Source organism: Pelobates fuscus, chromosome 10 (genome assembly GCF_036172605.1).
Source record: "Pelobates fuscus isolate aPelFus1 chromosome 10, aPelFus1.pri, whole genome shotgun sequence".
Taxonomy (NCBI): domain Eukaryota; kingdom Metazoa; phylum Chordata; class Amphibia; order Anura; family Pelobatidae; genus Pelobates; species Pelobates fuscus.
This window is the reverse complement of record NC_086326.1, coordinates 141121975-141252744: the sequence shown is the minus strand read 5'-3', so window position 1 is coordinate 141252744 and position 130770 is coordinate 141121975. Positions and strand designations below refer to the sequence as shown.

General features: G+C 44.0%; 2 protein-coding genes across 2 annotated transcripts; both read left to right on the top strand.

The window, feature by feature from the left end:
- The first annotated feature begins 19429 nt into the window (after nucleotides 1-19429).
- LOC134574557 (oocyte zinc finger protein XlCOF7.1-like) lies at nucleotides 19430-40530 on the top strand. The gene is made up of 4 exons (XM_063433679.1): nucleotides 19430-19602; nucleotides 23205-23384; nucleotides 23470-23593; nucleotides 38741-40530. Exons 1-4 carry the CDS (start codon nucleotides 19456-19458, stop codon nucleotides 40138-40140), a joined length of 1851 nt encoding a protein of 616 aa, XP_063289749.1. The 5' UTR covers nucleotides 19430-19455; the 3' UTR covers nucleotides 40141-40530.
- Nucleotides 40531-54841: 14311 nt separating this feature from the next.
- Nucleotides 54842-125746, top strand: LOC134574822 (oocyte zinc finger protein XlCOF7.1-like). Its single transcript, XM_063433886.1, has 8 exons — nucleotides 54842-54898; nucleotides 66121-66209; nucleotides 71223-74001; nucleotides 98616-98787; nucleotides 120843-120932; nucleotides 122665-122826; nucleotides 122940-123018; nucleotides 124037-125746. The coding sequence occupies exons 2-8, from the start codon at nucleotides 66179-66181 to the stop codon at nucleotides 125479-125481; spliced, it is 4758 nt and encodes a 1585-aa protein (XP_063289956.1). The 5' UTR covers nucleotides 54842-54898; nucleotides 66121-66178; the 3' UTR covers nucleotides 125482-125746.
- The last annotated feature ends 5024 nt before the right edge of the window (nucleotides 125747-130770 follow it).

The following is a 130770-nucleotide window of genomic DNA, read 5'->3' as shown; positions in this document are numbered from 1 at the left end:
CTACCCTGTGGGTGTCATCAGGGTCCTAATAGATCACTGGTGGCATGGGGGCATTAATTAGCACAATGTAATCAGTGCAAGTTATCCAAGGCAATAAACAAAGTCATGAGGTCTGGAGGAAACACACACACCTTGAGACTCATCACTATCTCGCCTGCGTCCCTGCTCCGCCCCTCATCATGCCCATCTCTGCCCCACCGTGACTGGACTCACCGGCCAGTATTCTTGAGTGACAGCTGCTTTCTTAGTAAGACACAGGCTCCACCCAGCGGGCAGGATCACAGAGGCAGCCAGCAGAAGAGATGGAGTGCCATGTTCTGCAGCCACTGTGAACTGACCTCCAGGGCGACAGGTGAGTACTGCCATTCACAAACAAAGCATAGCAGTAGGCCAGACCCTCAGTGGAGTAATGTTTCAGAATAAAGAGCTCTTGCTCTCAACACAACGCTCAGCCATGCAGCATTAAGGAGGTAAACAGCTGTCAGCTCAATTACCATTTTATCTGGTCAACCATTGCCAGGTGCCCAGATTCTGACCAGACAACCTAGTAATTGTGTTGCCAGCTGTTGATCCCAATGCCTTTGGGCCACAGGAAGGAAGGTAGTAATGGGCATAAAGATTGTGATTAGCATGGTAGTTTGAGACTTCTGTGCTAGGGGAATGCATTCATAGATCATAGTAACAATTCACTAAAAATAATTTGTAGGAGTAAAAAAGTTTTTTTTTTTTATTTAACCCATTAAGGACACATGACATGTGTGACCTGTCATGATTCCCTTTTATTCCAGAAATTTGGTCCTTAAGGGGTTAAATATGAGTTTTCAGCCAATGAAACGGAAAATCTATTCACTATTAGACAACCAGGATAGCTATATTTCAAATATAACTCACTATTTAATCTTATAAAGTGGAGAGCATGCTTTTAAAACATTTTAACTGTATCAGGTGAGAATGCATTTAAAACATGTGGAATTGTGTCACTACCCATCAAATAAATAGGAACACAATCTGTCTCTTATAAAACGTATGCTGCACTAAGATCTGAAACCGGCTGGAGTCCTATATCAATTGTGATGAGTGCAGTAAATTGTTAACAAATCCACTTCACTGTGCAAAATGGAATAGGAGCACCACCTTCTAGATCCTGAATGCCTATACTATCACATATTGTAGGTAGGACCTTTCTTTTTTCACTACAAGAGAAGAAAAATATAATTAATGAGGTCATAAAACTAAACAGCTGTCACATCCTGCTCTGTTCTGTGGAGATGTCTGGCCTTGGCTTCTGGTACCCAGTACTCTTTTTACAATCCTTGCTTAGTTTTTCTTGTTTTTTTTCTGGTTTTCTATTCCATGTCTGGTTTTCCTTATGCTGGGTTTTCTGGGTTCATTTCATTATTCCGTCTCTGGAATTCCCAGTGTCCAGGTTTCCTTTAAATGTTTGTTTTATGTTGCCACACCCGTTTGTTTTCCATTTTCCATTTGTTTCAGTCTGGACCTGCAGCAGTGTTTCAAGTCTCTGCCCTTTCTTGCAGGTAAGTGCTATTGTGGTTTAGTATGGTTCTTTTAGCGAACATTAGGCAGTGTAGGACCTGCCGAATATGGGGGACATTGATGTTGTGGCAGGCTTATGCAATGTATGATCATATAATGTAACTAAATCCCCATACTTTTCATATATAGTGCTTAGTTATGTCTCCTCTTGTTCTGCCTATTATATCTTGTCTTGTTTTACCGTATTTTTCGCTCCATAAGACGCACTTTTTTTCCCCTCAAAAGTTAGGGGAAATGTCTGTGCGTCTTATGGAGCGAATATGAAGCTTTACTTACCTGTCTTGCAGCGTTGGCCGGCAGCACAGGGCGCACCGCGGTAGTGGAACTTGAATTTCATGTTCCGGTTTCCGGCGGGACTGAAAGGAAGTGTGCACAAGCTGAGTGCGCACTTCCTTTCAGTCCCGCCGGAAACCGGAACATGAAATTAAAGTTCCACTACCGCGGTGCGCCCTGTGCTGCCGGCCAACGCTACAAGACAGGTAAGTAATTATGGGACAGGGGGAGGGGGACAGTATGGGAGAGGGATGAAGTCTATGGGGAGGGGGGGGATGAAGTCTATGGGGAGGGGGGGGATGAAGTCTATGGGGATGGGGGGAGATTAAGTCTATGGGGATGGGGGGGGAGATTAAGTCTATGGGGATGGGGGGGGAGATTAAGTCTATGGGGATGGGGGGAGATGAAGTCTATGGGGATGGGGGGAGATGAAGTCTATGGGGAGGGGGGGGGAGATTAAGTCTATGGGGATGGGGGGAGATTAAGTCTATGGGGATGGGGGGAGATTAAGTCTATGGGGATGGGGGAGATGAAGTCTATGGGGAGGGGGGGGAGATGAAGTCTATGGGGAGGGGGGGAGATGAAGTCTATGGGGAGGGGGGGGAGATGAAGTCTATGGGGAGGGGGGGAGATGAAGTCTATGGGGAGGGGGGGAGATGAAGTCTATGGGGAGGGGGGGGAGATGAAGTCTATGGGGAGGGGGGGGAGATGAAGTCTATGGGGAGGGGGGGGAGATGAAGTCTATGGGGAGGGGGGGAGATGAAGTCTATGGGGAGGGGGGGAGATGAAGTCTATGGGGAGGGGGGGAGATGAAGTCTAGGGGGAGGGGGGGAGATGAAGTCTATGGGGAGGGGGTGGATGAAGACTATTGGGAGGGGGTGGGTGAAGACTATGGGGAGGGGGTGGGTGAAGACTATGTGAGAGAGGAGAAGACTATGGAAGGGGGGGACACTATGAGACAGGGGAGAAAAAAAATATTCTGTACAAACTGTCCCATAGAAGAAACACTATGGGACAGTTTGTTCAGAATATTTTTTTTCTGGGTTTCTTCCTCTAAAAACTAGGTGCGTCTTATGGTGAGGTGCGTCTTATGGAGCGAAAAATACGGTATTTTGTAATCCCAGTCCACATACAGTCCTGTCCTGCCCCTGTTTAGTTAATGTTCCCTTATGTATTGTGTACATGTTCTGGGTTTAGCTTTCTGTCCTTCTCTGGTTATGGGTTCTACTAGTTCTGTCTTGGTTTCATGTTTGGTGCCTCTCCTAGTCTTTGCTTGTTTCTGTACTGGATACATGTCTGCTGCAGAGCCCCCCTATCCAGTTCCTGGGAGGTCTGCATATCAAGCTCCTAGTTCCTGGGATCCGCTGTAGCTGCATCAGGGTTCTGGTATGTGGCCGCACAAACGCTGGTGCTCAACACCAGGGGGCATGTGGTTACCCTGCACCAGGCCCTGATAATCCACTTCCACGCTGAAGACTCCCACTTATCTTCAGGCACTCAGGGGTTTGGGTTTCCGTACCGTCACCCGTGACAGATGGCCGTAGGCACTTGGAGTTTGTGGAGTGGACTTTGCAGCTTTCCTGTTCTGTCTGTCGTGTCATGCCTGGTTCTTTGGCATGCAAGAGATCCTGTATCTGGACCAGTCTGCTGGAGATGGCTTCCTTATATTTGTCGGGGAGTTATCATGTGTATGCAGAGCATGGCTTAGCACTGGCTAGGGAGTTACCATATGTATGTAGAGTAGTGCTTAGCACTGGCTAGGGCAGGGGTAGGCAACCTTCGGCTCTACAGATGTTGTGGACTACATCTCCCTTGATGCTTTGCCAGCAATATGGCTGTAAAAGCATTATGGGAGATGTAGTCCAAAACATCTGTAGAGCCGAAGGTTGCCTACCCCTGGGCTAGGGAGTTGCCATGTGTATGTAGAGCAGAAGAACCATCTGTGAACGGTATCTTCTGCTCTCGTTCATTAAATTATTCTTCAGCATAGAGTATTTGCCAAAGATTGATTGACAACTATTTTAAAATGTACATATTGGTTATCAAATTGCTAGTTCAATGTATAGATGAAGTTTTATCTCGTTTAATGCAGCTGGGCATGATAGATGCCCTTTAAGCCATGATTGTAATAACTAAAACCTTCAATGTTGAAAAGAGATGCAGGGACACGGTAATGAAGGTGTAAAGACATCAGGGAAGTAATAAATGATAAGTTTACAGTTTGTTTCCTGTAGGTGTCTAAATACAATGACCACATGATGAGTCTCAGATTTATACATACTTTTGGAGCACACTGTTCTTTAAATAAATTTAAGAAAGAGGAAAAACTAACATGATTTTTTAGATTAAAGAATAAATGTTTCAAGATATGTTATTATATATATTTATTTGTAAACTATTTTCTTCCTGCAGATGAACTGTACTGTATAGATATCTACAATATTATTTGTATCTAAATTATTTTTTACTAAATATTTTAGAAACAACTATAATAAACCAGCCAAGAAGATGTCTGTGAAAATTGTGGATAAGAATTTAAATATAAAGAAAGACATATCAAAGGAAACCCATCAGATTGCCCATAAACAAAACAATACACCTTTGTTTTCTGAAGATGAAAATGTTTTGGTATTTCCAAATGAAAGAATTCACATAAGAAAAGGACCTTTTCAGTGTTCTGAATGTGGGAAGTGTTTTTCACAGAAGGCAAGTCTTCTTAGGCACGAGAGAATCCACACAGGAGTGAAACCATTTCCATGTACTGAATGTGAGAAATGTTTTACCACTAAACAAGAACTTTGCATGCATACTAGAACTCACACAGGAGAGAGACCATTTGCTTGTACAGAATGTGTTAAATGTTTTACCACCCAACATGAACTTCGTGTACATAACAGAACTCACGTAGGTGAGAAACCATTTGCATGTTCTCAATGTGAAAAATATTTTTCCCAGAGAGCAAACCATTTTAACCCCTTAAGGACACATGCCATATGTGACATGTCATGATTCCCTTTTATTCCAGAAATTAAACATGAGAAAATCCACACAGGTGAAAAACCATTTGCATGTACCAAATGTGTCAAATGGTTTACCTCAAAGCATGCACTTTATGTACATAATCAAACTCACACAGGAGAAAAACCATTTGTATGTTCTCAATGTAATAAATCTTTTTACACTAAGCAACAACTTAGTTTACATGAAAGAGTTCATGCAGGAGAGAAACCATTTCCATGTTCTGAGTGTGACAGATGTTTTTACACAAAGCACCAACTTAACCTACATGAGAGAACTCACACTGGAGAGAAACCAATTGCATGCTCTGAATGTGACAAATGTTTTTGCAGCAAATCTCATCTCAAGTTGCATAATATTATTTATACCGGAGAGAAACCATTTGAGTGCTCTGAATGTGGGAAATGTTTTGTCACAAAATCCAACCTTCGTGTTCATGAGAGAACTCACACAGGATTTAAACCCTTTTCTTGTTTTGAATGTGGGAGATGTTTCACTACAAAAGCCCATTTTCTTAGGCACGAAAAAACTCACACAGGTGAGACACTTACATCTCCTGAATGTTGAAAAATGGTCAAACACAACTGAATTCATGCCAGGTTAAAACAATCTGTAAGTTCAAAACATGGAAATGTTTCATTATGGCAGTTTGAATTTTAGTAAAATTTCATACATAGGAAAATACTTAATAACTTACGAAAAAGATGAAAGCCTTCACAGATTAGAAAATATTTTTAACACGTTGCACCATAAATTTAATAATTGTAAATATAATGTTGTTTATTTGCTAAACTGGATATAGCTGATAACTGGGACTGCAATTTATAGGCTAAAAAATCCAATCAGCAAAATAGTTAATTTAATAAACTCCAAATAATATTCAATTTTGTGTATTTTTTATATTTCCCGTGATATGGGAAAATTTTGAAGAACGTGTTTTGTGCTAAAGAAATTCATGGATGGATGCTCAGATACATGAACTGTTAGAAAGATCGATTTCAACATGAGATAATAGCTTACTGACTCGCTTCTAGCCGCCATCTTATTACACACAGACACCTTGTGCTTAAGACCTTTTACTTATTTTGTCTGTCCTCTCCAACCTGTAAGTATTTTAGGATTTGTCCTCTTGAGAAATATATTATGCAGACCATTTCTTGTTTGAATATTCACCAGATCAGAAAGCATGAGGACGTCCAATGTCATTTCAGAAAGTTAAACTCTGTTAGAATGCAGGAAGGGCCTCTAGTGGCTCTCTTAAAGACAGCCACTTGAGGTTATCTTGACCCGTCAATGTAAAAATTGCAGCTTCTCCAAAACGGCAATGTTTTACATTGTACATTGCATGATTAAGGGGACAGTGGCACTTCACCAAGACCTCTTCAATGAGATGAAGTGGTCTGAGTGCCTATAGTGCCCCTTTATATGTTTTGACTATTTACATGTAGAAAGTGCTACTGGCAATCGTGCTATAGTGGTTATGGTGCATGTAGTGTTTCTTTAAATTGTAGGTCACACATGCTAAATCATTTCTCAGGTTTCTTGAAATTATTATGGCAGCCTAAATTGCCATAGGGCAGACTGACATGTCGGGTCTTCGGTCTATGACCGAGGGCCCAACACAGGAGGGGCCCCGGCGGCTTGTCCATAATGCCGCCGGGTGTGAGGCCCCTCCAGTCAGTCTGCCCTGACTGAGAGCCACCCCCACTCTGCAGCTCTGTCTCGCGAACTCAGCCAATCAGAGTGTTGCCACGGGTTACCACGCCAACACTCTGACTGGAGATCGCAAGACTTACTACACGGTCTGCAGTTCTGCACCCGGGGGAGCTGCAGACCAGATAGGGAACCCACCGGACCACCAGGGATAGAGACAGCCCACTGGACCACCAGGGATTGAGCCAGCTCACCGGACCACCACGGAATAAATCTATTAAAACAAGGTATTTATGACCTCCCTGTCACAGCCCCATCCTCACCCCCTACCTTGTCACAGCTCCCCCACCCTATCAAAGCCTCTACCCTGTCACAGCCCCCACCACATCCTGTCACCCCACACCCACCCTATCACATGTATGCTTGCTAGAGCTCTTAATTTTAAATTACTTATTAACATTTTGTAGGTCTAAACAGCCAAACTTGATGCATAGCTAATTTTAGAGAATTTTTCTAATTCTGATATTTTGGCCTTAAATTTGAAATTTACCTTGAATTCTCACTTTAGTAATTAAATCTGTTTGAATTCATTTTGAATTACTGACAATTTTCACTTTAGTGAATAACCATGTCACAGTGATATTTATAGAGCACATACATATTCAGGGCATGGTAAAGGGCTGATTTTAGGAAAAGCTAAAGTCAATATATGCAGAAGAAGCCGGAACCATTTCATTTGGACTGACACCCCTAGTATATTTGCTGTTTAACAATCGCCCTGCTGTAAAAACTCTTCCTGTTTCAGAATCTATTCTTCATTTCTGATCTATTTCTCTTTAAAACATAAGACAAAGTATGGACTACTTTCTCATGTATTTTTCTTACACGTGGCAAGCTTCACCCATTGTTAGCTTGACAAAGAAAGTGGAGCTTGCCTTAAGCTCCACATTTTGTCACAATTGTCAAGCGTAGGAAAAATGCACAAGACGAAGTAGTCCCCCCTGCTCCTGTCTAAAGAGCCCCTATTCCACCCTCAGCCGAGCATACAGTACATTCCTTCCTTTGCAGCAAGAGGGAGTGATGTCACAAAAAGAGGGTCAGGTTGCAGGTAGAACTCTGCATCAGATCGCAGTTAAGTATTCTTTTATTTATTTTAGAGGGGTGTCAGCAAGGGTTGCTCAATCAAAAGACAGCGTTTTATTGGAGCAATCTTTTAAGATGCAGTAAACTGAAATTTGGATTTCAGTATTTTGTCCGAAATTTGTCTAGAATATTACCATTGTTGTGAAGTTAAAGTCGTTTACTTCAAATCAGCACTTTGTGTCTACATTTTGTATGTTTTCTTCAGTTCACAGTAATTCAGTATTAACTAAAAAATAACCTGGACTCTACCCTGATGTATATGATCCTGGCACCTCAAATGTAATAATATAATGTCAACAAGTGGACAAAACGTGTAATTAAAGAAAAAAAATGTAATCAGTCATGAACAGTGTCTCGCTCACATTTGAGAGACGCAAAGGACCCCATTAATGAAAATAAAATCTCCTCTCAGAGCAGGGAAGCACTGAAGACTAAGATAATACACTCTATTAATATATATCTTAGTCTGCAGCGTCTCTTCCCTCTGCAGGACTAATAGTGAGAGGACTAAGAATGACCCAAGAATTGCCATGTCAGAACTACACTTGTATATCTCTTCTTGGAGCAATTTATAGTCAGATCTCTTACTGCAGACTGCAATACCTGCAATAGGCCCTGTCACAGCTCAGCCTGTAAGCATGTGTACGAGGTTGATTAAAGATTACAGCATGCAGTTTCATGTAGTGGTGTGTCCCTGACCTGTCCAGCAGTTACATACTTGCTGAATTGGGACCGGGATCCAAACATTCATTTTCTGAAGTGCAGGGCTGTGACCTCACAGAAATGTCAAAAAGGGAAAGAGAGACCTCAGGCAGTGTAGGCAATTAATCAAGTATGACTGGAGCTGGGGATTGATCGGACTCTGAATAGACTCTCCAGATTGATTAGACTCTCTTTGAACAGAAGATTCTTTGAGAGGAGACCCTAACCAGGCTTTTCTGTGAGTAGGATTGTATTCAATGCCTCTTGGAGAGAAGTAATGGATTGGTGGATCATGGCAATTCATGCTGGGATTCTTAAATGCTTCCCTATGAGAAATAATTGATTGGACACAGACTATACAGACCTGTCAAGTTACACTGCACTGCAAAAGTTGTCCTGTTGCTTAGAGTGTCTCTTAACAGTTCATACATGAGTGCTAAAGAAGCACTCACCGGCCTACAGGCACTTAGTTCTATCATAGGGAGGGTAGGGCTTGGTGGGCTCTGTGTTTCTCCTGCGAGCAGGCTGGTTGGAGCGATACCGCATGTTCCCATGGAAATGCTCCAATACAGCGCTATAGTCACAGGGGGACAGGAGAGTCAGCCCGCAGCCTGAGGAAGTGCAGGCTAAAGTGAACATGCCACCACTGGACCACCAGGGCTTTTAGCATTATGTCCCCTCTCTAGTAAAAGGTAAGAAGAAGGGAGGGGAGGCATTAAAATAGATTTTCACATCTCACCCACCTACACACAGCATAGACCCTATGCACTCTTCACACACTGACCCCCCCCCCCCCCCCCACACACACACACACAGACACACTGCCCCTGTCAGGATTAGTTGGTCCCGCACGCAGAATTGTATCACACCTGGGACTATCGAGAACGTCTAACCGGACTTTAGACTTAATGTACACGAGAATAGTCAATATACTAGCCGAGGTCAGGGACACAGAACGAGACACAGCGATTAGGAAAAGCCAATAATCAAGGATACCAGAAGTCAGGGAAGTCAAAACTAAGCCAAAGTCAAAAACCAGAAATAAACGATCAGGAACACACTCTCAGATAACCATCTAAGGGAAACCACGATAGGGCACTGATCAAAAGGTAAATTGGGTTTAAATAACCCTCCTAAAGCTGTAATTGGTTGTATGTGGCCTCTGACCCCAAAGCGTGCGTAAGCGCCATCTTTGATATGGGCAAAAGCGCCATCTTTGATATGGGCAAAAGCTATTTCCCTATTAAAATTGGAACCACAGCAGCTGGCGTCTCTAGTAACGTCGCACACGCTGGGGATCGGGATGGAAGGAGGTCGGGCTGTGATCTGCCATGGGAAAGATAAGTATTTGTTATTTCTGTCGGCATGACCACTGTGTTTCTGTGCAGCCACGCCGACAGAAACCTGTGTCACCGTGACAGCCCCCTCACACACACAAACACAAATTGCCCCCTCACACCCACTGCACCCTCTCACACACTGCACCCCTCAAACACACACACACTGCACCCTTCACAAAAACACAGCACGCTTCCCACATACACAGCACCTTTTACACACACACAGCACCTCTCACACACAAATAACCTCTAACACACACTGCCCCCTCACACATACACTGACACCCACACACACTGCATGCCTCACACACACACACACAGCAACCCTTCACACACACTACACCCTTCACACACACGCCGCACCCTTCACACACACTGCAACACACGCACATACAGCACCCTTCACACACACTGCACCCCTCACACATACAGCATCCTTCACACACACCGCCCCACCCCCACACACTGCCCCCCTCATTTGCATATCTGTATGTTTGTTAGTGTGTCTGTGTATCTACATGTATTCCAGTGTGTGTTTGTGTGTTTCTGTATCTGTGTCAGTGTGTGTCTGTGTATTTGCATGTTTGCATTTATATATCCGTGTGTGTCAGTGTGTATCTGTTTATCTGCATGTGTGTCTGTGTACCCTGATGTGTGCCAGTGTGTGTGTATATGTGTGTATCAGTGTGTGGCAGTGTATATGTGCACACATCTCAGTACTCAAACACTACACACAAATACACCCCTGCTTTCAAACGGCAACACTACATACAGACACACTCTTACTTTAAAAGACAAAACACTACACACAAGGAACCCATGACTTTCAAATGGCAACAGTACATAAAAAGACACACAACACTACACACAAGTACACCCCTACATTAACACACACATACTTTTTACAAAAACATGTTTACACTCAAACTTACAAACACTGCTTAGTGCTAAATTCAACCCTGCAAGGGCGGACAACTATTAGATCCCCAGCTGGCAAAGTATTGTCGGAGTTGTACGACAGCTGGGCATTTACACACAACACTTCACACAAGTACACCCCTACATTAACACACACATACTTTATACAAAAACATGCTTACACTCCAACTTACAAACACTGCTTAGTGCTAAGTTCAACCCTGCAGAGCAAGCTATACACTGCTTTACTCTAAACCTGTTCTAAGTCTACAACGCATGAGCCTTCCCCACCCAACAAGAAATACTTTATACGAAAACATGCTTGCACTCAAACTTACAAACACTGCTTAGTGCTAAATTCAACCCTGCAAGGATGGACAAATATTTGGTCTCCAGCTGGCAAAGAATTGTAGGAGTTGTACGACAGCTGGGCACCTATCTTTTTTTCATCCTTGCAATAAGGGGGTGGGGGGGGGGGGTAAAAAAAATATATATATATTTTGACGGAGGGCACTCTCGATTTTATTTCTGCCACTTGTTACAGCTCCCCCCAACCCCCAAGCTGTCAACCAGGCAGCCTGTCATGTTATTTAATTACCCCTTCTCTAGTAATAGATCAATAAACTGACCTTACTTGCACACTCAAAGTTAAGTAAAAAAAAACAATTTATTATAAAATTCAGACAAAATATAAAAGAAAGCAATCACTTATGCATAAAATATGTCTTGTTTGAATAATTTAAATGAAAGCCATAAAAAGTCCAGACCTTATTCAAATGCTCGGCGTCCCGAGTCAAAATATGTGGTGCTGAAAAAAGTATATCGAATAAAAGTCCTTTTGTAGTGTTGGGAGTCAGACCTCTCCAGACGCGTTTCTCCGCTCCGCAGCGCTCCACTTAACATATTTTTATGTTATTTAACCCCTTCAGGACCGCTGACGGTTCAGGACCGTCAGCGGTAAAACGTGCGTTTGGACCGCTGACGGTCCTGAACCGTCATAACGGTCTGGGGCTACTTACCTGATCGCCGTCGGTCCCACGGCGGCGATCAGTGCTCCACTCGGTCCAGGGGGACTGCCTGTCTGCCCGGGCAGTCCCCCCATGGCAGATCAGGACCCCACGGCCATGTGATCACTCGATCACATGACCGCAATAGGTGTCTGTGTATCTGCCTGCAGGGGGACTGTCTGTGCTGACAGGCAGTCTCCCTGCAAGTGAAAAATCCAAAAAATAAAGTAAAAAAAAACAGTGTAAAATCAGTGTAAAAATAAATAAATAATATGTGTATATATATATATGATATATATACACATGTATTATATCTATATATAATATATGTATATGTATCATATATATAATGTCATATTAAGTGTATTTTTATATTTATATATACGTATATTAATATAAAAATACACTTATATTTAAATTACACACGAATATATACAATATATATATAATTGCTATATATATGGTATATATATATTATTATAAAATACAAATAATATGTTAATAAAAATAAATAACAAAAAATAAAAATAATTTTTAATAATTATAAAAAAATATTTATATATGCAATTTTATTCTAACAGTATTTTGATATATATATATATATATTTATATCAAAATATACTTAGAATGTAATGATATATATATCTATGTATAAGTAAATAAATAAAAACAATACGAAATATACATATGTCCATATACATAATTACATAAATAATTTCATAAATATACACGTAGACGTCAAATATATAAATATGTATATATATTAAAATTCTACATGTGTATTTATGAAATATTTTTACCTAATTAAGTAATTTTAATGATTGCAATTTGAGGGACCTGCCTGCCAACCCAGGCCGAAAGTCCAGATAATTTAATTTGCTAGCACTGTGTTTAACCCTGTAACTTTCTATGACACCCTAAAACCTGTACATGGGGGTACTGTTTTACTCGGGAGACTTCGCTGAACACAAATATTAGTGTTTCAAAACAGTAAAACATATCACAGCGATGATATTGTCAGTGAAAGTGAATTTTTTTGCATTTTTCACACACAAACAGCACTTTCACTGAGGATATTATTGCTGTGATACATTTTACTGTTCTGATACACTAATATTTGTGTTCAGCGAAGTCTCCTGAGTATAACAGTACCCCACATGTAGAGGTTTTATAGTGTTTGTGAAAGTTACAGGGTCAAATATAAGGCTTGATTTTACTTTTTTTTTTTTTATTGAAATTTGTCGGATTGGTTAGGTTGCCTTTGAGAGCGTATGGTAGCCAAGGAATGAGAATTAGCCCCATGATGGCATACCATTTGCAAAAGAAGACAACCCAAGGTATTGCAAATGGGGTATGTTCAGCCTTTTTTAGTAGCCACTTAGTCACAAACACCGGCCAAAGTTAGCGTTTCTTGCATTTTTAACACACAAACAAATATAAATGCTAACTTTGGCCAGTGTTTGTGACTAAGTGGCTACTAAAAAAAACTGGACATACCCCATTTTGAATACCCTGGGTTGTCTACTTTAAAAAAAATATGTACATGTTAGGTGTGTTTCGGGGATTTATGACAGATAACGGTGTAACAATGTCACTATTGATACATTTAAAATATATATATATTGAAACAGCAATTTCCTACTTGTATTTATAGGCCTATAACTTGCAAAAAAAAAAGCAATAAAGCATGTAAACACTGGGTGTTTTTAAACTCGGGACAAAATTTTGAATCTATTTAGCAGTTTTTTTCATTAGCTTTTGTAGATAAGTAAAAGATTTTTCAAGTAAAAGTCCAAAAACATGTTTTTTTTTTTATTTTTCACCATATTTTATTATTTTTTTTAAATACAATATATGACATAATATAAATACTGGTATGTAAAGAAAGCCCTTCTTGTCGTGAAAAAAACAGTATATAACTTGTATGGGAACCGTAAATGAGAGAGCGGAAAATTACAGCTAAACACAAACACCACAAAAGTGTTAAAACTGCTCTGGTCCTTAACGTACAAACATCGCAAAAACAGGCCGGTCCTGAAGGGGTTAATTATCCTGTTATTTATTAAAACTTAAGGGGCAATGGCTTGAGCTGCATTAGAATGTCTGTGATTGGCCAGTCACAGAAAGTCTGGGCGGAGTTAGAAGAGGAGGGCTTGCAAAGGCATCAGGCGAGAGATCTGCACCTTTTGCAAACAGTTTTTAAATATACCCCCAAATAAAAAAATGCATGTTTTCATTGTTTACTAAACAGTGATTTCTTTTTTGTGGGGGAGGGGAAATGGAGTGTCCCTTTAAGGCTTCAAGTCAATGTGAGAGTTATCTGCTGGAGAAGGTAAAGAAATAATTTACTGAAAATATATCTCTCATTGCTGTGTGCCTTGGTAGAAAAAACAAATAGTTTGGAAATCACAGCTACTCTGCTCCCACAATGCTTTGCGTGAGGCTTGCAGATACTCTGCTTTACTCTAAACCTGTTCCAAGTCTACAACCCACGTGCCTTCCCCGCCCAACCAGAGAATAAAGCAATGGAACGCAAACACGGAAGCGGAGCGATGACCTGTGACCCAGAAGCAGATGGAACGTGCGCTCCATGGATGAATGGAACGCAAGTGGACCGCAACCCGGAAGTGCTCCGAGTTCAGGATCCGGAAGTGAAAGGGAAAGCCCGGGCCCCTGGATTGTGTGGAGTGGAACAATGCTCCGGGTTTGTGCTTTCTGTGTAATGGCTCTCAGTGTGTTACTGTGTCAGAGCTCCCGTGTATTGTCTATAAGAAGCCCATAGCTGGGGCAGACAGACAGACAGACAGACAGACACTGTGTGCTGACATGCTGCAATATTTAGAGCTGGAGGGACATGGCAGCAGTTTGTATTGGGAGCTGAGCTACAGAGCTGCCAGTTATCATTTCACTATTAACTACACTTGGATTCACTCACACTTTAAGATATTCAGTCATTTAATAATCGTGCTGGAGCCCAGGTCTATACACTTTAGGGAGTTACTTATTTTATGATGAACTGAAGTAGTACTTGGAATACTTTAAAACAAAATCCTGTACTATTAACATAGTGCTTCTTAAACCTTTTATAGTGGGCCAGATCTTAAACGAGAGCGATTCTTTAAGTGTAATATTGTGCATACTAAATCAATGCCGCTTAATTAGCTGGTGATACGTATAACGATACGCTGCTTCTTTAAGAGTGGTCAAACTTTGTGTCTTTTTCTATAGATACCTTGTTTATATTACTGCCCTTGGAGTACAGTTTGAGAAAGGTGACTACTATTATTTTGTGTGGAGCACTCAAATTTTCGTATGAATTCTGCATACTAAATTAATTCATGCAAAATATCTTTACTTCAGTGCTCGTTTCTTGTGGCATGTCGAGCGACCCTCCAAAACATCATTATGGGATCCAATTCCGAGGTTTAGGAGCCACTGCCTTACACTATGTAAATATCTGCTAATATATATAGTCTCTCCGTTGTCTATGTAAACTTTGCTTAATATTTCTTTTTGATGTTTTTGCTTCCTGTAATGATACTCGCCCTTATCCAAGTCCTTATAAATGCATTTTAATGAGCATCGTGAAAGCATCCTGCATTCATGCATCATGACAAATAAATGTGTGTACATAAAAGTTAAGCAAACCTTGCACTTTAGCACCACATTCTTTTCTGTCTCTGCATCTGTTTACAATTCTTAAGGTTGTATGTTTACCATATACCTTTACTCACATACCAATAGACAGGCATATTTTTCATTACATAAAAAATGAATGAAAGCTGCTTGTGCAAGTGAACTGAAGTTTCTCACTAATCCTTCCATTCCAGTAATCGCAAGAAAAAGAAGAAACACAGTCAGTTCTGGTGTCATGGCAAGACAGATCTGACACACCACTAGGAAAGAGATCCTTTTATGGAAGTAAATATCTTTATATGGGATCGTTGACGTTGACTCCCTGCATTTCCCATCATGTCTTTCTAGTGTCTCCCTCCCTCCATTACTTCTCATTCTTAGCTCTCCTTTCTTCCTCTCTAACCCTGCTCTTCTTTATTTCTTAGCTCAGTATTTACCTTTTTACACAGCTTCCCTCATTAACATGTTAATGTTTTTGAAATCACATTAGTTTCTAGTCTTCTTACACACCCAGACAGCATGTTTTGCTCAACATTTATTTCTTCTTGAAACACAGTATCCATTGTGAGGAATCAGAATTTGCAGCTGTTGGTGATACCATAGTGGGATTACCAACGCACAAACGTGTTGTTGGATTGTCTAACGCGATTCATCTGTTTGTGGCTATACTGGTACGTAGCAGTGCTATTATTAAATGCAGATTATAAAATATTTTCTTGAATGTCCAGACTTGCTTAATCTGATTCGTTCTTAGGTTACACTGGGCTATTTGTAATTATTGTAACTGTGAAAAGCATGTTGTATTTCTATTTTCAACAATGATGTTTTTTAACTGATAGGTGAGGTTAACATCAAAACAGAGACTCTCTGATTCTTTTGGACAGATATCATCTTGAACCAGGGAAAGGCAGGGATCTCTCATTCAGTCATTGCTTTCTCCTAATTCCCCCCTAATACCGTATATACTCGAGGATAAGTCAACCCGAATATAAGTCGAGAGCCCTAATTTTACCCCAAAAAACTGGGAAAACTTATTGACTCGAGTATAAGACTAGGGTGGGAAATGCAGCAGCTACTGGTAAATTTCAAAATAAAATTAGATCCCAAAAAAATTATATTAATTGAATATTTATTTACAGTGTGTGTATATAATGAATGCAGTCTGTGACTGTATATAATGCAGTGTATTTGTATGAATACAGTGTGTATATAATGCTGTGTGTGTGTGTATGAATGCTGTGTGTGTGTGTGTGTATGTGATGCAGAGCCTTGGTGGGGGGGTGGGCATTTTTATTATTATTTTTAATTATTATTATTATTATTTTTTAATATATATTATTACTATTTTTATTTTAATATAATACGTTTTTTTTTTTTTTTTTTTGTCCCCCCTCCCTGCTTGATACATGGCCAGGGAGGAGGCTATATTATTCCCTGGTGGTCCACTGGATGGGCTGTGTAGGAGGGGGGCTGGCAGGAAGCGTTTACTTACCTTTCCTGCAGCTCCCTTCTCCTCCACTGCAAGTCTCGCGGCTGCGCGGAGCGTTGCCACGGTAACCTGTGGCAATGCTCTGGCCCCGCGGCTCTAGCGAGACTTACACTGGAGGAGAAGGGAGCTGACAGGAATGGAGGTGAGAGAAGGGAGCTGACAGGAGCTGCAGGAAAGGTAAGTAAACGCTTCCTGCCAGCCCCCAACAGGACCGCCGGACGCACCTGGTGTAAGTTGCCATAATACGGACAGTGACTTGAGTATAAGTCGAGTGGGGGTTTTTCGGCACAAATAATGTGCTGAAAAACTCTAATTATGCTCGAGTATAAACGGTACTTAAGTATTAATATTGTTATTCAATTTATCTCACTAGGAGGAGAAATAGACCAAATGGCAAATGATTGAGGTAAACTAGAAAAATGGTCAGAGTTGTGGCAGCAGACATTTAATGTGAATAAGTGCAAGATAATGCATTTTAGATGTAAAAACCCAAGGGCAGAGTACAGAATATTTGATAGAGTCCTAACCTCAACATCTGAGAAATGGGATTTAGGGGTAATTATTCCTGTTGTCTTAAAGCAGCACTGTCATGCCAAACTTTCCTTTCCCCAATCGATTCCTCTTCTCTCCTGTCAAGATCTGTTCTTCATTTCTTCCTGTCTACTCTAGTTTTCTTTAGAACATAAGACAAAGTAGTGACTAATTTGTATTATGGAGGTTTCCTACACATGACCATCTCTGACCAGCCGGAGGAGCAAAGTGTGCTCTGTTTCCTGTGGTCAGAGAAATTTTCCCACAATTACCTTTCCTCCAGGATCTTGCGATGCTTCCTGTCAGTATTCCCGAATGTCCTGTCACTTAGACAGAACGCCGGCGAAACTACCGAATTTCATCCTAACAGAATAAGAACAGTTTCTCTATTCGTGTTAGATGCAATTCGGGACTTTGTTAGGATTGGAATTTCATTTGAATGAATGCAATCCCGATCTGATTTGCGCCGCAGCTGCATCTTGCAGACACTTAGTAGATAGCTCCATAATTCCCACGGTATCAGGGAGCTATCTACCAAAAGGCTGAAAGACCTAAATTGGTCTTTCAGCCAAATTTACTAATACTAAGTATATATTGCTTAGTATTAGTCAATACTGCCCTTACTCGCTATGTTGCGAATTGGGACATCTGTACTAAACAGTGAGGAGCCTGTAGCTGCTCACAGTTGTAAAAAAAAAAACCTAGTCCCAAAGAACTTTCCCACGCTGTGTAAAATTACACAGAGAACTTTGGTTGGATTTAAAGCCAACCAATCAGTGTGATGTGACAGGTAAATTTAGAGACTTAAGTGAAAAGTGTACAGAAGGATCAGCGCTTAAAAACTTAAATAAAGGCAGCACACCTAAAGGAAAGGGCTCCCTCACAGGCCATATAGGTATAAGGAAGTAGAAAAGGGTGGCACACACAAGGATGCTTTGGAGTACCATCTCTCTGGAACAAGTAAAACTCCGTTGCCAGGTAGTCAAATAATAAAATGGTAAAAAAGATAAAATAGCTAACTTACAACAAAGAAAGTGGGCAAAATACATTTATTAAAATACAGTTAGTTAAAATTTCCACAACGCGTTTCTCCCCTTATGGCTTTCTCAAATGGATAAAAAATTCCTTGTAATATACCCAACGAACAAATGAAGAGATCTTCGTTCATTCGTTTGAAATTTCTATTCATTTATTCGTCTTTCTAATGAATGAATAGATGAAATTCCTGTTCGCATGCCCAAGTCTTTAACTGGGCATGCGTGGGAATTTCACAGCGTTATCTAGTGTGGGCAGATGATGTGTCCCACAGAGACTTCATCTGCCCACACAAAGATGGCGGCGCCCAAGACCTAGGTCCGGGCACAAAATAATGATGCAAAAATAGGTAATATGGGGGGCTAAAGGCATTTGGAGGTGACTAGGGGGACAATTAGATGTAGTAGAGTCGGGAGGGGGATTAAAAAAACAAAACAAGAATCGACCATGACAGTTCCGCTTTAAAGGCAAGCAGACAATGTAATAGAGCAGCAGGAAATGCTAGCAGAATGCTTGGTTGTATAGAGAGAGGTATTAGCAGTAGAAAGAGGGAAGTGCTCATGCCATTGTACAGAATACTGGTGAGACCTCACTTGGAGTATTGTACGCAGTACTAGAGACCGTATCTTCAGAAGGATATTGATACCTTAGAGAGAGTTCAGAGAAGGGCTACTAAACTGGTTCATGGATTGCAGGACAAAACTTACCAGGAAAGGTTAAAGGATCTTAACGTGTATAGCTGGAGGAAAGGTGAGACAGGGGGAATATGATAGAAACATTTAACCCCTTAAGGACACATGACGTGTGTGACACGTCATGATTCCCTTTTATTCCAGAAGTTTGGTCCTTAAGGTATTAAATACATGAAGGGAATCAACATGTATTGATTCCTAACAAGAGGACGTAGTCTTAAATTAGAGGGGCAAAGGTTTAAAAATAATATCAGGAAGTATTACTTTACTGAGAGGGTAGTGGATGCATGGAATAGCCTCCCAGCTGAAGTGGTAGAGGTTAACACAGTAAAGGAGTTTAAGCATGCGTGGGATAGGCATAAGGCTATCCTCGCTATAAGATAAGGCCAGGGACTAATGAAAGTATTTTTAAAAAATTGGGCAGTCTAGATGGGCCAAATGGTTCTTATCTGCCGTCACATTCTATGTTTCTAATTACAGAGGTCAGTTTAAGGATAATCTATCCTGCAAGCAGTCTGGCTAACTTTGCAACAATGAACAAACACAGGAATCAAATGACTGAAAGGATATTGGATCTAACCCTGGAGATCATCTGCCTGCTGACTGGAGAGGTGAGGAATTCTGTGAATGTAATAGTGACATCATTACCACCTTCGTTACCACAGCACTTTTCAGCGGTTACTTGTATAAGGTATCTGTATGTGTACTGGAAGGTTTAGTGTGATTTTGAAATAAAGCTGTAATATTAGAAGAAACCAGTACCATTTTTCCTCATAAATGCAAGCATACTTCAGTCATACATAAATTATGTGCTATAGGACATTGTAACATAAACACATTTTAGTGGATAGGTGTGCCGGTTTGTATGATGTGTTACAAAACCCTATGCTGAAGGTGCTAGCAAGGAATCAGACTAAACCCTGCCACCGGAGTGAACAATTTATCAGCGAGCATACATTGTGCCAATGGATCGTCACACACGGTGAGGAGATTTTCCTCTGACGATTGTTAAATTAGTGAACCATGATTCCATATAGATTAGGAGAGGTGAATAAAGAACATTGTTTGACTGTTCTACACATGAAGCTAATTGGTGGGGGCAGGGCCTGACAGCTAAGATGGCCGAACGTGTTCCTTGAGAGCTCCGGCAAAACCGAGCTTAACGTTAGGCTTAACTACCTGAAATCGTGTCCCTTGCAGCCTTGAACGAAGGTGGTCAACTGCTGAATCAAGTAGCAAACTGAGGAAACTCATTTCCAATCCTCTATCCAACATATTGCTGTCGGAACATGTGGCCTTGCAAGAGCAAGGGCCTAGTGACTGCAGGAGGTGGCTCCTCACCCTTTTTCACGCTCTGCTTCACAACTCACCTTAAGCCCCGCAACCCCCTCCCCAGCCCCTTTGGACCGGTGGGGTAGATCCCGGTCCCGCTGGGGAAGCTTACCACCAAGCATCCACAAAATCTCCTGTGGAATTGAAGCCTGCACGGCGAATCTAAGAGGGCTATGACACTCAGAGATGGAAAGAGAGCTCTGAGGCTCGCGTCAACAAAATCTGCCAGGCGTTCTGGAGGTACTTCTCAAGGATCTACCTCCCATGCCTTACTTGCTCAAGCGGAGATCATGAAGTACGCTGTGATGGCGGAGCACCAAGCTCGCCCTTCACAGTGTGCTCACTCAGCCACACGTCCTACCAGCCGCCCAAAGATACAAACTGCTCCCCGTCCACTGAAACGTCTTAGAGCAGAAAGAGACAGAGGGGATACCGAAGCATGGCACCAGATCCCCATCAAGCTTGGGCTCCCATGGGCGCAGTAACAAGGAACAGCAGTTCTGCACTAGAATATGAGCATGTGACGTTGTGGAGGTGTATAGAGGCAAATGTCTAAGTCTCTATTTAAATCTGTTTTACTTTTACTTTTGCTCCACTCCTTTTAAAGTAAATGCCTAGTACCCAGCGGCATCACGACTACTATTACTAGAACACCTAGCAGAGTTATATACCTGTAGGCATACTAGTTTTAATTTATTCTATCACTTTTCTTACAGGCCTATGACCAGTATTACCCTCTAGCATAACATGCATCTCGTTCTAATCCTGTTTACCCCCTCTCTATAAAAAAATAATGCACTGTTCTTGCTGCCATACTACTGTTATCAATTGTCTAAAAATCTGTTTGCACCAGCTGTTGTGGCAGTACAAATCTGCTTGTATAACCTATGCATGAATAAAATAAAGAATTTATAAAAAAAAAATTAAAAAAAACTAATTGGTAATGGAAGGCAAATCATGGATTTGGTCACCGATATTTTGTATATTACTACTGCTCCGTTAATATCACAACAATTGAGTACCAATTAATGCTTTAGGTTGATACAGTGTGCCCTTTGTTTCATCTCTATGCTTCGTCGCCCATGGTACAATCCCTGTAACTTGCATACACTGCAGACAGTGGGGATACAATGCGATCTGCTACCCACCTCAATGGTTATCATAGTAAAGAATGTTTGTTCAGCTTGGATTATTACAACTGAATCTTGTCAAGGTAGGCTTTCAAAAAATACTTCCCCAAAGACTAAAATCTCAGTGATTGTTGTACTGGTATGTCAGGTCTACAAGGGAGAGGACATCCATCTTGGCTCTCTTAGTCAGTTAGATTATCTGAAATACAGTTCTATAGCTGTCGTGGGAGGGTTCATTGATCTGGAAAAAACGTTGTTACCGCTATTCCTTATTTTTACTTTAAGGAAGGCCTTTCACAAGAAAGTTGTAATCTATATGATGTCAATTACAAACAATAATTACTTCATAAAATGCATCAAGACAGACCCTAAAAAATGCACATCTTTGTAATTCCACCTCCACGTACTTTGGATTGATTGATTCACTTGTTAATTTAGGGGACACCAAAAATATTTGGAACGCATGCTGCTGGTGGGGGCAGTAAGAGACTCTTCTACATATATTCTATCAAAAAATACCAAAGTGTGAGGAGTTTGTTTTATATTTTTTAGCTTTGGTATCCAGTGATAGAACTGACACTCACTAATATGGAACTTTAAGAAAAAGAAAATGTTTATTGTGAAGAATTGGGAATCTGCAGCCCTAACTATTTCTTACATTCAGAATAAAATGTGGTTTATTTTTACTATAGAACATATTTCTCCTATGTTCATTCATGCATATCCAAAATTCCCCTGTCTAATTTCACAAACAACCCTGGACTACATTGGTTCTGTTCTTGCTCTCCCCTTCATTTTTTTTAATTTTTATTCTCGGCAGGGTCTAACATTGGATCAGGAATGGCAAATAGTATTATTTTTTTTTATTTTTGGAGAGTTTGCACTCCTCGTGTTATAAAATGGCGTTTCCATCATGTTTCCTGTCGCTATCGTCTTGTACTTTATATTTGAAAATGTTCAATAAAAATGATACTGCGAAAACAAAAAATGTTGATGAACTTACAAAAAATAACGTGTGTCCATAAAGTAGCCAAGTAGAGTTTAGTTTTTGGTAGAGCTCTCATAGCACTATTGCTATTGTTTGCGTATTTGACAGCCAACATCAAGGTGAGACGTGCAGAACAGCTTCATCCTACTTTTCTTCTTTTTTTTTTTTATAAAAGTGTCACATTGTTGTTTTCAATATTTGGCCCTTTATGTTTAACTTTAGTGTGCAATACTCCAAGGCAGCCGCCAAAGGATTTTATTTAAAGGACAATAAACTATTTTTATGTTGGTATTTCACTCCAATAACTTGAAAAACTTGACTTGAAGAGTTTAAGTTCACTTTCACATTAGCCATCTTGCAGTAAACATGCCCCTGTAGCTGGTGGAAGAGTCCCAACATAATCATTGCTCCCTGTAGTATCACTGCATTGCCGTAAGTGGGCCATGACCCGTCTAAGATGCTACTAGAAACACCATCAAATAGATTACCTTATCCATATCAATCCACTCTGAGATCACAGGGGGATCTCAGATTTCAAATGTCTAGAGATTAATCCTTTAGTTGCGTTTAAAAAGGTGTCATTAAGTACATTTTTAAAATTTTAAAATAGGCATTGTGGTGTGATGTAATAAAATGGAAGCCGGCGAGGCTGAAATATCTTCTCCACACACCTTGTTAATAGCTGAAAAGACAGTTCGACAAAACCCCACTAGGTATGAAAATGTGCTTCTTTTTAATTAACTCATGCCTCCCTCAAACATAGGATTCTGTAGTTGTGAAAAGAAGTGGTGAACTTGTAGCACAATGCAGCAATGCCTGTATGCCAGAAGGATCCATCAAGACCCAAGGCCCCAGCTATTCTCACTCATTGATTCATGAGAGAACCAATAAGAAGAAGATCCTGGAACTGACCAATCGGATCATCCAGCTGCTGACTGGAGAGGTGAGGCTGCTGGGAATGGGACATCATAGAGTAATATCAAGGGATGTGTCTGGATGGTGACTGAATCATTCATTGCTTGTTTCAGGTTCCCATAAGGTGTGAAGATGTCACTGTCCATCTCTCCATGGAGGAGTGGGAGTATTTAGACGGGCACAAGGATGTTTACAAAGACATGGTGAAGGAGAATCACCAACCTCAGAGCTCACTGGGTAAGAGAAGGTTGCATTGTGATAATGTGTGTTTACAAATACCTGATTCAAAGTGTGAGTCTATACTGCCTCCCTTGGTAAACTCATTAGCTCCTTTGGCTTCCAATATAATTTCTATGCAGATGACACGCAAATCTACCTGTCCTCTCCTGATCTCTCCCCTTCCCCCTTGACTAGTGTCTCTGACTGCCTCTCTGCTGTTTCTAACTGGATGGCTGCCCACTTCCTTAAACTAAACTTGACCAAAACTGAAATTCTGGTCTTTCCTCCCTCAAGTGTTGTTACTCCTGTGTCTGTCTCCCTCCAAGTCAACGGTGCTACCATCAGCTCCACCACGCAGGCTCGCTGCCTAGGTGTTCTCTTTGACTCCGACCTCTCCTTCAAGCCTCATGTTCAATCGCCAAATCCTGTCATTTCCATCTCAAAAACATTGCGCGCATCTGCCCCTACTTAACGCCAGATGCGACTAAGGTGTTGGTCCATTCCACTGTCCTTTCTTGCCTTGACTATTGTAATCCGCTTCTCAGTGGTCTTACGGTCTCCCAACTTGCGCCGTTAAAGTCCATAATGAATGCGGCGGCGAGGCTCATCTTCCTGTCCGCCCGTACCTCCCATGCCTCACCCTTCTGTCAGTCCCTACATTGGCTTCCTATAAAATATAGAGCTCAATTTAAAATTCTGGTTCTTGCTTTCAAATCTCTACATAATGCTGCTCCCACCTATCTATCCTCCCTTATACACAAGTATGTCCCGTCTAGGCCCTTACGATCTGCTGACTTACAACAAAATATGTGCACAATATGGAGGTGAATAAAAGATAATGCTCAAACACCTAAAAAGTGGTCTCCCCTACACCACCTGAAAACACATAGTTATACATACATATAAATAGGTGGAGCTCCTAGGTAATCAATTCAGTCAATATTCTGTAAAGCAAAATTATACAGCAAATAGTGCAACACGGCAAACAAAAAATGCAAATATAAAAGAATAGGGTGATATCACTCACAAGCCTAGAGTCATACCCTCATATGACCCCGGACGGTATGCGTCTCTGGACCATTCAAGGATGTCCAAATCCTTTCTTTTCCTTTAAGTGTTTGGTGGTTTCTTCAAAGTGCTTAATGCTCCCTTTCTCCCTCTTGGCCGGCTCCAAAATAAATACCAGGTCCAGAGAGGTTGGTTCCAAAAAAAGTACTTTATTAGTATTAAAAATCAAAACATAAAATGAATAAATGAATCTGTACCAGATAAATGTCTGGGTAAACTTAGTAGTCAGTGATAAGAGTCCAAAACGCTTTTCGCCTTGTCAAAAGGCTTCCTCAGTTGGCTATCATGTGTTTTCTTCTCTCCTCTTCTTGCTTTAAATTGCCCGCTCTCCAGATTTGATTCGTTCCGCTTCCGGGTTACGTTCTGTGGGACGCAACGTGCGTTTCAACGTGTGTTCTAACTTCCCCACCCGTCACTCCGGTGGAGCACAACGTGCGTTCCACTGTCATAGCGTCTCGGCTAATGAATGTAACCAACTTTATTGGAATAATACAGTCCTTTTCGGCTGACACACTCCTAACTCCTGTATGGGGTCATTCTTATGATATTATTGGTAGCCCAAATATGTGCATCTTTGTGCTGATGTAGTTTAAAATAATAAATCTCTTTACACTTAATAATGAAATATGAAAAGCATAATGAATAAAACCAATGCTGAAGATTTCTCGAGGGCTGCACCGTTCCTGCGGAACTCGCTTTCCTCCTCCGTTAGATGCTCACCCAGTCTCCACTCCTTCAAAAAATCGTTAAAAATCCACTTCTTCATAAAAGCGTATCAATTAAACTGTTAATAGCTCCCGACTGATTCCTCTTCTGCAACTGTCACTAGTCTAATACTATCCTTACCTTTTTGTGTCATTTTATCCCACTCCCTCTAGCATGTAAGCTCATTGAGCAGGGCCCTCAGCCCCTCTGTTCCTGTGTGTCCAACTTGTCTGGTTACAACTACATGTCTGTTCGTCCACCCATTGTAAAGCGCTGCGGAATTTGATGGCGCTCTATAAATATCATAATAATAATAATACAACTTATAGTTTTTTTGTCAAACCACTTGAGCTGTATGGTAAAAACTTAGCTCTAAGGATGTCAATGACGATGCAGATGCCTATGTTCTTTGACTTAGTAAGTCTTGCTTTTTACTAGTCCTCACTCAGAACCACCAGAGTACAACCACTGGCAACTTCCCAAGTAACACAATGATCTCACAATATTCTGGAGGTAAATTTATATATGAGGTTAATCTCATTCCTATCACCAGTGGAATGTGTTCACCTGCAATTCACAAGTCTTAGAGGAATAGTCCTGTTTATTATATTTGGCAGCTAATGAAACCAAAAAAGAAATTATGGTGTAATCAAACGTTTCTTCTCACCTTTTCTAGTGCAAATTGAGCCCTGGCAAATGTTTAGATTAACTAAGGGCTGCATTCCACATGCATCTACAAAACGAAAGTTGGAGAATGCCAGCAGGGGCTTTCTTGCTGCACAAGGAAGAGCCTTCACAGCCAAATCGAGATGAAACCTGTGGCTGAGGTTTATCTTATTCCATTACTCATTACTGCACGGCTCTTGGGGACTCGCTGTAGTAAAGCAGGTGCTGAGATCACACTTCAATACGACGTGAGCCGCTTGGAGCTTTCCAATGATTGGTGATGGATTTAGCACAAGACACCAGGGGATGAGCCTATACCATTGGTAGAAAAAAAGCAGGAAGCAAAAAAAGGGGACATCATTAAAAATAATATATATATATTTATTTTTATTTAATTTTTTTTAAAGGTTCCTTGATGTTAACTGTCAAATACGCAAACAATAGCAATAGTGCTATGAGAGCTCTACTAAAAACTAAACACATATCACAGCTGCTCTTCATGTAATGGGAGAGCAGACGTGACATGGGTACCATACATCCCTGTACACACATTGACCCCTCCCAAACCTATATGCCCTGTGCACACACACACATACATACTGTACGTCTCTGTATTCACACACTCAGACACTCAAGAAAAATACATCATTTAATTTAAATACTCTGACCTTCCACACAAATACACACACATTTTTCCACATCTTCCGGACAATATGTGTTTTACCAATAAAAAAATCTTTTTGCTGGCAAATGTAATGCGCATTTATGCAAGAAGATACTACTATACAACATTGCGCTACAATGAAAATGTTTGTCATATACCATAGTAACATTGATGGCATTTTAGTGATACATGTTAAGTCTATTCTTTCTTAAAGGACCACTATAGGCACCCAGACCACTTCAGCTCCCAGGTTCCCCTAGTTTTAACCCTGCAGCTGAAAACATAGCGGTTTCAGAGAAACCGCTATGTTTACACTGCAGGGTTAATCCAGCCGCTACAGGCGCTTCCGCGATTTACACTGATTAAATGGTACTTATTTGACGCTGGAGGTTAAAAAAGATCGCCATAGGAAAGCATTGAGGAATGCTTTCCTATGGGCGTGTTTAAATGCGAGGGATCCCGGTAAGCAAATAAATGGTTAACCATTTACTCACCGCAGAATAGGGTGGTGACTAGGGATCTATAGCGTTAGGAATCATATTTGTATTACCAATGCTATAGTGTTCCTTAAAGCCCTCTTTCAGAAACGAAATTTGCCTATGTGAATTCACCTGTTTGAATTCACCAGTTTGAAATTGCCGAAATGCAATTTGCCAGAAAATTTAGAATTTTGCCCCGAATGTTGTGTGCCATCCAATCTAATGCACATAAATTTTTTGGAAACCTGGGGGCGGAGCCTGACTGCTCACGCGGACGGTCACATGCTGCCCGAGCTCCGGGTCTTAGACCAGCAAATTGCCTAATAAACAAGCGAAAAATCACGGAATACCGCTTTATACACTCACTGGGCACTCGTGAACAGTCCGGGGACATGGCACAAGCAGCAGCCCCGCAGGCGGTCAGTACCTCCAGGACGGTGCAACAACGTGGCCTGCAGGAGACCGAGACAGGGAGAGATGGCCGCTCTCCTCGCAATCAGGCCGACTGCGGAGCCCAGAATCGCTCCCCCCCCCCTCCTATGGACCCCTATGAGAGTCATCTCGGTGCTCCTCAGGGCACAGACATACTCACCCCGTAGCCTCCAGAGGGGACCTGCAGAGTCTGACTCGCACATGGAGAGAACCAAAATGGGCGCCGACTTGAGGCCCTGCACACTCCAAACTCCCAAGACGCGGGCCACCCAGGAGGACCGCATCGCCAAGGCATTCAATGCATTCTGGCAAAATATCAAGCGATAACCTCACAGAGAGAGTCACAGTGCACCACTGCAGAACCGACCCAAAGCAACTCACGGACTGACAAGAATCCCAGTCTGGAAACACTCATGCAAACCACAAGGGGGCTGGTGAGAAAGCAGAGGCACCACATCAGGCAGAGGCCCACACAGTGCTTGACCCAGCCTCACCTACCACGTCAGCCTCAATATGCCTGCACCCACACACCTTCTTGTGCCCTGCAGACTACACTTAGCGCACAGAGGCCCACCTCCAAGCATGCAACCCGGGGCACAGTGCCATGGGACCAGCAGGCCGATAGTACTACCTAAACATGGAACAAGTGAGCAGGGAGAGACACCATGGAGGAAAAGGAGAAAGCAGCAGATTAAGCCTAAGCCTTACCACAACAGCCCTCTCACGGGCAGCGGACTGCCCAGAAATCCTTTGCCCGAACACACTACATCCTAGCATAGCTCGTCTACCCTGGAGGCCTATTATCCTCGCTGCAGCTGGTATGAGTCTTACGGTAAGCGAGTTCAGGACTCTGTCAAGGGACAGTCTGCCCGGCTGCTTTACTACATGAGAGCCGGGGCCGGGGAGGGGAACCCCATCGAGGAGGATGGGGAGGACGGAGACGAGTCCTACCCGACACAAGGAATAGGCTGACGGGCCCACTGACCATGCCTGCTGTGTGGCCACTGCGCCCAGCATGGTGACTAGACATGTTTCTGGGGAGCTCCCTGAGACAAATTGAACTTCTAAGCTAATTCAGCAACCATTCCAAAGCCTGATACTTACTCACAAGTCTTAGAGGAATAGTCCTGTTTATTATATTTGGCTGCTAATGAAACCAAAAAAGAAATTATGGTGTAATCAAACGTTTCTTCTCACCTTTTCTAGTGCAAATTGAGCCCTGGCAAATGTTTAGATTAACTAAGGGCTGCATTCCACATGCATCTACAAAACGAAAGTTGGAGAATGCCAGCAGGGGCTTTCTTGCTGCACAAGGAAGAGCCTTCACAGCCAAATCGAGATGAAACCTGTGGCTGAGGTTTATCTTATTCCATTACTCATTACTGCACGGCTCTTGGGGACTCGCTGTAGTAAAGCAGGTGCTGAGATCACACTTCAATACGACGTGAGCCGCTTGGAGCTTTCCAATGATTGGTGATGGATTTAGCACAAGACACCAGGGGATGAGCCTATACCATTGGTAGAAAAAAAGCAGGAAGCAAAAAAAGGGGACATCATTAAAAATAATATATATATATTTATTTTTATTTAATTTTTTTTAAAGGTTCCTTGATGTTAACTGTCAAATACGCAAACAATAGCAATAGTGCTATGAGAGCTCTACTAAAAACTAAACACATATCACAGCTGCTCTTCATGTAATGGGAGAGCAGACGTGACATGGGTACCATACATCCCTGTACACACATTGACCCCTCCCAAACCTATATGCCCTGTGCACACACACACATACATACTGTACGTCTCTGTATTCACACACTCAGACACTCAAGAAAAATACATCATTTAATTTAAATACTCTGACCTTCCACACAAATACACACACATTTTTCCACATCTTCCGGACAATATGTGTTTTACCAATAAAAAAATCTTTTTGCTGGCAAATGTAATGCGCATTTATGCAAGAAGATACTACTATACAACATTGCGCTACAATGAAAATGTTTGTCATATACCATAGTAACATTGATGGCATTTTAGTGATACATGTTAAGTCTATTCTTTCTTAAAGGACCACTATAGGCACCCAGACCACTTCAGCTCCCAGGTTCCCCTAGTTTTAACCCTGCAGCTGAAAACATAGCGGTTTCAGAGAAACCGCTATGTTTACACTGCAGGGTTAATCCAGCCGCTACAGGCGCTTCCGCGATTTACACTGATTAAATGGTACTTATTTGACGCTGGAGGTTAAAAAAGATCGCCATAGGAAAGCATTGAGGAATGCTTTCCTATGGGCGTGTTTAAATGCGAGGGATCCCGGTAAGCAAATAAATGGTTAACCATTTACTCACCGCAGAATAGGGTGGTGACTAGGGATCTATAGCGTTAGGAATCATATTTGTATTACCAATGCTATAGTGTTCCTTAAAGCCCTCTTTCAGAAACGAAATTTGCCTATGTGAATTCACCTGTTTGAATTCACCAGTTTGAAATTGCCGAAATGCAATTTGCCAGAAAATTTAGAATTTTGCCCCGAATGTTGTGTGCCATCCAATCTAATGCACATAAATTTTTTGGAAACCTGGGGGCGGAGCCTGACTGCTCACGCGGACGGTCACATGCTGCCCGAGCTCCGGGTCTTAGACCAGCAAATTGCCTAATAAACAAGCGAAAAATCACGGAATACCGCTTTATACACTCACTGGGCACTCGTGAACAGTCCGGGGACATGGCACAAGCAGCAGCCCCGCAGGCGGTCAGTACCTCCAGGACGGTGCAACAACGTGGCCTGCAGGAGACCGAGACAGGGAGAGATGGCCGCTCTCCTCGCAATCAGGCCGACTGCGGAGCCCAGAATCGCTCCCCCCCCCCTCCTATGGACCCCTATGAGAGTCATCTCGGTGCTCCTCAGGGCACAGACATACTCACCCCGTAGCCTCCAGAGGGGACCTGCAGAGTCTGACTCGCACATGGAGAGAACCAAAATGGGCGCCGACTCGAGGCCCTGCACACTCCAAACTCCCAAGACGCGGGCCACCCAGGAGGACCGCATCGCCAAGGCATTCAATGCATTCTGGCAAAATATCAAGCGATAACCTCACAGAGAGAGTCACAGTGCACCACTGCAGAACCGACCCAAAGCAACTCACGGACTGACAAGAATCCCAGTCTGGAAACACTCATGCAAACCACAAGGGGGCTGGTGAGAAAGCAGAGGCACCACATCAGGCAGAGGCCCACACAGTGCTTGACCCAGCCTCACCTACCACGTCAGCCTCAATATGCCTGCACCCACACACCTTCTTGTGCCCTGCAGACTACACTTAGCGCACAGAGGCCCACCTCCAAGCATGCAACCCGGGGCACAGTGCCATGGGACCAGCAGGCCGATAGTACTACCTAAACATGGAACAAGTGAGCAGGGAGAGACACCATGGAGGAAAAGGAGAAAGCAGCAGATTAAGCCTAAGCCTTACCACAACAGCCCTCTCACGGGCAGCGGACTGCCCAGAAATCCTTTGCCCGAACACACTACATCCTAGCATAGCTCGTCTACCCTGGAGGCCTATTATCCTCGCTGCAGCTGGTATGAGTCTTACGGTAAGCGAGTTCAGGACTCTGTCAAGGGACAGTCTGCCCGGCTGCTTTACTACATGAGAGCCGGGGCCGGGGAGGGGAACCCCATCGAGGAGGATGGGGAGGACGGAGACGAGTCCTACCCGACACAAGGAATAGGCTGACGGGCCCACTGACCATGCCTGCTGTGTGGCCACTGCGCCCAGCATGGTGACTAGACATGTTTCTGGGGAGCTCCCTGAGACAAATTGAACTTCTAAGCTAATTCAGCAACCATTCCAAAGCCTGATACTTACTCTTAGCCCTACGACATGACAGAGAGACCGGGGAACACACCCTGCAGCCCTCTCAAGCAATCTGGTAGCCAAAGTATAAGGAGGCCTAGTGGGCGCTTTGGAGAGGAGAGGCGGCCGCTCTCCCAGACAGGCGTTGGAAGGGCCCCAAGCGTGTTATTGATGCCCCATTGCTCCCCCCCTTTGGACCGGTGGGGGGTGATCCCGGTCACCGGGCAGGCTCTCGGGACCCACCAGGGAGTCACAGCAGCACCTTAGAAGCCGACACTACCATCAAAGGTCTCCCTAAGATGGCAGACGCTGCGGATGCCCTCACTCAAAGAGGAGTGATGTACACTTCTCTCCGGCGCCTGGATGCCCTCTTCAACGCGTTTTGGGAGAACTAAGGGCAAAGCAGCCACTACCTGAGACTGTGATGACTCCCACACGACCAGCCGGTCACGCACCAAACAGCCCAGCAGCACTGACCAGAAGCCCGATACGCCTGAGATGACGGAGGCCGCGTCCACGTGGTGCAAAACAAGCTGCGCGCCGACAGGCAGCGAGCAGCAGACATGCAGTGAGCTGGGGAGCTCCACAGCTACACAGCTCCTTGAAACACACGAGAAACAAGCGGAGAGCTGAAGCGAAGGGAGAAAAGCACCTACACCTGCTAGATCAGCTGCTGACACCTCTGGCTCTGGGTTTCCAAGTCCATGATTTGTGGGACAATAAATTCCCTACAAGGGGGATAGGCTGAAATCCAAGTCAAGCACTATGCTACATGCTATAACTATGGTAGCTGAACATGCTCTTTACTAATCCCCTGTTGTCTGTCTTTACTCAATTTAAGCATACATGGGTGCCATCACCACTTTTGTGAGCTCTTATTCAATACAGATGTCTCCCACCTGGATCTAGGGCTGTAGGGTGGTAAATGTGCAAAATTAATCTATTGATATTATCACAATATTAATATCAGCTCTGCTTTATTACTGCAGACTTAGATACTCAAGCTCTATTCTGCTTTTCTGTCAAGGCAAAAAAACAGGGCGCAAGAGAATACTGAGAACGGGCAGCAGCTGAAATAGCCTGCCCTTCGGTGGGTCCCCGCTCAGATCTCAAGCTGGTTTTAGCTCATCTTGTGCCGTTACAGAAAGAACATCTCTGAAACATATCAGACTGGTCCCACCCATACAGGCAGTCCAGATCCGAAATGCCAGCAAGTTCCCACTGCACGAGAGACACAGCAACCCCAGACGATAGTTTCAGCCTTGTTAGGCATCATCGGTGAGGCATAGCTGATATCTCTCTAGGTACCGTGAGCAAGGGGTCCACGTCTGGATTACTGTCAAAGCATACTCTGCAGTATAGCTCACCTCTCCATGGAGCTAATTCCACATTATTTTGTATTTAATTCATTCCTGTTTATTAAGTGTTCTTGCATAGCAAGACCACTTACTGTTATCTCACATATATATCATTCTTATTCTTATTATAGCCAAATTTACCACCCTAACTCCGCCCACAGTTTTAACACTACATAGACCGTAATATACCGAAATGTGCGGATTGTTCCCGATTGGATTGCTATTACTTTGGAACGTTTTGCGGAATGGTTCACGGAATATCGTTGTTTTTGTGGCGAAATTGGTCCCATAGGAATGAATGGCGAAATGTTCAAAACTAGAGTGGAAGCTGGCAAAAGCTAGAGTGTGCGCTGAAAAATCAGGACATGATTTCTAAACTGCCACCACTCCCTCATTTTCAGGCCCACCTACACAAATCGTATATCAAAACGTTCAGCTATCCCTGCTGCCACTAGAAATGTCCACGGCTAAGCCATAGACCTGATAGTTTTCACAATATGACCATTTGTTTGCAACTCACGCCGTCCATTGACATTCATTGAAACTCCACTCTAGCCACCTCAAATTTGAAGGGCAATATCTAAACTGCGACTGTGCCTTCATTGTTAATATCTCAGAGACATACTATACATCAAAATGTAGGTCTGGGTCTTGTGATTCTCACAATACAAAGCTCTTCGCTGTAGGATTTATACGACCGTTTGAAGATGGCAATCGCCAGTGAAGTGAGCAATTTGGAGCAGTTTGTTTTTAACCGCTCTTCTCTGCCCTGTTTGAAATCTTTTAGTTCCTGTTGGCAGTTGGTGGAATGTCCGAGGGATTTGAAAGCTCTTCTCTGCCCTTGCTGTAGAGTGAGTAAACCACACTCCAACCTTTCCACAGTTACTCCAGCCACTCCACCCAGTTACTCCGCCCACTCCAGTTGTAGACTACTGGTGGAGGCAAAAACACTTCACACAATTTCCGCAGCAATTGTAGCTTATCTAGTTTTCACATATACTGTCTCTTCTTTTCTTTATAAAATTGTGCTAGTACACTAACGCCCCCAACAATGTATTACCATGACTAATGCCAAATGCTTGTCATTGCTGTTGGGACTGTGCAGGCTTGTTTGTATTCTATTGCACACAAAAAATAAAGACTTTAACCCCTTAAGGACGGAGGACGGTTCAGGACCGTCATCGGCATTTTTGCGTTGCCGACCGGTGACGGTCCTGAACCGTCCTAACTGTCCAATGTACTTACCCGATCGCCGTCGTTCCCCCGGCGGCGATCGGCGGTGCTCCAGGTGTGGGGAGACTGCCTGCAGCCCAGACAGTCTCCCCATGGCGGTTTAGGACCCCTGTGGCCATGTGATCGCCCAACAGGGCGACCACATGGTCACAATAGGTGTCCATGTGTCTGCCTGCAGGGGGACTGTCTGTGCTGACAGGCAGTCTCCCTGCAAGTGTAAAATCAGAAAAATTAAATAAAGTTAATGTTAATAAAAAAAAAATATTATTATATATGTGTATATATGTGATATATAGACATATATTATACCTATATAATATATGTCTATATATCATATATATGTCATGCTAAGTGTATTTTTATATTAATATGTACATATATTAATATAAAAATACACTTATAATTAATTTACACACATATATATATAATATATATATTAACTATATATATTGTGTATATATATTATTATAAAATACGAATAATAAATAATTTAAATTAAATTAAAAAAATTAAGAAAAAAATATTTATCTATACGAAATTTTATTCTAACTGTATTTTGATATTAATATATATATATTTATATCAAAATACACTTAGAATGAAATTGTATATATATCTATGTATATATAAATAAATAAAAATAATGCGAACTATTCATATGTCCATATACAAAATTACATAAATAATTATATAAATATACACGTAGACTTCAAATATATAAATATGCATATATATTTAAATTCTACGTGCGTATTTATGTAATATTTTTACATAATTAAGTTATTTTATTGATTGCAATTTAAGGGACCTGCCTGCCAACCCAGGCCGAAAGTCCAGAGAATTTAATTTGCCATCACTGTATTTTACCCTGTAACGTTCTACGACACCCTAAAACCTGTACATGGGGGGTACTGTTTTACTCGGGAGACTTCGCTGAACACAAATATTAGTGATTCAAAACAGTAAAACATATCACAGCGATGATATTGTCAGTGAAAGTGACTTTTTTTGCATTTTTCACACACAAACAGCACTTTTACTGATGATATAATTGTTGTGATACATTTTCCAGTTTTGAAACACTAATATTTGTGTTCAGCAAAGTCTCCTGAGTAGAACAGGACCCCACATGTACAGGTTTTATAGCGTTTTTGAAAGTTACAGGGTCAAATATATGGGTCAAATATTTTTACATTGAAAATGGCCAGGTTGGTTACGTTGCCTTTGAGAGCGTATGGTAGCCCAGGAATGAGAATTACCCCCATGATGGCATACCATTTGCAAAAGAAGACAACCCAAGGTATTGCAAATGGGGTATGTCCAGTCTTTTTTAGTAACCACTTAGTCACAAACACTGGCCAAAATTAGCGTTCAATTTAGTTTTTTACTTTTTTCACACACAAACAAATATGAACGCTAACTTTGGCCAGTGTTTGCGACTAAGTGGCTACTAAAAAAGTCTGGGCATACCCCATATTGAATACCCTGGGTTGTCTACTTTTAAAAAAATGTGTACATGTGGGGTGTTATTTAGCAATTTATGACAGATAATAGTGTTACAATGTCACTATTGATATATTTTAAAAATGTATGTTTTGAAACCGCAATATCCTACTTGTACTTATAGCCCTATAACATGCAAAAAAATAGCCAAAAGCATGTAAACACTGGGTATTTTTGAACTCAGGACAACATTTTGAATCTATTTAGCATTTTTTTTCATTCGCTTTTGTAGATGAGTAAAAGATTTTTCACATAAAATTCAAAAAACGTGTATTTTTTTTCAATTTTTCATCATATTTTTTCATTTTTTTTAAATTAAATTACATGAGATTATATAAATAATGGTATGTAAAGAAAGACCCTTTTGTCCTGAAAAAAACAATATATAATTTGTATGGGAACAGTAAATGAGAGAGCGGAAAATTACAGCTAAACACAAACACCACAAAAGTGTCAAAAAGATGCCTGGTCGCAAATGTACAACATCGCAAAAAAAGTCCGGTCCTTAAGGGGTTAAAAAAAAAAATACAGTGTGTGTGTGTGTGTGTGTGTTCGCTCATTTGTGTTGTCATAAAGAAGAAATGTAGAAGCAAGTCCTAAAGAAATGACATCATAATATTATAAACATAATCACTATAATGTAGTAACAATATAATATAATACTAATTGAATCCATGTGCCAGAGGTAATGTATATAAAGAGGTGCAGATTGCAGTGGTGGGAACATCTTAAAGTGAAGTAGAAGTGTAAACCTACCTACAAAGGAATTGTGCTATACGACTAAAATGGTGGATAATCAATGATGATGTATTGAAATAACTGTTATGTGTGCCCCTTATGTGGGTGTTTAGGGGCACAAATATGCAAAAGTAGTCTGTCAGGGTGAAAGCCCATCTTGCTTAAATAAACAATATAGGGTCAGGAACACAAACAGGTATCCCCTGCCCTCTTCCCCTCCCCCCCTTTGCCTCCCTAAATATAATAAGATCTTACTTTTATTCCAGTTTGCTGCTGTTGGCTCTGCCCCTGATCTGCCTGCTTGGCTGACATCATCAGAAGTGTTGATCAAACAGGAAAGCATTGGATTGGCTGAGTTTGTCAATGAGGCAGATCAGGGGCAGAGCCAGCACAAGCCAAACACAGCCCTGGCCAATCAGCATCTCCTCATAGAGATGAATTGAATTAATGCAATGTCTATGAGCAAAGTTCAGTTTCCCCATGCAGAGGGTGGAGACACTAAATGGTAGTGCTGCCCCCAGGAAGCACCTCTTGTAGTGTTCTAAGGCGTGGCCAGTGGAGGTATCCCTATGCTGTAATGTAAACCGTAACGTTTCTCTGAAAAAGCCTGAAGGGAATGATTCTACTCACCAGAACAAATACAATAAGCTGTAGTTGTTCTGGTGACTATAGTGTTTCTTTAACCTATGCATAGCATCTAAGCAAATCAATGGTGCTGTACATTTCTGTTGAGGTTGAGTGTAATATATTTGTTTTTATAATGTTGTCTTGTGTCATTCTAAACCTTTAAACTGGGTTTCTGCCGACTCATACAACACAGTTTTGGCTTCACTGGCTGTAAGATAGCACCCATGTGCAATGCAATAGATTACACCATCCTGCACAAACAATAAGGAAAACCCACCTAATGCACTGCCAGTCATAAAATCCCCTGCTTAGAGTCTGTATGTTCAGCGTTTCAATATCAAACTCCGCACATACGGAGTTTAACTCCTTTACTGCTAAGGTGTAATGCCACCTCCAGCTACGTCATTGGGGCTTGAATAGCTTGCTAAGAGTTCTGGTCAGTCTAATATCAATTCTGTGCAAATATTCATGCATAGTGTGTGCTATTCATTGGATGGTAGCTTTCAGCTGACACTCTCAGCCAATGACTGGCTTCTGCAGTTCTGCACAAGCCGGAAGTGCATCACCAGTCCTGAAAGGAGCCTTTGGTGCCCAGCGGGGACTGAGGTAAAAGGGAAAATCGATGCTAACCGTTACATGCCCATATCCTATTTTATCATTTTATGTTTGTAATAAGCACTGTCTTACATATTTCCGTCATTTCATTTTTGTTTCTCCTTCTATTCCACTCACTGAGACAAAAGAATAACTTTAAAACTAAGTTGTACCTTAAGAGCTTTAGTGACAATGTATTGTAGATGAAGAGGAGAGGGCACACGCAACAAAAATGAAAGGGACCTTGGGTGCCAATCAATTAAACACCAATCTGTGTTTAACCCCTTAAGACCGCAGCCAAATGTACAAGTTGTGATCCCAAAAAAAGTTTTGGGTTTTTTTTTTAATTTTCTTAGCTCTACGTGACATTTTAACTTTAAAAGTCATAATACTGTTTGCTTTAACTGCAATAAAATACACATATTTGTATTCAGCGATGTCTCACGTGTAAAACAGTACCCCCTATGTACAGGTTTTATGGTGTTTTGGAAAGTTACAGGGTCAAATATAGCATGTTACACTTTTCATTTTTTTCACATTGAAATTCGCCAGATCGGTTACGTTGCCTTTGAGACTGTATGGTAGCCCAGGAATGAGAATTAACCCCGTGATGGCATACCATTTGCAATAGTAGACAACCCAAGGTATTGCAAATGGGGGATGTCCAGGCTTTTTTAGTAGCCACTTGGTCACAAACACTAGCCAAAGTTAACGTTAATATTTGTGTGTGAAAAATGCAAAAAACTAATTTGAATGCCAATTTTGGCCAGTGTTTGTGACTAAGTGGCTACCAAAAAAGACTGGACATACCCCATGTCACTGCGATCGGAAGCTGCAGACCGCGGTCCCCAGGCACAGGGGGGCTGCTTGGGGGGCCAGGCATACCCCCCAAACGCGATCTGCAGCGGCCATGTGCCGCCGGCCACGTGGGAGGCAAGACCACCCAGGGCGTTCTATGCCGCCCTGCGCCGTTTATAGCCGCCCAAATAGGGACGGCATAGAACGCCCTGCGATCTTAAGGGGTTAAAGGCAGTTTATTGTAGACACAAGTGCAACGTTTGGCTCTCACATGGGCCTTGCTCCTTTGAGAAGGAAACATTGCATTTGTATCTGTGATAAAGTACTTTGAAACTGTGATGTCTGCCATTTTTTTTTTTCTTTTTCATTAGATCTGTATTTTTGCCCAGGGTCATTAATGTTTGTAACTGACATTTTAGGTATTCTTTTATTTTCAGCTGATGGCTCCTCTGGAAAACCTGCTCAAACTAATGCTGCTCCTGAAGATATAAATGAAGATAAAATTGGCCTTAACAGAAATAAAAAAGAGAAGAGAGAGTGCAACTCCACAAAGAATGTGGGGGTGGATTCAGCCTCTTATGACATAAACCTTACAGACATTGCAAAACCCTCAGAAGACATGCAGACAAAATGTTCATCTACTCATATTAGGGAGGAACCAGTGGCATGTGAAGAACCGAATCGTGCAGACACTGACATTTGTACACCCATAGACCATATACAGACAGAATATGCATCTACCCATATTAAAGAGGAACCAGCTTCATGTGAACAAGGAAATGTAACAGACACTGACGTTTATACACACATAGAACATACAAAGATAGAATATCCATCAACTCCTATTAAGGTTGATTCAACCTTGTGTGGAAAAGAAAATCTCACAGATATGGATGTTGATTCACCGTCAGAGCATGCACAAACAGAATATACAACAATTCAAGTAAAGGAGGAAGCAGACTCATGTGACGAGGAAAATCTTACAGATACTGACCTTTATACACCCACGGAACATTCCGAAGCTGATTATATATCTATTCATATTAAGGAGGAATCGGTCTCGAGTGAAGAAGGAAATCTCACAGAGACTGACAGTTTAACACGTAAAGAAAACACCCAGACAAGATCTTCATATTCTTGCTCTCAGTGTGACAAAAGTTTCACAGACAAGTCAAGTTTTGTTAAACATCAGTGGAGTCACATGGGAAAGAAACTATTTGCATGTTCTGAATGTGGGAAATGTTTTACCCGTTCCTCAAATCTTGCTAAACATCAGAAAGTTCACACAGGAGAGAAATCTTATTCGTGCTCTCAGTGTGGCAAATCATTTGCAGATAAATCAAATTTATTTAAACATCAGCGTATTCACGTGGCAGAGAAAGAGTTCTCGTGCCCTGTGTGTGAAAAATGTTTTACTCGTGCCTCATACCTAGCTAAACATCAGAAAATTCACACAGGAGAGAAACCATTTTCTTGCACTGATTGTGGGAAATGCTTTAGGCTTTCTACACAACTTATTTTGCATCAGAGAACACACACAGGAGAGAAACCATATCCGTGCACTCTATGTGGGAAAAGTTTTAAGCAATCCTCACAACTTGCTATGCATCAAAGGACTCACACCGGAGAGAAACCACATTTCTGCATTGAATGTGGGAAATGTTTTGCTGTTAAATCGAATCTCGTTGCTCATCAGAAGATTCATGTAGGACGTAAAACATTTGCATGTTTTGAATGTTTTACTTGCAAGGCAAGTCTTGTTATACATCCTGATATTGAAACAGGAAAAAAACTGTTCTCCTGTACACAATGCGGGAAATGTTTTGCTCAAAAATAAGATATTTTTTACACCTGTAAAGAAAACAATTACCATGTGCTGGGACAAATGTTTTACTCAAAAGCCATGTTTTACATTACATTAATGAATTCTTACAATATAGAAACCATTTCCTTGCTCAGAATGTGGGAAATGTTTTATTAATTGACCAGATCTATTTAATCCTGAAATGATTCACACATACCATGCTCTGAGCATGTTTTGTACATCAACATCAAGTAATCCAATTTGTTAACAAGAATTGTTAGCTGAACCCTATTTAGTGTAGGATTAACTTTGATTTGTATAACAATAACAGTAATTTGTATAACATTCATTAAAAAAACATGTTAAGTTAATATTTATCAAAGATATGTTTTGTCTACTCTGAGATTGAAAGATATCGATTAACAAAATAATAATTTGCAATAAGGCTGGAGGTCTGTCTTTTTTATTACTGATGTTTAGACATGACAGTTTGTTAGCTTCTCTTTTCATGGTTCGCCCACCCCAAATCCTGTTGTCTGCTACGTAGCTAGAAAGTTCGGTGTGGATATTCCTATCTTGTTGTGTTCTTCAACTATTCACCCTGAATGATTCTGTTTCTAACTATATATTTTACTCAAACTCTCTCTTTACCTTTTCTCCCCTGTCACTCGTTCTCTGTCTGACATTTTCCACTGTGATGCCATTTATGTGTCAAGTGGGAGGGAGAGAATTGAGATATATTATCACGAGAGGGACTTTATTCACAACACCACAAAGTACTAGTGACAGACTCACATATGCACAGTCCTACTTTATGAATTCCACCAATAGGAATTGATGGAATGAGGAAGAGATATAGGCAGCAGAGAATGTTGTACAGATCTAACTATTGACAGTAACAGCATCATTCCACTTGTCAAATTTGTTAGCCTGTGAACAGATAATTTGATACATTACAACCCGAAGTGCATTCCTATTTTAAGAATATATATCAACAGATTATGCTCTGCTGTGCATGGTCCATTATTTTTCTCTGAGCCACTGTTTCTTCTGCTAAATAACCTGTCAAATTCTGCAACATGTTACTACAGTCCATTTTGATCACTAGTGACCAGTTCACAATAGCACCAAAATGTGTGCTGCTTGTTTAATAGATATCCTGCTTGATCATCTATGGCAGACTCTTCTGTGTCGTTGTGCATTCACTAAATTTAAAGGACCACTATAGTGCCAGGAAAACACTCGTTTTCCTGGCACTATAGTGCCTTGAGGGTGCCCCCACCCTCAGGGTCCCACTCCCGCCGGGCTCTGGAGAGAGGAAAGGGTTAAAATCTTACCTTTCTCCAGCGCCGGGCGGGGAGCTTTCCTCCTCCTTCCTCGCGACGTCATTGGCTGAATGCGCATGCACGGCATGAGCCGCGCGCGCATTCAGCCGGTCGCATAGGAAAGCATTTACAATGCTTTCCTATGGACGCTGCCGTCTTCTCACTGTGATTTTCACAGTGAGAAGCACGCACGCGCCTCTAGCGGCTGTCAATGAGACAGCCACTAGAGGCTCTGGAGGCTGGCTTAACCCTCAGTATAAACATAGCAGTTTCTCTGAAACTGCTATGTTTATAAAAAAAAAAAAGGGTAAAAGCTAGCTGGACCTGGCACCCAGACCACTTCATTAAGCTGAAGTGGTCTGAGTGCCTAGAGTGGTCCTTTAACAGATGTGAAGCCATTCTACAAAACAGCCAAATTATTATAAAATGCCATTTAGTCTATTGCCAAACAGGGAAAATCTTTCTGGGAATGAAAATCGTGAGGAATGTTGGTAAAATGGATCAGGAGGACCACTCTTACTATGATGGAAGCTATGGGGTTTTTTGTGAAAAGGCTCAAACCACACTACCACAATATCAAGTATACATTCAAACAGGGACCTAAAAATCACATAGTGGAGTAAGAAGCTAATAAAGCTAAAAACAGATTTTACCTCATCTCATTTTTACTCAATTAAAAACAAATAAAAGTTACACCAAAGAAACAATGGGAGTAATAAATCAATTAATTGTCTGGTGCTATTAGGTGCAATAGGCATTCATTAACTTCTGTTCTAGAAGCACTCCTGCTGATTCCCATGGGCCATGGCACACATGTAAGATATGATTTCTCTTTTGAGATCTCCCTTAGAAACGTAGTTTGTAACTCCATACGTACACAAGAATACCAGCAGCTAAGTGGATGCTACCAGGACTTGAAGAAGAGCTGATCACTCACCAATAGTGTTGTCGCGAACCCGAAATTTTCGGTTCGCGAACGGCGAACGCGAACTTCCGCAAATGTTCGCGAACCGCGCGAACCGCCATTGACTTCAATGGGCAGGCGAATTTTAAAACCAACAGGGACTCTTTCTGGCCACAATAGTGATGGAAAAGTTGTTTCAAGGGGACTAACACCTGGACTGTGGCATGCCAGAGGGGAATCCATGGCAAAACTCCCATGGAAAATTGCACAGTTGATGCAGAGTCTGCTTTTAATCCATAAAGGGCAGAAATCACCTAACATTGACACCTGTCCTCAAAGCCCAGCCCTGATACACACTGACACAGAGCAGAATAGAGACTGTTCCCCCTACATAGGGTCACTTGGCAGATATGGATTGACACCTGTCCTCAAAACCCCTGATACACACTGACACAGAGCAGAATAGGGACTGTTCCTCCTACATAGGGTCACTTGGCAGATATGGATTGACACCTGTCCTCAAAACCCCTGATACACACTGACACAGAGCAGAATAGGGACTGTTCCCCCTACATAGGGTCACTTGGCAGATATGGATTGACACCTGTCCTCAAAACCCCTGATACACACTGACACAGAGCAGAATAGGGACTGTTCCCCCTACATAGGGTCACTTGGCAGATATGGATTGACACCTGTCCTCAAAACCCCTGATACACACTGACACAGAGCAGAATAGAGACTGTTCCCTGTCCACAGAGACCATGATACACACTGACACAGAGCAGAATAGAGACTGTTCACCGTCCACAGAGACCATGATACACACTGACACAGAGCAGAATAGGGACTGTTCCCCCTACATAGGGTCACTTGGCAGATATGGATTGACACCTGTCCTCAAAACCCCTGATACACACTGACACAGAGCAGAATAGAGACTGTTCCCTGTCCACAGAGACCATGATACACACTGACACAGAGCAGAATAGAGACTGTTCACCGTCCACAGAGACCATGATACACACTGACACAGAGCAGAATAGAGACTGTTCCCTGTCCACAGACACCATGATACACAATGACACAGAGTGTCCGCGTGAAATAGGGCCGTGAGTAATGACGTCACGGGTAGCCTGCCCATAGTATCGCATAGGGTGGAAGAGCTGATAGGACATCTGAAACGTATTGGGATGGAGATGCTTAATTGTTCTCCAAAATGCTTGACACCATCCCATAGTGAATCTCTGCAAACTTTAATACCATCAGAGGAGGAAGAATGTGGCAGCCCACTGGGATTATTCGAAAAATTTCAAATTGATGATTTTCCAGACCCTGGGGTTGACATTAGTCCAGATTTACATCTTGTGACCCATGAGGATGTTCCAGGCACTACTTGTGAAATAAAGACAGATAATAAAGTGAATGATCCTTCTCCTTGGGACTTGCACCCTGTCGTTGAAGGTGGAGTAGGCAATGGCAAGAGCATGCTGTGGGTAGTCAGTGCAAACACTCTCTTCCCGGTGAATAATGAGGAGACTAACTATGATGACGTTATTTGCGTTGAAAGTAATGATGCCAGAGATCTTTTGAAACCATATGGAAGGAACGAATTGGTTAAAAGAAAGGCAAGAGACCACCTGCATATAGACAAGAATACGCATAAGAGAAAGAAGAGAACAGGTGAAAAAGAGAAGCTGCAGACTGCCTATCTGCAAATAGTTGAGTTATGTCCTGAAGATGTCCGTGTTACCACAGTGCAGACTCTGTTTGATACACTACTGAGGAGAGTCAGAGAAACCCCAGATCTTCACGTATTGGATGAGTCGGTGCGTGGAGTTGCAGAGAACGTAGAACAAGAAATATTTAAACTTTTCCTGTGTACTGACAGCAGATATACATAGGGTCACTTGGCAGATATGGATTGACACCTGTCCTCAAAACCCCTGATACACACTGACACAGAGCAGAATAGAGACTGTTCCCTGTCCACAGAGACCATGATACACACTGACACAGAGCAGAATAGGGACTGTTACCCCTACATAGGGTCACTTGGCAGATATGGATTGACAAATCCCTGACAAACAGCTACCACATGCAAGGAAGGCAGCAGGGGCGCAAATGACCCACTCCCGACGCGGGAAGGTAGTGACGACAAATAACAATACAGGACTCTTTAGAGGCCCTGTAATTGTAATCAGTCCACTTGAAATCCTTTAACTTTGATCAATTGGAGGGAAGTCTGGTGCAGAGCCACTGACCCATGCGCAGGACCAGCCTTAGGCCTTTGGGCGCCCTGTGCAAGAAATCTTCACCCTGTCACACCCATGTGCAAGAAATCTTCACCCTGTCACACACACACACACAGGCAGACAGCCATACACACGCACACACACAACTGCGACTGACTAGGTTTGTCACCTCCTCAAAAGGACGCATGAGCCTACAGGCATTGCGCATGAGCGTCCAGTAACGTGGCAAAAAAATTCCCAGCTCCCCAGAGGCTGTCCTAGCACCCCGGTCATACAAATATTCATTAACAGCTTTTTCTTGTTGGAGCAGGCGGTCGAACATTAGGAGTGTTGAATTCCAACGTGTAGGGCTGTCGCAAATCAAGCACCTCACTGGCATGTTGTTTCGCCGCTGGATATCGGCAAAGTGAGCCATGGCCGTGTAGGAACGCCTGAAATGGCCACACACCTTCCTGGCCTGCTTCAGGACGTCCTGTAAGCCTGTGTACTTATGCACAAAGCGTTGTACGATCAGATTACACACATGTGCCATGCACGGCACATGTGTCAACTTGCCCAACTTCAATGCCGCTATCAAATTTTTTCCGTTGTCACACACCACTTTGCCGATATCCAGTTGCTGCGGAGTCAGCCACTTTTCCACCTGTGCGTTCAGGGCGGACAGGAGTGCTTGTCCGGTGTGACTCTCTGCTTTCAAGCAAGTCAAACCCAAGACGGCGTGACACTGCCGTATCCGGGATGTGGAATAGTACCTGGGGAGCTGGGGGGGTGCCGTTGATGTGGAGCAAGAAGCAGCGGCACAAGAGGACTCAGCCGAGGAGGTTATGGAAGAGGATGGAGTAGGAGGAGTAGAGGAGGTGGCAGCAGGACTGCCTGCAATTCGTGGCGGTGTCACCAACTCCTCACCAATGCCACGCATTCCTTGCTTGTCAGCCGTCAGCAGGTTTACCCAATGCGCAGTGTAGGTGATATACCTGTCCTGACCATGCTTTGCAGACCAGGTATCAGTGGTCAGATGGACCCTTGCCCCAACACTGTGTGCCAGACATGCCATGACTTCCTTTTGCACAATCGAGTACAAGTTGGGGATTGCCTTTTGTGAAAAGAAATTCCGTCCGGGTACCTTCCACTGTGGTGTCCCAATAGCTACAAATTTTTTGAACGCCTCAGACTCAACCAGATTGTATGGTAAAAGCTGGCGGGCTAATAGTTCGGACAAGCCAGCTGTCAGACGCTGGGCAAGGGGGTGACTTGGTGACATTGGCTTCTTACGCTCAAACATGTCCTTGACAGAAACACATGACTGTGGGCAGATGAGCGGGAACTGCTCAAGGCGGGAGACGGAGTGGCGGATGGTTGAGAGGGGGCAAGAAGGACAGCAGTGGTTGACGTGGCTGAAGATGCTGGACCAGGAGGAGGATGGCGGCTTAGAGTAGGCGTGCTGCTTGTACTCATGTGTTGATCCCATAGGCGTTTGTGATGTGAGATCATGTGCCTACGCAAAGCAGTTGTACCTAGGTGGGTGTTGGACCTCCCACGACTCAGTTTCCTTTGGCACAGGTTGCAAATGGCATCACTGTTGTCAGAGGCAGACACACAAAAAAAATGCCACACTGCTGAGCTCTGCAATGACGGCATTCTGGTGGTGGACACAGCATGCGTTGATTGGCGTGCTGTCGGGCTGACCCCGGGTGCCGATGCATGCTGTCTGACTGTGCCACTAGCTCCTTGCGACGACCCCCCCCTGCTTCCAACTCGTCTCCTCCTCCTCCTCTCTGTCTCCCCATCTGAACTTTTGCCCTGTTCTTCTTCTTGCCGAGCGGGCACCCACGTGACATCCATGGACGCATCGTCATCATCAACCGCTTCGCTTGTATCTGACAACTCAGAAAAGGAAGCAGCAGCGGGTACAACATCATCATCATCACACCGTACCTCCATGTGTTTAATGCTGCCTGCCTGAGACATATCCCTGTTATCTACATCCTCTAGCAATAATGGTTGCGCATCACTCATTTCTTCAAATGGGTGTGTGAATAACTCCTCTGACATACCAAGTAAAGCGGCTGTGGTGCTAGTTTTGGTGGTGGCGGAAGGCGGGTGAGTGCTATCTTGAGAGGTGCCTGAAGCTAAGCTGGAGGAGGATGGTGCGTCAAGGTTCCGAGCGGAGGCTGTACAAGATTGGGTGTCCTGTGTTAGCCAGTCAACTAAGTCCTCAGAACTTTTCAAGTTCAGGGTACGTGGCTTCTGAAAACTGGGCATTATTCTAGGGCAAAAGGGAATCACAGCACCACGACCACGACGGCCCCTGCGGGGTGGCCTGCCTCTGCCTGTCATTTTTTGGGGGATTAGTGGTACTATGCGTGCAAGCTACTGTGAGACCAGATATGATTGGCAATGTGCACTGGAACAGTTCTGCAGAGCACACGCTGAAGGAAGGACTGACAGAGCCGCTTGAAGACAAGTAACTGCTATTCAATCTATAACAGTGAAAAACAAATTTTGGTTTTAAAAGCACGCTATAGAGACACCAGATATGATTGTCAATGTGCACTGGAACAGTTCTGCAGAGCACACACTGTAGGCCTGAGACACCCGCTTGAAGACAAGTAACTGCTATTCAATCTATAACAGTGAAAAACAAATTTTGGTTTTAAAAGCACGCTATAGAGACACCAAATATGATTGGCAACTGTCAAAGCACGCTGGAACAGGTCTACAGAGCACACGCTGAAGTAGGCCTGAAACACAGACGCTTGCAGACAACTAACTGCTCTTCTATTACAGTGAAAAAAAAATATTTGTTTTAAATGTAAAGCTTAACCAATTGTTAAAACAGATATGAGTGGTGGCACTGGGCAAGTAGGCACAGTATCCAATGTGAACCTCACACAGAAGCTGGCAGGCAGGCAACTGCTCTTCTATTACAGTGGAAACAAAATTTTGGTTGTAAAAGCACGCTATAGAGACACAAGATATGAGTAGCAACTGTCAAAGCACGCTGGCAGGGTTGTGCAGGGCACACGCTGAAGGAAGGCCTGACAGAGCCGCTTGAAGGACACTGACTGTCTGCTATTAGCTTACACTGGAAACCTTTTTTCTTTGTAAAAGCACGCTAAAGAGACACCAGATATGATTGGCAACTGTCAAGGCACGCTGGCACAGGTCTGCAGAGCACACGCTGAAGTAGGCCTGACACCCAGACGCATGCAGACAACTAACTGCTCTTCTATTACAGTGAAAAAAAAAATATTTATTTTAAATCTAAAGCTTAACCAATTGTTAAAACAGATATGAGTGGTGGCACTGGGCTAGTGGGCACAGTATCCAATGTGAACCTCACACAGAAGCTGGCAGGCAGGCAACTGCTCTTCTATTACAGTGGAAACAAAATTTTGGTTGTAAAAGCACGCTATAGAGACACAAGATATGAGTGGCAACTGTCAAAGCACGCTGGCAGGGTTGTGCAGGGCACACGCTGAAGGAAGGCCTGACAGAGCCGCTTGAAGGACACTGACTGTCTGCTATTAGCTTACACTGGAAACCTTTTTTCTTTGTAAAAGCACGCTAAAGAGACACCAGATATGATTGGCAACTGTCAAAGCACGCTGGCACAGGTCTGCAGAGCACACGCTGAAGTAGGCCTGACACCCAGACGCTTGCAGACAACTAACTGCTCTTCTATTACAGTGAAAAAAAAATATTTATTTTAAATCTAAAGCTTAACCAATTGTTAAAACAGATATGAGTGGTGGCACTGACTGTGCAAATGGGCAAGGCATCCAACCTGACACAGAAGCTGGCAGGCAGGCAACTGCTCTTCTATTACAGTGAAAAAAAAATATTTATTTTAAATCTAAAGCTTAACCAATTGTTAAAACAGATATGAGTGGTGGCACTGGGCTAGTGGGCACAGTATCCAATGTGAACCTCACACAGAAGCTGGCAGGCAGGCAACTGCTCTTCTATTACAGTGAAAAAAATGATTTATTTAAAATCTAAAGCTTAACCAATTGTTAAAACAGATATGAGTGGTGGCACTGACTGTGCAAATGGGCAAGGCATCCAACCTGACACAGAAGCTGGCAGGCAGGCAACTGCTCTTCTATTACAGTGAAAAAAAGTATTTATTTTAAATCTAAAGCTTAACCAATTGTTAAAACAGATATGAGGGGTGGCACTGACTGTGCAAATGGGCAAGGCATCCAACCTCACACAGAAGCTGGCAGGCAGGCAACTGCTCTTCTATTACAGTGAAAAAAAAATATTCATTTTAAATGTAAAGCTTAACCTATTGTTAAAACAGATATGAGTGGTGGCACTGGGCAAATAGGCACAGTATCCAATGTGAACCTCACACAGAAGCTGGCAGGCAGGCACCTGCAATTACATTACACAGGAAAAAAAAAAAAAAAAAGCAGCCTGATGTTATAGCCCTAAAAAGGGCTTTTTGGGGTGCTGTCCTTACAGCAGAGATCAGATGAGTCCTTCAGGATTGTAGTGGACACTGAATACCCTAGCCTAGCTATCAATTTCCCTATCTAATCAGCAGCAGCTAAACTTTCCCTCCTCTCACTAAGCATGCATCTTCCGAATGAATCGAAAATGGATGCTGGGAGGGAGGTTGGAGGGTGTGGAAGGGAGGGAGTGCTGCTGATTGGCTGGAATGTGTCTGCTGACCGAGAGGCACAGGGTCAAAGTTTGCCCAATGATGACGAATAGGGGGCGGATCGAACTGCGCATGTGTCCGCCCGCCGCGGCGAACGCGAACACGCTAAGTTCGCCGAGAACTGTTCGCCGGCGGACAGTTCGGTACATCACTACTCACCAAGTTAGAATCCTGCAAATCTTAACTGGTGCAAAATGTGGCATACGCCAAATATCCCACAGCACACCAAACGTCTGTGGTGTGGTACAAAAACATTTATCTTATTTAGATATAAATACAGCTTCCCCAAGGGATGTCCCAGTCAATGTCGCTCTTCCACAAAACCAAAATACAATATAAAGCTGGAAGTCTATAAAGAAAATGAAAACATCGTGTAAAACAGTTAAAAATAAAGAGATTAGCGCTGATAGAATCTCACTCACTGGATATATAGTGAGATAGTAATTGTAGCGGACTGGACCCTGCACCAGAGTCTGCCCCAGTTTCCTGGAGGGGACTGCTTGCTCGCCTCCTGCCCTGTGATTATGGTCCCTGGGAGATATGGCCCTTCAAGTACAATATTTGGGCATAATGGATTATGTATGACCTTACTGGCCCTTTAAGAACCATCTGGGGACATACTGTGGAGTTACTGGGTAACCACCATTTCATGTATCAGAGGCACATGGTGAGAACAATGGATGAAGCACATGGTGAGAACAATGGATGGCGGCCATTTTAACTCCCAGACAATGTTGTGACTTTTCTACACGGTGCCATCTCGCCGGTATTTGGCACACAAAGACATTGTGCAGTAGTTTTAAACTATACAACAGGGGACACATTATACAGTAATTATTTTTTATATAATCTGTAAATGTTTTGTGGAATCTGTATTAAACTGTATCTTCCAAACTACTGAATGGATCTGGGTGAATTTTGGATATGTGGTTCACCCAGATCCCCTAGTTCTGAGGATATACTTTATATGGGGTTGTTGCATGTTTTGGGGTCCCTGTTATATGTTTTATTAAACTGTATTCCTCTGCCTGTGATAATAAGATTAACCATTGTGTTCAGTAATCCTATTACAGGCAGAGGGGAGGATTTTGTGTGGGAGTGTCTGTGTGTATTGTACCGATTGATTGGTTGTTTTGTCCCTCCCTGTGGGCGGACCTGTATTCTCAACAACTGTAATAAAAACCAGGCTGGGAGTGCCAGCCTCAGTTCCTGCTTAACCCTCAAAGTGAAGTGTCATCTCATTATTGGGGGAGGATTTATTGCATGCTGTTCCAGTTTGACTGCTAGGAGTGCAAACCTATTCGTATGGTTCCTATTCAACTGTCTACAGCATTCAGAGGCTTGAGAGGATTTATATGCTTCTCAGATTCAGTGATTGTGGTGTCTGCCAGAGTGCTTGGAGTCCTCAGGAAACGCTAGGAGCATCCTTTAACGGAGGTACCCAGTCGGGGTGCCAGGCGATCCGTTACAGTAATAAAATATACAATTATTACTATTTCACTATTGGGTCCACGAAGAAGTCCAAACATTGGATGAAATGAGTAGGACCGCCCACTTTTAAAAATGTTTTTATTTTTTTTAAACAAATAAATGGAATCCTTTTGGAAAAATCTACATTGAGTCCAGCTGTTTAAAACTGGAGTTGTGACTGGTTCTTAATGGAAAGGAGATTTGGTTTAGCCACCCAGAATTCTAATGAGAGGCACCCTAAAGCGACATTACCATCATACATCCCGTGCGTGCGATTCTATCAGCGCTAATCTCTATTTTAACTGTTTTACACTATGTTAGAATTTTCTTTATAGACTTTCCGCTGTATATTGTAGTTTGGCAAAATGTGGTATAAATAGGATTTCAGAATCCACAGTTCTGGGTACGGTAACAAGTCTGCATAATAATTGCCCCATCACTGTGGTCATTATCTTAAAAAATGCTAGTATTTAGAAAGACAAAATAATATATTAGTAGTCCCAGTGTGCCCACATAGCTGAGAATGGTATGCTAATGGCCTTAGCAAATCATCACACACCGCTATGTAAACATTGCAGTTTCTCTGAATGTTTTACATTGAAGGGTTAAGGAGACAGGGACACTGCACCCAGACCACTTCAATTACATAAAGTGGTCTGGGAGCATATAGTGTTTCTTTAACTATCATTATTCTATAAAGTATACACAGATATGTGTACTCTGATATGAAGCTCTGAGTGTGAACTGTCAATCAATGCCAGGTAGGGATGTGCATGATCCAAAAATCCGGTTTGGTTCTTACGAAATTCGGGCCTTTGGCAATTCGAGACTTTGGCAATTTGGAAAATCTGTAGGGCTCCCTAGTCCTACCCTACCCCTACCCTTACCCTAAGCCAACCCTATTCTAACCCTACCCCTATCCTAAACCCAACCCTAACCGAACCCTAACCTTAACCCTCACCTAAACCTACCCCTAACTTAACCCTACCCTAACATTATCATCATTTCAGAAATCCGAAGCAATTCGGCACTTCGGCCATTCGGACCGAAACGAATTGCACATGTCTAATGCCAGGCCAGGTGTTTAGCACAGATTGCCTTTTGGATGAAAGTGAGTCTGTTATGACAGGTTCACATAGCAGATAACAGCTTTTGAAACAATAAATATATTGTCATTAAAATAAATGATATATTTATATATTTTAGCAGTTTTAGGTACTCACCTCACCCCACAGCATGCTAGCATCACCATTAAAGAGGTGCTACTGGATTGATCCTGCTTAGAAACTGTGGTCGTCAACCCACAAGTAGCTGGGTTACTACTGCCTATGTCGCCCTTTTCCAGTGTATTATAGCACCAGAGTGATTAAGCTATCTTCTGCAGAGGGCAGAGCTGGCCCACCCAAACACTAGCTGAGACTTCGTGAAGAAAAACTGGTTTATTGGAAAAACATGTCACCTTTTATACCTGGGGACTCAACAGGAGGTCAACAGGGAGACCAATGGGATTGCGATATCCCCGGCGCCTTGGTGTCTTTACATGAGCTGATAATTCAATTCAGACACCTTTGCACCAGGGCACAGAAATACACTATAACTTTGGTTTCCGTGCCAACATCCCCATAAATCCAATGTCCTCAGGAAGCTTGGCTCAGAGCGCCCGCTTAGTCCAAAAGGTGCCAGGATCATATGTGGCTAGCCCGGGAAAGGTGGAAGTGCAAGTTTCAGCGGGTCGCGGCTAGTCTCCAATGCGGCATGAAGTTCCATGATGCTGGATAGAGTTTCCCGGTCACCTTTTATGATGGTGCTTTCAATCTGTACATAGAGCTGCCTCAAGTCCTTGGTATTGTTGGATGGCTCGCCACCTCCTCTGCCACCCCTCTAAAAAGCGCTCTGATTGGTCATTCCGGTACTGAGAGCACCCTAGTCAACGTTTTACCAGACCGTGGCAACTCTGTAATCTGATCAACAGTTTCTGCTCAGACACACTGTGCCTCAGTAGCTCCTGGCCAGCTTCTGTAGGCTTCTGGGTCAGGGAAAGAGAGCACTGAGCTGGAAGGGAACAGGCTGGAGGGGGGAAGTGATGGTGATACCGTTCTTTTAGGAGAAGTTGGAAGCTAGAACACATGTACCAGTCTTGGTGGCCAGGTGGTCTGTCACAGAAATAAATCCACAAGCAGGTCAGATATTCCACCATGATGTCAACAAGCTGGCTTCATGGGCAGCACAAAAAAAGTCAGAACAGAGTGACGTCTCTCTCTCCATTTTCATACTCCTATTGCTTGCAGAAGACTCAATCAGAATAACTTAATCACAGCAGCTACAGTGACTATAAGAAGTTTCTCCTGCTCTTCATTCAATTAGTTGTTTGCATAGAGAGCTATGCCATCATTGTAGATGTCTATGTGGACTATTGCCTAACAGGTGTGTGAAGCGCTATATTTTTCTAATAGTTTTTCCTTCACAATTATACATTTGCAAGGATTTATGCTTCCAGGCTGCATAGATGAAATTTAATTCAAGTAAATGTGTTCTGCACCATGACAGGCACACTGTAAAGACGCTCTGTTACTGTCATGGGTCTGTGCATAAATTGCTAAGACACACAATGGTGACTTTGCTGCTGGTGGTCCGGTGGCTGCGACGTGCAAGAGAAGGTGAAGCTATACTTACCTGACCCTGTCCCTTGTTGCCGTCGCCATGCTCTCTCTGCCAATCCTCTTCAGCTACTGCTACTTCAGCTGCCAGGAGTCCATGTTAGCATTGTCCTGATGTGTGAGAATATGGAGGATTCCCTGATAAAATTTAGCTCTGCCTACAAAGTCCCTACTTTATCTTAGTATATCTTGTAACTATGTTGGAATTTCAGTGAATGTGAGTATATCATAAAGATTTTATCTTTAAAGTGAAACTATCATGCCTTACCTGGCCCTCCGCTCTGATCCGCTGCGCTCCTTCTCTGTTATGTGCTGGTTTGCCTTGCTTGGGGACACTTTCCAAGCAGGGCACATCTCCTCCATGACGTCAACACGCTTACTTTGCTGGCACTTATATCACTCTGTTCCTATACTCCCTAGCCAGCATTGGCATGCACTGTGGCTGCAATGGGTGGAGAGAGGATGGTCTTTTCTGCTCTCCCTGTCTCTTAATTCAGCAGCAATTAGTATCTGCCAAGAATTGACAGACATACTGGAGAAAAAAATATTTTTAAATAGATTTTACTCCAAATCTATACACTTGCTTGCAAAACTAACAACGTATCGATGGATTTTAAGCTCTTTACAAAAGCTAAAATAGTTTTTTTCCTTGACAGGTTCCCTTTAAGAAATACTAATTTTAGAACTTGGAGCCCTGAGGTACAGTGCCGCTTTAATTGTTGTACCTCTTGATAGAAGTGCCAAGTGACTGTGTATTTTGTGTTTTATTTTAACACATTATCTCCAGCAAGCATTACTGGAGTGTCCCTTAAGGACCACTATAGTGCCAGGAAAACACTTGTTTTCTTGGCTCTATAGGGTCATTGGGTCCTCCTCACCCTCTGTGCCCCCCTCCAGCTAGGCTCTAGGGTGAGGAAGGGGTTAATCCCTTACCTTTTTTCCAGTGCCAGGCATTATCAATGCTTTCCTATGGACGCTGGCATCTTCTCACTGTGAAAATCACAGTGAGAAGCGCGGTAGCGCCTTTAGCGGCTGTCAATGAGACAGCCACTAGAGGCTGGATTAACCCATAGGTAAACATAGCAGTTTCTCTGAAACTGCTTTGTTTACAGCTGCAGGGTTAATCCTAGATGGACCTGGCACCCAGACCACTTCATTGAGCTGCAGTGGTCTGGGTGCCTATAGTGGTCCTTTAAGAGGGTCCAGCACTGTGTTATGTGTACCTGTAGCTGCATTGCTACCTCTGTCCTGGCAATAAAGCTGTGACAGTGTCTTTTCACTGGGACATACATCATTACACGTCTGTGCTGAACTGCTCTGTGCCGCTGTAACTTCAAATGGAACGCACGGCCATACAGCTGCTGGAACGCAAATGGAACGCACGGCCACACAGCTGCTGGAACGCAAATGGAACCCGGAAGTATACGTATGGCACGCAAACCGGAAGCGATAGGCCCCCAGAAGCAGGAAGTTAGGTGAAAGCAGTGAGTCCGGAGTGGAGAGCGCCCTAGGTGAGTGCTGTGTATTTCATGCAGGTGTCGTGTGACCTCACCAGAAATACACATTGCTATTTACCTTTATTTTATTTCAGCATGTGGTCAGCCTGTTAATTGCTGTTTCATACCTGGGGCAGGAGGGACCTGGCTCTGAGGGTCATTTAGCCCCATAATACCTGTGTGTCAGAATTTAATGTAATGATTTAGAGTGGGGACACAGCCCTGCTATTACCCCTGTCTGTCCCTCACACTCACACTTGATTTTCACTGTCTAGTAATGAGTTTTGCTGCTGGCACACTCAGCCCTCACAGCAGGGGTGGCCAATAGTTTAATTCTCCTCTAGTCAGTTACAATCACTTCATATGGACACAGGCTGTGAAATACACAAGTTGTCTGTATTGGGTTTTGACCGAAACGCCCAAACAATCAAATTATCTCATAATACAGAGTAGGGGCTGATATGTCTTACAGTAAAGCCAATGCATATTGGCTGTTAACGTTTGTCATACGAGGCATCTTGTCACGCATTGTGCAGGCTGGTCTGTGGAAAGGCTTATAGGGTTGTCCTGCCAAGTGAATGTACAGCAGTGACACAGGCGCCTGGTGGATGAAGAGCGCGCCTTCAGGTAAGCATAATTACCTTCATTTTCACTCCCTGGCAAGTGCATATAAGCCGGGCATGTCACCTTAAGAAACGTTTGCAAAATATGCAAAGACATGTGATAGGGAGAGTACCACTTTAAAGCGGCACTGTCACCATCTAAGAACTTTGCATTATTTGCAAACGTTTCTTAAGGTGACATGCCCGGCTTATATGCACTTGCCAGGGAGTGAAGATGAAGGTAATTATGCTTACCTGAAGGCGCGCTCTTCATCCCCCGCTGGGGGGGGCAGGCAAAGGTGAGTTTAACTTATCTGAACCTGTCCCTTGCAGATGTTGCCATGGTCTTACAGCCGGACCCCTTGGAAGCACCAGGAGCTAATGTCAATGCATGCTCGAGTATGTAGCTTTGAGATGTATGGAGGATCCCGCAAAATCCTCCTTAGTGGCTCTCAACCTTTTTATCCTTTTTCCTCCTTGGCAGACCATTTTCATAAATTGTACATATCATATTTACAAAATGTTTGTAATTAAAATGTGTTTTTATCTGCCCCATCTCAACTTTTTTTTTTTTTTGTAAATATAATTTTTATTTCCTGTATATGGGGGAAAAATAAGGTCATGCTTGCGTAGACTCGCAGGTCTGTGCAATCTTCAACAATATGTTAGGGTAAAACATAAGGCGGGCACGCAGGCCCAACAAGGATGTCGGACACGCAGGTCCCAGAAATTAACAACAATGAGAGCTTATGGAGATGTATCCCCCACTCCCTCCCCCAAACTATTCCCTTTCTACTCTTGTATTATGTTCATCCAGAGGGGAGTACCACCCTTGGTTAGACTGTTGTCCCCTGTAGTTGAGACAAGATCCCCCTGGTTGACTACCTCTAGGGTGTCTAACGGCAAGGTCCCTATTACCTCTCGTGTGTTCCCTACGAGGACTCCCCTGTTATCTGCCTATGTGAGAGGGATGAGTACTTGATCCGATGAGTACATCTGTGGGGGACCATGTCTGTCGGGGGTTCCCTGTTGACGGCTTATCATGGCAGCGTATTATTATTCTGTAGGGAAGTGAACATGTAAGGACCCGTTTCCAGAACCTTTATTTCTTTGCACTTTGCAACCTTTGGGCAGTATCTCTCTCTAGTGACTACCGGGTAGTGGGGATAGGAAAGTGAAGGGAAGGAGGAGGAGGGTCTGTCCATCGTCCCCTAAGTCAGTTAGGCAAAGTATAGTCTTGTTTTAGTTTTGTAGCAACGTCAGGAAGTCCTGTTTCGTCGTGGTCAGTATCCAGTGAGTCCAGATGTCTAAGTATGTCTGACGTTGTTTGTCTGTTGCTAACATGGAGAGCTCCTCCACTGCTCTCAGCTCCTCCATGTGAGTGAACCACTTGAGAAGGGAAGGGGTCTCGCTCTTTTTCCAATATTGTGGTATGGTTTGCTTGGCCATGTTTAGGATACGAATTGTAAGCGATTTTTTTGTACCTAGAAGTCGGTATAGTCGTGTGATGGAGCAGCATTGCTGCAGGGTCTAGTGGTGGTGGGTTGTCAGAGAAGCGGGATGTGATTGTGTGTATCTTCCTCCAGAATGTTTGGATGAGTTCGCAGTCCCACCAAATATGTATGGGTGTGCCCGGTGCATTTGCGCATCTCCAGCATATGTTGGACCCATGGGCATGTATGTATTGAGTTGTGTCTGGGGTGCAGTACCATTGCGTGAGTATCTTGTAAGCTGTCTCTTGGCTCTTATTAAATATGGAGCAGTGGTGTGTGATCTCACATATCTTTTCCCATTCCCCCTCGCTAAATGTATGGTCAAGGGCCTCCTCCCATTTTCCCATGAAGCGTGGTGTAGCCGTGGGTGTGTGTGTTTGTAGGAGGGTGTAAAGCTGCGAGATTCCATGTGGTAGCGGGTCAGGGTCTACACAAAGTTGCTCAAAAGTGGTGAGTCCCCTCATGAGAGCTCCTGCCCGCGGTAGGGTTTTGGTGTAGCTCGCTAGTTGCGCGTATCGGAAGTGGGTCGTGAACGGCTGGTTAGGGTCCCCACATAAGTCAGCTAAGGACCTCAGCCCCTGACCGGAGCACACATGTCTCAGCCTTGGCAGTGGGCATTGCACCAGGGCCCTCAGTGCCCTAGGGTCCTTACCTGGTGGGAAGCCTGGATTGTGTGTGAGGGGGAACAGTGGGGACGGGTATGTGGAGAGTGTGTGTCTACCGGCACTCCCTCGCCAAATCTTCAGCGTCGCCTTCGTGTATGTGGAGTAGTGCGTTTCCCTTCCGTCTGTCCCCCCGGGGAGCCACGGGATGAGGGCGGCTGGGATCCCAGCCAGCCCCTCCTCCGCCTGTTTCCACAATTTACTGACCCCGGTTTTAGACCACTCCACTACCCGTTGTAGATGGCATGCCTTGTAATATTGCCAGAAATCGGGTAGGGCTAGGCCACCTTTGTTCCTAGGTTGGGTAAGTAGAGCATATTTTAATCTGGGTCTCCTCCCGTCCCATACAAAGGCTCCCATTGCTTGTCGGAGCGTGGTAAAGAATGAGGTGGGGATCGCTATGGGCAGAGCCTGAAAAAGGTAGAGTAATCTCGGTAGCAGGTTCATTTTTATTACTTGGATTCTGCCTAGCCAGGAGATGTGCGGTAGGGCCCACTCCCTCATGTCTGCTTGGAACCTAGCCAGTATCGGGGAAAAATTTGCTGTAAAAAGCTCCGATTCCCTAACCGTCAGCCAGGTGCCGAGGTAGCGGATTTTATCAGCAGCCCACTGGAACGCGAAGCTGCGTTGGAGCTGCGTCGCCCTCCTTGCGGGTACGCTGACGTTTAATACATATGACTTTGAGAAGTTGATCCTGTACCCCGATAACCTGCCGAAGGTCTGAAACTCCTGCACTAAATTGGGGAGGGAGATCTCTGGGTGAGTTATAAAGAATAAAAGGTCGTCTGCGTATGCGGCAAGTTTATGGCATGTATCACCTATGTGTACCCCCTTGATGTCCGGGTGGTGTCGGATAGTAGTGAGCAGGGGTTCCAGGGCCAGGACGAACAGCAACGGAGACAGGGGACACCCCTGTCTCGTTCCATTGTGGATCGGGAATGCCTCCGTGGGCGCCCCGTTAACCAGGACGTGCGCTGTTGGGTGAGTGTACAGGGCCTTGATCCATCCCTGTAGGTGCGGCCCCACACCCAAGTGTGACAGTGTCCGGAACATATACGTCCAGCAGACCCTGTCAAAGGCCTTCTCCGCGTCCGTGGACAGCAGGAGAAGGCCCGTGTCGTCCCCTGTTTTTTTGTGCATTATAGTAAGGGCCCTTATGGTGTCATCTCTGGCTTCCCTGCCCATCACAAACCCCACCTGGTCCGGATGAACCAGAGAGGGTATGTGCACCTGGAGCCGGGTCGCCAGGACCTTCGCCAGCAGTTTGATGTCATTATTTATAAGGGATATGGGTCGGTAACTCCCGCAGTGCTCCCGGTCCTTGCCCTCCTTCGGAATTATGGTGATGTGTGTCATGAGCGCTTGTGGGGGCAGTTCGTGTCCCTCCCTGATGGCATTGAACATGTCTAGGAGTGGGGGGTACAGGATCTCTGCATAGCTTTTGTAATATTTGATGGGCAGGCCGTCCGGGCCTGGAGTCTTGCCCGGTTTCATGGATTTAATAGCTAGCGCTAGTTCCCCCATAGATATGGGTTCGTCCAGCTGGTCGGCCGTGGCGGCCTTCAGGGAAGGGAGCTTATGGGTCTTTAGGTATTCATCTATTGAGGTCTGGAGTGATCGTGATTGGGCAACGGTGTGAGGGCGTGGGAGGGAGTACAACCCCGCGTAATATGTGTGGATGATCTCCTGGATCTTGGCCGGGTGTCTGTGTAGGACCCCCGCTTTGTCTCGGATCCTGTCTATGTATGTGTCGTGGCGCCTTTTGGCTAGCATGCGCGCTAGAAGTTTCCCACTTTTGTTCCCATGGATCGCGAAGAAAGCCCTATTTCGCAGAGCGTCCCTTTGATGAGTGGAGTGAATGAGTGTGGTTAGTTCTCTACGCAAGCTGAGGAGGGTGGCCTGGTGTGTGGGGAGTTGGTGTTGTTTGTTAAGTGTGTCTGCCTGTGCTATGTCCGATAGTAATTTAGCCATACGGGCTTCCCTCTGTTTCTTCAGGAGCGCACTTTTTTGGATGAAGTGGCCTCTTATGACACTCTTGTGTGCCTCCCAGCGTATGGTGGGGGAGGTCTGTTCGCAGGTGTTATAGGTGAAATATTCCCTTAATGTCTTCCCTATGTCTGTGGTGATTGTAGGGTTTGTAAGCAGTGATTCATTTAACCTCCACTTAGAGATCTTGGGCCTGTGGAGGGGGGAGTGTAGTTTGATGATCACTGGGGCATGGTCCGACCACGTCACAGTGCCCTGGTCAGCCTGTAAAACTAGCGGAATGTGGTAGCTGGGAATTAGTAGATAATCTATACGGGTGTAGGAGTTATGAGGGTGGGAATAAAAGGTGAAATCCTTTTCGTCGGGGTGGAAGGCTCTCCAACAGTCCACAAGCTTATTCCTGGCCAGGAGAGCTTTAATGGCTGTAAGATATTGTGAGGGGATGTGTGAGTGGCCCGCGGAGGAGTCCCATTTGGGGTCTAACGCTACATTTAGATCCCCTCCCACTATTAGTATGCCTTCCTGGAAACCCGCCAGTGTGCGAAGCGTCTTAGCCAAGAATTTATATTGCCCCCTGTTAGGGGCATAGAGATTGGCTAGGGTATACATAGTACCTGCGATCGTCCCCTTGAGGAACAAGAAACGGCCCTCCGGGTCCGTTAAGACCCCAGTTTCTATAAATGGGAGATGTCTATACAGGAGTATTGCTGTGCCCCGGGATTTACCTCCCTGGAAGTCACTGTAGTATCCCCTGGGGTAGTGTTGGTTCGTCAGCGTGGGTCGTGAGCCTGCCCGAAAATGGGTCTCTTGCAGAAAGACTATGGATGCGTGGGCTGTTCTAAAGTCCTTATGAGCTCCCGCCCTTTTTTCTGGTGTGTTTAGACCCCTAGTGTTCAGTGTGAAAATGGTGAGCGGGGCCGGTAGTAGAGACATGCTGGATACGTGTCAGTCGCTCACAGGTGGTACGGTCACTTTAGTCCGGTCGTCAGGTACAGCGGGTACGGGATAGGGTAACTTGGGGAAAACCGGGAAGGTCAGAGGGGAAGAAGGGAAGGAACGTACCCCCTGGGTCTAGAGACTGGGTACCAATGAATAACACTCTATACAGCGGAAAATGGAGTTGAGCGTTGGGGGGCAGTACTCACCCCCCCCTCCCGCAGGTAGGAGGGGTGCACTGCGCACCCAAGGTCAAAACGCTCCAACCAGTAGGGTAACAAAGGAGTCCAAGAAGCCCCAAGTAGGCAGAACCCAGTGGGCCCAGGACGCTCCCAGAAAGATCGTCACGTGCCTCTGCGAGCCCCCGGAGTTCCGCCCAGTCAGGACATCCCGTCTCCCCGCCTCTTGGCTCACTAAGCAGGAAATGTGGCCTATGATGTACCTCTATAATCAAATGTGTGCAAGGTCTGTGTCATGACCGCAATTCGTGGGCTGACCGGCCCATCGATGTAATATGGCGTCGTTCACCTAAGTGTGTTTCGCCCGCCACCCCCCCGGTGACTGGGTGGTTCCCAATTATCTAGGGTCGAAGAAACCTCGGTCCCCTCCGGAGACCATATGCTTCCCCACTGTCTCCCCCCCCACCCCCACTAGGTTTCGCACCATACCTCCACCCAAGCCCAGCCCTGACCCCTATCAGCCATCTAGTCCTTTTTCTACATGCTACAACATATGTCTGCTTGGTCCCAATAAAGCCTAACACAGTGCTCCCCTGTACCCCTCTGCACCCCGGTCAGGGTGAAATCAGGATAGCCGGGAGAGCAGCAACAATCTATAAAGTCTGAGGGAGCCCACTTCAAAGCTGTGTGGGCCGCATCACCCCTCCACGGTGTTGATATGGCTGGTTCACCCGTCTCGTGTGGGCGGTATGATGGCAGTAGTCGGTTAGCGTCCCAGTTTGTTCTGGTAGATTGTGCCTGAGGGTTGCAGCTTTTCGGGGTGACTATAGGGGTGGGTTATGTATTCCTCCCTGACTCCTCGCATAAAGAGGGGACAGGTCCAGGGCTTGAAAGTGTCCATCCCCCCCCCTCCGTGTCATACTTAGGCAGGGTGTGCCAGTCAGTAGGGCCCGGGGCCACCCTCTCTCCCCCTCCCCAACTGGAAGCGTGTAGTCCCGTACCCCCCCTGGCCCCCCAGGCATACTTGCGGTAATGAAGCGGAAAGAGGAGGGCTGCCACCGGACTCCGGGTTGACTGTCCACTGCTCCTACGGCTCCGCTCGGACTCAGGGCTTGGAGGTGGGAGGTCAATTGTAAATCCCAAGGTTGGAGTGGAGAAGCTCCGAATAAGGGTGATGTTCAAAGCGGTGTGGAAGCAACAAAGAAAAAAAATGGAGGGTGAAAAAAGCATACAAGTCATCTCTTTCAAAGCGTAGTGCATTCCGTCAAAGTCCCGGGGGGCGGCAGGGCCGGCGATACATTTAGTTCTGTGTTCCCGCTGGTCTTATCGTCTGCATGCGGGGATTCCGCAGTCGTTGGGGTCTGGGACCCAAGCCTTGAGGCCTAGGGCCTTCTGTGTAAAATCTGAGCGGGTTCGGCCAGATTAACTTCTCCGGCGGCAGATGCAACTCCCGTTGAAGCGTCTCTAAGTCTTCTGCCCCCGTGACCATGAAGGGGCCTGAGGGTGTCGCTACTTGAAGGCCTGTGGGGAAGCACCATCGGTACCTTAGGTTGGCGGACTGTAATTGTTTGGTGAAAGGCTTCAGGGCTCGCCGGTACGCCAAAGTAGCAGGGGACAGGTCTGGGTATAGCTGGATTTCCGACCCTTCTAGCAACACCTTGTCCGCGGCCCGTGCCTTGCGTAGGATCTCTTCCTTAAGCTGGAAACTCTCCATGCAACAGATGATGTCTCTGGGGGGTCCCCCCGGTGGCCCTTGAGGTCTCAGGGCCCGGTGTGCTCTAATAAAGCCCATGTGCGTCAGTGGCGGCCTAGCTAGGAGCCTATTAAACAGCTCCATCAGTGTACTTTGTACTGGGGCCTTGGTGTCCAACTCCTCAGGGACCCCTCTTACCCTAATGTTCTGGCGTCTGCCCCTGTTGTCGAGGTCCTCTATATGCAGGGCCATCTGTCTCATCACTGTGGTGTGGTGTTTCAACATGTCTGTGTTAGCAGACTGTGCCACTGCCATGTGGTCACAATCCGCTTCAATCTGCGATACTCGTTGGTTGAGGCCCTGTAAGTCCTCTCTCAGTGCGTGGAGTTCCGCCGTGATCGAGGAGTGCAACTCCGCGTTGGCTGTCTTGAGATCGGTTTTCGTGGGTAAGTCTTTTAGCAGAGCCATTAGGTCCGGTATCGCAGGGTCTCTCGTCGCCTGCGTCTCCGGGGCCTGCTCTCCCATTGGGGAACGCTGGGAGAAAATGTCCGACTCAGTGGAATCATTTGAGGCCTGCGGATCCAAGTCCGCCTGTGCCACCAGATATCGTTTCATAGTCGGGGTCGGGGTTCCTTTTGGGGGATCCCCTGGTCTTTGGACGTGTGAAGCTCGATGAGTCTTACCCATCACTGCGGTCAGAGTGCGGTTTCTCCTGCTCTCTCTCCTGCTCTCAAAAGGTAGGAAACTGTATGGTGGCTAAAATTGTGCACATACACAATGATACACACCCGGATACACATGCGTATACAAACATGACACACAGATACAAACACTAACACACATTCAGACACATTGACACAAACGATGACACACACGTACAGATACAGGATACAGACACACAGATACCAACACTGACACACATGCGTATGCCCAGACACAAACAATGACACACATGCAGGCACACAGGTACAAACACTAAATACACACACATACAGGTCACAGTTTTACTCACCGTTCAGTTTCCTACCTTTTGGGAACAGAAGGGTGGCGCTTGTGCTGGCTGTGGATGGTGGGAGTTAGGAGCTTGCTCCTCTCCCGGTCCGGCCCCCGCTCACGTCTCCCTCCTCCTGTTCTGCTGGGTCTGATGACTGACTTTGAGTGAGGTTGGAGGAAGTGACCTGCTCGTACTTCCTCTCAGCTCTACCTGCCTATTACAGACAAATGTACATCCGGTGGCCTTAAGTGCATGGGTCACCCGATTGTCCCCCCAATTACTGACATTATTTGGCATACCCCTATAATTAAAGCCATTCAAACTTCCCCTTAAAAAAGTATTGAATCAGTGTTCTCCTATGTTGGGGAACATACGCTGTCATTTATGCATATTGATTGACAGCATAGGGAAAGTTTTACCTGTAATATGTCGAATTCACATTTTTATGTTGATGACAGATGAAGTAAAACCAGTGGCAATCAGATTCTATGCAGTTGTTTGCCCTTCTGTAAGGAATTACGTGACTACTGATAAATATAGCCATATTTTGTCATAACCCCTAATTGGTAACAACATTTTGGAGTAGAGAATAGTATTTTATTTATTAGAAAGAAATAATAATGAATCAGAGTGGTTTTGCAACTGATTCTAAGCAATTCTTTACCATTATCAAGGCAGTAGTGGAGCAAATGGCTTTTCTGAATTGGAAATCATAGACCTTCAAAGATGTGTCTCTGATCCAGCCTGCATCATTATCTAACACATGAGTTATCCAACTAAACTGTGATTGTGGAGAATACATACAATATATGGATAGACCAAAAATCTGTTCGGCCCATTACTAGAGCCGATATTCGGCATATTTCTAATAGTCAGTATCATCTGTCTTGTAATTTACAGATATTACATTAATTTACTCACCTCTCCCAGTCACTGTACGCCAGGCTTCCCCAAACACCGGCCCTCCAGATGTTGCTGAACTACAACATAATTCTATGAATGAAATAGATGGGCTGAGAATCATGGGAGTTGTAGTTCAGCAACATCTGGAGGGGCCGGAGTTTGGGGAAACCTGCCGTACGCCATCTTCCACATCCAGAAACTCCAGCCAATGAGGCAGCACGTCACAACCTCACATGACACCTTCCTGTGAATCCCTGCATGCTCAGCTGAAGGCAGGAAGGTGAGACAGTGAATAATCTACTGTAATGTAGTGGTCTGGCTGACTGAGAGGGATAGGAGTGTGCTGTCAGCAGTTACACTCCTATCAGTGACAGCTCTGTAATAAACATTCGTCCAGCATTTGTGTACAGGGTTTATACAGCAACTATACAATTGAACCACAGTGGATCTGCAGATAGCTGCTAACAGGTTATACACAGCCTATGAATCAAACTGTGTGCAGCTATCATCTGTATCAAAGTCAGTGGTGATAACCTATAGCCACAGCAATTAGAATTGCTGTATTTTTAAACCACTCTCAGAGCGAATGTAGAGTATCCTCTGCACCATAAACGTTTCAATGATACAAAGTTGTAATGGTGTTTAGTGTGCCCCTTTAATAGCTAATTGTGTGAGTGTGGCTAGTTAGGCAGGAGGCTAAAGAAGTAAGTTGTATGCGAGCGAGATAGACCAGTTTGGATAGTTAGGTGTGTAAGCTGCAGACTGTATTTAGCTTATCAGGATTTGGTGTGTGTGTGTCTTATTTTACTAATGCAGTTATTGCTAGCCCTAGCACTCTCGATATCTGTAGCCGGTATTTCCTTTAAAATCTGGCCAGGCTTCATGGGAAACGTAAAGAATTGTGGTGGCAAGGTTATTCATCAACGCCCACTGTGTTGAAGGAACATTCTCACCCCCATGAAAACCTCAGCTCATGAAAGTTATTAGGGCAGGACTGTCGGGGTGTTTTGCGAAGGTTTAATCATAATGCTGGTCCTCCAGCACCTGGCAGACCTGCCCTTGGTTTTCCTTCTTTCTGCCTTTGTAGTATGAGGAAGGTTTTGCTCGGTGGCAGGTGAGAGGCCAACCGTTGTTAGCTGACATTCTCAACCTATCACGGCACAGTGGGCAACCAGTGATAAGCTGAGAGCTAACTACAGGGTTAAACTGTTGCAATGCAGTTTATCTGTTAAGGGCTGGGTGTGTTCCTGTGCATGCAGTTTGCTATGGAGTCAGGGAAGGTTTTATGATCTGTCCAACTAGCCAACATGAGACAATGAACTCAAATCTAGGAGCCTGGTCCGACTTCTGGGGTGTCATGGTGACGGGATACTTTGGATTTGTTGAGCCCTACAAATATGTTTTCCATGGGTAAAGCAAATACAATTTGTAGTGAAACAATCGCATAGTAATATGCTAAATAAAGACAAAATAGTATCTGTTCATAAAGGTGTCTCAATATCTACGATTATGTGTTTTTGAGAAGGTGAGAGAGTCACAGACAGAAGCACTCCATATGTTAGGAAGAATCCTGCAGGACCCAGGGCACCAGCGAGGTTTCTCCACCTCACTCACAGATACATGAGAGAAACAGTGAACTGACCAATCAGATAACCAGCTGCTGACTGGAGAGGAGAGCCTGCTGGGAATGGAACATTATACAATAAAACAAAGGGATGTGTCTGGATGGTGGTTGTATCATTGTGTGTGTCAGGTTCCTATAAGGATGTCTCTGTCTATTTCTCTGCAGGAGTGGGAGTATCTAAAAGGATACAAGGATTGCTGAAAGGATTTGATATCAGACTTGAATGGATAACCACCAGCCTCCCAGCTCACTGGGTAAGATTAGGTTTGATTTCTGAAAACATGTTTTTTGTAGACTATAAGTACAGCCATAAACAAATACCCCATTAGAGATACATTAGGTAGAAGCTGTGTAGCAAATATAAACATATTGTTTTATAGTACATGAAGAAATTCTTCTGCAGTTGTTTTCATGTTAAAATAGCGATATATATTTCTCTGATAAAATGGCCTTCTACACACGTTAATATTTGTTAAAGGGACACTGCAGGCACCCAGATTACTTCATTTTATTGACGTGGTCTGGGTGCAATGGCCCTGTCCCCATTAGTCCTGCAATGTAAAGCATTGCCGTTTTATAGAAACTAAGTACTAAGACTGCCTGTAGTTCCTGTCTACCAAACAGCCACTAGAAGTACTTCCTGGAGTTTCAAGAAGTTTGACTCCGTGAAACGCCACTAGACGTCCTCACGTTCTGCATGAGCATGTTCAGCGTCAGAGAAAACCTTAAAGGAAAGCATTAAGGCAAAGCTTTCCTATGGGGTAGGCCTAATGCACTTGTTGCACATGTGCATTAGATCCCTCCTTCAGCTGATGTCGGAGGAGATGGGCCTCTAAACTGGTTAGTGAGTAAAGGGGAGGGGGAGGGCTGCCGGGGTTGGGGTACATGTTAGTGTTAGCAATACATCTTTGTATTCCTAACTCTAAGTGTTCCTTTAATTCACTCTTCTGTACAGTTACACTTTTACAAGCAGTATTATATGGGGTTTAAACAGGTTGTTATATGCTGATTCTCAATCCTTGTTTTGACTAGAAACACAGTCACAAGTTAATTTGGCTGCATTCACAATTGTTACTTGAACCGTTCCAATGTTGCATTTGGCTAGATAACATTGTCTTGTCAAAAGGTTGTCTATTTCCCCAAGATTTTTAAAGAAATTTTTATATTGACAAAGAGTACTGTACAGTATTATAGAACAAGAAAAGGAAAACAAATCTGAAAGACTAAAAGGGACGTTACCGTACATTTCCAAATTCCTGTAAAACAGTGAAAATGAAACTGTATAAAGAACTGGGAAAAAGAGGGGGGATTGATAGTGGCAAATGAAAAGAAGAGTCAGACCACGAGCATGATGAAAGAATGTGAAACAAAATTAAGGTGCACTGTAACTTTAAATACCTTTCATGAGTATGCTCACTTTCATATAAAAGTGCACTATGCCTTTAAGATGAAAAGATGGTAGTGCAAAAACACTGTGCACTATTGTTACAAAAAGTGCACAACATTAGTGTAGGCGCACTTCCTTGTAAAGTGCATACAAATAAATAATAAAGTGTAAACACACTTAATACAAAAATGCACCAAACATACCAAACCAATAATAACCTATACATAAATATATGCACACTCACAAACCGTGAGCAGGTGAAGACAGCTCAGGCTATGGAGCTCCAAACAAATCACTTGGGTAAGTATCTCACAAGGAATCCACCAGGCAACAGCCTTCTTCCACCAATCCTTATTAATTAAATATGGAGAGGTTTAACATAGCACTCTTTGGAAATGAAGTCCCCCACAGATGGAGTGCTCCAAGCACTGTTCGGTTCAATTGCTGGCTCTGAACCTCTCACTCGCAACTCCGGTTCCCGGGAGGCTGGGCAGTGATGTGACACATAGCATGATGACGTCATTCAGAATGACATGTTTCACAGATCTAATCAACTTCCTCAGATCTGCCCTCTCACTGCTACTAATGGTATTTATGTCCATTTTATAGGCGGGACTGACCCAAAAAGTCCAAGAATACCACCTTGTTATTGGCTATCACAGAAAACTTTCATTTACATGCAATTAAAACATATAGAGCAAATGTCCATACCAATTACCAATATCAGAATGTCCATGCTTAAAGGAGAATGACTATTCATTGCATTGAAAAGATATATTGCACAAATTAAAACAACACATATTAGAAATACTTATTAAAAATGCTCAAACATATATTAAAGAGTGGAGTGTCTTTTCATGGAAGTGTCTCAAAATGTATTTTCTGTAGACCGGTATTGGCTTTGCGGTCATATGCAGAAGTACTAAATCTGCATTAAAAGGTGGAATTCCTTTTAGACAGTTCCACCAAATATGCATCACAGTACCCTCTCCTTTTTCTGACATCTCCAGCATGTAGACGAGACATTCGGGAATAAGTAATACCACATAGAAAGACGTTTGAAATTAATTTCCTGAAATTTTGAAGATATTGAGCTTTTTTTGTTATTATTTATTGCAATTTATATTTGAATAATACATACAAATGACATTAAGTAAGAAAATAACATTCATCAATCTAGTAATATTGAATTGAAAATGGACAATCGAAAAAGGGAACTGCTGGCCAACTGAAGACATTAGAGAAAAAAGGAGAACCTTTCTTTATAAGTAAGAAATATATTAAATATATTGCCTGAATATTTCTAAAGTATGTTTTTATATCTGTATACATTTCAAATTGACATGACTGGAAGAGATCTGGGCCAATTTAGGTCTATTAACTGAAGGCCAGTGTCTTCGCTGAGAACGCAAACATCATACTAAATAGAATTTTATTGAATGATCTAAGCAGGAATCTGGATTTATGGTTGCACTTCAGAAGTATGTAAAACAAAAAGATCCAATGATGTAGTATATCTCTATGTGAGGACAGAAATAATTGTGGAGTGCCACTTACATTAGGTGGAGCTTCACACCAGCTCTGAGATAATAGGCCTGGACGGAACAATCCCTGTCTGAGAATCTGTGAACTATATTCTTGGGTTTTATATTAGTTCTCACCCAGACATGAAGCACAGAGCAGAATACAGGAACAGTATATAGTGTAGTACTTAAGGCGACTAAGGATAATAAGTATATAATGTATGCACTCACATGCAGCAGAGACTTTAGTTGCACTAGTAAAGCAGCATACACTATCACCACTTTCTATTTCCAGTCAAGAGTAGTCAACAGTATCATGTGAAAACAGGACACAAAATATAGTGCCCTCCATAAATAAAATCATGCAGTGAAAAAAACAAAACATTACTTTAATTTTTGGGGGGCAATCTCTAGGTAATGCTCAATCCTTAATGCTTTAGTTGATAATATCCTCACTATGGCTTTAATTATGTTGTTCTATGCCATAGTGAGGATATTATCCACTAAAGCACTATGACTATAACTATGTCGTTCACAGATAAGAATGCATCCAGGAGCAAGGATAAAAAGGGAACTTTACTTATAACTATTAAAAACAATAAAAATGGTATAACTTAAAGACAGTAACACATTTCACCTCATTAAAAAGGGCTTTTAAAAAGTGTAGGTGCTCCTGGGAAGGCGGTAAGGTTAGTAACATTTCAAATCTGGCGCCAAAATGGCATCGTGTGGCTTTAATTTGTGACCTATGACATCATAGGTAAAATAAAAATATTTAAGACTATGTAAGGTTAGAACATAATTTGAAGTTAAACATATGTGTCTAATAGCAAAGAAAACTTGATTAACAAGTCTCTTTACTTTTGACAGTTGAAATAGAACCTCTTCCTCTGTAAACTCACATGTAACAAATGACTCATTTGTCCTTTTTCCTAACTGAGATCCCTTTTCTTCATTTTCATCTGTAAATACTGAACAAAAATATTAATTGAGGCAGTCAGCTAGACCTTTATCCTCTTCTTTTTTTTTTTAAATTCTTTTTTTTTTTTGTGGTGCATTTCAGTGAGTACATGCTCTTGTAATGCCACAACAGCAGTAACAAGAAGGGTGAATAACATAGTTTAAACAGACATATGGCATGGATAGTTACTGCACACATTTTTTAAAGGTAAGTAGCATAGTTACAGGCTTTCCAACGTGTCTATAATGTGTGTAAAGCATTTTCATTGTTAGTTATTAAGACAGATTGGTGAACATGCATGAATATGTTATATAACAGGCTTTCGACTACCAGACGTATAAACTAAGGTGACGCTTATAAGTGAGATACTACAGGTGTGCCGTCAGCCTCTTAAATAAGATTAGAGGGACACGTCCCGGCTATAGTAGGCAACCCTACAAGTACATAGCTAACAGGATATCAATTAAGGCGTCAACAGTAATATTGAAGACATCCATACAGTGCTCTGTCCTGTCAAGTTATTGCTGGTATTCAGAGCTTTGGGGACGGAACTATAGCTTATATCTAAAAGGTTAAAGCCACTGGGTGCGCAGAGATGTTAGTATCAATGATTACTGTGGGTAGGCAATCTAGGCATAGCAACAGTGTGTGTAAAAGAACTGTGGGACAATAATGTAGGAACAACAAGTTAGGAACCATGGAGATAAAATGGAGGGCACATTAAGCTTCATTCTCCGTGGGCTATGCGCTACAGCAGGTAAGGTTCATAAGTATCTCAGCCAATGCCCATAGAAGGGTAGTGCCACTTACACAATATTCATAATAACAAAAAATTTAGTTTAACACGTTTGCTATGCAAGGATAGGTTAGTACACTGCAAAATATATATATGTGGATCTGCAGTTCTTATCCTCCAGTACATATGGGGAGACACAATAAAAAACTTTATGGTGTAGTATGCACAAGAAGGAGGATAAGAACTGCAGATCCACATATATCCACAGACGGGGATTGTACCGTCCAATTGTGCGTGTGCACTTACATATACACTTTACCTAACATTAAATATTGCTGTTACATATTGCACTATTTGTGTATATTCTGTTTTTTTTTCAAGATACTTTGAAGTCAGAGATGTTAGCAGATATATAAGTATATATACCTCTGTCATTTGCACTGTATATTCACTTTATAGGGCACGGTTTATCACTCTGTCTACCTATATTTGTTCTCTGGTGAGATTTTTGGGAAGTCTCACAGATTCTCTTCTGCCCATTCCTTTTTTGCACTGTGTAGCGAGCGCTTATTTCCTGTTGTATCCATGACTAAATAGATGTTTCTTTTTCTCAAGCAATTTATTGTTAACTGACATATTGGGTTTGTGTTTATTTTCCAGCAAATGGCTTTTTGGGAAGAAGTATCCTGAAAGGATTTCACACACCTGCTGCTTCCTTAGTTGATGTAAACGAAGATAAAAGTAGTCTAAATATAAATAAAACACAGAAGAGAAGGAGAAACGCTGTAAACGTTGTGGGAGTTGATTCTGGCTCCTACGGAGAAGGATATCCACCTGTTATTTCTATACCCACAGAACAGACACAGACAAAGTGCACATCTTTTAAAATTAAGGAGGAAACCTTGTCTGAAGGCAATATCTCACATGTGGACATTTCTTCATGTACTGAATGCCCATTGACAGACTATGCATCTATTCAAGTTAAGGAGGAACCAAACTCATATGAAGAACACCATTTCACAGACATGGACTTTTATGCACCCACAAAATATTCATCTGTTCATATTAAGGAGGAACCAACTTCATGTGAAGAGCAAAATATGACAGATCCTAACATTCATATGCCCACCGAATATGCATCTGTTTGCATTAAGGAGGAGCCAGTCTCATATGAAATAAATAATAAAATGAACATTCATTCACTAACAGAACACAGACAGACAGGATATGCCTCTATTCATATTAAGAAAGAACAAGTCTCATGTGAAGAAGGAGATCTCACAGATATTGATGTTGATGCGTCCATACAACACAGAGATGCCCAGAATTTGTCTTTTCATATTAAAGAGGAACCATCCCTTTGTAAAGGTAGAAATCTCACAAACATTGAGATTTATACGCCTACTGAACATACACCAACGAAACACACATCTATTAAAATTAAGAAGGAACCCACCTTGTGTGAAGAAGAATATCTCACTGATTCAGGTATTTCTAAACCTACAGAATGTACACAGAGCGTATATGCATCTACTCATATCAAGGAGGAACCAGCTTCATGGGAAGAAGAACATCTTACAGACACTGACATTTATACAGCAACACACCATAGAGATGCCAAGTATATATCTATAAAAGTTAAGGAGGAACAAGATATATGTGAAGTCGAAAGAGTCAGACATGATCACAATTATACAGGTGCTGAACAAGCATGTGCTGTGTCTAACCATTGGAATAGTTTTAATCACATGTCAAATCGTATGCAACATCAGAGAATTCATACAGAAGAAAAGCCATTACCATGCTCTGTTTGTGGGAAATATTTGAACCTAAAGGATTCTCTTATTAAATGTCAGAAGATTGACACAGGAAACATATTGAAATGCTCTAAATGTGCCTCAAGTGGAGAAGAAAGTCTCAGAGACGGTGACATTCATAAACCGAAAGAAAATGCATTTACTATTAAGGAGGAACCAGTCTCAAGTGGAGAAGAAAATCTCATAGATACTAACATACCCACAGAATATACACAGAACGAATATAAAACTGTTAAAATTAAGGAGGAGCCAGCCTCCAGTGAAGAGGAAAATATTGCAGACACTGATATTTATACACCCAAAGAACATACACAGATAGAACATACATCTACTCATATTAAAGACGAACCAACAAGTAAAGAAGGCAATGTCACAGGCATTCAAATGTATACACCTACAGTTCATACACAGTCATTGGGGATCTGGATTATGGAAAATGGGATTTTGAAGACACAACTTAAACCTATAACAGTACTGATGTCCAATGAATTTAATTCAAAATATAGTAGAATCTATACATTTCAACAGAATACTCACACTACTAGTGTCTCAGAATCTGTTAACCCACCCGTGGTTCATGCACCAGTTAAACCATTTTCTTGCTCTCCAGTTAAACCATTTTCTTGCTCTCAGTGCGACAAGCACTTTCTAGATAAATCAAGTTTTCTTAAACATCAGAAGAGGCATACGCTTAAGAAACCATTTCCATGTTCTGAATGTGGGAAGTGTTTTACCCGTTCCTCAAACCTTGTTAAACATCAGAGGATTCACACAGGAGAGAAACCATTTTCTTGCGCTCAGTGTGGCAAGCGTTTTACAGATAAGTCAGGTTGTTGTAAACATGAGCAGATTCATGTTGAAAAGAAGCCATTTTCATGTTCAGAGTGTGGGAAAAGTTTTGTTTGTTCGTCATATCTTCTTAAACATCAAAAGATTCACACAGAAGAGAAAACATTTTATTGCTCAGAATGTGGGAAATTCTTTAGGCGTTCCTCTCAACTAGTTATGCATCAAAGAACTCACACGGGAGAGAAACCATATTCTTGTTCACAATGTGGAAAATCTTTTGCTGTCAAATCAAATCTTGTTTCACATCAAAAGATTCACACAGGAATTAAACCTTTCACATGCACAAAATGTGGAAAATGTTTTACTTGCAAGGCAAGTCTTGTTATACATCAGGATATCCACTCGGAAAGGAAAAGGTACCCCTGTCCACAATGTGGGAAATTTTTTGCTCAAAAGTCAGCTCTTTATACACATAAGAATGTTCACACCAGAGCTAAATCTTACCCCTGTCCTGAGTGTGGAAAATTATTTACTCAAAAATCAAGTATTAAATTACACCAGCGAATTCACACAGGAGAGAAGCCATTTGCATGCTCTGAATGTGGTAAATGTTTTAATAATCGACCAGATCTTCTTAAGCATGAGATGATCCACACAGGAAAGAACCCATTTCCATGTTCTGAGTGTGGGGTATGTTTTAATCATAAGTCAAGTCTTACTAAACATCGGAAAACCCATATGGGAAAGAAACTACAGGGGGTCAACAAAATAACAGAGGCACCACAAGAAAAAAATAGTTTAACAGCTAATCCTGAAGCTTTAAAGATCTCTTAGTACTGTGATATTCAGTTAGAAATACGTGCCTGCAATAAGAGGTCTTAACATTAACTTTAATTACAAGTTTCATTGGGGCAATTAATAGTTTCCCACAGTTGAGGCCCAAATTGCATTTCTTGCAAAATGCTACAGAATTACTTGTGTCAGAGAAACGTGTTTCAAATTTAACTGTATGCTCCACACATGGACAAACTGCATTGACAATGATTAACAGTATTCACAAATCTGATCTCTGACTGGGATTGAGGAACATTTCAAAGGACAGTTGTTAAGTGCCAGAAAAGTACAGCCTTACAAATCAATGCAGAAGTAACTCCTTCGTGACCCCAACTCAATGAGTTGTGAGCTTCACCAAGCTGAAGTTTGCTCCTGGGCTGCTATTTGGAAATGTTGACATCTAAGGCAAGCTTGCAGAGACGCATAACAAAATCTGAACTGCTTACATTCATTCTGGAAGGTATATATTATAGTCCAGTAAGGATCAGCGTTTATACCATCAGTGAATGTCCTGCTCGCTCCATACATCACTGATTTAACTTAATGGAACATTCCATTTTGGAATATGATCTTAAACTCCAGGTGGTCTATAGCCGTCATTGTTACTAAAAGGGTTGACAAAAGTCAAAAGATACTTCTAACCCACAATAACTGTTGCCAAGTGTTGAACATATCGACCATCAGTAATAGTGTAGGTCACCATCTCATGGGAGTCATTAAGTCTAATGTTTCTTACATGTGACAGATGAATAAGATGCTATATCACATTGCAAACTAACGTTCTAATAATGACAACGTCCTGTTTTGCAGAATGTCAATATCCATGTACTGGGTGTTAAATTAAATCAGGGTTTCATAACCACCAGGAACAAGTCAAATTACATTAATTGATCACCAGATGTAAATGTCTTTGAACCTGTGTGGGAAATTATGGTGCAAAGATTATGAAGTACATTTTCAATTTCTGTCACCCCTCAAAAAACTGGTGTTGTTTTTCTTTTCTTTTTATTTAAATGGTTTAAGCCAGCCAGTGATCACACTCTTCAAAGGCTTTTAATGTTATGCTGGCTCTAATACAAGGAGGCACTAAATTCGATTCTTGAAATTAATATATTGATGGGTATTTAAAGGAACACTCCTGGCTGTAATTGAGCACCTCTTTAATGCATTAATCTTAGAAAAGAGTGCATTTCACAAAATGTGGAAAAATAAAAATGATATAAATACTTTTTTTTATATTACTGCTTTTTTGGGGGAAGATGTACAAGTGGAGTTTTCTGACCAGAATTTCATCCAGCTTCTACTTTCGGAAGCTTGTTGATAACAATTCAGCATGAAATACTTGATCACCTACCTCGGCTGTCCCAGAATATCCTTACAAGACATTTCATTTTGTGATTGAAAACTGAAATACCAATTGTAAGTTCGTGCCTCCGTTCAGGAACACAAATGTGATTTATAATCAATGTCAGCATTTTAGTTTTCTATTCCTCACACCGTGCTCACAGTTACACTCATACAGCCCTGCGCTCTCATTCTCTGTCCTCCTGTTCTGGGAGGTCTGGAAAAATGACTGCTTTTTCAGTTTTCTTTCCAAAACTTTATATGAATTATGTATGTTTGTTGCACCATTATCTCATGTGAGGAGCGTCAGACCACCAGGGTTACTACTATGTGCTCATAGCTCTCAGACTGTCTGTGATTTATAACCATCACTGGAATTCCATTTGTTATCCATCATGATTACAAACGGAAATGCTTATTATAATTCCAAATCCCTCCATGCAAAGCCCTAATAAACAGTGCTTCCATAGTCTAGTACATAAAAGAATACCAGACTCTGGAAGGACTATGTAGTAGAGCAATGCAGGGAGACAAACATGAGATTGAGGACAGGATATATATATTTACATGTCCACCTGGGTGTCCTCTGCTTGTTGTGCTGGCTGCTTTTCTTCCAGCAGCTCAGTTCACTGACCAGTGCTGTCACTGTAAGGAAAAATGTATGTTAGAATTTGGGAGTGTGGCTAAGGAATATGGTTTATAGTGCATGTAACGGACCGTTTCAGCATAAAAGGGAAAAAATGCGTTTAGGCGATAATCCCCTTTTCCATAGACAGGCACAGCTACTGCAGAACATCAGAACTCACGAGCTGGATACGAAATAACACTCCGAACTGGAACAGCTGAACAAGAAAAGCATACAATCGGCTTACACTCTTGGCAGTCAGCTTACAATCCAATCCCCCCCAAGAACGAGACGACACTTCATTTTGAGGGTTAAGCAGGAACTCAAGACTGGGACACCCAGTCTGGCTTTTGTTACCAACAAGTACATACAGGACACTCCCAGGGGGAGGATGAAATTAACCAATCACATGGATGTACTTCCCACACATTTCCTCCCCTTAGATTAACACTTAACACAATTATACTGTACACCTTTTTCCCCAATTCCAGGATGTACCCCAAATACATATGCTACACCTCCAAAACAGGTATCCCCTGATAGCCCTTATTCAGGGGGACAACATATGCAAGAATCAGCCCATTCGGATAAATGGTTCAGGAGTTATGAGGTTCCAAAGATTTGACCGACCGCATGGGTAAAGTATCCGAAAACAGTTCCATGCATTTTGGCCCTGCGGTCGGTCACAAACAAGGGAATGAAAACAGACGAATTGCCTGTGTTATAGAGCCTGGAGAGGGTTTAAATGAATTCCCTTGTTTGTGGGGTTCTTTCTACCGAACGGCTGGTCATTCGGTAGTTTTTATACGAATTTCTGGAAGTATGGAGGTCTCAGCGGTGGTTGCCTAGTCAAGTGTCCGATTTTAGTTCCAGACACTCGACGGCAAAACACCGCTGTTCGGTAGTTTAAGATGGCCGCCGCCACGTGTTTGTTTCCCGAATGGCGGCCACCCAGAGGACAAAGAATACATTACACTGATTGCCAATTACCCGTTTGCAACATTGTTGCAAACGGTAATTGGAGGCACACTTAGTCCTGGGTGGTCTGGTTGTTCGGTAGTTTCCTCAATACAATGAATGGAGTGATTCTACCGAACAATCAGATGAATGCTGCATACATATCCCAGGTTAAACTGCATACAAAAATACATACATGACATTTAAAGTATTAAAGGCAGGATTACTGTACTACGTTCCACAGTCTTAAAGGTACAGTAGTCCCAAAAGTTCCAATATGTCCATCGCTGCTTTTAAAGGGCCAGCAGCAGCAATACAAATTATTACCTGCCCAAATATAGTCTTTAAAGTGCAATATGACCAGGGGCCATAGTCAGCGGGCAGGAGGCTAGCAGCCAGGCCTCTCCAGTTCACAGTGGCGAAGCTGGTTTCGCCACATTTCTCCCCTTGGCCAATTAGACTAACAGGGTACCTGACTTTCTGCCGGTCAGTGCCCTGGTTAGTCCAGCAACCCACCCACGAAACAGAAATAACAGAGCAGCCCACCCCCACTAACCGGTTACTACATCTGGGTGAGGAAGAATTTTGTCCAAGTTCTGGTGTTTCACCACTGCTGGGTGGGAGACGGGTAGGCTGCCTTGGTGGGTTGCTGAGGGGGCAGAGACCAGCGGTACTCTGTCCTGTTGCCAGCACTACCACGGGAGTAGTCTGGTGGGCGCCTGGTTGCTGGAGACTGGCTGTCTCCCCTTTAGGTGCACAGCTCGACTGCTGGAGGGGGAGACCGACTGTCTCCCCTTTGGATCCATCACACTGAGGCTGGGGAACAGGACCGACCGTCCCTATCCCTTGTGCTGTAAGTGCAGAGACTACGGTCCCATCTGCACAGTTGTGGGGCTTAACATCTCCCCTTGGTGGGTTAGGTTGCCGTGGGAGAGAGGGTGTAACAAGTTCCTCTCTCTGGATGGCAAACTGCCGCTGGGGAGAAAGGATGGCACCTTCTGCTCCCTGGGGTACACACTGCCGCTGGGGAGGAAGGACGACACCATCAGCTCCCTGGGGTACACACTGCCGCTGGGGAGGAAGGATTGCACCTTCTGCTCCCTGAGACACACCCTGCCGCTGGGGAGGGAGGACACGGCTCTCCTCTCCCTTTACTTCACACTGCCTTCCAGGCACATCACTTTGCTGCTGGGGGGCAGGAACAACAACCTCTGCCCCCTGTAACTCAGCCTGCCGCTGGGGAGGAAGGACGACACCTTCATCTCCCTGGGGTGTACGCTGCCACTGGGGAGGAAGGACGACACCTTCATCTCCCTGGGGTACACACTGCCGCTGGGGAGGGAGGACGCTGCTCTCCTCTCCCTTCACTTCACACTGCCCTCCCGGCACATCACTTTGCTGCTGGGGGGCAGGAACAACAACCTCTGCCCCCTGTAACTCAGCCTGCCGCTGGGGAGGATGGACGACACCATCAGCTCCCGGAGACACACACTGCCGCTGGGGAGGGAGGACGCTGCTCTCCTCTCCCTTTACTTCACACTGCCTTCCTGGCACATCACTTTTCTGCTGGGGGGCAGGAACAACAACCTCTGCCCCCTGTAACTCAGCCTGCCGCTGGGGAGGAAGGACGACACCTTCATCTCCCTGGGACACACACTGCCGCTGGGGAGGAAGGACGGCACCTTCAGCTCCCTGAGATACAATCTGCCGCTGGGGAGGAAGGACGACACCTTTAGCTCCCTGGGACTTACTCTGCCGCTGGGGAGGATGGACGACACCATCAGCTCCCTGGGTTACACACTGCCGCTGGGGATCTGGGCCGACTGCCCAGCATCCCTGTAGGGCCGGTAGAGAGACCTCGGTCCCATCTCCACCTGCCTGTTGTGGTTCCTCACAGGACCAATCTATGAGGACCCCTACTTCGGGTTCTTCCTGCCGCCTCGGGGGGGGGGCGGCTAACCTCCTCGGATGCAGCCTCTACTCTGCTGCTGTACCACTCTTCCTGCTCATCATACTCTTCGTCCATCTTTGAGTTTTGCTCAGCCATGACCTGGTTCCAGATCCCCTGGAATGTGTCCATGGATATATAACCCCCATACTGGGCCACTTGCTGCCTCACCTTGGCCATAAAATCATCTTCAGCGTCAGAGCCTTCCATACTTGTCTGCTCCAAGTCGCTGGATACCTCTGCTGCCAGGGGCGCTGCACGAATGCTAACGTTGCCCTCAATTTGTAACTCCAAGGAATTGGTGTTCTGTAGCTGTCCTTCTCGTTGTAGGAACGATCCCGCCGCTTGCCACCAATTGTAACGGACCGTTTCAGCATAAAAGGGAAAAAATGCGTTTAGGCGATAATCCCCTTTTCCATAGACAGGCACAGCTACTGCAGAACATCAGAACTCACGAGCTGGATACGAAATAACACTCCGAACTGGAACAGCTGAACAAGAAAAGCATACAATCGGCTTACACTCTTGGCAGTCAGCTTACAATCCAATCCCCCCCAAGAACGAGACGACACTTCATTTTGAGGGTTAAGCAGGAACTCAAGACTGGGACACCCAGTCTGGCTTTTATTACCAACAAGTACATACAGGACACTCCCAGGGGGAGGATGAAATTAACCAATCACATGGATGTACTTCCCACACATTTCCTCCCCTTAGATTAACACTTAACACAATTATACTGTACACCTTTTTCCCCAATTCCAGGATGTACCCCAAATACATATGCTACACCTCCAAAACAGGTATCCCCTGATAGCCCTTATTCAGGGGGACAACATATGCAAGAATCAGCCCATTCGGATAAATGGTTCAGGAGTTATGAGGTTCCAAAGATTTGACCGACCGCATGGGTAAAGTATCCGAAAACAGTTCCATGCATTTTGGCCCTGCGGTCGGTCACAAACAAGGGAATGAAAACAGACGAATTGCCTGTGTTATAGAGCCTGGAGAGGGTTTAAATGAATTCCCTTGTTTGTGGGGTTCTTTCTACCGAACGGCTGGTCATTCGGTAGTTTTTATACGAATTTCTGGAAGTATGGAGGTCTCAGCGGTGGTTGCCTAGTCAAGTGTCCGATTTTAGTTCCAGACACTCGACGGCAAAACACCGCTGTTCGGTAGTTTAAGATGGCCGCCGCCACGTGTTTGTTTCCCGAATGGCGGCCACCCAGAGGACAAAGAATACATTACACTGATTGCCAATTACCCGTTTGCAACATTGTTGCAAACGGTAATTGGAGGCACACTTAGTCCTGGGTGGTCTGGTTGTTCGGTAGTTTCCTCAATACAATGAATGGAGTGATTCTACCGAACAATCAGATGAATGCTGCATACATATCCCAGGTTAAACTGCATACAAAAATACATACATGACATTTAAAGTATTAAAGGCAGGATTACTGTACTACGTTCCACAGTCTTAAAGGTACAGTAGTCCCAAAAGTTCCAATATGTCCATCGCTGCTTTTAAAGGGCCAGCAGCAGCAATACAAATTATTACCTGCCCAAATATAGTCTTTAAAGTGCAATATGACCAGGGGCCATAGTCAGCGGGCAGGAGGCTAGCAGCCAGGCCTCTCCAGTTCACAGTGGCGAAGCTGGTTTCGCCACAGTGCACAAAACTGTAAAACATTTATATATGTTTTGTAAAAACTACATATTAGTGCATGCAAAAAAAATAGCATGATCTTCAGACCAAAAACAATGAAATGCATTCAACTTGTTTTGCTGCCCAGAGTGTCCACTCACTGTACACAGATTTTATTTTTACCTGTTTCTCACGTTGTATGTATCAGTGTAATGATTATGATGCAAAGAGAGACTGTTTCGTCAAAGTGTCTGGCAGGTCTCCTTAGCATAGCCTGTCCTCTCTTCATCCATTATGTTAATGCTGAATTACACTTCCGCATTACCAATATTAAATCTTGTAAAATTGCACAGCGGCAATAGGCTGCAAGCCCTGGGATAACATTTTGACAAAACCCTTGGGGACTGCGCTACAGTGAGCTGCAATGGTTATGGCCTCTAATGCCACATCAACCAGTAGAATTGTCGTCATAAGTTTATTTTTAATCCTTTTATTTTCTACCCTCTGTTAACAAACCATAAAATATATAAATTACCCGTATATACTCGAGTATAAGTCAACCCGAATATAAGCCGAGGCCCCTAATTTTACCCCCAAAAACTGGGAAAACTTATTGACTCGAGTATAAGACTAGGGTGGGAAATGCAGCAGCTACTGGTAAATTTCTAAATAAAATTATCCCGCCAAAATTATATTAATTGAATATTTATTTACAGTGTGTGTGTATATAATGAATGCAGTGTGTGATGCAGAGTGTATTTGTGTGTCTGATGCAGAGCCTTGGTGGGTTATTTTTTTTTAATTATTATTAGTATTAAAATATTATTTTTTTATATATATTATATTTTATTTCTATATTATTATTATTATTATTATTATATAATTATTTTAATTTTTTTTTATTTATTTATATTTTATTCGTCCCCCCCTCCTTGCTTGTTAGCTGGCCAGGGAGGGGGGCTCTCACTCCTTGGTGGTCCAGTGGATGGGCTGTAGGAGGGGGGCTGGCAGGAAGCTGTAACTTACCTTCACTGCAGCTCCTGTCAGCTCCCTTCTCTCTCCTCCGGTCGGCTCCCTCTGTAAGTCTCGCGGCCGCGCGGAGCGTTGCCACAGTAACCCGTGGCAACACTCTGACCCCGCGGCTCTCGCGAGACTTGCAGAGGGAGCCGACCGGAGGAGAGAGAAAGGAGCTGCAGGAAAGGTAAGTTACAACTCTCTGCCAGCCCCCAACAGGACCGCCGGGCTTGTAATGAGCGTGGCGGTCCTGTCTGTATTATGGCAATGTAAGTTGCCATAATACAGACACTCACTCGAGTATAAGACGAGTGGGGTTTTTCCAGCACAAAAAAATGTGCTGAAAAAGTCGTCTTATACTCGAGTATATATGGTACACTTATGTAGAAAGTGCAAATATGTGAAAGGACAGGAAAAGATGATTAAAACTTTTAAAATAAATAATATAACAAAGTGAAAATGTTTGTCTTCTTCCATAATCCGTGTGGACAGGTAGTTAATATAAACAAAAGAAAGAAAATTTGGATTCAGTTTTATCAAACAGCTTCTCTGTAATGGTCATTATTATAAAGCTGGTTACCAATAAACACAGGATTTGTAATTGAAAGGAAATGCAGATTTTCTAATGTAGTATTGTTCACAACAGTTAAAGGGACTCTCCAGGCAGGGAGGATAGACTGAAGGATGTGAGGGAGGATCCGTGCTGCCATTGGTTATCTGGTGTGAGTATGTTGTTCATGCTTGCATCAGATGTTAATTTTTTTCATTAGCTGGCAACTTAGTTCCTGGCTGGCTAATGACGCTGCCCGGAGGTGGATAGACCTCCAGCACCTAAGGGGTTAATCTCTGTATCTGCAACATATCAAAGCAAGATGCTGCACATATAGACTCCATGCACCATGACCACTTCAAAATAAAGTGGTCGTGGTGCTTGGAGTAAACCTTTGGGCAAAATATACCAAAGGGTACATGTTTTGGCTGCCCGGGCTATCTAGTAACAAAAAGATTATTCCGTGATTAGAAAGCTTGCCTTAGCATTTTGTAGACTTGATCTCAAGCATGTAAGTGAGGCCCAATAAGAGCGCTTCTAGCAGGCTGGTGGTAAGTCATAAGTTTTGTCCTATTTTTATCCCGCTTTACTTGTATGGGACTTTACATTAGGGATAGACCGATTATCGGTTCTGCCAATATGATGGCAAATATCGGTATCGGCCACTATTGTTACCGATAATGTAAGAGTTGGCGGTGGCCCAGTGCACGCAATCTACATCTCCTCTCTCCAAGTCTCGCAATTCACAAAGCCCTGGCCCTCAAAGCGTTGCCGCAAGTTGCCACTGCAACGAATCGTGGGACTTGGAGAGAGGATATGAAGTAGCATGTGTGCTGGGCTTTCTTCTACTGCGCATATTTTGGGCCAGGCTGCTCTGCTTGATTGTGTCCTCCTTGGCCCTCTCTTGCCAATTGTGTCCTTCTGGTCTGGGTGTAAAAGCCAGGTATTTAATTTTATTTACTCCAATAATCACAGACTCTCACACATATATATATATATATATACTTATACATGCCGTAATGCCTTGCAAAAGTCAAACTAAGCAGCAAATACATATACTATATTGTGGATTCAGGGTTGTGGAATGGATTTAGTCAAGTAAAATATAAAGGAGATTTTGTTGTTTAGCTGTGAGCTGAGGTGCAATTACAGGTGGGGTGATGCTGCTGGGAGACATACAAGTAAAATGAGGAGTAGTCTTCATTTGTGTCATGCATAGGAGAGGGGACACATGTTTTTCTGCATAATGGCCAATGGGTTAACAGCGGTTCCCAAACTGTGTGCCGGGGTGCCCTGGAGCGCAGCGACAGGCACACAGGGCTGCCACGGAATGTTTCCCTGGTGCTATGATTATAGCACCGGGAAACATTACTGCTGAACAGGGGCTTGGCCGGGTGCCGTGGTCCTTTAAGACGACGACTGGGCACCTGTAATGGTGGCCGGCTGGGAGGAAGTGACAGCCTGTTACTTTCTCCCAGCTTTGTGCAAGGATACAGCACGGGAGGGAGAGCAGCCCTCACTCTCACCAGGACTTCAAGCCACCCTCCTGGACACACAATGTAAGCTAACAGGAGGGTGGCTGGAGATATTCAAAATATCACGTGTGTGTGTGTGTCAGTGTGCATCTATGTGTGTGTATCAGGTTGTGCATCTGTGTGTGTGTGAGGTTGTGCATGTGTATATATGTGTGTGTGTGTGTCTGTGTGTGCGCACACATCTGTGTGTGTTTTTATGTCAGTGTGTGTATCTATAGCATGGTGTGTGCATGTATCAATGTTTGTGTGTGTCAAGGTGCGTGTTTGTGTATATGTCGGTGTATGCGTGTGCTAAGGTGTGTGTATGTGTCGGTGTGTATCTGTGTGTGTGTATGTGTTGGTGTCTATATTAATTTGTGTGTATGTATGTGGTAATGTATGTGCATACATCCAAGCAGTCATACACCAGCACAACATACAAACACACCACTTCACACAAATGTAAATTTGTTTAAAGTAAACACATTCAAACGCACCCCTGTAATCAAATGCAAATATTACATACAAACACACCCCTGTATTAAAACACTAAAACTATATACAAGCACTCTTACAAACACCAACACTGTACATTACACTATAGTGCCAGTAAATGCCGTAGCGCTGTACAGATATACAACCTAGAAATTTTGACTTGGAAAAAGATTAAAATATTAAGGGCACCTTGAACATTAAATGTTTGGGAACCACTGGGTTAAAGGGACACTATAGTCACCCAGACCACTTCAGCTCAATGAAGTGGTCTGGGTGCCAGGTCCCCCAGGTTTAAACCCTTCAGATGTAAACATAGCAGTTTCAGAGAAACTGCTATGTTTACATAGCAGGGTTAATCCAGCCTCTAGTGGCTGTCTTCCTGACAGGCGCTTCTGCGACGCTGGATGCGAAATTCGCATCCAGCATGCAGAACGTTCATAGGAAAGCATTGAGCATTGCTTTCCTATAGACTGTTTGAATGCGTGCGCAGCTCTTGCTGCGCATGCGCATTCGGCTCCACTCAGGAGCTGACGTCGGTGGGGTAGGAGAGGTCACCGGCGCCTTGAGTTTAAAAGAGGCGCAGCATATCATTACATCTCTTTTCAGATGATCTGGGACCCCTTTTGGTTTATTCACTCAGTGACACCTATCCATCGTAGGATTTTTGGACTCCCAACCTCCAGATGTTTGATAAAATATTCTACGTATGATTTGAGGTTTATTGTGTCTATTTGTTCCGGTATTCCTCTGATTCTTAGGTTATTTCTTCTTGACCTGTCTTCCAGGTCTATCAATTTGTTCTCCATGTCAATCATTTTGCTTTCTAGTGCCTTGCAAAACACAATTAAGTGAATTAGACCCCTTTCCCCTTTTTTTTTTCTTCCCCTTACCTTTGATTCTCCCCTTTTTTTATGTTTTCCTCTCCTATATCCTTTTCTGACTATTTCTGTTTTCTTTTTTCTTTACTTAGCAGAACCCATTGAAAGCACCACCAACGCTTGTTAATTGTAACTGAGCAATTAGATTTTTAGGCACTTAGCTTTTGAGGGAATGATCCAGGTCCAAGACCAGGTGTGTTGTCACAGCATTCCAACCGCAATCAGCTCGAAAGAGTCCTGCACTCACTGTGTTGCTCCTCACTACAATCGCTACTGCTCAGACCGCTATAGCTGGGTAGCCTGCTAGGCACTGCTCAGGCATGCACATTTACATAGCTCTCTGCTGCTTAAACCCACCTGTATAGCACCGCAAACTTTCCTCCTCACTCTCTCTCGGCTCCCTCGATCGCTCCCTCAGACGCTCTCCGCAAGGACGCAGCTACGTGCGCTACGTCATCGCTCCACCCCGCCTGAGAATTTTGAGGTTAAACTGCTTGAAAGCAGCGAACCCCATGCCAGTTACACCTACAATAAAAGTTAGCAGTCCGCTTTTTAACATCATATTCATCTGTTTGTTTCAATTGATTTAAACATTTGGAATGGTCGCTTTCAGATATCACACGAAGAGCTCTATGGCACTAAAGAGTAATACAATGCAAATGTCACATTTTAGGCTAAAAGACTTAATACAAAATGAGTAGCTATAGTCACAGAGCACTGTACTCACTATAACAAGTAGAAAGCATGCTGTAGTGGTTATGATGCTTGGAGTAACTAACGTTTTTTTCCAAAATTTCCTGTACATGTATTGCTTTGTACTTACCATTCGTATAAGTTTAATGCGGTAAACAATACACAGACTTGTTTCTTTTCACTTTTGGGGCTGGGAGCAATCTTCATTTTAGAAAGGTATTGAATTAATTCAGCTTTGGCGATTCTTGTAGTTTAGTAATTTGTTTAATGTTTCACTGTTGGGACACAGCACTGTACCTACACTATACCTTTTTTGTTTTTTCTTTTCTAATCACAATAGAGATTTAATCATTTAGGATTCACTATATGAATACCTAAAGAGAAAATGCTGAGTACAAATTGTTCCTATTTGGTAATACAGCATAAAGATAATGCAATAAAAAGGCAATACAAAAAATTACTATCAATGTTCCCAATCAAATCTCTGATTAGTGAGTCTACCCAAAGTGATAGATTTCACCAGGAAGGGCAGAGAAAAGCAGCCGTCTGCAAACAGGAGTGCAGCCAATTTCTTACTTAGACATGTTTGATTTTTTAAAATTAATATATACTATAAAAACTGTGCTATCATTTCACGTGCCGTACCTTTTTTTTTTTTATATGTTTGTTATGTGCCTATCTATGCTGTTGTGACATCACAGGCCTTTTTGTACTTCTTGCACAGCAAAAAAAAATAAAAAATATGCAGGGAACAGTGACCATCGCTTTACCATTTCCTACACTGCTTCTCACAGCACGAACTCTTGATTCTTATAAAGATTATTTTTTTCGCCCTGATTGGTCCTCAACACACTTTAAAACAGAGAAGAAAGAAAGAAAAAAAAAAGTATTTCTACTCCTAACTTAAAAATAAATGTATTACATTCATATTAATGTACAAAAAACAGGGATTCACAGCGGGTTCATATTGGAAACATAGTCTCCCTTTAAGGTATAACATTTCCTCAGTCTTTTCAGGAACACTGCTAGCACAATAACCATTACAACCTGCTATACTTGTGTGTCAGGACTGTGCTGATACCCTCCCAGAGTCATTTGCCAACTAACATTGTTGTAGAACAGTTGACAACTTACGTGGGTACCACTGGACACCCAGCAGTGAACAGCCTGCTTTCACTATGCTGTGTGGGCTGCCCTCATTAGCTGAGAGCATGAACTGAGCGCTCTTTAGCATTGAACACAGTTCTATAGCGCCCTGCTTAGCTCAGTGAACACATCAAGCAGGCAAATCAGGATCTGGCACAAGTACCAGTGTTATGGTACTTTTTAGCAGTAAACCAAAATGTTTAAATGTCTATCTGTTCCTGTCCAAATTAATCAAATTGAATTGCGTATATACGCTGAAGTAATTAAGTCTGACACACAAGGTTCAGGTTAAAATAACCGAGAAAATTTATTGGCAAGTGATTAAAAAGCGGGCGCGCAGGCCCTTTTAAGAGGCATTTTACGTCATCATTGATTATTAGAATATCAGCAAATAAACATCATTAATTGGATTAATTGTTAAGTGTCGGGATTAGTGTCCTCCTATCAATATTATTAATTGGCTTAAAAACTAAGTGGTTAGTCCCGTGCCCACCCACCAAGAGGTGGGATTGTTCTGGACACGGGTGGGGACAAGGGGGTCTTGAGCGTCATTTTACACAGTCGGTGATCTCAGGCCTCGTGGCCAGGTGCAAGGTCTCTTATGAATAGAACATTTCATTACTACTGTGTTCTCATGGCCTTCAAATTATACTATGTTGCAAGTTTAAGGAAAAGTCAGCAATTCCTGTGTTAATCATGTCTTTGTTAGAACATACAGTCTTTGTCTTATTGTATTAGATGTGCTGGGAAATTCTGTCAAGTAAGGTAGTTTTAAAATGAACAAGTTAGGTTATGAGGACAAAATGGAGGAATGAAGAAGTCAGGTTAGGAGGACAAAATGGAGGATTCACAATATGAGGTTAAAATGGAGTTAGTGCAATAATTGAATATAAGTACAATAAGGATTTTTTAATAATCCCACATCAGTCCCCCCTATGAAATGTTAGATTCTAAGAGATAAAACTTTATTAAGTTAGTACCAGGAAGACGTGTTAACCCAAAGGCACAGAAACCCCGTGGCCGCTAGCTAGGTGTTAATGCAAAGTGCAAGACTGTCCCTAGATCTGACCCTGATAGGCTAACTCATCCGTCAGTATGGCTCTCGAACACTTCACACCCATGGGTGTCCCATGGCAGCTAACCCACCACTTCTCCACACGGGGCCTTTACCATTCACTGACAGATGCTGTCCCTAAGCTGGTCCCTTCCTAGAATTCCTGCACTTTATCAACAAAAGGGATTGTTTGCAGCGGCAGACAGGGTGAGTTGATGTCTTGGAAATCTTGGTCATCAACTTCGAGATGGGTGAAAGTGGGTGCCGCTTGGTCAACAGTCTTCATGAGGGATTTTTTCAGACATGGGAGGATACAACAAAAGAGAAGAGCAAAGATAAAAAGAAAAATTAGTATAGCCATACCAATATGCATTAAAGCCTTTTGCCATCCTGTCATCCAACCAAACCATCTTTCCCAGGGATCTTTTATCCCAGAATTCCTTTTTAACTCTTCAGACAGGTCATTTAATTTCTCTATGGCTAATGTGACTTTACCATTAGGGCCTGTGTTTTCTGGGATATAGGTACAACATGTCATGGTGTCGGGCAAAATTTTACAAACCCCTCCTTTTTCGGCTAAGATCATGTCTAGGGCCATTCTATTCTGGAAAGCCATTTGGGATGTGGCCTGCAACTGTTCGGCCAACCCCTGGAGGGCGTCTCTGGTATAATTAATAAAACGCTGTTGATTATAATAAATGTAATTTATCCAATTTAAATTCTTGTTTGTGGTAACTATGGCAAAAAGTGATTCAAATCCTGCAGCAACTTCATCTCTTGCTTTAAACTCATTGGGCACCCCCCTAGGCACTCCAATGGCATCAATATACACATGAGGATCAAAACTTCCTTTCACTGGGGCGTCACGCTTAACCTTAGTGTGCCTGGACTCACGGGTGACGAGGTGTGTGTCAAAGATGATATGTATAGGCATAATGGCTTTAGCCAGAGTACACTCCCCCCACCACTCTTTGTCCATTCTGGATCTTAGCTGTAAATCCCCACACAACCAGTAAATATCCCCTAATGACCTGGTGTGAAACTGCAACAAGTTCATAGAGACATTTCTGTAGGTGGCACAATACCCCTTAGAGAAGTTACCTAAGAATTTACCAATTCCATCATAATTAGCATAACAAGTGTAATTACCTTTATACACGGTAATACCATCTGGGGGTTTGACATCCTTGGTTAGGAGAGGATACTCCTTTGTCCATGCAATACATATGGACCTATTAAAATTATAGTGATAGGCAAAAAGGCTTAAAACACATTCCTCTACATCTACTGGCAGGATTAGAGGTACAGTACCCAGGTGAGGCCGGGCACCGCCACACACATAGCATGCGGTCTTATTATGCTTATTAGCATTATATTTCATCCATTCTAACCATAAATTTACATCATTAAAACCTGTTTCAGCGGCCATGGTATCTTCAAAGGTGGGGTTAGCAATGGCCATCATGTCTTGAAAGGTCTGGATATGAGGTTTTAATGGGTTAGGGACCATATGGGTAGCTCCTTGCCACTCAGAAGAGTTACACATATCTTTGAGGTAGAAATGCCCTAATTTACGGTAGGAACCCTTTTTCCAATACATTCCCATCACATACTGGTCTGCATCTGTTGGGCTTGGATGCTCAATGTTAAGAATTAATTTCATTGGTGTACCCCCCCCCAGGCTTCCTCAAAGTCATTCTCTGGAGAAGGGATCTACCATGATCATCTACTTTAGATAAGGCACTTTTTGGTTTGTAACCCCAGGCAGGCCCGGCATTCCATCCCGCCGCCCCCCAATGGTTACAATTGTGCCCCCATTGTTTGTCAACTACACAAACATATGGGTCTTTTGAATGAGGGATATCTCTATAGATACTCTGGATTTGTGATGTGGGAAATGGGCATTCTACAATATCACAGTAGTCAAAGGTGTAAGTAGCCACATGGGTGCATGATGAATTGTACCAGAAGGTATACCCACTAATATCTTTGGTGATGGCTACTTGCTGGGCCTTTATGAGGCTAATTAAGGAGAAGGTGTACCAGAGGTACATGCTTGTGCGGTATCTGCTTCCTCGGGGGCAGGAGATTTCTTGCAGTGGGAAGCGTGGATCCAATTTGGCCTACCGGCCAGTTTGACGGAGGTTGCGGTAATCAGGAGAACTTGGAATGGACCGTCAAATCTTGGTTCCAGGGTATTTTTCCGCACAAACTTCTTGACCAGAACCCAATCTCCGGGAAGCAGGTTATGGGTACCTGTATCCAAATCGGGATCTGGAATTGAAGAGAAAACTTGGGCATGTATTTTGTTTAAGGCACTTGCAAGTTCAGTTACATAGTCTACTAAAACATCTGATTGGAGCTGTAACTGCTGCGGATAATAACAACCTAGTCTGGGTGCTGTCCCAAATAGAATCTCATATGGGGACAGTGAATGCTTCCCTCTAGGTGTGTGCCTAACGCTAAATAAAGCTATTGACAGGCTTTCTGGCCAGGGCATTTTTGTTTCTTGTGACATTTTTAACATTCTGGCTTTTAGAGTGCCATTCATGCGCTCTACTTTACCACTACTTTGTGGGTGGTAAGGGGTGTGGAAGGCTAGGGTCACCCCTAGAGCAGTCCAAATTTCTTTAGTCACTGTTGCTGTAAAGGCTGGGCCTTGATCACTTTCAATGACTTCTGGGAGTCCGAACCTACATACTATCTCTGTAAGTAGGCGTCTTGCGGTTGTTTTTGCAGTGATATTGGCCACTGGGTAGGCCTCTGGCCATCCTGAGAACATGTCCACTATGACTAGTGCATATTCATGGGGCCCACTCTTGGGCATTTGGATGTGGTCAATTTGAATTCGCTGGAAGGGGTACATGGGCTTTGCCAGGTGTTTTGCAGGCACCTTGATTGGTCTTCCTGGATTGCATTTTGCACAAATGACACAGGCCTTACAGAAGCTGCTGATCAATGTTGTGATTCCGGGTGCTTCATAATACTTCTGTATGAGGGCGGCCATCAATTCCTTTGACAGGTGTGCAGGCCCATGTGCCCATTGGACAACTGCTGGATATAAATTTTTGGGAAGACAAAATTTGAAGTTGTTGTAATATACTCCGTCCTTTTGGACAGCTCCTTTCTTTTTCCATTTCTGGATTTCTTCAGGAGTGACTGCAGCTTGTTGTTCTCGCAAAATTCGCAAATCAGTAGGAAGAGTTTGCAGAGCAAAAATAGGGACTTCTTCTTCTTGTCCGGACACTTCTTCATCCACTTCCTGCAGATCCCTGGCCGCTAGCTTAGCAGCCTGATCAGCCAAATGGTTGCCCTTTGCTTCATCTGTATCCAATTTCCCATGGGCCTTTACCTTCAAAACGGCCACTTCTTTAGGGAGTAGGAGGGCATCCATTAGCTCCTTGATTGCAGTACTATGCTTGACTGGTGTACCGGCGGTGGTAAGAAATCCTCTTGTCTTCCAAATTAGGCCGAAGTCATGTGCCACGCCCAGAGCATATCTTGAATCTGTATAGATGTTGGCACGTTTTCCTTCGGAAATTTTGCATGCTGAAGTCAGAGCCTGTAATTCAGCTTCTTGCGCAGACATTGCTGGCGGTAGGGGTGATGATTTGATAACTTCATCTGTTGTGGTTACGGCATATCCTGTATGATATCTTCCTTCTTCATCAGCATATCTTGAACCGTCCACAAACAGGGTAAAATCTGGATCTGGTAACGGATTCTCATGCACAGTTGGTAGGTGCACTGTCTCCATTTTCATCTGTTCAAAACAGTCATGAGGTGTTTCAGGGTCATAATCATTTACTATGACCAGATCTTGAAATTCTTTTTCTAGGAAGTGGCGTGGCCATGCTTCCAGAAGGTCAGTTGTTGGGTATTTGACAATACCATTTTCCTGTAGCTGTTCTTCATCCATGGTGGCCCATAGCTTCGCCATGGGCCCAAGATCATTCCATGACCTTGTCTTCAATTTGGTAACAGGAATATGTGGGATAGCAGTATCCCAATGGCGGTAGAGGTAGTTGAGTTGTTGAGGTAGTTGGACCAAGACCATGCTATTGCCTTCAGAGTCACAATAGAAATCTTGAGCAGTGAGCTTTACATCAGTCCAGTGGTAAAGCTCATCTTCATAGCAAGGTTCAGGAGTAATGTTCGGCTTGTACCACATGGTACAGAAGGCGTAATCCGGGCCTTCACAAAGAGGTGTCTCATCTTCATAAAATGTCAAATGTGGATGCATGACTTTCTTGATACATCCACAGAGCAGGTAAATGTAGGTTTCATCCGTGATAAATCCATATTAGATACCCCCCTCAGGGAGTGGAAGAAGAGTGGACGGGTTAAGAACTTGACATCTTTGGATGGAAATGTTGTCAGGCAGAAGAAGATGGCACTGTAGGCGTAGGTGTCTGGCTGGAGACACGTGCTTGAGCTGGACTTGGTTGATGATGGCAGAAATGTCATGAGGGGCCAAAACAACCAGAGGGTGGCCAAGGACCAGGTCTGAGGTTCTTTCTATGAGCTCTCTTGCAGCAAAAACAGCCCTGAGACAGGAGGGAGTTCCTCTGGCCACAATGTCCAGTTGACATGAGAAATATCCAATAGGCCTCTGGCGGCCTCTTAAGTCATTAGTTTGGGTGAGAACTCCTGTTGCATGGCCTTGTCTTTCGGAGACAAATAATTTGAAAGGTTTGGAGTAGTCAGGTAGGCCCAAGGCAGGAGCAGAAGCAATGGCACGTTTTAGAGCATTGAAATTGTCCAGAGCTTCATTGGTCAAACAGAATGGGTCAGACTTAAGAGCATCATAGAGAGGTTGCATAAGCAGAGAGGCTTCTGGGATCCATGCTCTGCAGTAGGAAATGAGGCCTAGGAAGGCATGAAGAGACTTTGAAGTCCTTGGAGGTGGAATGTCCAGTACAGCTCTTACCCGGTCCCGAGTAAGATGTCTGGTACCTTGAGATAGGCAATGTCCAAGGAAGATTACTGAGGGTTGGCAGAATTGGAGCTTGATGAGCGAAGCTTTACATCCTTGTTCTGCCAAATAGCAAAGGAGACTAATTGAGCAATTTTCAGTAGTGGGTATATCATCTCCGCAGAGCAACAAATCATCCACATACTGGAGCAGAACAACTTCTGGGTGCTCGGCTTGCCATTGGTCAAGGATGGTGGCCATGGCCTTTGCAAATTGACTTGGAGAATTTTGTGCCAATTGGGGCATGACAGTCCAGGTATACTGTTGCATCTCATGGGTGAAAGCAAACAGGTATTGGCAGGATGGGTCCAGTGGGACACTGAAAAAGGCATTGGCTAGGTCAATGACTGTGAAAAATTTTGCAGATGGTGGGACTCCAGAGAGCAGGGTATGGGGGTTTGGTACAAGAGGGGTGTCCAGGACGGTAGCTTCATTGACAGCACGGAGATCCTGAACCATCCTGTACTTCTCTGGCTCACCTTTTGGAGTTTTCTTTTTCATAGGGAATAATGGGGTGTTGCATTCAGATTTACATTTTACCAGGGCACCCTTCTCCAAGAGTGCCTTGATGTGGATGGAAATGGCAGCAGCCTGTGCTGGTTTTAATGGATATTGTGGCTTTCTTGGTAACTTAGCTCCTGGAATAAGCTTTACCACCACAGGGGGAACATTTAGGTGACCTATGTCCTCTGGGCCTGAGGACCATAACTTGGCGGGCACCTGTGATTTTAATACCTCTGGGAAATTGGACCTTAATTCTGCTGCTTCCTCACGGGGCTTTTCTAAATGCAGCATCAGAGGCAAGGAGCACAAGGCTGAGGTGTCTGATTCAGATAGAGGTGTAGACATTTCTACCTGCCCATCTGGGGTGAAGGTGATGGATGCTTGCAGGCGTGAGAGAACATCAGCACCTAACAGGTTAATTGGGCATGTGGAGGATACCACAAAGCGAGCAAGCAGGCTAGAGCCAACTCGTAGTGGAGTTGTTAAAGGGCTATGCCTCGGCTGGCCATCCACTCCAACACAAGAGACATCGATATTTGACAGGAAGGATGGGTCTGGCAGGTCTTGTTCTCGCAGAACACTACGGGCTGCACCTGTGTCAACTAGAAATGTGGTAGGGTGGCCTTCAATGGGCAAAGTCACTGTGGCAAGTGGCCCCCCCTTATCCCCTGTAGACACTGCCATGACAGGGGTTACGGACACAGGCTTGCCAACTTCCTATTCATCGGGTTCCTCAACTATTGGAACCTGTTTGGTGACTTTGGGAGCCGGGGCAGGCTTGGATGGCTTTCTGGGCTCCCTTGGCTCCTTTTTTGGTTCTGGACAGTCACTTCTAAAGTGCCCCTTTGCTCCACAATTAAAGCAATGTCCCCCCTCCTCCGGTCTAGTACCTCTTGGGACTGGAGTGGAGCGGGATACCATGAGAGGAGCTGAAGTGGGTCTTCTTGGGGTCTGAGCAGATTCCAAGCCTCTAGCAACTAAAAGCAGGGTATCCAGGGGAACAACCTTATATTCAGGGCGTGCAGCAATGATTCCCTTGCGTATAGAGTCTTTAACACCTTGGACAAACGCACCTGACAGCATTTGTGAATGAATCTTGTCAGTAAGATCAAACCCCAAATCTGTAAACATTTGATACAGTCTTGCATGAAACCTTTCCACTGATTCTCCTTTATCTTGAATAACATCAGTAAGGCCAGCGGCCTGATCTGCAAGTTTGTCCTTAGCCCATTCTCTTAATTGGGTGCAAAAGGTTACCCCGGAGGGGTAATCAACATCACTGGAAAGCAGATCTGTACTGAGGTGACGGGCCATGCTTGGCCAATATGCATCCCCTGCTTTAATAGCACAAATGCTGAGTAGATCACGCCATGCGGCGGAATAAGTCTTTTGAATTTGAACTATCCCTCGGTAAAAGGGCATAGGCTGCTTTTCTGGGTCAGGGAGTGATTTCATTAGAGCACTAGCTTGAGTGGGGTTGAAAGCAACATACTTAGGAGGGGCCCGTTCTCCCCGACCCTTGTGGCCGAAGGGGTCATCGATAGAACGATGAGCTGAGGCTCCCGCAGCAACCTCCGATGAGACATGGGACACCCTGTCCTCCTCTTCGTCATCGAATTCTATGATATTGGCTCTCTTACGTGGTGCAGGGCCCGCGTGAGGTGAAAGGATCGGGGGATGGGAAAGAGCCCCAGATGCAGGGGTGGCTAGCGAGTCATAACCTGGGGACAGGTAGTCACCGGGGATTACCGGCATCAGGGCTGAACTGGGGGCCGCCATATTGGAGGCGGGAAAAGGAGTTGCATTAGGATTAAGGGAAGAAGTGGCGGCCATGTTTGATATGGGCACTTCCGGGGCAGACTGAGCCGGACTGGGCATGACCGGAACCTGAGGAGTGGCTTGGGGAAAGGGAGGGTAACCGGGGTAGGGCAGGGCCATGGGATATGGGAAGGGGTAGGGCCAGGCCGGGGAGGGCAGTAGAGTAGGGTGGGTAGGTACATTTAAGGAGGTAGGGTATTGGACTGGGGTGGAGCCGGTTATGGGAGGAGACAGGACGAGATTGGTAGGGATGGGTGCAGAAGGAGGAGTCGGAGCAAGGGAGGGAGGGGTAGTTAGTTGGGTGGATGCTGATGGGAGGGGATTAGCTACGGAGAGGGATTGCAGGGAGGAAATGGCAGATGAAATGTTAGGATTAGGCATGGAAGGTAGCGTGGGGATGGATGAGGATGATGGGACTGTTAGAGACGGGGAAGGGGTAAAGAAAGATCCATCAGAATTCAGGACCGGGCAGACAGGGGAGGTGATGGGATGGGATTCGGGAGGATTTGGAGTGGGGAACATAGTCAGCTGGCTATCACCTGTTGCTGACTGAACCTTGGGGATAGACATCCCCTGGGCGCCATTTTGGGGCGCTGGCTGAGGGTAAACCCCAGCAACACAATTCTTATGATACACAAACAATTTCACACCTTTGTGATTTATCTCTTCCTCAACCCAACCTTCTAACTGAATAGCCTTCGCTACTCTGTACCATGCTTCAGCAGTCTTTAATAAATCATTATCTGTAAGCTTGCCTTTCATTTCTGCCAGTAACTTGCGCCAACTTTCTGGTTGCAATCTTCCACATGTCGGTACAGCAATTTTACATACTTTTGCAATCTTTTCAACACCTTTAACCATCTCCTCACCCTCTCTGTTTTCTACCAAATCACATGCTAACCAGCCCTTACTGGGCTTACCTAAATCCTGTCCCATAGTCCCTTTACCCCTATACCAGCGTCCTAGATATAGAGAGAGAGAGAGAAAATTGAACAGGAACGTCTACAATGCTCGACTGCCACCCGAGAACCGTGGGACTTTCTCAGGTGCGTCTTCCCAAAACGTAGACTAGTCACTGAATCCGCCTACCCGGGGTGGTAGACACGGATTGGAGCGAGGTGAGAAGTGTGTGACCAATCACTTCTCTTTTAAGAGAAATGGGAGTGGATAGTATAATAATATAGGAAGTGTAGAAAAGATGAAAGGCAAGGAAAATCCTTAGAGACAGACACAGGAGTTCATGAGACTCCTAATTAAACAGACAAGACAACAATACAATTGAAATACAGTGCATGCATCACAGTTCAAATGAAATCAACAATAATCCCTTTCCTTTACTCGTGTGCTTACTCCAAAGTCACCTCCCTCAACCCCGTAGTGTCTCCGCTCGGAGAACGACTTTCATAAGTCTCACTACCAGCGGCCACGGAAAACAACTGACACCGGTCCGAATTCCGTCAGCCTCCCTCTACTCAGCAGTCCACAAGAATGTGGCCACCTCTATCCTCACTCCCGTAGTGCCCCTATAAAACCCACTTATAAGTCTCACTACCACGTGATGCGGAAAACAAGCAATGCCTACTTGAATCCCCCCAGGAAACAGAGTCCCCTGCCACAAGACTAAGTCCCCTACCACAAATAAACAGACAACTGGAATTCCACCAACCCCAGCGCTCGGGGTTGTGGTTACCAAAAGAAAACTGGAATCCCCCCAGCCGAAGCTGAGGTTTACCAAAACTGGAATCCCCCCAGCCTCAGCACTCGGGGCAGTGGTTACCAAACTTGGAATTCCACTAGCCCCAGCACTCGAAGCTGTGGGTTACCACGTGCACAATGAGGCTAGCTGGGCTCTCAAAGTGTCACAAGAAGGATCACAGGAAATTATGAGTCTACACAAAATCCACAGTTCCAACAATCCCCTTTTTCCTTACAGCCACAGCCACGAGGCTCCTAAAAGAGGTAAACAGGCAAAGAAGACCCCCAGGAACGCATCCACAGGTCAACCCCCCTTTTTCCCTACAACCACAGCACCGTGGTTCCTAAAAGGAGTAAAACAGGCAACAGAAGACCCCCAGGAACGCATCCACAGGTCCACCCCCCTTTATCCCAAAAGGGGTAAAATACAAACAGATAGACAGACAAACTGAAGACCCAGGCAAGTCCCCTCAGGTCCACCCCCCTTTATCCCAAAAAGGGGAAAACAAGCGAAACAGAGAACCCCAGGCAAATCCCCTGCAGGTCCACCCCCCTTTATCTCAAAATGGGGAAACAGGCAAACAATTCAAACACACCCAGGCAACAGATAGACTAAAATGCAGGTAAACAAGTGAGTAACGAGACACCGGGCAAGATATTACCTGTCTTTGATGTCCTCCCGGGAAGCAGTCACAGACACGTGGACGGGTCAATCAAAGGGGCCGGAACATACCGGTGGCTCTGCAGAAGTCTCTACCGTGTACCTGGAGGTGATCAATCTCCTTTCCTTCCCCCTGGATTCCTCCGTCCACCCTTGTCTTCCTTAGGACGGCTCACCGGCCGGACATAGCCCGATGCCCCATGTTGGGCGCCAAGTTGTTATGGTACTTTTTAGCAGTAAACCAAAATGTTTAAATGTCTATCTGTTCCTGTCCAAATTAATAAAATTGAATTGCGTATATACGCTGAAGTAATTAAGTCTGACACACAAGGCGCAGGCCCTTTTAAGAGGCATTTTACGTCATCATTGATTATTAGAATATCAGCAAATAAACATCATTAATTGGATTAATTGTTAAGTGTCGGGATTAGTGTCCTCCTATCAATATTACTAATTGGCTCAAAAACTAAGTGGTTAGTCCCGTGCCCACCCACCAAGAGGTGGGATTGTTCTGGACACGGGTGGGGACAAGGGGGTCTTGAGCGTCATTTTACACAGTCGGTGATCTCAGGCCTCGTGGCCAGGTGCAAGGTCTCTTATGAATAGAACATTTCATTACTACTGTGTTCTCATGGCCTTCAAATTATACTATGTTGCAAGTTTAAGGAAAAGTCAGCAATTCCTGTGTTAATCATGTCTTTGTTAGAACATACAGTCTTTGTCTTATTGTATTAGATGTGCTGGGAAATTCTGTCAAGTAAGGTAGTTTTAAAATGAACAAGTTAGGTTATGAGGACAAAATGGAGGAATGAAGAAGTCAGGTTAGGAGGACAAAATGGAGGATTCACAATATGAGGTTAAAATGGAGTTAGTGCAATAATTGAATATAAGTACAATAAGGATTTTTTAATAATCCCACATCACCAGGGTATCCAGGTAAGTTGTCAAACCTTCCTAAAACAGGTTATTCCGAGGGTGCCAGGGCACTTCTAGATCCATAATAACTGCAGCTGTCTGTAGTGGTTATGGTGCTTGGAGTGTTCCTTTTTATATGTAGGATTGTGTGGTTGTGACAAAGGTTAACGTGTTACATGCAGTTGCATTCCCCTGGTAACAGAAGAATTCTCTAGGACCCAGAGCTCCAGCACGGTGCCTCCACCTTACTACCTAATACAGGAGAAACACTCTGGCAAGACGATCCTGAAACTGACGAAGATCATCCACTTGCTGATTGGAGAAATGAGGCTGTTGGGAATGGGTTATTGTGCAGTAAAACCAATGTGTTCATTATTGTCTGTGTCAGGTTCCTGTAAGGTGTGAGGATGTGTCTGCCCATTTCTCCATAGAGGAGTGGGAGTATTTGGAAAGAAGCAAGGATGTGATGATAGAGAATTAATATGTCTGAAAAGATTAAGCTCCTTAACGATACATGCTTTATAAATCATTCCAATGTCATCCACATCTTTCTAGGTCTATCTAATAAATTCACATCAACTGTTAGTGCCAGAGCTGCTGCACATGTCTATGTGTGTATTCACCAGAGCAGGATTTTACAGTTTTTCCATTGAGCTAACGTCTGAAAAACATTCTATGATTGGCACCGGTGTAGGTACAAATGAAAGAGTCTGGAAAAGAACGTCCAGATGTATTATTATTAATATTATTAGAATTTACATAGCGGTAACATATTTGGTTCAAGCTCATACTCGGCTATAGCGATTCAATTACTTATGGCAAGAGTGGAATGCAGGAGGGCATCTCTGAATGAAAACTGTCACACCTTGGAACAAATTCAAGCACAGACTGTCCATTTTCAAATTATTACATCCAACAGAATAATACACCATATCAGTTGGAAAACAAATTGTTTTAGCTATGCAATGCTTAGTGAATATTCCCCTAGACATACAGAGCTATACTGTATATATTATGTGACAGGGTGTCAATCTCATGTCCTGCTCTCTACTTCTGTATTTCTTATTACATAGCTAAAGTAACACTGTATACATAGCTTGAAAGAGCAAATGGCCAGTAGGCCTGATTTTACTGATGCGCCTCTTGAGAAAGGCGCATCAGTAGCGCCGAAACGCGCGTTGAGCTTTTACCACGACCACATGATCTATACTTCAGTTCAGTTAGTCTAGCTACTCTGTTTGCATTTAGAATATCTAGCAAGAAAGGATTGCTGTTACTCTAACTAGGGAATGGGACCTTCCTGCCGCGACCACATGGTCTACTCTGCAGTTTAGGCAGTCTAGCTACTCGCTTTTACGTTTATATTTAGCAGGAAATTTTGGCTTCCACTCTGATTGGGGAACTGAGCGTTTGCTGCAACCACATGGTCTATACTTTGTTTTTAGGCAACTCAGTTACTCTGTCTTATGTTAATATTGAGCAAGGAGGGATTGCCTCTACTTTGACTGGGGAAATTGGGACTCAGGGTATTTGGTTTATATTTGGTTAACATCTCCTCGTTACCCTACAACACCTAGCACGTAAGCGGTGTATTGTAGGACCTAAGCAGCTATCTGAGAAAACTTACCCACTAGGGAGCAATGCCTTTGTCTGCATACTAATTGTCTCACTTTATGAGCCTTTGCCGGTGAGACAACACACTCTGTTTGGGGAACTTGGGATCCAGGGCACTGGCTTCCAATTATTATTCTTGGGGCTACCTTCAGTGCACCTAGTACCTTAGCTGTAATCGGACTAGGTATCTACTAGGGAGTTACGCTCTTTTGTATACCAATAGTCTCACCCTGTGGGTTTTTTTCGGTGAGACTATCGAGCTCCACATACCCATACCCTCTGTCTCATTATTATTGGGTTAATTGCTACGAGCATATTTGATTGGGTTTTTCTGCTATACTTTACCAGATAGGGGTGTTACTAGCGACTCTATACGGACCTATTCCCTTTGCGTATTCTGGCCACTGCACGAGGGGAATGCAGTAGCCGTTTTAACCGTTATATGTTGCTACTTTTGGTACACTAATAGAGCCACTGTGATTTATTTAGACTGTGCTGCTAACCACATTTGAAACTTCGATACATTGTCTACCCTACAAACCTAAAATTCAGTGGCTTACTATTACCAGTACATGAGCGCTGAGTGTGTACAGCAATTTTTGGACTATCTCTACCAATATATGCTCCAATTACCCTAGAAACCTACTCCCAGCCACTGGTTTACACCAGTATAATAAGTGCAGAGCCTGCACAGCAAACTCTAGACTGACTACTGTTAATACTTAATTTTATTTTATTTCTTTATCACCGTTTTGATACACCCATATCTATTGTGATACACCACTGAGTATTGATTTTCTATTTGTTTTCCCTAAGTGGGATTAATAAAAAAATTGTTATTTTTTCATATATTTCTTGTTAGTTCTATACAGGCACACTTTTGCCATTATACTATGAACTAGCGTCTCTTTGGGGTATAGGGACTTGAAGGGGGAGGAGTTTTTCTTCTATCCCTATCCAGTCTCTTTCTCTTTTTCATATTACAAATATTTGTGCGCCACTGCGAAAACAGATCATCCTCGATACTGTCTATTATATTATAATTATTTATTTTTGTAGTACTTTGCAGATTTCACATATAAACATAGACATTGCAAATGGTATTAACACATCTAGTACAGAGCATCACATGTCTGATTCACAGCACTATTTTTAAATAATGTTATTTCATCAAGAGTTAAACTTATGTGTCAGTTACAGGTTATGACATGAGGTACGGATACAGATAAACATACTGACATTTTTGTGGGTTATTGGGTCGCAAGCTTAGCCAAGATAGGTATGAAGGCAGGTTACCACCAGGTAGAATGTAGCATACTGGGGAGTAATCAGCAGAAGGCATGAAGATAAAACTAACATTTACTTTAACATTAACTGAGGAGATACACGCTTATCAGTAATTGCAGCCTAAGTGACATCTGATGTGGCTAACAGTGGTACAATACACGTTGTGTGCCTTGATTCGTATATGTTGTCTGAAGCTGGGGTCGCTGCCAGTTCTGGCAATGCGGAAGATAGGAAAAAGCAGCCTGTTCCTAGACATGAGGTGAGTCCCTGTAATGCATCTAAGAGGCCTGCTGAGTCCCAAAGTCCCGCCATAGGGCACAGTGTGTACAGACCGTAGTTGACAGGCTTCCCGGCTGTTGGATGATTATAGTCCCGGTACTTTCCAAGCCACAGTGTCCTGGTGCGGGCTGCGGTATAGTGGAGTTGGTGCATGGGGATGACTTCCCTGAATGCACTTCCAGTGTTGGTCTCTGGCGTCGATTTGAGGAGCGGTGGTGAGGCGCACTCAGTCGGAGTAGGCACTGAGCCAGCGTCTAGGGATTGCCGCTGCAGTGTGAGTAGGTGCTGTGGTTCTTGCCTGTCTTCAAGCTTATTACAAGAGTGTTCACTGTGGAGGACGAGAGCCACCTGAGAATCCCCACGATGTTAGCTCGGATTGTGAAGTTTACCAGCACTGCTGCAGCCCTTTTTCTTAAAGGGACCCTATTGTCACGAACGCACCCTACTTCGAGAGTGTGTGTGACATAGTTGTGGTGGTGAAAAGGTTAAAGTTAACTATTTGTCTGCACTATACCAGAAACAATGATAAAATCCCCTTTAACACCACCCACACGTAAGCATAATAATATAAATATTAGTATTTTAATACTGCCACCACCAAGACAATTCATAAATGGGGTGCCTTGGTCCCCCAGGTAAACTTAACAATAAAAACCCACCAAATATAACTTAGCACAATACCTATGCAATTACAAAGCACTCATTAGTCTCTTCAGGTAGCGTAAATCTTTACCAGACAAAGGCAGAACTTAATAAAGGAATATTTATTATGAGCAAAAAAGTTACAGTGCTAACAAAAATATAGATGACAATCAAATTATTTACACCAACAACAAATAAAAACAAAAGGGATAAAATAACAAAAGTCCTAACCACTTACCCAGGTTTTCAAGGTAAAACGTCTGCCCCACTGGGTTTCTGGTAAGAAAGATGGTGACTCACTTAGAATTTGATTCTGACCCCTCAAGCAAGTACAATGCACACTTCAGTATCATTAGAAATATACCCTGTGGATTACCAAGCCTCGCCCAGAGGTTGAGATAAGGCGTACCTATAGTAACTATAAGTGACCATCCCCTTGTGTTCCAGACCAACATCAATCCAAATGGAAACATTTTGTTCTATCTCCTCTTATGTACTTGCCACAGAAATAATATTTTCATCTATGAATTTGCAACCATTTTCCCAATCCATAGATATGTCACACTCCTTACTTGTGACCCAATATAGCAGACATCACTTAACTATGGTTAAGTTACGCAAATCATGTTTGGGATTGATTAGAAGATTGTGCTGGTCACAATCCAAATATAACAAAAATGAGGCTTAATTATTATTCTGTGGGTAAATAGTGATGTTTATTTCTTTTGGATATGATGCTGGAACACAAGGCTTGTTTTTTTTTGTTTTTTCTTGAAAGCTAATGATCATTAACATATCACAGAAATCAACTCATCAATTAAAAGGTAGGTGCCATATGGCTGAAGTCAGCTAGTTTACATTGGAGCTAGACTTCCAGGCCACTTATGTGTGACTTCTCACACCTTACAGAACCTTTGATTAATCAAGGGATCAATACATATGCAAACCATCTGCCCCCTTTCACACTATGCAATTCACACTACCCCTTCTGTCATCTGACCTTGCAACTAAGTTGCCAATTCATATATGCCCTACACAATTTACATTACATTGCAACATTCTATTGTGCAACAATAAATTATGTTCAAATTCACCATGGGCAGCACTTTTCCCATCCAGCACAACAGCATAAAAAACAAGTCTACTAAACAGCACTCTAATTAGCCCCTTTTTTTTTTAAAGTCACCAGAACAACTACAGCGTAAGGTCAGCTTTGGAGGCGAATTGGGGGTGGGCCAGCATTGGCAGACCCACTCAGCGCTGGAAATAAGGGGAGTTTTTACAAAAATTTAAGGGGGCAGGGACCATCATGGTTTGTTAACACTTTAGGGTATTCCTGACCCTATAGTGTTTCTTTAAATTTGCTCTCTCAGTTGCTTAGTAGATAAGTCCCTAATTCGATAATCTTAATTATGGCAATCCCATGTAAGGATTCAAACTTAGGGAGCTATCTACTAAACAGCAGGAATATAAAAAAAAAAATGTATTTTAATTTGTCTATTTCAGTTTGTTAATTAAGTCCCTAATTGCTTTACTTAAAAATATAAATTGATCCCAAAATTGTTCAGCTCTATATGTTAAGAAAACGTTTGTTTCGGGTATATTTTGTGTGCTGCCGAATTTGGAATGCAGAAGTGTTCAAATGCACGTGTCTAATGTATATGATACTGACATCAGTTTACTCCAGTTCAAATGAAATGAGTTGGAATGCAAGGTAAAAAAACGAACACCTCTGCAGAAACTGCTGGATGCTATGAGTCAGCTTAGACAAAAGATCAGGGGATTTTCATTGTCTTTTTGGATCTGTTCAGTGAACAATTCAGACTATGCTAGAGGTGAAAAAAGGTCCCGTCTTGCACTAGATGGATAAATAACCCACATACATAACACTTATGTAATACTACAAACCAGAGGCGGCTCTCTAATTAGGTGGTTTAGGCGGCCGCCTAAGGCCTCGCGCTGGCTGTGGCCACGCGGCCGCCTAAACCGCCTGTGGGCAGACTGTGTCAGGTCCTCGGTCAGTGTCCGAGGACCTGACACCAGCAGGGGACCCGGCGGCTTGCCCGGTATGCCGCCGGGTGCGAGGCCCCTCCTGGCTGCCCGGCCAGCCACCGCAGACACCGGTCTGCAGCTCCGCAGTGAGCAGAGCTGCAGACCATGTATCTTGCGAGAACCGGCCATTCAGAGCGTTGCCGCAGGTTACCACAGCAACGCTCTGATGGTCTCGCGAGATTACATGGTCTGCTGCTCTGCGGAGCTGCAGACCGGAAGCAATGGCCACCAGACCACCAGGGAGCCCACTGGACCACCAGGGAAGAAAACGTAGGCTCTCGCTCAACTCCCACCACCCTCAGCCTCACTACCCCCCACACCACCCTCAGCCTCACCACCCTCAGTCTCCCTACCCCCTACACCACCCTCAGCCTCACCCCCCCACCACCGTCAGCCTCACCCTCCCACCACCCTCAGCCTCACTACCCCCCACACCACCCTCAGCCTCACCACCACCCACCATCCTCAGCCTCACCCTCCCACCAACCTCAGCCTCACTACCCCCCACACCACCCTCAACCCCCTACCCCCCTCACCACCCCCAACCACCCTCAGCCTCACTACCCCCCACACCAGCCTCACCACCCCCAACCACCCTCAGCCTCACTACCCCCCACACCACCCTCAGCTTCACCATCACCCCCCCCCCCACCATACACACAACACATTTCAAGCAGCTACCCCATACACATAGGGTATCAGACAAAAACGCAAACATGCTCACAGAGACATACATTCACACACAAGGATACTCTGTCAGACACACTCTCAGGCACATACACAAGTAAACTGTGCAACAATGTGTATAAAAAAGGTAGGCTCTCGCTCAACTCCCACCACCCTTGGCCTCACCACCACCCTCAGCCTCACCACCCTCAGTCTCACTACCCCCCACACCACCATCAGCCTCACCCCCCACCACCCTCAGCCTCACCACCCCCACCATCCTCAGCCTCACCCTCCCACCACCCTCACTAGCCCCCACACCACCCTCAGCCACACCACCCTCAACCCCCCACACCACCCTCAGACTCACTACACCCACACCACCCTCAGACTCAGCTTCACCATCACCCCCCCCCCACCATACACACAACACATTTCAAGCAGCTACCCCATACACATAGGGTATCAGACAAAAACGCAAACATGCTCACAGAGACATACATTCACACACAAGGATACTCTGTCAGACACACTCTCAGGCACATACACAAGTAAACTGTGCAACAATGTGTATAAAAAAGGTAGGCTCTCGCTCAACTCCCACCACCCTTGGCCTCACCACCACCCTCAGCCTCACCACCCTCAGTCTCACTACCCCCCACACCACCATCAGCCTCACCCCCCACCACCCTCAGCCTCACCACCCCCACCATCCTCAGCCTCACCCTCCCACCACCCTCACTAGCCCCCACACCACCCTCAGCCACACCACCCTCAACCCCCCACACCACCCTCAGACTCACTACACCCACACCACCCTCAGACTCACTAACCCCCACATCACCCTCAGCCTCACCACCCCTAACCCCACTACCCCCCACACCACCCCCAGCCTCACCCCCCACACCACCCTCAGCCTCACCCCGCCACCCCCCTCAGCATCACCCCCCACCACCCTCAGCCTCACCAACCCCCACCACCCTCAGCCTCACCCCCTCAGCATCACCCCCCACCACCCTCAGCCTCACCCCCACCACCCCTCCCTCTCACATCACCCCCGCTCCCTCTCACATCACCCCCTCCTTCTCACATCACCCCCCCCTTCTTCTCACATTACCCCCCCTCACTCTCACATTACCATCACCCCTCTCACATTACCATCACCCCTCTCATCACCCCCCACTCCTCACCATCACCCCCCCATACACACAACACATCTGAAGCAGCTACCCCATACACATAGGGTCTCAGCTAAAAACGCAAACATGCTCACAGAGACATACATTCACACACAAGGATACTCTGTCAGACACACTCTCAGGCACATACACAAGTAAACTGTGCATCAATGTGTATATGTGACACTTTTTTGTTAGTGGGGCCTCATGTTTGAGTTTCGCCTAAGGCCTCATAAAATCTAGAGCCGCCGTTGCTACAAACTCCTTATGCACATATAGAACCCTGCAAGGTAGCAAGCACTACATTATCCACACATAACAAAGACAGAATATGGCAATATACAAATATGTGAATACAAAAATAGGACTAGCACTCATAGGGACAATATCACAGTGCTGCTAAAAGGATGCCTGTCCCCTGCACTAAACAGTTCTTCTAAATAAACATTTTAAAACTACCGTATTTACTCAAATCTAATGCGCACCTCAATTTTTGAAACCTGGAAGCTGAAAGGTTTTTTTTATGGCAAATGTAATGCGCATTTTTTACAAGATACTACTATACAACATTGTGCTACAATGAAAAGGTTTATTGCCATATACCACAGTAGCATTGATGGTATTTCAGTTTTAGTATTACTTGTTAAGTCTATTCTTTCTTAAGCTCTCTTTCAGGAATGGATGTAACGGTATGCGGTATAACCGTCCACGACATCCGTTGGTATCTTCAGGAAATCCACAGTCAGAGTAGAAAGCAAGGCAATATTCCCAATCCTCCCAATAACCGGACGAAACACAGTTTGGGAGTCAACTAACTCGGTTTATTCACAAGCAGCATATTTATACAGTTCCCCATGCAAGGGGTTTCCACACAGATCATCCAGGGGATTTCTCCCAACATGCATTGTGACTTTCCCACCAGGCGTTGCGACACGAGAGGGATACTCCCACTAAAATGGACGATTAAGTGGATTATCCCCTCGTGTAGCAAAACCGACAATTGACTCTAAAATCCATAATTCACATAATATTCGGTACTTTGGAATAATCGAACGTTCGGTAGATAGCTGGGGTCGGAGCGCACACTTTGTGAGAATACCGCTCCGATCCCAGCTGAATTGACCGAACGCCGCACATAATACATTTAAAAATGAAAGTTGGTTTAAAAGTACCGAATAAGTACGGGACATATAATGTACCGAACGCGGAACTCCCGAACGCTCTGGAAACCCAGCGGGGCTCGGATCATCGAGTAGCCGTTTTCAAGTCCAGGCTCTCGACGACCGAACACCGCTGCAGAGACAAAGGATCCAAGATGGCCGACCGCCGCATGGTCGGTAGTGGATCGACGGCCACCTAGGAGAGCCCTTAATTACCGATTGCAACAAGGTTGCAATCGGTTACTTGGTACCACACGACTTGGGAGTGTGTGGTCGACCTGGGGAGCCCGTATTCGTACGGCGAATGGCCCGAATAGCCGTGGTTTCGTCGTATGAATGCTGGTACGCTGGCAGCGTACGGCTGCCAGCGTGCGAACGGCCATAGCACAATACATACACATTTAACGGAACACATCATACAGTCAGCCTACGGACAACCTATACTGCATATAGTCCAGAAGTGGCTAGATTTGCCACAATGCTCCCCCAGAACCAAGCCGGCATACACAGTCTGATCCCAACGGATCGGCTTGGGGATGTCCGGGAGAGTACTCACAGATCACTTTTCGAGTTCAGTCTGTCTGGATAACCCGTCAGCGTTACCGTTTTGTTTTCCGGCCGATAGTGAATGGTAAAGTCAAAGGGCTGCAGCGCCAAACTCCAGCGCAGCAGCCGGGCATTGTCCCCAGATACACGGTTCAGCCACACTAACGGGTTGTGATCTGTGAGTAAGGAAAAAGGTTGTCCGTACAAATATGGCTGTAACTTTTTGAGGGCCCACACCACGGCCAGGCATTCTTTCTCGATGGCAGCGTAGCTCACTTCACGCGGTAGTAACTTGCGGCTTAGGTAAGCTACGGGGTGTTCTCCGCCATCGGCTCCCACTTGGCTCAGTACTGCTCCCAATCCAAACATTGAAGCGTCTGTGTGAACAAGAAATCTTTTAGTTGGATCAGGAGCAGTCAACACAGGAGCATTAGTTAGAGCCGTTTTGAGTTGCTGGAATGCCTGCTCACACTCTGGGGCCCAGACAACCTGTCGGGGAAGGTTCTTTTTAGTCAAGTCCGTCAGGGGTTTGGCCAGGGTGCTATAGTCTGGAACAAACTTCCGGTAGTAGCCGGCCGTCCCTAAAAACGCCAGCACCTGAGTCTTAGTCCTGGGGGTAGGCCACTTTGCTACGGCCTCAATCTTGGCTGGCTCGGGTCGCTGCTGCCCACACCCTACTCGGTGTCCCAGATACTGCACCTCAGCCATACCTATGTGGCACTTGCTAGGCTTTAACGTTAACCCAGCCTCCCCAATACGATCTAGGATCGCCCCTATGTGGTGTAGGTGGTCCTCCCAGGTCTGGCTAAAGATGGCTATGTCATCTAGATAGGCACAGGCATACTCTTGGAACCCGTCCAGTAGCCGATCTACCATCCGCTGAAAGGTAGCCGGAGCGTTTTTCATTCCGAAGGGCATGACCTTGAAATGGTACAGGCCAAACGGAGTGACAAACGCCGACTTGGGGACGGCGTCATCGGCTAGTGGAATTTGCCAGTATCCCTTACACAAATCAATGGTAGTGAGATACTGGCCCCGTGCCATCTTATCTACCAGCTCGTCTATCCTGGGCATCGGGTAGGCATCAGACACCGTTTTGTCATTTAGCCTCCGGTAGTCGACACAGAACCGAGTGGTGCCATCCTTTTTCGGTACTAGGACTACCGGCGATGCCCAGGGGCTATCGGAGGGTTCGATAACCCCTAGCTGTAACATCTCATCTAGCTCGGCTTTCATATGGGTACGGACGGATTCCGGAACCCTATATGGAGCCTGTCTCATAGGTAGCTGTCCCAGGGTGTCTACTCGGTGAGTGGCTAGCGGAGTGTAACCAGGTAAATTGGAGAAGGTAGCCCCTTTGGCTTCGATCAGCGCTTGTACCTGGGCACGCTCATGGGCGCTTAGCCGCTCCCCCAGCTGAACTCCCTGGGAGGGCTCTATCGGTGCCTCGGGTTCTAGTAGGTCAGGTAAGGGTAGGTTCTCCTGATCCTCTAAGGAGGAGGCGCAGATGGCCGTCACATCCTCGATCCTCTCATGGTAGGGTTTGAGCAGGTTCACGTGGAGCATGCGTCTCTTCCCTACCCCTGAGCAGGGGCCGATCACGTAGGTAGTGTCGCATCGCTGCTCCACTACCTGGTATGGGCCTTGCCAGATGGCCTGCAGCTTGTCTGTGCGGACAGGTTTTAAAATTAAAACCTTCTGTCCCACCTGAAAGCTGCGGTCTCGGGCTCCTCTATCGTACCAGCGTCGCTGTCGTTGCTGGGCCGCCTGGAGGTTGGTGTGTACAGCCTGAGTGAGCGCCGCCAGACGGTCCCTGAATTCCAGGACGTATGATATGATAGGGGTCTCGTTGGTAGTACTCTCTCCCTCCCAATGTTCCCTAATTAAGTTCAAGGGTCCCCGCACCCTCCTCCCAAATAGTAATTCAAACGGGGAGAATCCGGTCGACTCCTGGGGAACCTCTCTATAAGCAAAGAGTAGGTGAGGTAGAAACCTCTCCCAGTCTTTGTGGGTCTCCCCGAACGTCCGAAGCATCTGCTTCAGTGTCCCGTTGAACCTCTCACATAACCCATTGGACTGGGGGTGGTAGGCAGAATTAACTATTGGCTTAATGCCACATACCTTCCACATATGTTGAGTAACTTCGGCCGTAAACTGGGTACCTCGGTCCGAGATTATCTCTTGGGGGAACCCTACCCGGGAAAACACTTTCATTAATGCCTCCGCTACGGTCTCGGCATGTATATTAGTGAGGGCCACAGCTTCGGGGTACCTGGTGGCGTAATCCACTACAGTTAGAATGTACCTTTTGCCAGAGGGTCTGGGTTTTGGCAGGGGCCCTACGATATCTACCGCTACGCGGCTGAAGGGCTCTGCGATAATGGGTAGGGGACATAGCTTGGCCTTGTGGCGATCCCCTCGTTTACCTACTCTCTGACATACGTCGCAAGAGGTGCAATACTGGCGCACATCCTGCGAGATGCCGGGCCAGAAGAAGGCATGCGTTAAGCGGTACCGGGTACGGGTCATCCCTAGGTGTCCTGACAAGGGAATGTCATGAGCAATTCTAAGCAGCTCCTGTCTATACTTTTGCGGTACCACTAGCTGCTTGTTAGTCAGGGTGACAGACCCCCCCACATCTTTAGTCGTGACACGGTATAACAACTCCTTCTCCCAGATGTACCGCTCCCCCTCTAGCCCGGTTTGGTCTGTTTGTGCCCGGTCCCTATATACTTGGAGGGTGGGATCGGTCTGGACTTCGGTCGCAAAGGTAGTCGGGGTATCCCAGGACATGGGGGTCGGTTGGGGAGCATGGTCTCTTACCTGAGCCTCAGAGTGTACCGGTGTAGCCGTGGTGCGAGCCTGTTGCCGGGTGGTTACGGGGTGTGCCTCCTGATAGGGCGTCTGGGGAATAAAAGCGGAAGTCATTTGGCCTAAGTCATTCCCCAGCACAACATCTGCAGGTAAATTTTGCATAAGCCCTACTTCCACAGTCCCCTCTCCCACACCCCAATCCAAGTGTACTTTGGCAGTCGGTAGCCGGTATACTGCTCCCCCGGCCACCCGTACTGCCACTGACCCGCCAGTGTGGGTTGCGCCCGGGACCAAATGTGGTGCAACCAAAGTCAAAGTGGCTCCCGAATCCCTGAGCCCTTGTACCTCCTTGCCCTCTAGGGTTACTAGCTGCCGATGATGTTGTCGGTTGTCGGTGGCTCGGACCGACATTACTTCGTGGAGCACCCCTAGCGGCTCCTCAACTTGAGCGCTCAGCAATTCTTGGGTGACGGGGGCTACCTGGTAATGGTGTGCAGCAGCCCTTGGTGCCAAATTTTGTCGCACCTGATTCCAAGCCTGCCGGCTCCGGTTTTGGGTGCACTCCCGAGAAATGTGTCCCCACTGCTTGCAGGTGTGACACTGAATGTTAGCCCGGCCGTTGTATCGGGAGGGGGGTGGTGGAGTATTCAGTGCTGGCCTGTGCAGGGGTACGGTGGGGCCGGTAGGAGTAAAATTATGGGGTGGCCCGGTAATCCGAGGGAGGGCCTTATTCTGTGATCCGTGATGCCTCCGGGGATCAAAATGCTGATCCGCCAATCTAGCGGCTTCAGGTAGGGTGAGGGGTTTACGGTCTCTCACCCATTCTTGTGCGTCTGGGGACAAGCCATTAAAAAACTGCTCCAGTAGCATAAGCTGTCGTAACTCCTCCATATTAGTGGCGTTGCTGGCCTGTATCCATCCTTGCGATGCTTGATCCAGCTTGTGTGCCCACTCTGCGTGAGAATCTTTCTCCGGTTTGCGCAAGCCCCTGAACTTGCGCCGGTATGCTTCTGGGGTAATAGCATACCTTTCCAAGATCGCCCTCTTTACTTTAGGGTAATCTTTGCTGTCCTCTCGAGGTACAGCACGGTAGGCTTCAGCTGCCCTACCCGACAATTTACCGGCCAGCAGCGGTACCCATACTGCGGGTTCCAGATCGTGCAAATCGCACAGCCGCTCAAAATCCTGTAAGTACCCATCGATTTCGTCCTTTTCTTCACAAAACGCTTTAAAGGCGTGATGTGGGACTTTGGGCTTTATTTGTCCATAGGTGGAGGCAGTAACAGACTCTGCCCTAGGTGGGGTTGCTGGTGGGTTGGTTGCCAGCAGATAGTCCTGTACATCCGATATCATCACGGTCAACATTTCCAACGATACTGGTTGCGGCAGAAACTCCAACCTGGTTCGTAGCTCTTTTTGGAATGGGGTCTCTTCCTTGGCTGGTGGAGGTGTAGCGCTGCGGGCTCTGTCTCCCTCCATTAGTTCAGCGATCAGCACAGCCTTAGATTTGTTGCTGGCTATCTTGCCCCTGGCTTCCAGTAGCTCTTTTAAAGTCTGTCGTTTCAGTATGGTGTAGTCAATCTCCATACGAATTGCCCTTGCTTTCCTTGTTCGGTAGTTCCAGTTTACACGAACGCTGCTTTTTCGGCTGTAAGGTTCGGATCCCGTCGCTTGCCACCAATTGTAACGGTATGCGGTATAACCGTCCACGACATCCGTTGGTATCTTCAGGAAATCCACAGTCAGAGTAGAAAGCAAGGCAATATTCCCAATCCTCCCAATAACCGGACGAAACACAGTTTGGGAGTCAACTAACTCGGTTTATTCACAAGCAGCATATTTATACAGTTCCCCATGCAAGGGGTTTCCACACAGATCATCCAGGGGATTTCTCCCAACATGCATTGTGACTTTCCCACCAGGCGTTGCGACACGAGAGGGATACTCCCACTAAAATGGACGATTAAGTGGATTATCCCCTCGTGTAGCAAAACCGACAATTGACTCTAAAATCCATAATTCACATAATATTCGGTACTTTGGAATAATCGAACGTTCGGTAGATAGCTGGGGTCGGAGCGCACACTTTGTGAGAATACCGCTCCGATCCCAGCTGAATTGACCGAACGCCGCACATAATACATTTAAAAATGAAAGTTGGTTTAAAAGTACCGAATAGGGGCGGGGCCGGGCCGCCGAGCTGGTCGGTCGCAGGCCAGCAGAGCTCCTGCTACACCACTTAATTAATCGATTTAAAAACATGCCTATATACCGAAAAGCCGACCGACGGCTACGAAGCCTGAAGCAGGGGGACCGCTGGATCCAGGGAGAGGCTGGCTCTCCGAGCTACAGTCCCCTGGAGGGGAAATCCTCACGGACTTGCCTGAGGCCTACTCCGGTGGTGAGTGGGGCGGACGGCCGCTGCCCCACTAGCCTGCCACACAGCACCCAACCTGGAGCACAACGCTGGGCGGACTCGGCCTCGTTCCCCCCCCTATGGACCGGGGGGGTGATCCCGGTCCTCACCCCAAGGCCTTGATCGGGAAACCACGGCCGAAGCTGAGAGGTCTAACCGCTAGGCCCAAGATGGCGGGCGCCATGTGCGCAAGCGACGAAGTACAGACTAACACCTAACACAGGCGCCCGAGACTGACAAGGTGGCCCCAGCTCTCAGATGGGGCTGAGCCGAGAAGCGAGTTCACTTACCCCCGCAGTCACTTCACTCAACGAATGCAATGGCGGCATAGGAGGTAACTCGCAAACAGACGGAAAGTGCCTCTGACACGGAGACAAGCCGACCATCCGCCCCACTCCAAGCCTGTAACAGACTCACCCAGGGACCGAAAACCGGGCTCCCCTTCACGGCAGACGCCGACAATTTGATTATCGGAGAGACGAGCACACTCCCGCACAGCTACAGCCCTATGGGAACCAACGAACACCCCACAATGCAGCATGGGGGGACTGCGTCCTGATACCTGCCATGATGGACACTCACTTCTCGGCATGATCACAAGGCAGAGCGGATTTTTCAAGCTCATGGGACTCTCGCTGAGCGTGGGGTCTCTGGACCGCCAGGAAGACTGCCACCAGCAGAGGCAACAATGGTGGTCCCGGTCGGCGGGGGTGATATAAGCAATGAAGCGACTCAATTACTCATAATAAGCGATCTAGCAATGTTAAAAGTTTAATATAAATAATTGTGTATTACTAGAGAAAGCTATAAATAATTATTTACAATCGTTATTGAACTTAGATAGATTCAGAATTTATGTTATAATTTCACTTTATAATAGCGATAACAAGCATGTACCTACTCCTGTTTTTGTAACTTTAAAAAAAAAGCGACGACATCCAACATACATATTACCTTTAAGCTACTGTACCTAATCGATTGAAATACTCATTATTGCTGACCAGACTGCACCCAGCTTGATTTTGCTGATATTATTTTATGTTTCGTTTACTTGTCAACGTTAAACCATAATGTATAAAAAAAAAAAAGAAAATGTGCACTGTACATGAAGCCACACTGTTGTTCACTATTGTTTATTGATAAGATTGCACCGGCTATTGTGGCTGTGCAAATCTGTTTGTGAATCCATGCACGACATAAATAAAGAATTTATAAAAAAAAAAAAGTACCGAATAAGTACGGGACATATAATGTACCGAACGCGGAACTCCCGAACGCTCTGGAAACCCAGCGGGGCTCGGATCATCGAGTAGCCGTTTTCAAGTCCAGGCTCTCGACGACCGAACACCGCTGCAGAGACAAAGGATCCAAGATGGCCGACCGCCGCATGGTCGGTAGTGGATCGACGGCCACCTAGGAGAGCCCTTAATTACCGATTGCAACAAGGTTGCAATCGGTTACTTGGTACCACACGACTTGGGAGTGTGTGGTCGACCTGGGGAGCCCGTATTCGTACGGCGAATGGCCCGAATAGCCGTGGTTTCGTCGTATGAATGCTGGTACGCTGGCAGCGTACGGCTGCCAGCGTGCGAACGGCCATAGCACAATACATACACATTTAACGGAACACATCATACAGTCAGCCTACGGACAACCTATACTGCATATAGTCCAGAAGTGGCTAGATTTGCCACAATGGAATTTGTAAATGTGATTTCGCGGGAATGAAGTTCGCCTGTGTGAATTAACCTGTATGATTCATCAGTTTTAAGTTGTCTGTTTGATTTCGTCTGTTGGAATTTGTGATAGTGAAACATCATTTCCTGAGGAAGTGAGCGCAAGACTCACGAAACGCGTAGGATTTTGTGAATATCGATAAGTACCTACTACGCGTGTACCCTGGGGGCCACCTTATTTACACTCTGGCACTCTTGGCGCGCCTTACTGGAGAGACGCATAGGTGAAGGAAAGTTTTCCCTCGGAGCGTCATGGTTACCCCATAATTTCCAGTTAACTTTCTTGTCTTGTGCAAGACAGTAAAGAGAAATAATTTACATCTTTGAATCTTTAATCTTTAAACAAAAAACATAAGAGGAACTTATTCAGGGTATTTCATTCCATTGCACTAACTTTTATATCAACAAGAAGGGTCTACATCCCACAAAAACAAAAACATTTTTAACTACATGGGTAAATGTCAATCCCATATAAAAAGAAGTATTTAATAAAGATCAGGTTTTTACGAACACTCCCATTGGCTGTGTTGGAAATGTACTGAAATCCAGTACGAGATATACTGAGACAAAGCATGGACTACTTGCCTCAGTATTTCCCATTTGCTTGACAATAAGGTGGAGCTACCAATGTCAAGCTTGTCATTCTCCCCAGCAGTCACCAGTGACGGCTCTATGGAAATGAAGCTTTTTCTAAGAGGACTGGCAGGAAGAGATTGGTGGCACCTGCATGGAGCAGGTTCAGGTAAGTAAATATCCCTTTTCTCTGCCCCCACTGGTCATCAGACACCCTGCAGCAATCTGACTAGAGAAGTATGCAATATGTACAGAGCATGCATATATTGCAAACCCTTAATGAAAATAAATACACACACACACAGAGGAAAGCAATCCACCTATTATAGTCCTAAAGACACTTTTTTGGGACACATTAGGGTGGGTCGTGGCACACTGATTAAAAAGCATTGTTCTAAAGAGATGTTTCTTGAAAGTAAAAAAAAAAAAAAATTTGGGTACAACGAAATTTCTCTTAAAGGACCACTATAGTGCCAGGAAAACATACCTTTTTTCCTGGCACTATAGGGTCTCTAGGTCCCCCCACCCTTAGGGTCCCCCTCCCGCCAGGCTCTAGGATGAGGAAGGGGTTAAACACATACCTTACTCACCTTTTTCCTAGGGCCATGCAGGGCTTCTAGCATCTGGTACTGCCCCAACCCGCCTTACATTATTAGATTTGATGATTTTAGCCTATTCAATGCTTTCCCATAGGATACTGCGCCAATCAGCATCTCTTCATAGAGATGCATTGATTCAGTGCATTTTTATGGTGATATTGAGTGCCTCCATGCAATATTCAGTGTCTCCAGTAAGCACCTCTAGAGGCCGTCTGAGGAGTGGCCACTAGAGGTGTTCCTAGGCTGTAATGTAAACATTGGCTTTTCTCTGAGTGTTTACAGCAAAAAGCCTGCAGGGACATAATATACTCACCAGAACAACTGTATTAAAGGGAATCTATAGTGCCAGGAAAACAAAGTTGTTTTTCTGGCCCTATAGCTCCCACCATGTGGTGCAGAAATAGTGTCCCTTTAAGCCTCTAATGATGCTTGTGCCTGGTCCCCTAAATCAGTTACAGTGCTCGTGGAAAAGCTGTAGCGACGACCATAACCACATTTTAGTAAACATCAAAGAAAAGTCTCCATCAATCACCATAGAGGCTCTGTGCTCCTTAAAGTATGTCAGAATGGCTCTGCACATGGACAGCCCAAAATGGGTGGGGGTGGGAGGGGGGGGAGGGATGGTTGGTGAACCTGCTTGCAGTGCTGGGCAGTGATTTCTATCCCCCCAATAAATATAAACAGAGCTATAGCCCCTGTATCCTGCTTTCACAATCCTTTATTATGGGAGTAAAGCATATTTAGAGCTGGCTATGTATCATTACACTGTATAGCTCTACTAAGCTCCTCTACAATATCACCATAGCAACAAAGCCCAGCTCGGAAACGCCCACACTGGAAGCAGCATGATTGCAGGAGAACCCGGAAGACACTGCTCGGGAACGCTAAACCGGAAGTGAATACGTCCACTGAGGGAATGGAACGCATATGGACCGCAAACCGGAAGTGCGGTGGAAAGCCTGGGCCCCTGGATTATATGGAGTGGAACAATGCTTTAGGTTAGTGATTTTTAATACACAGCATTCTATTAATGCGGTTAGTGTGCATTACACGGGGTTATGCTTAATGTTTAGTAACTAATAATATGTTAAAGTCTGCTCTGGTTGGAGGGCTGGGGGTGCATACATTTTTGGGGAGATATGTTATGATTTCAGTTTGGGGATACACAATATCTTGGGATTGCCTCATTACATTTTTGGGTTGGATTCTAAAGTAGTGTCCTCTAACATTTAATAATGTACTGAAATATTGGTTCTTGGAATCACCCCCTTCCCTCCCTCCCCCCACCTGTCAAAATTCAAAAATGCAAATTCTGTCTTCTACTTTCCCTAATCAATAATGCCTCCTCTGTGATATTCACGCCTATTTTTTTTTTTGTCAATCTTTCTTTTATTAGAGGCAAATAAGATGGGATACATAAGAGAAATTGGGGGAAACGTTCAAATGAATTACAGTATAGGGTCAGTACAGCAAGATTAAATGACATTTCCTGAATTGCGGTGCCTCAATTTTTTTTTTTTAAATGTTTGTCGTTAAAACCTTAGTTAGAGAATACAGGCTAAGGATCATAAGATCCGGTAGGTGACATGCTAACATATTAGAGGTCCTACAGTTGGTTTTACATGTGTAGATAAGAAGCTCCCAGGTTAAAGTAACAGCGGTGGAACATTTGGTTAAATGTTATAAGTATCGATCAGTTAAATAAAATGCAGGCTATGGATCAGAAGATCCGGTTGGGAACATGTTAAAATATTAAAGGTCAAACAGTTGGTTTCACATGAGTAGACAGGAGGCTAACAATGTAAATCAAAATAGGCAGAAAAGTAGAGAACTTACAGTGCCTGACACATCACTACTCAAAAAAGGTACATTAATGCTTATAATGTGATTTGCAGAACTTGTGGTAAACTTAATAACAATATGTAGGAATGACAAGCTTTACACCCATGTTGTGGACTGAGGCTTGGGTTACAAAATAAAAATTTAGGCTGAAGGTACAGTAGTTTGCTAACTAAGTGACTGTTAAATATAACATGCCGTTAAGTCATTGCTAAAGTAAATGAGCATATTAGATTACATAAAACTTCCTCGGCATGTGACTGAACTAATGATAACTAGGCTGTAACAGATTTATTTAGCAGGAGCTGCATAGGGTTAACTGAGATTAGAGACTGCAGGGGTCTCTCAAAACGACAAGAAAATGCTCGGTTATGCAAGCTGAGTTGTCCTGCCGCCTGCAACGCTATGCAGTTCGAGTCCAGTTTAACCCACACCATCTCGGCAGAGAATGAGTGAGGGTCCCATAGTCCCCAGCAAGGCCCCAAACCTTGAAGCTTGGTCTGTAGCTGCATCTGTCTTTATCCTCTTCGGGAGTGGCCTGCTCGTGTGGTGGGGTGGTGGTGTCCGTGCTGGCGCTGAGGTGCCCCTGCCCTTTCGGTGCCCACTCCCCGGGTGTCTGTAGGTGGATTTCGTCGCCGGTGGCGTCGCTGTCGGTCCCTGATATGCTGCTGAGGTCTCGGGACTGTCCTGCGTTTTCTCGTTAAGGGGATGGTATGGGTTCCTGGTTCCCGGATCAGGTGAGTGACTAGTGTGGGGGCCGTATTTGGCGTGGCTTCTCTCGTGCATATGTGGGTCCGTGCGTTTGCCCAGACAGCCAGACGTCTGTTCAGGTCTGTGGGGTCGCTTGTCGCTGCGGATCGTGGCGGCCTTTCTGGGTGCCTGCGGAGGGTACCTGTAGTGGAGGCGTCGGGTTTTCGGACGGAGCCATGTGGCCACCAGCTTGGCAGCCAATCTGTGAGCCATTCCGCGATCGTGCAGCATTGCCCGGAGGCTCGCGCAGAGCCGATCGAGTGCCAGTAAAGGGTCCGTTGCTTGTCGGGCACGTGTGCTCCGCCTCGTGGGCCTACGATAGACGGCCATCTTGGCTTCGTCCCCGTCTAGAGCCTCCTGCAAGTGGGTTTCCAGGTCGCCAGTTTTCTGTGTGGGTCCATAGATTGCGGGTGATTGGACCGGGTTAACCCCCACCGGTCCTGGGGGGGGAGGAGAGGCCCGATACTTCAGGTGCCGCACGCTTTGATGAGTAGGGAGAGCGGCCGCCTCTCCCCTGCACCGCGTCGTGTAGGCCCCAAGCCTCCGATCTACCGATCCAGCGTTCTTTCCGGGTGTGTGGGGTATCATTCTGCTCCCCGTCTTTGGTGTCGTCGAGTAAGGTAAGTTGGGGTTCAGGGTCTGGGATTTTCCCCCCGTTTTCCGCTGTAAATCAGGACCGGGCTCGGGAGCTCATAGATTTTGCGTCTAGTCGGCTCCCCGGTCAGGCTCCGCCCCCCTATTCACGCCTATTCATCCAAACATTGGTGAGAATGCATTCTGGGGGGAAAAGAACATGTGTCCATATTTTACAAGTCAGCTTTCCACTCCTTGTTGCTTTTGTACAGCACGTATATGGTCCAACACAGACATTTGACTTATACAAACCTCTAGTTACTGATTCCCCCTAGATCTTGATGACTTGCGCCAACATTATGTCAGCACCTGGTATCTGTCCAATAGAAACTATTCTCTATTTAATTAAAACAAATGTGTGGTTTAATTAAAGGAACTCTATAGTGTAAGGAATACAAACATATATTACTAACACTATAGTGTCACAGTCCTTTGTTAGATCCACCCCACTCTTTTGCCATGTAAAATAAAATACAAGAAAAGGTTTTACTTACCCTTTTTTCAATGCTAAGACTCATTATGTCCCTCCTACAACGTCTTCCTGGAGGCATTGCTTGCTGTCCTCTTGTCATATCCAATGCTCTTTACAGAGGAACAAATGAGGCCGAGATTCACGCACATCAAATAAAATCCAATGCTTCCCTATGAGCTGCTTTTAATAACACTCAACAGCCTCATGAATGTCGATCATCCCATGACTGAGTGAAACCTGGTTATTGCAGCACGAGAGCCTCTTGTCGCTGTTAGTCACTTTCAGGAGTGTTTACCCCTTTAATCAATACATTGCCTTATACTAAGCATCAATGGTTTAAATTGATGGACTAAAAGGACAGGACCATTGCACCCATACCACTTAATTGAGATGAAGTGGTCTGGGTGTCTGTAGTGGTCCTGTAAAATAATTAAATAAATAATTGCTTCCAATTGAAGCTTAGCAAAATGGTAATTAAGTCCTTCATATAACCCAGAGACAACTTGTTTCTGTGCTGAAGTAATCCAAATTACAAAAAGTAAAAAAAAAAAAAAACTATGAAAAAACACACTTTGCCAGGACTGTCATAAGGTGGAGCCAGGATTCCCTTTTTATGTACCAGCCTTCCATAGCCTTCATTATTGCAATATTAGTCTCTAAAATCCTTCCTGGAAGCCAGTTTGAATTATTTTGTTTGTTATGCTTAAATTTCATATTCGTGTTTCACTAGTTTTTACTCACAATCACAATTTCTTTCTCCATCTTTGAAAACATAGTATCTAATTTGAGGAGATCCAGATTTCTATGATACCATAGTGAGATCGTCAGCATTGTAAGCAGACACAGTTTCACTTGTTGCACAGTTGGCCAACATGCTTTAGCATCAAAATGACCTCAATAGACTGGTAGGTAATAATATGATCTTTTAATCTATGCATGAAATGTGGGAAGTGAATGTTGTTTTTTTTATTGAAACAAGGAAGTTGAAATATCATAATTCTCTTTAAGATTCATGGAAGCTTTGTGTTCATGGTTTCTTTGTGTTCATTTTAATCATTTTAGGGACTAACAGTGAGCTATATTTCAATATGATTTGTTTACTGAAAAAAGAAACAAGATCAGTTACTGGATAATCCATTCCTTGAGCATCTAGATGACTGCAATAATGAACAAGGACAGGAATCAGAAGACTGAGAAAATCTTGCATCTCACCCTCGAGATCATCTACCTGTTGACTGGAGAGGTGGGTGATTTTGAGCATGTAACAGTGATATCACTATTACTTTGGTCACAACTTAGTAGTAGGTGGAATAAGCCACAGCTATTAGGTATTTGTCTATATAAAGAAGAAGGTATATTATATATATTATAAATTAAAGTAACACTATAGGGTCAGGAACACAAACATGTTACAATCACTATCTAGCCCTGTGGCACCTGCAATATAGTAAATTACAGTCTGCTGGTGCTGGCACTGCCCCTGATCTGCCTCCTTGGCTGACATTATCAAAAGTGATGATCTCAGCCAATCACAATTCTTTCCCAAATATGCTGATTGCCCTGGCAATCAGTATCTCCTCCTAGAGATGCATTGAACCAATGCATCTCTATGGGTAAATTTCAGTGTCTGCACACAGTTTATGGATTGGCTACTAGAGGTGTCCCTAGGTAGCAATCTCTGAAAAGGCAGTGTTTACAGCACAAATGCTGCAGGGACTGACAATACTTTAGCAGAACAACTACATTAGGCTGTTGTTCTGGTGACTATAGTGTCCCTTTAATTCCATGTTTTCCACCATATGAACATGTGTAAAGTCATCATTAGTGTTTTAGACATTTGTAAACTATGAACTGTGGAGGTTTGTAATTGGCACAATATTTAGTACTTTGCTTCATCTGTTTGTATACAAACTAAACATGTGAAGATTTTCTCTTTAATGTTTGGGAATACAGTTCAGTACCTCAAGGAACTTTTGTTAAGTTTGATAGTTTGGTAGACAATACTTTCCACCTTTAATAAATCACATAACTAATGTAAAAAGTAATTGTTGATAAGTCACTATGGCCTCAACGTAATATTTTTTTGAAAACATTTTTAAGATGATCACAACCTGTTAGAAAAACATTTTAAATGATTTTTCTACAGAAGTAACTACTTAAGACTATCTGGATTTTTGTAGATTACTTATTTAAATCATTTTTATAACAGATAGTGATTACTTGTTAGGCTTATCGAACAATGTTAAGTCCTATTTACCGTGTAATGGGATTTACACACAAACAGACTTATCATTCCCCTTTAATCCCCTTGAGAACCATGTGAAGGAGCAATGTTGGTGACTTAAACAGGACAGACTCCAATCATTATACTTGCTTTTGGTTGATGTTTTGGTATTGAGGCAATCTAGCAAAAGTTTGTTAGCATGTGTGTTAGCTATGTGATCACTATGTGGGACCATCACATGTCTCATATTATAACGACTATGCTTGCCATTGGTCTTGTTATGCTTACCTTCTCTTCCTATACAAGAGACAAAGAGGCTGTGTCCCAGCATTCCACTTATTGTCCTCAGCATTTTGTATATTCTTTGTTTATAACAGATTACATTGTTTATCACAATATTTATCCAGTACCGAACTAGTGGAGTGCTTTTTATTTTTATTCATGTAGCCTTGATGCTCAACTAGGTGCAGTTACAATACAACAATACAATAATGTGTAGTAAAGTAGCTTTTCATCTGTCTATTTGCTAGGAGTTTGTATGGATGAAATGAATTTATTTTTCAGTGAAATGTTTGTCATGGCAGGTGTTATTTTATAGGGGAGTCAGCAGAAAGCCTAACCTATCCTTTAGAGGTGGATATATGATTTATGTGGATATACAGAAGAAAATGAAAATCACGATGTAGAAATCCAAATTTGCTTGCAATCTACAATATATAGTCTTAGTTCTTAAATGCTAATTTCTGTCTAGGATTATGTGGTTGTGAAGAAGATGGACGAGAGTATCACATACAGCAGTAGGACCCACAACTCCAGCAAAATGCCTCCATCTCACTCACTGATACACGAGAGAAACAATGAGCAGAAGATCCTGAAACTGACCAATCAGATCATCCAGCTGCTGACTGGAGAGGTGAGGCTGCTGGGAATGGGACATTATACAGTAAAACCAAGGGATGTGTCTGGATGGTGACTGTATCATTGTGTGTGTCAGGTTCCTATGTCACTGTCTATTTCTCTGTTCAGGAGTGGGAGTATCTAGAAGGGCACAATGATCGCTACAATGGCACAGTGATGGAGAATCACCAGCCTCTCAGCTCACTGGGTAAGAGGAGGTTTCATCTATGAGAAGTTGGTGTGTACAGCTGTATGTTTCCTACAAGCATGCAGGATAAAAACTGCATAGTAAAACCATATGTATTATTATTAACAAAGCATCTCTTTACAATTTAAACATTTCATGAACTGCTGCTGTTGATCCAAATGAAGGCAACACACCCACACCAATTTCAGTAATTCCTAACCCTACATAAAAACACAATTACTTTTGCTTCTATAGTTGACATCTCCTATTCTTAAGTTTCACTGAGTAACTTTGTGTTTCTTTGTACAGTTCTGTTATTGAATAGATCAGCAGAGTGGTGTGTTATTAGTCTTTAAACTGTGTAGCAGAGAGTGTTGTTGTTATCATCAAATGTAGATAGTACAGATATCCCAAGCTTTGTCTAACACTTCCCACATGAGTAGTTGAAAATGTGGATCTAATTTTTAGAGGATGTCTTTACTTTGTTAAAAAAAAATTGGGGGGGGGGGGGGGGGGGGGATATTGATGTTGACGTGTTGCTAGCTTGTTGAAACATGTTGCAACTTTGGCACCATTTTCACATATAGTGTCCCCACATACTAGACCTAACTGTACATTAGGACTATGTCCATGCAATTGCTGTCTCTAAACTCTGGGTTCCATGGGGTGCTCTATTTGGTAATTCCTGACACCTTCTTCTGCCTTCTCTATTATTGAGTCCAATTATCCTCAGTATCATAATGAACTTGATGGGTGGGTTATAAGGGTAAATGTATATTGATCAGTTTTCTTTACTAGTTAATGCTACCTATTAAGGAAATAATAGAAATGTTCACCACAGAATGTTATCTTTTATACTTGTTTCTTTATAAGAGCTAAATTAACTAAATTATCCATTAAAACTTGGAATAGAAAATGCATTATTGCTGACATTTGTATTGTGATTAGATTATAATGTAACTTGCTACATAGGTCGGTCTTTTTGCCTGAACTAATTTATATTAACAAATTAACATTTTAGATGTGTATCTATTTTCAGCAGATGGTCCAGTTGGAAGACCTACTCATAAAGAATTTCATAACCCTTCTGCATCATTAGAAAATGTGTATGAAGATAAAAGTAAACTAAACAGAAATGATACAGAGAAGAGGCAGAGAAAGTATGTAAGAAATGTGGGACTGGATTCCTCTTCCACTGGAAAAGGAAATCTTATGGACATCTGTGCAGCCACTGAACATACAGAGGCTGAATGTGCATCTACTTTTATAAAGGAGGAAGCGGCCTCATCCAAAGGAAATTTAACAGAAGCTGAAAATGACAGTGCTTGTCTCATTAAGAAGGAATCAGCTCTGAGTGAAGAAGACAATCTCACAGACACTGACATTTATACACCCACAGACTATACAGAGACAGAACATACAGCTACCCATTTTAAGGAGGACGAAGACTCAAGAGACGAACACGTTAAAGACAATGACATTTATACAACCAGAGAGCACATACTATCCAAATTAACATGTATGCATATTAAGGAGGAGCCAGCTTTAAATGAAGTTGTAAATCTCACAGACACGGACAGTTATACACCCACAGAACATACACCCACAGAAGATATATCTAATCATTTCAAGGTGGAGTCTGCCTCGGGCGATGAAGAAAATCTCACAGACATTGAAATATATGCAACTACACAAGCGCTAAATGTATGGATTAGTACTGAAGATGGGGTAATGAAGAAAAAAATTAAGCCCCTAACCGTTATGAAGGGCGGTGGGTGTCATACAAAATGTAATAGTATACATGCATATCAGCAAAATACACACACTACTAGCAACTTGGATTGTATTAACCACCAGGCTATTAATACAGCTGAGAAACGTTTTTCTTGCCCTCAATGTGGTAAATGTTTTACAGATAAGTCTAATTTTGTTAAACACCAGCAGAGACATTTGCTAACGAAACCATTCTCATGTTCTGAATGTGGGAAGTGTTTTACCCGATCCACAAATCTTGCTAAGCATCAAAGGATTCACACAGGAGACAAACCATTTTCCTGCTCTCAGTGTGGCAAGTGTTTTACAGATAAATCAACCTTTGTTAAGCATCAGTGGATTCATGTTGGCAAGAAACAGTTCTCATGTTCTGAGTGTGGGAAAAGCTTTGTTTGTTCTTCATATCTTGCTAAGCATCTAAAGATTCACACAGGCGATAAACCATTTTATTGTTGTGAATGTGGGAAATCATTTAGGGGTTCCTCACAGCTTGTTATGCATCAGAGAACTCACACAGGAGAGAAACCATTCTCATGCTCAGTATGTGGGAAATGTTTTGCTGTTAAAACAAATCTGGTTACCCATCAGAAGACTCATTCAGGAATTAAACCTTTCACATGCTCTGAGTGTGGGAAAAGCTATGCTTGCAAAGCAAGTCTTGTTAAACATCAGGATATTCACCCAGTAAGAACACTGCTCTCCTGTACATAATGTGCATAATGTTTTTTTTGTTTTTCATTATTTATGTTTTTACACATATTTAAAAGTCAACTCTTAATGCCTTCTCTGTTAGCCTCTTTTGAATATTGTTTCACTCAAGTGGAAAGGATCAGGCACTATATTGCTGTATACAATAAGTAAGATCAAAATTAATTTATTATTTGGAATTTTTTTATGTGCGTGCTTTGTTTTTGTGACCTGCCAAAACTAACCATACGTCTATTTTTATTTCTTTGAAAATATGCAAACTGTTTTTGGTTAACCTATAACACAAATAAAAATATGCTACCCAAAATAAAATATCCTAATAAAACACATGGTAAATAATATTATGTTAATGTATCTTCCCTAAGTCACAACTAAAGATTTATGACTGGGTTTAGTACACTATTCTAAAATATGCATGCACACAGGTGCCTAATGGTTAGCTACCATCATGAACAAGCCTTTGTAAAGATTTGCATAGGACTGCAGAGTTCTGTCTGTTTGGAATGTCAGCATATGTGAATGCAGCTGTATGTCTTTGTTAAATGTAGGTAACTAGCAAGCCATAACCAGGTATCCATACCATCAAAACTGGTTGGGCATATTTGGCCATAATACCATTGAGATTCCCAGTCTACATCTTTTTTACGCACCAGGATTACTGAAGACAACAAATTCACACATGTTGACACTCTCTTTTACAAAGTGGGGCTGTGCTGCCAGTTGCACATTGTAAAGCAGTTCTTGTGGTTGGTGCTATTTTCACAATACTGACTGTATAGAAACAAAACATTTTTACATTCCACTCCAACCTACCAACTTGTTTGGAGTTACACCAGTTTGATATAGTCAGGCAGATGATTACAAAGAGATTATGACAGTGTACTCTGTAACAATGGTTTTCAGTAACTGCCCTGACACACCAGTGTGCCTCTAGCCTCCTTAAAGTTTGCCATTAACACAGTGACTTCAGAGATGTAATAGGTTACATGCAGTTCTTAAAATACCCTCTAACGAGGTGGTGTGACTTGGAGGACGAGGAAGATGGCAGCGCAATGCTTAAGGCTTCCTGTCTGCTCCACACTTTTCCTCACTATACCTCGTGTCAGATACAAACATGGGCAAGACACATAGGGCATCTCAAGCCCTTAAGAACGCTGAAGCTGCTAAGAGGTCTCCATCCCCGTCACGGAGACAATATCTGACAACCCTGTTGGACCTAATTTCTCACCTACCAACGCTCCCGCATACTCCCAACGGGACTGGGTGGCTTTGCTACGAAACCTACTAATTAAGTCCGACCTCAGAGAGGCTAACGCAGACCTCCGCAAGTGCGTCACTGCCGAGCTACATGCCCTGCGAGAGGATATCCAAGGCCTACATCACAGAGTGTCTCAACTGGAGGCGGACTGTGACCACATGTCTGTGGCGCAGGCTGCGAATACTGACTCTATCCAAACACATACAGACCAGCTCAGACAGATAGCATATCACATGGTAGACCTTGATAATAAGGGTCGGAGGCATAACATCAGAATACAGGGTGTTCCTGAGACATTGGACAACTTCACGCTGATCCAGGTAACCCTCATGGAACTATTCAATAAGCTGCTGGGCAGACCCACGTCGACCCCAATAGATTTTGTCAGAGCACACCGAGCCCTACACCCTAAAGGGCCACTGGAAAACCCTTCATAAGACATTATCTGTTGCCTTGCAAACTTCCAGCTCAAGGAGGAAGTCCTGTCGAAGGCTCTTGAGATCGAATTTGTCCTGATGAATGGAGCGGAACTCCAACTCCAGTTCCCCCCAGTGCCCATGCAAAGGCCAGACCCTTTGGCCTTCTACACCTTCACCGCCGGACCCCAAGAGTTGACCCCCAAGGCTGTAAAGATCCCGTATGCAAGCTACGCTGCCCTCGGGAACAGCGGCCTAATAGACTCGTACTCAGGTTGAAACACATGTTGCCCGGACTCCAGGAATTGAAAATCCAGGAATTGAGATGCTTATAATATTCAGGACACTAAATCCAGTTTGGGATGAGACCGCAATGCAATTGACAAGAGGGGCACACATCTGCATGTATTAACCTTACTTGCCCTCAATCTATGAGCGAGCATACACCCTGACACGCACTCACCCGCTTTTATCTCTTCTTTTTCCTCTTCTTCATTTTTCACTTCTGCTCCCCGGCTTAGATGACTGACAACATACCCCACCGCGGACCATGATGTTAACTTTCTTAACCATCAACGCTGAATAAACCCAAAATAAATGCTATGCGTCCTTCATGCAGCTAGGGCCTCCATAGTTTATATACAAGATATACACTTTGGAGATGGGTGTAGGCCCAAAAAACGGTCCCATTCCAGGAGGGAACGGCTCTGACAGACCCGGAGGGCAGGTATCTGTTCCATAAAGGTATGATCACAGGGACAACATACACCTTTGCATATATATATATATATATATATATATATATATATATATATATATATACACCCAACCAGAGGCATTAAAGATACCTCACCCACGCGTTCAGAAAGTTGAAGAGCTTCTCGGAAGGAATACCGATACTGGGGGGTGACTTTAACTTGGCTCTAGACCAAAATGGGACTAATTCATGAGAGTTTTCTATATAGTATTGCAACACCTCTCCCTAATTAAAACCCTTCTCAAATGCTCACAACTAATTGACTGCTGAAGGGCTCATCACGAGGACAAAAGGGATTACACCTTTCTATCACATCCCCACAATACCTACTTGACTACTTAATTGTCACAGCTCGCCGCGATGCGCATCTGTGCCTGACCGGCACGACCGCGCCACATTGCTGAGCTTACCTGCGCGGCAGCGAGCTGGGAACCGCTCCTCCATGCTGTCCCCGCGAATCCAAGATGGCGCCAACGATGCGGCCGCGTCCATTAATGGCTCCGCCCCCCATAATTATACGAATGTGCGTGTGACGTCACGACTTCAACGCACGAGCACGTTCTGGGGTAAGAGGTCACCCTCTGACCAATCAGAGCATAGACAGGGATATTTAAAACCCTGATTTACCCCAGTACCTTGCCCTGTCGTGGTTTCCTGTTCCTGGTTCCCGAGAGTGCGTTTATCCTTGTGATTTCTGATATATTGGTATTTTGACCTTGGCTATTCCTTGTTATTCTGATTTCTGGTTTCTCTGACTTGGCTTGTTTAAACGGTATTTGTGTATTTCTGGCTTCCTTGACCTCGGCTTTCCCTTTGACCATTCTCTGTCTCTAACGTATTAGTCCGACCATTCTAAGGACCGGTTTACGTTCTGTCCTTTTATTTCCTTTTCATTTTCTATGTATATGTTTCTGCATGTTGGATCACACTAGCAGTCGTGACATTCATAAACTACCACTTGGCCGACACGCTCACTGACACAGGGACGGTACTGAGGGAATACCTCTCCTTCAAAACACCTGACCAGACGACAGCCTCGGTAATATGGGAAGCCCACAAAAGCGTAGTGAGAGGCCATCTCCTACAAAAAGGCACGCTGCTGAAATGACAAAGGTAAGCACACATGTCCTCTATCATAGCAGAAATACAAAGTGTAGATGACGACAACAAGCGCGAGCAGTGCCCGACTTACCAGGCAACTGAGACGTGACCTGACAACACTTCTCTAGACATCATAGAGATGCAGTAAGGCATAAAGCGTTCTTTACATTGCAAGGGAAAAAGAGCAGTAAACTCCTGGCAAGAATGTTGGCCATAGACAAAATCCGCAACAGAACAGGGGTCCTACACTGCCTACCAACTAAAATTCAGGAGGCGATAGGAATATATAACTCCGACTTTTACTCCCTCCCACTGCCCCAGACTGTCGTGACTCAATATCGCGATACAATCCTACCTCACGACTCACGCTTCAACGTCTCTAGATAAGGACATAGCAGACTCACTGGATGAACCAATCACCGTAATGGAACTGGCACAGGCAATAAAGTCATCAGATCCAGACGGGTTGCTGCTTTGTTACTATAAGTGCTTCGCTGACATACTATACCTACCACTTCTTTTTGCAATTTACTCTTTTATTTTATTTTTCCAAATAATAAAGGATACAGAAAAAGGGGAAGTGGGACAACCAAACGAGATCATTTATCTCTATACATATCTTCAATATTGTAACATATAGCTCATCACTTTATAAAGCCAAAATTCCCAAAACATGACTTATCTTATATAGCTTGTGTATCTTAAATTATATAAAGTAAATTACAATGATAACTAATACACACATTCAAGAACTACTTTTTTAGCTAACCCTTATGTTGTCTCCATTGCTTTAGCCACTGATAGTAACAGTTATCACTCCAAAGAGTATCGCTGTACCAACCATGCCTAATAACAGAGGAGACCTATTTCCTAGCTTATCTAAACCTCGTTGATGATGGAGAGAGGGAAAAAAAAAAAGGGGGGTGGGGGAGAAAAGAAGGGAAGGAGACAATAACCCATTAACTAACTGAAAAAATAAAACAGCAACCTATACTCAGGTAAGTATCATACCTAAGTAGTGGTCTGCTAACGTATCCCCTTTTCTAACATACAATAGCATGGAATAGTTTATGATATTATTTATATTCCTTAACTAATTAAATGAGATCCTCTATGGATTTGGTCATAGTCAGAAAATGTATTCCGTATAAAGGCATCTATATTTATCTAGATGTTCAGAAATTTAATTAGTGTGTGTTAGTAAGTATGTCCGCCACATTTGATCTATGCAGGGGCTAATTTTCCCTATTTTCATCTGATTCCACATTAGCAATTCATGTTCCACTGTTGAGGTCATTAGTTCTTCAATTTCTCGTTGAGAAGGTAAAACTTTAGTTTTCCATTGTCTAGCGATTAGTATAGATGCTGTACTTAATAAGAGAAAAATCTTTTTCTTGATTGACTTTGATAGATTACTTGGAAGTAGTCATAACAATATAATTTTAGGATCATGGGACAATTCTATATTTGTCACTTGTTTTATCATCTTTATCACGTTGTTCCATAAAGAGTTAACAGCTTTGCATGACCACCAAACATGTAGCATAGTACCTTTACATTTATGACATCTCCATCACTGGTTTGGCATTGCAGGAAACAGAGTTTAGACGTGTTAGTACTAAGTACCACCTATAAAGAATTTTCCGTGCTGCCTCAAGGTGGGCGGTACTGGTGGTTAGCCCTATATGAGCCGTAAACATTTGTTTCCATTCCGTCGGAGGAATATTAACTTGTAAATCTTCTTGCCAATCTTGCATAAA

What these genes read in the sequence shown, in the direction of transcription:
- LOC134574557 (XM_063433679.1), top strand. Translation starts at nt 19,456, where the DNA reads ATGTTTCTAATTACAGAGGTCAGTTTAAGGATAATCTATCCTGCAAGC. An exon ending in TCCAGCTGCTGACTGGAGAG is followed by an intron (nt 23,385 to 23,469) that starts GTGAGGCTGCTG and finishes TGCTTGTTTCAG; the next exon opens with GTTCCCATAAGGTGTGAAGA. An exon ending in CCAACCTCAGAGCTCACTGG is followed by an intron (nt 23,594 to 38,740) that starts GTAAGAGAAGGT and finishes TTTTATTTTCAG; the next exon opens with CTGATGGCTCCTCTGGAAAA.
- LOC134574822 (XM_063433886.1), top strand. Translation starts at nt 66,179, where the DNA reads ATGGATAACCACCAGCCTCCCAGCTCACTGG. An exon ending in GAAGCTTTAAAGATCTCTTA is followed by an intron (nt 74,002 to 98,615) that starts GTACTGTGATAT and finishes TGTTACATGCAG; the next exon opens with TTGCATTCCCCTGGTAACAG. An exon ending in TCCAGCTGCTGACTGGAGAG is followed by an intron (nt 122,827 to 122,939) that starts GTGAGGCTGCTG and finishes TTCTCTGTTCAG; the next exon opens with GAGTGGGAGTATCTAGAAGG.